Here is a 129841-nt window from a genome sequence, read left to right on the forward strand (position 1 = left end):
TCTCGCCCTCTGTTTCAGCCCCTCTGTTTCTCGCCCTGGGTTTCTCCCCCTCTGTTTCAGCCCCTCTGTTTCAGCCCCTCTGTTTCTCGCCCTCTGTTTCAGCCCCTCTGTTTCAGCTCCTCTGATTCAGCCCTTCTGTTTCAGCCACTCTGTTTCTAGCCCTCTGTTTCAGCCCCTCTGTTTCAGCCCCTCTGTTTCAGCCCCTCTGTTTCTCGCACCCTGTTTCAGCCCCTCGGTTTCAGCCCCTCGGTTTCTCGCCCTCTGTTTCAGCCCCTCTGTTTCAGCCACTCTGTTTCAGCCCCTCTGTTTCAGCCCCTCTGTTTCTCGCCCTCTGTTTCAGACCCTCTGTTACAGCCCCTCTGTTTCAGCCCCTCTGTTCAGCCCCTCTGTTTCTCGCCCTCTGTTTAAGCCCCTCGGTTTCTCGCCCTCTGTTTCAGCCCCTCTGTTTCAGCCCCTCTGTTTCTCGCCCTCTGTTTCAGCCCCTCTGTTTCAGCCCCTCTGTTTCTCGCCCTCTGTATCAGCCCCTCTGTTTCTCGCCCTCTGTTTCAGCCCCTCTGTTTCTCACCCTCTGTTTCAGCCCCTCTGTTTCAGCCCCTCTGTTTCAGCACCTCTGTTTCTCGCCCTCTGTATCAGCCCCTCTGCTTCTCACCCTCTGTTTCAGCCCCGCTGTTTCAGCCCCTCTGTTTCAGCCCCTCTTTTTCTCGCCCTCTCTTTCAGCCCCTCCGTTTCAGAACCTCTGTTTTAGCCCCTCTGTTTCAGCCGCTCTTTTTCTCGCCCTCTGTTTCAGCCCCACTGTTTCAGCCCCTCTGTTTCTATCCCTCTGTTTCAGCCCCTCTGTTTCAGCCCCTCGGTTTCTCGCCCTCTGTTTCAGCCCCTCTGTTTCAGCCCCTCTGTTTCAGCCCCTCTGTTTCAGCCCCTCTGTTTCAGCCCCTCTGTTTCTCGCCCCCTGTTTCAGCCCCTCTGTTTCAGCCCCTCTGTTTCTCGCCCTCTGTTTCAGCCCCTCGGTTTCTCGCCCTCTGTTTCAGCCCCTCTGTTTCAGCCCCTCTGTTTCAGCCCCTCTGTTTCTAGCCCTCTGTTTCAGCCCCTCTGTTTCAGCCCCTCTGTTTCAGCCCCTCTGTTTCTCGCCCTCTGTTTCTCTCCCCCTGTTTCAGCCCCTCGGTTACAGCCCCTCGGTTTCTCGCCCTCTATTTCAGCCCCTCTGTTACAGCCCCTCTGTTTCAGCCCCTCTGTTTCAGCCCCTCTGTTTCTCGCCCTCTGTATCAGCCCCTCTGTTTCTCGCCCTCTGTTTCAGCCCCTCTGTTTCAGCCCCTCTGTTTCAGCCTCTCTTTTTCTCGCCCTCTGTTTCAGCCCCACTGTTTCAGCCCCTCTGTTTCTCACCCTCTGTTTCAGCCCCTCTGTTCCGGCCCCTCTTTTTCTCGCCCTCTGTTTCAGCCCCACTGTTTCAGCCCCACTATTTCAGCCCCTCTGTTTCAGCCCCTCTGTTTCAGCCCCTCGGTTTCTCGCCCTCTGTTTCAGCCCCTCTGTTTCAGCCCCTCAGTTTCTCGCCCTCTGTTTCAGCCCCACTGTTTCAGCCCCTCTGTTTCTCGCCCTCTGTTTCAGCCCCTCTGTCTCTCGCCCTCTATTTCAGCCACTCTGTCTCTCGCACCCTGTTTCAGCCCCGCTGATTCAGCCCCTCAGTTTCTCGCCCGCTGTTTCAGCCCCTCTGTTTCAGCCCCTCAGTTTCTCGCCCTCTGTTTCAGCCCCTCTGTTTCTTGCCCTCTGTTTCTCACCCTCTGTTTCTCGCCCTCTGTTTCAGCCTCTCTGTTTCAGTCCCTCTGTTTCAGCCCCTCTGTTTCAGCCCCTCTGTTTCTCGCCCACTGTTTCAGCCCCTCTGTTACAGCCCCTCTGTTTCAGCCCCTCTGTTCAGCCCCTCGGTTTCTCGCCCTCTGTTTCAGCCCCTCGGTTTCTCGCCCTCTGTTTCAGCCCCTCTGTTTCAGCCCCTCTGTTTCTCGCCCTCTGTTTCAGCCCCTCTGTTTCTCACCCTCTGTTTCAGCCCCTCTGTTTCAGCCCCTCTGTTTCAGCACCTCTGTTTCTCGCCCTCTGTATCAGCCCCTCTGCTTCTCACCCTCTGTTTCAGCCCCTCTGTTTCAGCCCCTCTGTTTCAGCCCCTCTTTTTCTCGCCCTCTCTTTCAGCCCCTCCGTTTCAGAACCTCTGTTTCAGCCCCTCTGTTTCAGCCCCTCTTTTTCTCGCCCTCTGTTTCAGCCCCACTGTTTCAGCCCCTCTGTTTCTATCCCTCTGTTTCAGCCCCTCTGTTTCAGCACCTCGGTTTCTCGCCCTCTGTTTCAGCCCCTCTGTTTCAGCCCCTCTGTTTCAGCCCCTCTGTTTCTCGCCCCCTGTTTCAGCCCCTCTGTTTCAGCCCCTCTGTTTCTCGCCCTCTGTTTCAGCCCCTCGGTTTCTCGCCCTCTGTTTCAGCCCCTCTGTTTCAGCCCCTCTGTTTCAGCCCCACAGTTTCTCGCCCTCTGTTTCAGCCCCTCTGTTTCTCGCCCACTGTTTCAGCCCCTCTGTTTCAGCCCCTCTGTTTCTCGCCCTCTGTTTCAGCCCCTCTGTTTAAGCCACTCTGTTTCAGCCCCTCTGTTTCTAGCCCTCTGTTTCAGCCCCTCTGTTTCAGCCCCTCTGTTTCAGCCCCTCTGTTTCTCGCCCTCTGTTTCTCGCCCCCTGTTTCAGCCCCTCGGTTACAGCCCCTCGGTTTCTCGCCCTCTGTTTCAGCCCCTCTGTTACAGCCCCTCTGTTTCAGCCCCTCTGTTTCAGCCCCTCTGTTTCTCGCCCTCTGTATCAGCCCCTCTGTTTCTCGCCCTCTGCTTCAGCCCCTCTGTTTCAGCCCCTCTGTTTCAGCCCCTCTTTTTCTCGCCCTCTGTTTCAGCCCCACTGTTTCAGCCCCACTATTTCAGCCCCTCTGTTTCAGCCCCTCTGTTTCAGCCCCTCTGTTTCTCGCCCTCTGTTTCAGCCCCTCCGTTTCTCGCCCTCTGTTTCAGCCCCTCTGTTTCAGCCCCTCAGTTTCTCGCCCTCTGTTTCAGCCCCACTGTTTCAGCCCCTCTGTTTCTCGCCCTCTGTTTCAGCCCCTCTGTCTCTCGCCCTCTGTTTCAGCCCCTCTGTCTCTCGCACGCTGTTTCAGCCCCGCTGATTCAGCCCCTCAGTTTCTCGCCCGCTGTTTCAGCCCCTCTGTTTCAGCCCCTCAGTTTCTCGCACTCTGTTTCAGCCCCTCTGTTTCTTGCCCTCTGTTTCTCACCCTCTGTTTCTCGCCCTCTGTTTCAGCCTCTCTGTTTCAGCCCCTCTGTTTCAGCCCCTCTGTTTCAGCCCCTCTGTTTCTCGCCCACTGTTTCAGCCCCTCTGTTTCTCGCCCTCTGTATCAGCCCCTCTGTTTCAGCCCCTCTGTTTCAGCCCCTCTGTTTCTCGCCCTCTGTTTCAGCCCCTCTGTTTCTCGCCCTCTGTTTCAGACCCTCTGTTTCAGCCCCTCTGTTTCAGCCCCTCTGTTTCTCGCCCCCTGTTTCTCCCCCTCTGTTTCAGCCCCTCTGTTTCAGCCCCTCTGTTCAGCCCCTTGGTTTCTCGCCCTCTGTTTCAGCCCCTCTGTTTCAGCCCCTCGGTTTCTCGCCCTCTGTTTCAGCCTCTCTGTTTCTCGCCCTCTGTTTCAGCCCCTCTGTTTCTCCCCCTCTGTTTCAGCCCCTCTGTTTCAGCCCCTCTGTTTCAGCCCCTCGGTTCAGCCCCTCGGTTTCTCGCCCTCTGTTTCAGCCCCTCTGTTTCAGCCCCTCTGTTTCAGCCCCTCTGTTTCTCGCCCTCTGTTTCAGCCCCTCTGTTTCAGCCCCTCTGTTTCTCGCCCTCTGTTTCAGCCCCTCTGTTTCAGCCCCTCTGTTTCTAGCCCTCTGTTTCAGCCCCTCTGTTTCTCACCCTCTGTTTCAGCCCCTCTGTTTGAGCCCCTCTGTTTCTCGCCCTCTGCTTCAGCCCCTCTGTTTCAGCCCCTCTGTTTCTCGCCCCCTGTTTCAGCCAATCTATTTCAGCCCCTCTGTGTCTCGCCCTCTGTTTCAGCCCCTCTGTTTCTCGCCCTCTGTTTCAGCCCTCTGTTTCAGCCCCTCTGTTTCAGCCCCTCTGTTTCTCGCCCCCTGTTTCTCCCCCTCTGTTTCAGCCCCTCTGTTTCAGCCCCTATGTTTCTCGCCCCCTGTTCCAGCCCCTCTGTTTCAGCCCCTCTGTTTCTCGCCCTCTGTTTCAGCCCCTCAGTTTCTCGCCCTCTGTTTCAGCCCCTCTGTTTCAGCCCCTCTGTTTCAGCCCTCTGTTTCTCGCCCTCTGTTTCAGCCCCTCTGTTTCAGCCCCTCTGTTTCTCGCCCTCTGTTTCAGCCCCTCTGTTTCAGCCCCTCTGTTTCAGCCCCTCTGTTTCAGCCCCTCTGTTTCAGCCCCTCTGTTTCTCGCCGCCTGTTTCAGCCCCTCTGTTTCAGTACCTCTGTTTCTCGCCCTCTGTTTCAGCCCCTCGGTTTCTCGCCCTCTGTTTCAGCCCCTCTGTTTCAGCCCCTCTGTTTCAGCCCCACTGTTTCTCGCCCTCTGTTTCAGCCCCTCTGTTTCTCGCCCTCTGTTTCAGCCGCACTGTTTCAGCCCCTCTGTTTCTCGCCCTCTGTTTCAGCCCCCCTGTTTCTCTCCCTCTGTTTCAGCCCCTATGTTTCAGCCTCTCTGTTTCTCGCCCTCTGTTTCTCGCCCTCTGTTTCTCGCCCTCTGTTTCAGCCCCTCTGTTTCTCGCCCTCTGTTTCAGCCCCTCTTTTTCTCACCCCCTGTTTCAGCCCCTCTGCTTCTCGCCCTCTGTTACAGCCCCTCTGTTTCAGCCCCTCTGTTTAACACCCTCTGTTTCAGCCCCTCTGTTTCAGCCCCTCTGTTTCAGCCCCTCTGTTTCTCGCTTTCTGTTTCAGCCCCTCTGTTTCAGCCCCTCTGTTTCAGCCCCTCTGTTTCAGCCCCTCGGTTTCTCGCCCTCTGTTTCAGCCCCTCTGTTTCAGCCCCTCGGTTTCTCGCCCTCTGTTTCAGCCCCTCGGTTTCTCGCCCTCTGTTTCAGCCCCTCTGTTTCAGCCCCTCTGTTTCAGCCCCTCTGTTTCAGCCCCTCGGTTCAGCCCCTCGGTTTCTCGCCCTCTGTTTCAGCCCCACTGTTTCAGCCCCTCTGTTTCAGCCCCTCTGTTTCTCGCCCTCTGTTTCAGCCCCTCTGTTTCAGCCCCTCTGTTTCTAGCCCTCTGTTTCAGCCCCTCTGTTTCAGCCCCTCTGTTTCTAGCCCTCTGTTTCAGCCCCTCTGTTTCTCACCCTCTGTTTCAGCCCCTCTGTTTCAGCCCCTCTGTTTCTCGCCCTCTGTTTCAGCCCCTCTGTTTCAGCCCCTCTGTTTCTCGCCCCCTGTTTCAGCCAATCTGTTTCAGCCCCTCTGTGTCTCGCCCTCTGTTTCAGCCCCTCTGTTTCTAGCCCTCTGTTTCAGCCCTCTGTTTCAGCCCCTCTGTTTCAGCCCCTCTGTTTCTCGCCCCCTGTTTCTCCCCCTCTGTTTCAGCCCCTCTGTTTCAGCCCCTATGTTTCTCGCCCCCTGTTCCAGCCCCTCTGTTTCAGCCCCTCTGTTTCTCGCTTTCTGTTTCAGCCCCTCTGTTTCAGCCCCTCTGTTTCAGCCGCTCTGTTTCAGCCCCTCTGTTTCTAGCCCTCTGTTTCAGCCCCTCTGTTTCAGCCCCTCTGTTTCAGCCCCTCTGTTTCTCGCCCTCTGTTTCTCGCCCCCTGTTTCAGCCCCTCTGTTTCAGCCCCTCGGTTTCTCGCCCTCTGTTTCAGCCCCTCTGTTTCAGCCCCTCTGTTTCAGCCCCTCTGTTTCTCGCCCTCTGTTTCAGCCCCTCTGTTTCTCCCCCTCTGTTTCAGCCCCTCTGTTTCAGCCCCTCTGTTTAGCCCCTCTGTTTCTCGCCCTCTGTTTCAGCCCCTCTGTTTCTCACCCTCTGTTTCAGCCCCTCTGTTTCAGCCCCTCTGTTTCTCGCCCCCTGTTTCAGCCAATCTGTTTCAGCCCCTCTGTGTCTCGCCCTCTGTTTCAGCCCCTTTGATTCTCGCCCTGTGTTTCTCCCCCTCTGTTTCAGCCCCTCTGTCTCAGCCCCTCTGTTTCTCGCCCTCTGTTTCAGCCCCTCTTTTCAGCTCCTCTGATTCAGCCCTTCTGTTTCAGCCCCTCTGTTTCTAGCCCTCTGTTTCAGCCCCTCTGTTTCAGCCCCTCTGTTTCAGCCTCTCTGTTTCTCGCCCTCTGTTTCTCGCACCCTGTTTCAGCCCCTCGGTTTCAGCCCCTCGGTTTCTCGCCCTCTGTTTCAGCTCCTCTGTTTCAGCCACTCTCTTTCAGCCCCTCAGTTTCAGCCCCTCTATTTCTCGCCCTCTGTTTCAGACCCTCTGTTACAGCCCCTCTGTTTCAGCCCCTCTGTTCAGCCCCACTGTTTCTCGCCCTCTGTTTCAGCCCCTCTGTTTCAGCCCCTCTGTTTCTCGCCCTCTGTTTCAGCCCCTCTGTTTCTCGCCCTCTGTTTCAGCCCCTCTGTTTCTCACCCTCTGTTTCAGCCCCTCTGTTTCAGCCCCTCTGTTTCAGCACCTCTGTTTCTCGCCCTCTGTATCAGCCCCTCTGCTTCTCACCCTCTGTTTCAGCCCCTCTGTTTCAGCCCCTCTGTTTCAGCCCCTCTTTTTCTCGCCCTCTCTTTCAGCCCCTCCGTTTCAGAACCTCTGTTTCAGCCCCTCTGTTTCAGCCCCTCTTTTTCTCGCCCTCTGTTTCAGCCCCACTGTTTCAGCCCCTCTGTTTCTATCCCTCTGTTTCAGCCCCTCTGTTTCAGCCCCTCGGTTTCTCGCACTCTGTTTCAGCCCCTCTGTTTCAGCCCCTCTGTTTCAGCCCCTCTGTTTCAGCCCCTCTGTTTCTCGCCCCCTGTTTCAGCGCCTCTGTTTCAGCCCCACTGTTTCTAGCCCTCTGTTTCAGCCCCTCGGTTTCTCGCCCTCTGTTTCAGCCCCTCGGTTTCTCGCCCTCTGTTTCAGCCCCTCTGTTTCAGCCCCTCTGTTTCTCGCCCTCTGTTTCAGCCCCTCTGTTTCAGCCCCTCTGTTTCTCGCCCTCTGTTTCAGCCCCTCTGTTTCTCGCCCTCTGTTTCAGCCCCTCTGTTTCTCACCCTCTGTTTCAGCCCCTCTGTTTCAGCCCCTCTGTTTCAGCACCTCTGTTTCTCGCCCTCTGTATCAGCCCCTCTGCTTCTCACCCTCTGTTTCAGCCCCTCTGTTTCAGCCCCTCTTTTTCTCGCCCTCTCTTTCAGCCCCTCCATTTCAGAACCTCTGTTTCAGCCCCTCTTTTTCTCGCCCTCTGTTTCAGCCCCACTGTTTCAGCCCCTCTGTTTCTATCCCTCTGTTTCAGCCCCTCGGTTTCTCGCCCTCTGTTTCAGCCCCTCTGTTTCAGCCCCTCTGTTTCAGCCCCTCTGTTTCAGCCCCTCTGTTTCTCGCCCCCTGTTTCAGCACCTCTGTTTCAGCCCCTCTGTTTCTCGCCCTCTGTTTCAGCCCCTCGGTTTCTCGCCCTCTGTTTCAGCCCCTCTGTTTCAGCCCCTCTGTTTCAGCCCCACAGTTTCTCGCCCTCTGTTTCAGCCCCTCTCTTTCTCGCCCTCTGTTTCAGCCCCTGTGTTTCAGCCCCTCTGTTTCTCGCCCTCTGTTTCAGCCCCTCTGTTTCAGCCCCTCTGTTTCAGCCCCTCTGTTTCTAGCCCTCTGTTTCAGCCCCTCTGTTTCAGCCCCTCTGTTTCTCGCCACCTGTTTCAGCCCCTCGGTTACAGCCCCTCGGTTTCTCGCCCTCTGTTTCAGCCCCTCTGTTACAGCCCCTCTGTTTCAGCCCCTCTGTTTCAGCCCCTCTGTTTCTCGCCCTCTGTATCAGCCCCTCTGTTTCTCGCCCTCTGTTTCAGCCCCTCTGTTTCAGCCCCTCTGTTTCAGCCCCTCTTTTTCTCGCCCTCTGTTTCAGCCCCACTGTTTCAGCCCCTCTGTTTCTCGCCCTCTGTTTCAGCCCCTCTGTTCCGGACCCTCTTTTTCTCGCCCTCTGTTTCAGCCCCACTATTTCAGCCCCTCTGTTTCAGCCCCTCTGTTTCAGCCCCTCTGTTTCTCGCCCTCTGTTTCAGCCCCTCCGTTTCTCGCCCTCTGTTTCAGCCCCTCTGTTACAGCCCCTCTGTTTCAGCCCCTCTGTTTCAGCCCCTCTGTTTCAGCCCCTCTGTATCAGCCCCTCTGTTTCTCGCCCTCTGTTTCAGCCCCTCTGTTTCAGCCCCTCTGTTTCTCGCCCTCTGTTTCAGCCCCTCTGTTTCAGCCCCACTGTTTCAGCCCCTCTTTTTCTCGCCCTCTGTTTCAGCCCCACTGTTTCAGCCCCTCTGTTTCTCGCCCTCTGTTTCAGCCCCTCTGTTCCGGACCCTCTTTTTCTCGCCCTCTGTTTCAGCCCCACTATTTCAGCCCCTCTGTTTCAGCCCCTCTGTTTCAGCCCCTCTGTTTCTCGCCCTCTGTTTCAGCCCCTCTGTTTCAGCCCCTCAGTTTTTCCACTTCTGTTTCAGCCCCACTGTTTCAGCCCCTCTGTTTCTCGCCCTCTGTTTCAGCCCCTCTGTCTCTCGCCCTCTGTTTCAGCCCCTCTGTCTCTCGCACCCTGTTTCAGCCCCGCTGATTCAGCCCCTCAGTTTCTCGCCCGCTGTTTCAGCCCCTCTGTTTCAGCCCCTCAGTTTCTCGCCCTGTGTTTCAGCCCCTCTGTTTCTTGCCCTCTGTTTCTCACCCTCTGTTTCTCGCCCTCTGTTTCAGCCTCTCTGTTTCAGCCCCTCTGTTTCAGCCCCTCTGTTTCAGCCCCTCTGTTTCAGCCCCTCTGTTTCTCGCCCCCTGTTTCAGCCCCTCTGTTTCAGCCCCTCTGTTTCTCGCCCTCTGTTTCAGCCCCTCGGTTTCTCGCCCTCTGTTTCAGCCCCTCTGTTTCAGCCCCTCTGTTTCAGCCCCACAGTTTCTCGCCCTCTGTTTCAGCCCCTCTCTTTCTCGCCCTCTGTTTCAGCCCCTGTGTTTCAGCCCCTCTGTTTCTCGCCCTCTGTTTCAGCCCCTCTGTTTCAGCCCCTCTGTTTCAGCCCCTCTGTTTCTAGCCCTCTGTTTCAGCCCCTCTGTTTCAGCCCCTCTGTTTCTCGCCCTCTGTTTCTCGCCACCTGTTTCAGCCCCTCGGTTACAGCCCCTCGGTTTCTCGCCCTCTGTTTCAGCCCCTCTGTTACAGCCCCTCTGTTTCAGCCCCTCTGTTTCAGCCCCTCTGTTTCTCGCCCTCTGTATCAGCCCCTCTGTTTCTCGCCCTCTGTTTCAGCCCCTCTGTTTCAGCCCCTCTGTTTCAGCCCCTCTTTTTCTCGCCCTCTGTTTCAGCCCCACTGTTTCAGCCCCTCTGTTTCTCGCCCTCTGTTTCAGCCCCTCTGTTCCGGACCCTCTTTTTCTCGCCCTCTGTTTCAGCCCCACTGTTTCAGCCACACTATTTCAGCCCCTCTGTTTCAGCCCCTCTGTTTCAGCCCCTCTGTTTCTCGCCCTCTGTTTCAGCCCCTCCGTTTCTCGCCCTCTGTTTCAGCCCCTCTGTTTCAGCCCCTCAGTTTCTCCCCCTCTGTTTCAGCCCCACTGTTTCAGCCCCTCTGTTTCTCGCCCTCTGTTTCAGCCCCTCTGTCTCTCGCCCTCTGTTTCAGCCCCTCTGTCTCTCGCACCCTGTTTCAGCCCCGCTGATTCAGCCCCTCAGTTTCTCGCCCGCTGTTTCAGCCCCTCTGTTTCAGCCCCTCAGTTTCTCGCCCTGTGTTTCAGCCCCTGTTTCTTGCCCTCTGTTTCTCACCCTCTTTTTCTCGCCCTCTGTTTCAGCCCCACTGTTTCAGCCCTTCTGTTTCAGCCCCTCTGTTTCAGCCCCTCTGTTTCTCGCCCCCTGTTTCAGCGCCTCTGTTTCAGCCCCTCTGTTTCTCGCCCTCTGTTTCAGCCCCTCGGTTTCTCGCCCTCTGTTTCAGCCCCTCGGTTTCTCGCCCTCTGTTTCAGTCCCTCTGTTTCAGCCCCTCTGTTTCTCGCCCTCTGTTTCAGCCCCTCTGTTTCAGCCCCTCTGTTTCTCGCCCTCTGTTTCAGCCCCTCTGTTTCTCGCCCTCTGTTTCAGCCCCTCTGTTTCTCACCCTCTGTTTCAGCCCCTCTGTTTCAGCCCCTCTGTTTCAGCACCTCTGTTTCTCGCCCTCTGTATCAGCCCCTCTGCTTCTCACCCTCTGTTTCAGCCCCTCTGTTTCAGCCCCTCTTTTTCTCGCCCTCTCTTTCAGCCCCTCCGTTTTAGAACCTCTGTTTCAGCCCCTCTTTTTCTCGCCCTCTGTTTCAGCCCCACTGTTTCAGCCCCTCTGTTTCAGCCCCTCTGTTTCAGCCCCTCTGTTTCAGCCCCTCTGTTTCTCGCCCCCTGTTTCAGCCCCTCTGTTTCTCGCCCTCTGTTTCTCGCCACCTGTTTCAGCCCCTCGGTTACAGCCCCTCGGTTTCTCGCCCTCTGTTTCAGCCCCTCTGTTACAGCCCCTCTGTTTCAGCCCCTCTGTTTCAGCCCCTCTGTTTCTCGCCCTCTGTATCAGCCCCTCTGTTTCTCGCCCTCTGTTTCAGCCCCTCTGTTTCAGCCCCTCTGTTTCAGCCCCTCTTTTTCTCGCCCTCTGTTTCAGCCCCACTGTTTCAGCCCCTCTGTTTCTCGCCCTCTGTTCCGGACCCTCTGTTCCGGACCCTCTTTTTCTCGCCCTCTGTTTCAGCCCCACTGTTTCAGCCCCACTATTTCAGCCCCTCTGTTTCAGCCCCTCTGTTTCAGCCCCTCTGTTTCTCGCCCTCTGTTTCAGCCCCTCCGTTTCTCGCCCTCTGTTTCAGCCCCTCTGTTTCAGCCCCTCAGTTTCTCCCCCTCTGTTTCAGCCCCACTGTTTCAGCCCCTCTGTTTCTCGCCCTCTGTTTCAGCCCCTCTGTCTCTCGCCCTCTGTTTCAGCCCCTCTGTTTCAGCCCCTCTTTTTCTCGCCCTCTGTTTCAGCCCCACTGTTTCAGCCCCTCTGTTTCTCGCCCTCTGTTTCAGCCCCTCTGTTCCGGACCCTCTTTTTCTCGCCCTCTGTTTCAGCCCCACTGTTTCAGCCCCACTATTTCAGCCCCTCTGTTTCAGCCCCTCTGTTTCAGCCCCTCTGTTTCTCGCCCACTGTTTCAGCCCCTCGGTTTCTCGCCCTCTGTTTCAGCCCCTCTGTTTCAGCCCCTCAGTTTCTCCCCCTCTGTTTCAGCCCCACTGTTTCAGCCCCTCTGTTTCTCGCCCTCTGTTTCTGCCCCTCTGTCTCTCGCCCTCTGTTTCAGCCCCTCTGTCTCTCGCACCCTGTTTCAGCCCCGCTGATTCAGCCCCTCAGTTTCTCGCCCGCTGTTTCAGCCCCTCTGTTTCAGCCCCTCAGTTTCTCGCCCTGTGTTTCAGCCCGTCTGTTTCTTGCCCTCTGTTTCTCACCCTCTGTTTCTCGCCCTCTGTTTCAGCCTCTCTGTTTCAGCCCCTCTGTTTCAGCCCCTCTGTTTCAGCCCCTCTGTTTCAGCCCCTCTTTTTCTCGCCCTCTGTTTCAGCCCCACTGTTTCAGCCCCTCTGTTTCTATCCCTCTGTTTCAGCCCCTCTGTTTCAGCCCCTCGGTTTCTCGCACTCTGTTTCAGCCCCACTGTTTCAGCCCCTCTGTTTCAGCCCCTCTGTTTCAGCCCCTCTGTTTCTCGCCCCCTGTTTCAGCGCCTCTGTTTCAGCCCCTCTGTTTCTCGCCCTCTGTTTCAGCCCCTCGGTTTCTCGCCCTCTGTTTCAGCCCCTCGGTTTCTCGCCCTCTGTTTCAGTCCCTCTGTTTCAGCCCCTCTGTTTCTCGCCCTCTGTTTCAGCCCCTCTGTTTCAGCCCCTCTGTTTCTCGCCCTCTGTTTCAGCCCCTCTGTTTCTCGCCCTCTGTTTCAGCCCCTCTGTTTCTCACCCTCTGTTTCAGCCCCTCTGTTTCAGCCCCTCTGTTTCAGCACCTCTGTTTCTCGCCCTCTGTATCAGCCCCTCTGCTTCTCACCCTCTGTTTCAGCCCCTCTGTTTCAGCCCCTCTTTTTCTCGCCCTCTCTTTCAGCCCCTCCGTTTCAGAACCTCTGTTTCAGCCCCTCTTTTTCTCGCCCTCTGTTTCAGCCCCACTGTTTCAGCCCCTCTGTTTCAGCCCCTCTGTTTCAGCCCCTCTGTTTCAGCCCCTCTGTTTCTCGCCCCCTGTTTCAGCCCCTCTGTTTCTCGCCCTCTGTTTCTCGCCACCTGTTTCAGCCCCTCGGTTACAGCCCCTCGGTTTCTCGCCCTCTGTTTCAGCCCCTCTGTTACAGCCCCTCTGTTTCAGCCCCTCTGTTTCAGCCCCTCTGTTTCTCGCCCTCTGTATCAGCCCCTCTGTTTCTCGCCCTCTGTTTCAGCCCCTCTGTTTCAGCCCCTCTGTTTCAGCCCCTCTTTTTCTCGCCCTCTGTTTCAGCCCCACTGTTTCAGCCCCTCTGTTTCTCGCCCTCTGTTTCAGCCCCTCTGTTCCGGACCCTCTTTTTCTCGCCCTCTGTTTCAGCCCCACTGTTTCAGCCCCACTATTTCAGCCCCTCTGTTTCAGCCCCTCTGTTTCAGACCCTCTGTTTCTCGCCCTCTGTTTCAGCCCCTCCGTTTCTCGCCCTCTGTTTCAGCCCCTCTGTTTCAGCCCCTCAGTTTCTCCCCCTCTGTTTCAGCCCCACTGTTTCAGCCCCTCTGTTTCTCGCCCTCTGTTTCAGCCCCTCTGTCTCTCGCCCTCTGTTTCAGCCCCTCTGTCTCTCGCACCCTGTTTCAGCCCCGCTGATTCCGCCCCTCAGTTTCTCGCCCGCTGTTTCAGCCCCTCTGTTTCAGCCCCTCAGTTTCTCGCCCTGTGTTTCAGCCCCTCTGTTTCTTGCCCTCTGTTTCTCACCCTCTGTTTCTCGCCCTCTGTTTCAGCCTCTCTGTTTCAGCCCCTCTGTTTCAGCCCCTCTGTTTCAGCCCCTCTGTTTCAGCCCCTCTTTTTCTCGCCCTCTGTTTCAGCCCCACTGTTTCAGCCCCTCTGTTTCTATCCCTCTGTTTCAGCCCCTCTGTTTCAGCCCCTCGGTTTCTCGCACTCTGTTTCAGCCCCACTGTTTCAGCCCCTCTGTTTCAGCCCCTCTGTTTCAGCCCCTCTGTTTCTCGCCCCCTGTTTCAGCGCCTCTGTTTCAGCCCCTCTGTTTCTCGCCCTCTGTTTCAGCCCCTCGGTTTCTCGCCCTCTGTTTCAGCCCCTCGGTTTCTCGCCCTCTGTTTCAGTCCCTCTGTTTCAGCCCCTCTGTTTCTCGCCCTCTGTTTCAGCCCCTCTGTTTCAGCCCCTCTGTTTCTCGCCCTCTGTTTCAGCCCCTCTGTTTCTCGCCCTCTGTTTCAGCCCCTCTGTTTCTCACCCTCTGTTTCAGCCCCTCTGTTTCAGCCCCTCTGTTTCAGCACCTCTGTTTCTCGCCCTCTGTATCAGCCCCTCTGCTTCTCACCCTCTGTTTCAGCCCCTCTGTTTCAGCCCCTCTTTTTCTCGCCCTCTCTTTCAGCCCCTCCGTTTCAGAACCTCTGTTTCAGCCCCTCTTTTTCTCGCCCTCTGTTTCAGCCCCACTGTTTCAGCCCCTCTGTTTCAGCCCCTCTGTTTCAGCCCCTCTGTTTCAGCCCCTCTGTTTCTCACCCCCTGTTTCAGCCCCTCTGTTTCAGCCCCTCTGTTTCTCGCCCTCTGTTTCAGCCCCTCGGTTTCTCGCCCTCTGTTTCAGCCCCTCTGTTTCAGCCCCTCTGTTTCAGCCCCACAGTTTCTCGCCCTCTGTTTCAGCCCCTCTCTTTCTCGCCCTCTGTTTCAGCCCCTGTGTTTCAGCCCCTCTGTTTCTCGCCCTCTGTCTCAGCCCCTCTGTTTCAGCCCCTCTGTTTCAGCCCCTCTGTTTCTAGCCCTCTGTTTCAGCCCCTCTGTTTCAGCCCCTCTGTTTCTCGCCCTCTGTTTCTCGCCACCTGTTTCAGCCCCTCGGTTACAGCCCCTCGGTTTCTCGCCCTCTGTTTCAGCCCCTCTGTTACAGCCCCTCTGTTTCAGCCCCTCTGTTTCAGCCCCTCTGTTTCTCGCCCTCTGTATCAGCCCCTCTGTTTCTCGCCCTCTGTTTCAGCCCCTCTGTTTCAGCCCCTCTGTTTCAGCCCCTCTTTTTCTCGCCCTCTGTTTCAGCCCCACTGTTTCAGCCCCTCTGTTTCTCGCGCTCTGTTTCAGTCCCTCTGTTCCGGACCCTCTTTTTCTCGCCCTCTGTTTCAGCCCCTCTGTTTCCCGCCCTCTGTTTCAGCACCTCTGTTTCAGCCCCTCTGTTTCAGCCCCTCTGTTTCTCGCCCCCTGTTTCTCGCCCCCTGTTTCAGCGCCTCTGTATCAGCCCCTCTGTTTCTCGCCCTCTGTTTCAGCCCCTCTGTTTCAGCCCCTCTGTTTCAGCCCCTCTTTTTCTCGCCCTCTGTTTCAGCCCCACTGTTTCAGCCCCTCTGTTTCTCGCCCTCTCTTTCAGCCCCTCTGTTTCAGCCCCTCTGTTTCTCGCCCTCTGTTTCAGCCCCTCTGTTTCCCGCCCTCTGTTTCAGCACCTCTGTTTCAGCCCCTCTGTTTCAGCCCCTCTGTTTCTCGCCCCCTGTTTCTCGCCCCCTGTTTCAGCGCCTCTGGTTCAGCCCCTCTGTTTCAGCCCCTCTGTTTCAGCCCCTCTTTTCTCGCCCACTGTTTCAGCCCCTCTGTTTCAGCCCCTCTGTTTCTCGCCCTCTGTTTCAGCCCCTCGGTTTCTCGCCCTCTGTTTCAGCCCCTCTGTTTCTCGCCCTCTTATTCAGCCCGTCTGTTTCTCGCCCTCTGTTTCAGCCCCTCTGTTTCAGCCCCTCTGTTTCTAGTCCTTTGTTTGAGCCCCTCTGTTTCAGCCCCCTGTTTCTCGCCCTCTGTTTCAGCCCCTCTGTTTCAGCCCCTCTGTTTCAGCTCCTCTGTTTCTCGCCCTCTGTTTCTCGCCCTCTGTTTCTCGCCCTCTGTTTCAGCCCCTCTGTTTCTCGCCCTCTGTTTCAGCCCCTCTGTTTCTGCCCCTCTGTTTCAGCCCTCTGTTTCTCGCCCTCTGTTTCAGCCTCTCTGTTTCAGCCCCTCTGTTTCTCGCCCTCTGTTTCAGCCCCTCTGTTTCAGCCCCACTGTTTCAGCCCCTCTCTTTCAGCCCCTCTGTTTCTCGCCCCGTGTTTCAGCCCCTCTGTTTCAGCCCCTCTGTTTCAGCCCCTTTGTTTCAGCCCCTCTGTTTCAGCCCCTCTGTTTCAGCCCCTCTGTTTCTCGCCCTCTGTTTCAGCCCCTCTGTTTCAGCCCCTCTGTTTCAGCCCCTCTATTTCAGCCCCTCTGTTTCTCGCCCTCTGTTTCTCGCCCTCTGTTTCAGCCCCTCTGTTTCTCGCCCTCTGTTTCAGCCCCTCTGTTTCTGCCCCTCTGTTTCAGCCCTCTGTTTCTCGCCCTCTGTTTCAGCCTCTCTGTTTCAGCCCCTCTGTTTCTCGCCCTCTGTTTCAGCCCCTCTGTTTCAGCCCCACTGTTTCAGCCCCTCTCTTTCAGCCCCTCTGTTTCTCGCCCCGTGTTTCAGCCCCTCTGTTTCAGCCCCTCTGTTTCAGCCCCTTTGTTTCAGCCCCTCTGTTTCAGCCCCTCTGTTTCAGCCCCTCTGTTTCTCGCCCTCTGTTTCAGCCCCTCTGTTTCAGCCCCTCTGTTTCAGCCCCTCTGTTTCATCCCCTCTGTTTCAGCCCCTCTGTTTCTCGCCCTCTGTTTCAGCCCCTCTGTTACAGCCCCCTGTTTCTCGCCCTCTGTTTCAGCCCTTCTGTTTCAGCCCCTTTGTTTCAGCCCCTCTGTTTCTCGCCCTCTGTTTCATCCCCTCTGTTTCTCGCCCTCTGTTTCAGCCCCTCTGTTTCTCGCCCTCTGTTTCAGCCCCTCTGTTTCAGCCCCTCTGTTTCAGCCCTCTGTTTCTCGCCCTCTGTTTCAGCCCCTCTGTTTCAGCCCCTCTGTTTCTCGCCCTCTGTTTCAGCCCCTCTGTTCCAGCCCCTCTGTTTCAGCCCCTCTGTTTCTCGCCCTCTGTTTCAGGCCCTCGGTTTCTCGCCCTCTGTTTCAGCCCCTCTGTTTCAGCCCCTCTGTTTCAGCCCCTCTGTTTCAGCCCCACTGTTTCTCGCCCTCTGTTTCAGCCCCTCTGTTTCTCGCCCTCTTTTTCAGTCCCTCTGTTTCAGCCCCTCTGTTTCTCACCCTCTGTTTCAGCCCCTCTGTTTCTCGCCCTCTTATTCAGCCCCTCTGTATCTCGCCCTCTGGTTCTGCCCCTCTGTTTCAGCGCCTCTGTTTCAGCCCCTCTTATTCTCACCCACTGTTTCAGCCCCTCTGCTTCTCGCCCTCTGTTTCAGCCCCTCTGTTTCAGCCCCTCTGTTTCTCACCCTCTGTTTCAGCCCCTCTGTTTAAGCCCCTCTGTTTCAGCCCCTCTGTTTCTCGCCCTCTGTTTCAGCCCCTCGGTTTCTCGCCCTCTGTTTCAGCCCTTCTGTTTCAGCTCCTCTGTTTCAGCCCCTCTGTTTCTCGCCCTCTTATTCAGCCCCTCTGTTTCTCGCCCTCTGTTTCAGCCGCTCTGTTTGAGCCCCTCTGTTTCAGCCCCTCTGTTTCTCGCCCTCTGTTTCAGCCCCTCGGTTTCTCGCCCTTTGTTTCAGCACCTCTGTTTCAGCCCCTCTGTTTCAGCCCTTCTGTTTCTTGCCCTCTGTTTCAGCCCCTCTGTTTCTCGCCCTCTGTTTCAGCCCCTCGGTTTCTCGCCCTCTGTTTCAGCACCTCTGTTTCAGCACCTCTGTTTCAGCCCTTCTGTTTCTTGCCCTCTGTTTCAGCCCCTCTGTTTCTCGCCCTCTGGTTCTGCCCCTCTGTTTCAGCGCCTCTGTTTCAGCCCCTCTTATTCTCACCCACTGTTTCAGCCCCTCTGCTTCTCGCCCTCTGTTTCAGCCCCTCTGTTTCAGCCCAACTGTTTCTCACCCTCTTTTTCAGCCCCTCTGTTTCAGCCCCTCTGTTTCTCGCCCTCTGTTTCAGCCCCTCGGTTTCTCGCTCTCTGTTTCAGCCCTTCTGTTTCAGCTCCTCTGTTTCAGCCCCTCTGTTTCTCGCCCTCTTATTCAGCCCCTCTGTTTCTCGCCCTCTGTTTCAGCCCCTCTGTTTGACGCCCTCTGTTTCAGCCCCTCGGTTTCTCGCCCTCTGTTTCAGCACCTCTGTTTCAGCCCCTCTGTTTCAGCCCCTCTGTTTCAGCCCCTCTGTTTCTCGCCCTCTGTTTCAGCCCATCGGTTTCTCGACCTCTGTTTCAGCCCCTCTGTTTCAGCCCCTCTGTTTCAGCCCCTCGATTTCTCGCCCTCTGTTTCAGCCCCACTGTTTCATCCCCTCTGTTTCTCGCCCTCTGTTTCTCGCCCTCTGTTTCAGCCCATCTGTTTCAGCCCCACTGTTTCAGCCCCTCTGTTTCAGCCCCTCTGTTTCTCGCCCTCTGTTTCAGCCCCTCTGTTTCTCGCCCTCTGTTTCAGCCCCTCTGTTTCTCGCCCTCTGTTTCAGCCCCTCTGTTTCAGCCCCTCTGTTTCAGCCCCTCTGTTTCATCCCCTCTGTTTCAGCCCCTCTGTTTCTCGCCCTCTGTTTCAGCCCCTCTGTTACAGCCCCCTGTTTCTCGCCCTCTGTTTCAGCCCTTCTGTTTCAGCCCCTTTGTTTCAGCCCCTCTGTTTCTCGCCCTCTGTTTCATGCCCTCTGTTTCTCGCCGTCTGTTTCAGCCCCTCTGTTTCTCGCCCTCTGTTTCAGCCCGTCTGTTTCAGCCCCTCTGTTTCAGCCCTCTGTTTCTCGCCCTCTGTTTCAGCCCCTCTGTTTCAGCCCCTCTGTTTCTCGCCCTCTGTTTCAGCCCCTCTGTTTCAGCCCCTCTGTTTCAGCCCCTCTGTTTCTCGCCCTCTGTTTCAGGCCCTCGGTTTCTCGCCCTCTGTTTCAGCCCCTCTGTTTCAGCCCCTCTGTTTCAGCCCCTCTGTTTCAGCCCCACTGTTTCTCGCCCTCTGTTTCAGCCCCTCTGTTTCTCGCCCTCTTTTTCAGTCCCTCTGTTTCAGCCCCTCTGTTTCTCACCCTCTGTTTCAGCCCCTCTGTTTCTCGCCCTCTTATTCAGCCCCTCTGTATCTCGCTCTCTGGTTCTGCCCCTCTGTTTCAGCGCCTCTGTTTCAGCCCCTCTTATTCTCACCCACTGTTTCAGCCCCTCTGCATCTCGCCCTCTGTTTCAGCCCCTCTGTTTCAGCCCCTCTGTTTCTCACCCTCTGTTTCAGCCCCTCTGTTTAAGCCCCTCTGTTTCAGCCCCTCTGTTTCTCGCCCTCTGTTTCAGCCCCTCGGTTTCTCGCCCTCTGTTTCAGCCCTTCTGTTTCAGCTCCTCTGTTTCAGCCCCACAGTTTCTCGCCCTCTGTTTCAGCCCCTCTCTTTCTCGCCCTCTGTTTCAGCCCCTGTGTTTCAGCCCCTCTGTTTCTCGCCCTCTGTCTCAGCCCCTCTGTTTCAGCCCCTCTGTTTCAGCCCCTCTGTTTCTAGCCCTCTGTTTCAGCCCCTCTGTTTCAGCCCCTCTGTTTCTCGCCCTCTGTTTCTCGCCACCTGTTTCAGCCCCTCGGTTACAGCCCCTCGGTTTCTCGCCCTCTGTTTCAGCCCCTCTGTTACAGCCCCTCTGTTTCAGCCCCTCTGTTTCAGCCCCTCTGTTTCTCGCCCTCTGTATCAGCCCCTCTGTTTCTCGCCCTCTGTTTCAGCCCCTCTGTTTCAGCCCCTCTGTTTCAGCCCCTCTTTTTCTCGCCCTCTGTTTCAGCCCCACTGTTTCAGCCCCTCTGTTTCTCGCGCTCTGTTTCAGTCCCTCTGTTCCGGACCCTCTTTTTCTCGCCCTCTGTTTCAGCCCCTCTGTTTCCCGCCCTCTGTTTCAGCACCTCTGTTTCAGCCCCTCTGTTTCAGCCCCTCTGTTTCTCGCCCCCTGTTTCTCGCCCCCTGTTTCAGCGCCTCTGTATCAGCCCCTCTGTTTCTCGCCCTCTGTTTCAGCCCCTCTGTTTCAGCCCCTCTGTTTCAGCCCCTCTTTTTCTCGCCCTCTGTTTCAGCCCCACTGTTTCAGCCCCTCTGTTTCTCGCCCTCTGTTTCAGCCCCTCTGTTTCAGCCCCTCTGTTTCTCGCCCTCTGTTTCAGCCCCTCTGTTTCCCGCCCTCTGTTTCAGCACCTCTGTTTCAGCCCCTCTGTTTCAGCCCCTCTGTTTCTCGCCCCCTGTTTCTCGCCCCCTGTTTCAGCGCCTCTGGTTCAGCCCCTCTGTTTCAGCCCCTCTGTTTCAGCCCCTCTTTTCTCGCCCACTGTTTCAGCCCCTCTGTTTTATCCCCTCTGTTTCTCGCCCTCTGTTTCAGCCCCTCGGTTTCTCGCCCTCTGTTTCAGCCCCTCTGTTTCTCGCCCTCTTATTCAGCCCGTCTGTTTCTCGCCCTCTGTTTCAGCCCCTCTGTTTCAGCCCCTCTGTTTCTAGTCCTTTGTTTGAGCCCCTCTGTTTCAGCCCCCTGTTTCTCGCCCTCTGTTTCAGCCCCTCTGTTTCAGCCCCTCTGTTTCAGCTCCTCTGTTTCTCGCCCTCTGTTTCTCGCCCTCTGTTTCTCGCCCTCTGTTTCAGCCCCTCTGTTTCTCGCCCTCTGTTTCAGCCCCTCTGTTTCTGCCCCTCTGTTTCAGCCCTCTGTTTCTCGCCCTCTGTTTCAGCCTCTCTGTTTCAGCCCCTCTGTTTCTCGCCCTCTGTTTCAGCCCCTCTGTTTCAGCCCCACTGTTTCAGCCCCTCTCTTTCAGCCCTTCTGTTTCTCGCCCCGTGTTTCAGCCCCTCTGTTTCAGCCCCTCTGTTTCAGCCCCTTTGTTTCAGCCCCTCTGTTTCAGCCCCTCTGTTTCAGCCCCTCTGTTTCTCGCCCTCTGTTTCAGCCCCTCTGTTTCAGCCCCTCTGTTTCAGCCCCTCTATTTCAGCCCCTCAGTTTCTCGCCCTCTGTTTCAGCCCCTCTGTTTCAGCCCCTCTGTTTCATCCCCTCTGTTTCAGCCCCTCTGTTTCTCGCCCTCTGTTTCAGCCCCTCTGTTACAGCCCCCTGTTTCTCGCCCTCTGTTTCAGCCCTTCTGTTTCAGCCCCTTTGTTTCAGCCCCTCTGTTTCTCGCCCTCTGTTTCATCCCCTCTGTTTCTCGCCCTCTGTTTCAGCCCCTCTGTTTCTCGCCCTCTGTTTCAGCCCCTCTGTTTCAGCCCCTCTGTTTCAGCCCTCTGTTTCTCGCCCTCTGTTTCAGCCCCTCTGTTTCAGCCCCTCTGTTTCTCGCCCTCTGTTTCAGCCCCTCTGTTCCAGCCCCTCTGTTTCAGCCCCTCTGTTTCTCGCCCTCTGTTTCAGGCCCTCGGTTTCTCGCCCTCTGTTTCAGCCCCTCTGTTTCAGCCCCTCTGTTTCAGCCCCTCTGTTTCAGCCCCACTGTTTCTCGCCCTCTGTTTCAGCCCCTCTGTTTCTCGCCCTCTTTTTCAGTCCCTCTGTTTCAGCCCCTCTGTTTCTCACCCTCTGTTTCAGCCCCTCTGTTTCTCGCCCTCTTATTCAGCCCCTCTGTATCTCGCCCTCTGGTTCTGCCCCTCTGTTTCAGCGCCTCTGTTTCAGCCCCTCTTATTCTCACCCACTGTTTCAGCCCCTCTGCTTCTCGCCCTCTGTTTCAGCCCCTCTGTTTCAGCCCCTCTGTTTCTCACCCTCTGTTTCAGCCCCTCTGTTTAAGCCCCTCTGTTTCAGCCCCTCTGTTTCTCGCCCTCTGTTTCAGCCCCTCGGTTTCTCGCCCTCTGTTTCAGCCCTTCTGTTTCAGCTCCTCTGTTTCAGCCCCTCTGTTTCTCGCCCTCTTATTCAGCCCCTCTGTTTCTCGCCCTCTGTTTCAGCCGCTCTGTTTGAGCCCCTCTGTTTCAGCCCCTCTGTTTCTCGCCCTCTGTTTCAGCCCCTCGGTTTCTCGCCCTTTGTTTCAGCACCTCTGTTTCAGCCCCTCTGTTTCAGCCCTTCTGTTTCTTGCCCTCTGTTTCAGCCCCTCTGTTTCTCGCCCTCTGTTTCAGCCCCTCGGTTTCTCGCCCTCTGTTTCAGCACCTCTGTTTCAGCACCTCTGTTTCAGCCCTTCTGTTTCTTGCCCTCTGTTTCAGCCCCTCTGTTTCTCGCCCTCTGGTTCTGCCCCTCTGTTTCAGCGCCTCTGTTTCAGCCCCTCTTATTCTCACCCACTGTTTCAGCCCCTCTGCTTCTCGCCCTCTGTTTCAGCCCCTCTGTTTCAGCCCAACTGTTTCTCACCCTCTTTTTCAGCCCCTCTGTTTCAGCCCCTCTGTTTCTCGCCCTCTGTTTCAGCCCCTCGGTTTCTCGCTCTCTGTTTCAGCCCTTCTGTTTCAGCTCCTCTGTTTCAGCCCCTCTGTTTCTCGCCCTCTTATTCAGCCCCTCTGTTTCTCGCCCTCTGTTTCAGCCCCTCTGTTTGACGCCCTCTGTTTCAGCCCCTCGGTTTCTCGCCCTCTGTTTCAGCACCTCTGTTTCAGCCCCTCTGTTTCAGCCCCTCTGTTTCAGCCCCTCTGTTTCTCGCCCTCTGTTTCAGCCCATCGGTTTCTCGACCTCTGTTTCAGCCCCTCTGTTTCAGCCCCTCTGTTTCAGCCCCTCGATTTCTCGCCCTCTGTTTCAGCCCCACTGTTTCATCCCCTCTGTTTCTCGCCCTCTGTTTCTCGCCCTCTGTTTCAGCCCATCTGTTTCAGCCCCACTGTTTCAGCCCCTCTGTTTCAGCCCCTCTGTTTCTCGCCCTCTGTTTCAGCCCCTCTGTTTCTCGCCCTCTGTTTCAGCCCCTCTGTTTCTCGCCCTCTGTTTCAGCCCCTCTGTTTCAGCCCCTCTGTTTCAGCCCCTCTGTTTCATCCCCTCTGTTTCAGCCCCTCTGTTTCTCGCCCTCTGTTTCAGCCCCTCTGTTACAGCCCCCTGTTTCTCGCCCTCTGTTTCAGCCCTTCTGTTTCAGCCCCTTTGTTTCAGCCCCTCTGTTTCTCGCCCTCTGTTTCATGCCCTCTGTTTCTCGCCGTCTGTTTCAGCCCCTCTGTTTCTCGCCCTCTGTTTCAGCCCCTCTGTTTCAGCCCCTCTGTTTCAGCCCTCTGTTTCTCGCCCTCTGTTTCAGCCCCTCTGTTTCAGCCCCTCTGTTTCTCGCCCTCTGTTTCAGCCCCTCTGTTTCAGCCCCTCTGTTTCAGCCCCTCTGTTTCTCGCCCTCTGTTTCAGGCCCTCGGTTTCTCGCCCTCTGTTTCAGCCCCTCTGTTTCAGCCCCTCTGTTTCAGCCCCTCTGTTTCAGCCCCACTGTTTCTCGCCCTCTGTTTCAGCCCCTCTGTTTCTCGCCCTCTTTTTCAGTCCCTCTGTTTCAGCCCCTCTGTTTCTCACCCTCTGTTTCAGCCCCTCTGTTTCTCGCCCTCTTATTCAGCCCCTCTGTATCTCGCTCTCTGGTTCTGCCCCTCTGTTTCAGCGCCTCTGTTTCAGCCCCTCTTATTCTCACCCACTGTTTCAGCCCCTCTGCTTCTCGCCCTCTGTTTCAGCCCCTCTGTTTCAGCCCCTCTGTTTCTCACCCTCTGTTTCAGCCCCTCTGTTTAAGCCCCTCTGTTTCAGCCCCTCTGTTTCTCGCCCTCTGTTTCAGCCCCTCGGTTTCTCGCCCTCTGTTTCAGCCCTTCTGTTTCAGCTCCTCTGTTTCAGCCCCTCTGTTTCTCGCCCTCTTATTCAGCCCCTCTGTTTCTCGCCCTCTGTTTCAGCCGCTCTGTTTGAGCCCCTCTGTTTCAGCCCCTCTGTTTCTCGCCCTCTGTTTCAGCCCCTCGGTTTCTCGCCCTTTGTTTCAGCACCTCTGTTTCAGCCCCTCTGTTTCAGCCCTTCTGTTTCTTGCCCTCTGTTTCAGCCCCTCTGTTTCTCGCCCTCTGTTTCAGCCCCTCGGTTTCTCGCCCTCTGTTTCAGCACCTCTGTTTCAGCACCTCTGTTTCAGCCCTTCTGTTTCTTGCCCTCTGTTTCAGCCCCTCTGTTTCTCGCCCTCTGGTTCTGCCCCTCTGTTTCAGCGCCTCTGTTTCAGCCCCTCTTATTCTCACCCACTGTTTCAGCCCCTCTGCTTCTCGCCCTCTGTTTCAGCCCCTCTGTTTCAGCCCAACTGTTTCTCACCCTCTTTTTCAGCCCCTCTGTTTCAGCCCCTCGATTTCTCGCCCTCTGTTTCAGCCCCACTGTTTCATCCCCTCTGTTTCTCGCCCTCTGTTTCTCGCCCTCTGTTTCAGCCCATCTGTTTCAGCCCCACTGTTTCAGCCCCTCTGTTTCAGCCCCTCTGTTTCTCGCCCTCTGTTTCAGCCCCTCTGTTTCTCGCCCTCTGTTTCAGCCCCTCTGTTTCTCGCCCTCTGTTTCAGCCCCTCTGTTTCAGCCCCTCTGTTTCAGCCCCTCTGTTTCATCCCCTCTGTTTCAGCCCCTCTGTTTCTCGCCCTCTGTTTCAGCCCCTCTGTTACAGCCCCCTGTTTCTCGCCCTCTGTTTCAGCCCTTCTGTTTCAGCCCCTTTGTTTCAGCCCCTCTGTTTCTCGCCCTCTGTTTCATGCCCTCTGTTTCTCGCCGTCTGTTTCAGCCCCTCTGTTTCTCGCCCTCTGTTTCAGCCCCTCTGTTTCAGCCCCTCTGTTTCAGCCCTCTGTTTCTCGCCCTCTGTTTCAGCCCCTCTGTTTCAGCCCCTCTGTTTCTCGCCCTCTGTTTCAGCCCCTCTGTTTCAGCCCCTCTGTTTCAGCCCCTCTGTTTCTCGCCCTCTGTTTCAGGCCCTCGGTTTCTCGCCCTCTGTTTCAGCCCCTCTGTTTCAGCCCCTCTGTTTCAGCCCCTCTGTTTCAGCCCCACTGTTTCTCGCCCTCTGTTTCAGCCCCTCTGTTTCTCGCCCTCTTTTTCAGTCCCTCTGTTTCAGCCCCTCTGTTTCTCACCCTCTGTTTCAGCCCCTCTGTTTCTCGCCCTCTTATTCAGCCCCTCTGTATCTCGCTCTCTGGTTCTGCCCCTCTGTTTCAGCGCCTCTGTTTCAGCCCCTCTTATTCTCACCCACTGTTTCAGCCCCTCTGCTTCTCGCCCTCTGTTTCAGCCCCTCTGTTTCAGCCCCTCTGTTTCTCACCCTCTGTTTCAGCCCCTCTGTTTAAGCCCCTCTGTTTCAGCCCCTCTGTTTCTCGCCCTCTGTTTCAGCCCCTCGGTTTCTCGCCCTCTGTTTCAGCCCTTCTGTTTCAGCTCCTCTGTTTCAGCCCCACAGTTTCTCGCCCTCTGTTTCAGCCCCTCTCTTTCTCGCCCTCTGTTTCAGCCCCTGTGTTTCAGCCCCTCTGTTTCTCGCCCTCTGTCTCAGCCCCTCTGTTTCAGCCCCTCTGTTTCAGCCCCTCTGTTTCTAGCCCTCTGTTTCAGCCCCTCTGTTTCAGCCCCTCTGTTTCTCGCCCTCTGTTTCTCGCCACCTGTTTCAGCCCCTCGGTTACAGCCCCTCGGTTTCTCGCCCTCTGTTTCAGCCCCTCTGTTACAGCCCCTCTGTTTCAGCCCCTCTGTTTCAGCCCCTCTGTTTCTCGCCCTCTGTATCAGCCCCTCTGTTTCTCGCCCTCTGTTTCAGCCCCTCTGTTTCAGCCCCTCTGTTTCAGCCCCTCTTTTTCTCGCCCTCTGTTTCAGCCCCACTGTTTCAGCCCCTCTGTTTCTCGCGCTCTGTTTCAGTCCCTCTGTTCCGGACCCTCTTTTTCTCGCCCTCTGTTTCAGCCCCTCTGTTTCCCGCCCTCTGTTTCAGCACCTCTGTTTCAGCCCCTCTGTTTCAGCCCCTCTGTTTCTCGCCCCCTGTTTCTCGCCCCCTGTTTCAGCGCCTCTGTATCAGCCCCTCTGTTTCTCGCCCTCTGTTTCAGCCCCTCTGTTTCAGCCCCTCTGTTTCAGCCCCTCTTTTTCTCGCCCTCTGTTTCAGCCCCACTGTTTCAGCCCCTCTGTTTCTCGCCCTCTGTTTCAGCCCCTCTGTTTCAGCCCCTCTGTTTCTCGCCCTCTGTTTCAGCCCCTCTGTTTCCCGCCCTCTGTTTCAGCACCTCTGTTTCAGCCCCTCTGTTTCAGCCCCTCTGTTTCTCGCCCCCTGTTTCTCGCCCCCTGTTTCAGCGCCTCTGGTTCAGCCCCTCTGTTTCTCGCCCTCTGTTTCAGCCCCTCTGTTTCTGCCCCTCTGTTTCAGCCCTCTGTTTCTCGCCCTCTGTTTCAGCCTCTCTGTTTCAGCCCCTCTGTTTCTCGCCCTCTGTTTCAGCCCCTCTGTTTCAGCCCCACTGTTTCAGCCCCTCTCTTTCAGCCCCTCTGTTTCTCGCCCCGTGTTTCAGCCCCTCTGTTTCAGCCCCTCTGTTTCAGCCCCTTTGTTTCAGCCCCTCTGTTTCAGCCCCTCTGTTTCAGCCCCTCTGTTTCTCGCCCTCTGTTTCAGCCCCTCTGTTTCAGCCCCTCTGTTTCAGCCCCTCTATTTCAGCCCCTCAGTTTCTCGCCCTCTGTTTCAGCCCCTCTGTTTCAGCCCCTCTGTTTCATCCCCTCTGTTTCAGCCCCTCTGTTTCTCGCCCTCTGTTTCAGCCCCTCTGTTACAGCCCCCTGTTTCTCGCCCTCTGTTTCAGCCCTTCTGTTTCAGCCCCTTTGTTTCAGCCCCTCTGTTTCTCGCCCTCTGTTTCATCCCCTCTGTTTCTCGCCCTCTGTTTCAGCCCCTCTGTTTCTCGCCCTCTGTTTCAGCCCCTCTGTTTCAGCCCCTCTGTTTCAGCCCTCTGTTTCTCGCCCTCTGTTTCAGCCCCTCTGTTTCAGCCCCTCTGTTTCTCGCCCTCTGTTTCAGCCCCTCTGTTCCAGCCCCTCTGTTTCAGCCCCTCTGTTTCTCGCCCTCTGTTTCAGGCCCTCGGTTTCTCGCCCTCTGTTTCAGCCCCTCTGTTTCAGCCCCTCTGTTTCAGCCCCTCTGTTTCAGCCCCACTGTTTCTCGCCCTCTGTTTCAGCCCCTCTGTTTCTCGCCCTCTTTTTCAGTCCCTCTGTTTCAGCCCCTCTGTTTCTCACCCTCTGTTTCAGCCCCTCTGTTTCTCGCCCTCTTATTCAGCCCCTCTGTATCTCGCCCTCTGGTTCTGCCCCTCTGTTTCAGCGCCTCTGTTTCAGCCCCTCTTATTCTCACCCACTGTTTCAGCCCCTCTGCTTCTCGCCCTCTGTTTCAGCCCCTCTGTTTCAGCCCCTCTGTTTCTCACCCTCTGTTTCAGCCCCTCTGTTTAAGCCCCTCTGTTTCAGCCCCTCTGTTTCTCGCCCTCTGTTTCAGCCCCTCGGTTTCTCGCCCTCTGTTTCAGCCCTTCTGTTTCAGCTCCTCTGTTTCAGCCCCTCTGTTTCTCGCCCTCTTATTCAGCCCCTCTGTTTCTCGCCCTCTGTTTCAGCCGCTCTGTTTGAGCCCCTCTGTTTCAGCCCCTCTGTTTCTCGCCCTCTGTTTCAGCCCCTCGGTTTCTCGCCCTTTGTTTCAGCACCTCTGTTTCAGCCCCTCTGTTTCAGCCCTTCTGTTTCTTGCCCTCTGTTTCAGCCCCTCTGTTTCTCGCCCTCTGTTTCAGCCCCTCGGTTTCTCGCCCTCTGTTTCAGCACCTCTGTTTCAGCACCTCTGTTTCAGCCCTTCTGTTTCTTGCCCTCTGTTTCAGCCCCTCTGTTTCTCGCCCTCTGGTTCTGCCCCTCTGTTTCAGCGCCTCTGTTTCAGCCCCTCTTATTCTCACCCACTGTTTCAGCCCCTCTGCTTCTCGCCCTCTGTTTCAGCCCCTCTGTTTCAGCCCAACTGTTTCTCACCCTCTTTTTCAGCCCCTCTGTTTCAGCCCCTCTGTTTCTCGCCCTCTGTTTCAGCCCCTCGGTTTCTCGCTCTCTGTTTCAGCCCTTCTGTTTCAGCTCCTCTGTTTCAGCCCCTCTGTTTCTCGCCCTCTTATTCAGCCCCTCTGTTTCTCGCCCTCTGTTTCAGCCCCTCTGTTTGACGCCCTCTGTTTCAGCCCCTCGGTTTCTCGCCCTCTGTTTCAGCACCTCTGTTTCAGCCCCTCTGTTTCAGCCCCTCTGTTTCAGCCCCTCTGTTTCTCGCCCTCTGTTTCAGCCCATCGGTTTCTCGACCTCTGTTTCAGCCCCTCTGTTTCAGCCCCTCTGTTTCAGCCCCTCGATTTCTCGCCCTCTGTTTCAGCCCCACTGTTTCATCCCCTCTGTTTCTCGCCCTCTGTTTCTCGCCCTCTGTTTCAGCCCATCTGTTTCAGCCCCACTGTTTCAGCCCCTCTGTTTCAGCCCCTCTGTTTCTCGCCCTCTGTTTCAGCCCCTCTGTTTCTCGCCCTCTGTTTCAGCCCCTCTGTTTCTCGCCCTCTGTTTCAGCCCCTCTGTTTCAGCCCCTCTGTTTCAGCCCCTCTGTTTCATCCCCTCTGTTTCAGCCCCTCTGTTTCTCGCCCTCTGTTTCAGCCCCTCTGTTACAGCCCCCTGTTTCTCGCCCTCTGTTTCAGCCCTTCTGTTTCAGCCCCTTTGTTTCAGCCCCTCTGTTTCTCGCCCTCTGTTTCATGCCCTCTGTTTCTCGCCGTCTGTTTCAGCCCCTCTGTTTCTCGCCCTCTGTTTCAGCCCCTCTGTTTCAGCCCCTCTGTTTCAGCCCTCTGTTTCTCGCCCTCTGTTTCAGCCCCTCTGTTTCAGCCCCTCTGTTTCTCGCCCTCTGTTTCAGCCCCTCTGTTTCAGCCCCTCTGTTTCAGCCCCTCTGTTTCTCGCCCTCTGTTTCAGGCCCTCGGTTTCTCGCCCTCTGTTTCAGCCCCTCTGTTTCAGCCCCTCTGTTTCAGCCCCTCTGTTTCAGCCCCACTGTTTCTCGCCCTCTGTTTCAGCCCCTCTGTTTCTCGCCCTCTTTTTCAGTCCCTCTGTTTCAGCCCCTCTGTTTCTCACCCTCTGTTTCAGCCCCTCTGTTTCTCGCCCTCTTATTCAGCCCCTCTGTATCTCGCTCTCTGGTTCTGCCCCTCTGTTTCAGCGCCTCTGTTTCAGCCCCTCTTATTCTCACCCACTGTTTCAGCCCCTCTGCTTCTCGCCCTCTGTTTCAGCCCCTCTGTTTCAGCCCCTCTGTTTCTCACCCTCTGTTTCAGCCCCTCTGTTTAAGCCCCTCTGTTTCAGCCCCTCTGTTTCTCGCCCTCTGTTTCAGCCCCTCGGTTTCTCGCCCTCTGTTTCAGCCCTTCTGTTTCAGCTCCTCTGTTTCAGCCCCTCTGTTTCTCGCCCTCTTATTCAGCCCCTCTGTTTCTCGCCCTCTGTTTCAGCCGCTCTGTTTGAGCCCCTCTGTTTCAGCCCCTCTGTTTCTCGCCCTCTGTTTCAGCCCCTCGGTTTCTCGCCCTTTGTTTCAGCACCTCTGTTTCAGCCCCTCTGTTTCAGCCCTTCTGTTTCTTGCCCTCTGTTTCAGCCCCTCTGTTTCTCGCCCTCTGTTTCAGCCCCTCGGTTTCTCGCCCTCTGTTTCAGCACCTCTGTTTCAGCACCTCTGTTTCAGCCCTTCTGTTTCTTGCCCTCTGTTTCAGCCCCTCTGTTTCTCGCCCTCTGGTTCTGCCCCTCTGTTTCAGCGCCTCTGTTTCAGCCCCTCTTATTCTCACCCACTGTTTCAGCCCCTCTGCTTCTCGCCCTCTGTTTCAGCCCCTCTGTTTCAGCCCAACTGTTTCTCACCCTCTTTTTCAGCCCCTCTGTTTCAGCCCCTCTGTTTCTCGCCCTCTGTTTCAGCCCCTCGGTTTCTCGCTCTCTGTTTCAGCCCTTCTGTTTCAGCTCCTCTGTTTCAGCCCCTCTGTTTCTCGCCCTCTTATTCAGCCCCTCTGTTTCTCGCCCTCTGTTTCAGCCCCTCTGTTTGACGCCCTCTGTTTCAGCCCCTCGGTTTCTCGCCCTCTGTTTCAGCACCTCTGTTTCAGCCCCTCTGTTTCAGCCCCTCTGTTTCAGCCCCTCTGTTTCTCGCCCTCTGTTTCAGCCCATCGGTTTCTCGACCTCTGTTTCAGCCCCTCTGTTTCAGCCCCTCTGTTTCAGCCCCTCGATTTCTCGCCCTCTGTTTCAGCCCCACTGTTTCATCCCCTCTGTTTCTCGCCCTCTGTTTCTCGCCCTCTGTTTCAGCCCATCTGTTTCAGCCCCACTGTTTCAGCCCCTCTGTTTCAGCCCCTCTGTTTCTCGCCCTCTGTTTCAGCCCCTCTGTTTCTCGCCCTCTGTTTCAGCCCCTCTGTTTCTCGCCCTCTGTTTCAGCCCCTCTGTTTCAGCCCCTCTGTTTCAGCCCCTCTGTTTCATCCCCTCTGTTTCAGCCCCTCTGTTTCTCGCCCTCTGTTTCAGCCCCTCTGTTACAGCCCCCTGTTTCTCGCCCTCTGTTTCAGCCCTTCTGTTTCAGCCCCTTTGTTTCAGCCCCTCTGTTTCTCGCCCTCTGTTTCATGCCCTCTGTTTCTCGCCGTCTGTTTCAGCCCCTCTGTTTCTCGCCCTCTGTTTCAGCCCCTCTGTTTCAGCCCCTCTGTTTCAGCCCTCTGTTTCTCGCCCTCTGTTTCAGCCCCTCTGTTTCAGCCCCTCTGTTTCTCGCCCTCTGTTTCAGCCCCTCTGTTTCAGCCCCTCTGTTTCAGCCCCTCTGTTTCTCGCCCTCTGTTTCAGGCCCTCGGTTTCTCGCCCTCTGTTTCAGCCCCTCTGTTTCAGCCCCTCTGTTTCAGCCCCTCTGTTTCAGCCCCACTGTTTCTCGCCCTCTGTTTCAGCCCCTCTGTTTCTCGCCCTCTTTTTCAGTCCCTCTGTTTCAGCCCCTCTGTTTCTCACCCTCTGTTTCAGCCCCTCTGTTTCTCGCCCTCTTATTCAGCCCCTCTGTATCTCGCTCTCTGGTTCTGCCCCTCTGTTTCAGCGCCTCTGTTTCAGCCCCTCTTATTCTCACCCACTGTTTCAGCCCCTCTGCTTCTCGCCCTCTGTTTCAGCCCCTCTGTTTCAGCCCCTCTGTTTCTCACCCTCTGTTTCAGCCCCTCTGTTTAAGCCCCTCTGTTTCAGCCCCTCTGTTTCTCGCCCTCTGTTTCAGCCCCTCGGTTTCTCGCCCTCTGTTTCAGCCCTTCTGTTTCAGCTCCTCTGTTTCAGCCCCTCTGTTTCTCGCCCTCTTATTCAGCCCCTCTGTTTCTCGCCCTCTGTTTCAGCCGCTCTGTTTGAGCCCCTCTGTTTCAGCCCCTCTGTTTCTCGCCCTCTGTTTCAGCCCCTCGGTTTCTCGCCCTTTGTTTCAGCACCTCTGTTTCAGCCCCTCTGTTTCAGCCCTTCTGTTTCTTGCCCTCTGTTTCAGCCCCTCTGTTTCTCGCCCTCTGTTTCAGCCCCTCGGTTTCTCGCCCTCTGTTTCAGCACCTCTGTTTCAGCACCTCTGTTTCAGCCCTTCTGTTTCTTGCCCTCTGTTTCAGCCCCTCTGTTTCTCGCCCTCTGGTTCTGCCCCTCTGTTTCAGCGCCTCTGTTTCAGCCCCTCTTATTCTCACCCACTGTTTCAGCCCCTCTGCTTCTCGCCCTCTGTTTCAGCCCCTCTGTTTCAGCCCAACTGTTTCTCACCCTCTTTTTCAGTCCCTCTGTTTCAGCCCCTCTGTTTCTCGCCCTCTGTTTCAGCCCCTCGGTTTCTCGCCCACTGTTTCAGCCCTTCTGTTTCAGCTCCTCTGTTTCAGCCCCTCTGTTTCTCGCCCTCTTATTCAGCCCCTCTGTTTCTCGCCCTCTGTTTCAGCCCCTCTGTTTGACGCCCTCTGTTTCAGCCCCTCGGTTTCTCGCCCTCTGTTTCAGCACCTCTGTTTCAGCCCCTCTGTTTCAGCCCTTCTGTTTCTTGCCCTCTGTTTCAGCCCCTCTGTTTCAGCCCCTCTGTTTCAGCCCCTCTGTTTCAGCCCCTCTGTTTCAGCCCCTCTGTTTCTCGCCCTCTGTTTCAGCCCCTCGGTTTCTCGCCCTCTGTTTCTGCCCCTCTGTTTCAGCCCCTCTGTTTCTCACCCTCTGTTTCAGCCCCTCTGTTTAAGCCCCTCTGTTTCAGCCCCTCTGTTTCTCGCCCTCTGTTTCAGCCCCTCGGTTTCTCGCCCTCTGTTTCAGCCCTTCTGTTTCAGCTCCTCTGTTTCAGCCCCTCTGTTTCTCGCCCTCTTATTCAGCCCCTCTGTTTCTCGCCCTCTGTTTCAGCCGCTCTGTTTGAGCCCCTCTGTTTCAGCCCCTCTGTTTCTCGCCCTCTGTTTCAGCCCCTCGGTTTCTCGCCCTTTGTTTCAGCACCTCTGTTTCAGCCCCTCTGTTTCAGCCCTTCTGTTTCTTGCCCTCTGTTTCAGCCCCTCTGTTTCTCGCCCTCTGTTTCAGCCCCTCGGTTTCTCGCCCTCTGTTTCAGCACCTCTGTTTCAGCACCTCTGTTTCAGCCCTTCTGTTTCTTGCCCTCTGTTTCAGCCCCTCTGTTTCTCGCCCTCTGGTTCTGCCCCTCTGTTTCAGCGCCTCTGTTTCAGCCCCTCTTATTCTCACCCACTGTTTCAGCCCCTCTGCTTCTCGCCCTCTGTTTCAGCCCCTCTGTTTCAGCCCAACTGTTTCTCACCCTCTTTTTCAGTCCCTCTGTTTCAGCCCCTCTGTTTCTCGCCCTCTGTTTCAGCCCCTCGGTTTCTCGCCCTCTGTTTCAGCCCTTCTGTTTCAGCTCCTCTGTTTCAGCCCCTCTGTTTCTCGCCCTCTTATTCAGCCCCTCTGTTTCTCGCCCTCTGTTTCAGCCCCTCTGTTTGACGCCCTCTGTTTCAGCCCCTCGGTTTCTCGCCCTCTGTTTCAGCACCTCTGTTTCAGCCCCTCTGTTTCAGCCCTTCTGTTTCTTGCCCTCTGTTTCAGCCCCTCTGTTTCAGCCCCTCTGTTTCAGCCCCTCTGTTTCAGCCCCTCTGTTTCAGCCCCTCTGTTTCTCGCCCTCTGTTTCAGCCCCTCGGTTTCTCGCCCTCTGTTTCTGCCCCTCTGTTTCAGCCCCTCTGTTTCAGCCCCTCTGTTTCTCGCCCTCTGTTTCAGCCCATCGGTTTCTCGCCCTCTGTTTAAGCCCCTCTGTTTCAGCCCCTCTGTTTCAGCCCCTCGATTTCTCGCCCTATGTTTCAGCCCCACTGTTTCATCCCCTCTGTTTCTCGCCCTCTGTTTCTCGCCCTCTGTTTCAGCCCATCTGTTTCAGCCCCACTGTTTCAGCCCCTCTGTTTCAGCCCCTCTGTTTCTCGCCCCCTGTTTCAGCCCCTCTGTTTCAGACCCTCTGTTTCTCGCACTCTGTTTCAGCCCCTCTGTTTCTCGCCCTCTGTTTCCCGCCCTCTGTTTCAGCCCCTCTGTTTCAGCCCCTCTGTTTCAGCCCCTCTGTTTCAGCCCCTCGGTTTCTCGCCCTCTGTTTCAGCCCCTCTGTTTCTCGCCCTCTGTTTCAGCCCCTCTGTTTCAGCCCTTCTGTTTCAGCCCCACTGTTTCAGCCCCTCTGTTTCTCGCCGTCTGTTTCTCGCCCTCTGTTTCTCGCCTTCTGTTTCAGCCCCTTTTTTTCAGCCCCTCTGTTTCAGCCCCTCTGTTTCAGCCCCTCGGTTTCTCGCCCTCTGTTTCAGCCCCTCTGTTTCAGCCCCTCGGTTTCTCGCCCTCTCTTTCAGCCCCTCTGTTTCAGCCCCTCTGTTTCAGCCCTTCTGTTTCTCGCCCTCTGTTTCAGCCCCTCTGTTTCTCGCCCTCTGTTTCAGCCCCTCTGTTTCAGCCCCTCTGTTTCAGCCCCCCTGTCTCTCGCCCCCTGTTTCTCGCCCCCTGTATCAGCCCCTCTGTTTCAGCCCCTCTGTTTCTCGACCCCTGTTTCAGCCCCTCTGTTTCAGCCCCTCTGTTTCTCGCCCTCTGGTTCTCGCCCTCTGTTTCAGCCCCTCTGTTTCAGCCCCTCTGTTTCAGCCCCTCTGTTTCTCGCCCTCTGTTTCAGCTCCTCTGTTTCAGCCCCTCTGTTTCAGCCCCTCAATTTCAGCCCCTCTGTTTCAGCCCCTCTGTTTCAGCCCCTCTGTTTCTCGCCCTCTGTTTCTCGCCCCCTGTTTCAGCCCCTCTGTTTCTCACCCTCTGTTTCAGCCCCTCTGTTTCAGCCCCTCTGTTTCAGCCCCTCTGTTTCTCGCCCTCTGTTTCAGCCCCTCTGTTTCTCGCCCTCTGTTTCAGCCCCTCTGTTTCAGCCCCTCTGTTTCAGCCCTCTGTTTCTCGCCCTCTGTTTCAGCCCCTCTGTTTCAGCCCCTCTGTTTCAGCCCCTCTGTTTCTCGCCCTCTGTTTCAGGCCCTCGGTTTCTCCCCCTCTGTTTCAGCCCCTCTGTTTCAGCCCCTCTGTTTCAGCCCCTCTGTTTCTCGCCCTCTGTTTCATCCCCTCGGTTTCTCGCCCTCTGTTTCAGCCCCTCTGTTTCAGCCCCTCTGTTTCTCACCCTCTGTTTCAGCCCCTCTGTTTCAGCCCCTCTGCTTCTCGCCCTCTGTTTCAGCCCCTCTGTTTCAGCCCCTCTGTTTCTCACCCTCTGTTTCAGCCCCTCTGTTTCAGCCCCTCTGTTTCAGCCCCTCTGTTTCTCGCCCTCTGTTTCATCCCCTCGGTTTCGCGCCCTCTGTTTCAGCCTCTCTGTTTCTCGCCCCATTATTCAGCCCCTCTGTTTCTCGCCCTCTGTTTCAGCCCCTCTGTTTCAGCCCCTCTGTTTCAGCCCTTCTGTTTCTCGCCCTCTGTTTCAGCCGCTCTGTTTCTCGCCCTCTGTTTCAGGCCCTCGGTTTCTCGCCCTCTGTTTCAGCCCCTCTGTTTCAGCCCCTCTGTTTCAGCCCCTCTGTTTCAGCCCCACTGTTTCTCGCCCTCTGTTTCAGCCCCTCTGTTTCTCGCCCTCTTTTTCAGTCCCTCTGTTTCAGCCCCTCTGTTTCTCACCCTCTGTTTCAGCCCCTCTGTTTCTCGCCCTCTTATTCAGCCCCTCTGTATCTCGCCCTCTGGTTCTGCCCCTCTGTTTCAGCGCCTCTGTTTCAGCCCCTCTTATTCTCACCCACTGTTTCAGCCCCTCTGCTTCTCGCCCTCTGTTTCAGCCCCTCTGTTTCAGCCCCTCTGTTTCTCACCCTCTGTTTCAGCCCCTCTGTTTAAGCCCCTCTGTTTCAGCCCCTCTGTTTCTCGCCCTCTGTTTCAGCCCCTCGGTTTCTCGCCCTCTGTTTCAGCCCTTCTGTTTCAGCTCCTCTGTTTCAGCCCCTCTGTTTCTCGCCCTCTTATTCGGCCCCTCTGTTTCTCGCCCTCTGTTTCAGCCGCTCTGTTTGAGCCCCTCTGTTTCAGCCCCTCTGTTTCTCGCCCTCTGTTTCAGCCCCTCGGTTTCTCGCCCTTTGTTTCAGCACCTCTGTTTCAGCCCCTCTGTTTCAGCCCTTCTGTTTCTTGCCCTCTGTTTCAGCCCCTCTGTTTCTCGCCCTCTGTTTCAGCCCCTCGGTTTCTCGCCCTCTGTTTCAGCACCTCTGTTTCAGCACCTCTGTTTCAGCCCTTCTGTTTCTTGCCCTCTGTTTCAGCCCCTCTGTTTCTCGCCCTCTGGTTCTGCCCCTCTGTTTCAGCGCCTCTGTTTCAGCCCCTCTTATTCTCACCCACTGTTTCAGCCCCTCTGCTTCTCGCCCTCTGTTTCAGCCCCTCTGTTTCAGCCCAACTGTTTCTCACCCTCTTTTTCAGCCCCTCTGTTTCAGCCCCTCTGTTTCTCGCCCTCTGTTTCAGCCCCTCGGTTTCTCGCTCTCTGTTTCAGCCCTTCTGTTTCAGCTCCTCTGTTTCAGCCCCTCTGTTTCTCGCCCTCTTATTCAGCCCCTCTGTTTCTCGCCCTCTGTTTCAGCCCCTCTGTTTGACGCCCTCTGTTTCAGCCCCTCGGTTTCTCGCCCTCTGTTTCAGCACCTCTGTTTCAGCCCCTCTGTTTCAGCCCCTCTGTTTCAGCCCCTCTGTTTCTCGCCCTCTGTTTCAGCCCATCGGTTTCTCGACCTCTGTTTCAGCCCCTCTGTTTCAGCCCCTCTGTTTCAGCCCCTCGATTTCTCGCCCTCTGTTTCAGCCCCACTGTTTCATCCCCTCTGTTTCTCGCCCTCTGTTTCTCGCCCTCTGTTTCAGCCCATCTGTTTCAGCCCCACTGTTTCAGCCCCTCTGTTTCAGCCCCTCTGTTTCTCGCCCTCTGTTTCAGCCCCTCTGTTTCTCGCCCTCTGTTTCAGCCCCTCTGTTTCTCGCCCTCTGTTTCAGCCCCTCTGTTTCAGCCCCTCTGTTTCAGCCCCTCTGTTTCATCCCCTCTGTTTCAGCCCCTCTGTTTCTCGCCCTCTGTTTCAGCCCCTCTGTTACAGCCCCCTGTTTCTCGCCCTCTGTTTCAGCCCTTCTGTTTCAGCCCCTTTGTTTCAGCCCCTCTGTTTCTCGCCCTCTGTTTCATGCCCTCTGTTTCTCGCCGTCTGTTTCAGCCCCTCTGTTTCTCGCCCTCTGTTTCAGCCCCTCTGATTCAGCCCCTCTGTTTCAGCCCTCTGTTTCTCGCCCTCTGTTTCAGCCCCTCTGTTTCAGCCCCTCTGTTTCTCGCCCTCTGTTTCAGCCCCTCTGTTTCAGCCCCTCTGTTTCAGCCCCTCTGTTTCTCGCCCTCTGTTTCAGGCCCTCGGTTTCTCGCCCTCTGTTTCAGCCCCTCTGTTTCAGCCCCTCTGTTTCAGCCCCTCTGTTTCAGCCCCACTGTTTCTCGCCCTCTGTTTCAGCCCCTCTGTTTCTCGCCCTCTTTTTCAGTCCCTCTGTTTCAGCCCCTCTGTTTCTCGCCCTCTTATTCAGCCCCTCTGTATCTCGCTCTCTGGTTCTGCCCCTCTGTTTCAGCGCCTCTGTTTCAGCCCCTCTTATTCTCACCCACTGTTTCAGCCCCTCTGCTTCTCGCCCTCTGTTTCAGCCCCTCTGTTTCAGCCCCTCTGTTTCTCACCCTCTGTTTCAGCCCCTCTGTTTAAGCCCCTCTGTTTCAGCCCCTCTGTTTCTCGCACTCTGTTTCAGCCCCTCGGTTTCTCGCCCTCTGTTTCAGCCCTTCTGTTTCAGCTCCTCTGTTTCAGCCCCTCTGTTTCTCGCCCTCTTATTCAGCCCCTCTGTTTCTCGCCCTCTGTTTCAGCCGCTCTGTTTGAGCCCCTCTGTTTCAGCCCCTCTGTTTCTCGCCCTCTGTTTCAGCCCCTCGGTTTCTCGCCCTTTGTTTCAGCACCTCTGTTTCAGCCCCTCTGTTTCAGCCCTTCTGTTTCTTGCCCTCTGTTTCAGCCCCTCTGTTTCTCGCCCTCTGTTTCAGCCCCTCGGTTTCTCGCCCTCTGTTTCAGCACCTCTGTTTCAGCACCTCTGTTTCAGCCCTTCTGTTTCTTGCCCTCTGTTTCAGCCCCTCTGTTTCTCGCCCTCTGGTTCTGCCCCTCTGTTTCAGCGCCTCTGTTTCAGCCCCTCTTATTCTCACCCACTGTTTCAGCCCCTCTGCTTCTCGCCCTCTGTTTCAGCCCCTCTGTTTCAGCCCAACTGTTTCTCACCCTCTTTTTCAGCCCCTCTGTTTCAGCCCCTCTGTTTCTCGCCCTCTGTTTCAGCCCCTCGGTTTCTCGCTCTCTGTTTCAGCCCTTCTGTTTCAGCTCCTCTGTTTCAGCCCCTCTGTTTCTCGCCCTCTTATTCAGGCCCTCTGTTTCTCGCCCTCTGTTTCAGCCCCTCTGTTTGACGCCCTCTGTTTCAGCCCCTCGGTTTCTCGCCCTCTGTTTCAGCACCTCTGTTTCAGCCCCTCTGTTTCAGCCCCTCTGTTTCAGCCCCTCTGTTTCTCGCCCTCTGTTTCAGCCCATCGGTTTCTCGACCTCTGTTTCAGCCCCTCTGTTTCAGCCCCTCTGTTTCAGCCCCTCGATTTCTCGCCCTCTGTTTCAGCCCCACTGTTTCATCCCCTCTGTTTCTCGCCCTCTGTTTCTCGCCCTCTGTTTCAGCCCATCTGTTTCAGCCCCACTGTTTCAGCCCCTCTGTTTCAGCCCCTCTGTTTCTCGCCCTCTGTTTCAGCCCCTCTGTTTCTCGCCCTCTGTTTCAGCCCCTCTGTTTCTCGCCCTCTGTTTCAGCCCCTCTGTTTCAGCCCCTCTGTTTCAGCCCCTCTGTTTCATCCCCTCTGTTTCAGCCCCTCTGTTTCTCGCCCTCTGTTTCAGCCCCTCTGTTACAGCCCCCTGTTTCTCGCCCTCTGTTTCAGCCCTTCTGTTTCAGCCCCTTTGTTTCAGCCCCTCTGTTTCTCGCCCTCTGTTTCATGCCCTCTGTTTCTCGCCGTCTGTTTCAGCCCCTCTGTTTCTCGCCCTCTGTTTCAGCCCCTCTGTTTCAGCCCCTCTGTTTCAGCCCTCTGTTTCTCGCCCTCTGTTTCAGCCCCTCTGTTTCAGCCCCTCTGTTTCTCGCCCTCTGTTTCAGCCCCTCTGTTTCAGCCCCTCTGTTTCAGCCCCTCTGTTTCTCGCCCTCTGTTTCAGGCCCTCGGTTTCTCGCCCTCTGTTTCAGCCCCTCTGTTTCAGCCCCTCTGTTTCAGCCCCTCTGTTTCAGCCCCACTGTTTCTCGCCCTCTGTTTCAGCCCCTCTGTTTCTCGCCCTCTTTTTCAGTCCCTCTGTTTCAGCCCCTCTGTTTCTCACCCTCTGTTTCAGCCCCTCTGTTTCTCGCCCTCTTATTCAGCCCCTCTGTATCTCGCTCTCTGGTTCTGCCCCTCTGTTTCAGCGCCTCTGTTTCAGCCCCTCTTATTCTCACCCACTGTTTCAGCCCCTCTGCTTCTCGCCCTCTGTTTCAGCCCCTCAGTTTCAGCCCCTCTGTTTCTCACCCTCTGTTTCAGCCCCTCTGTTTAAGCCCCTCTGTTTCAGCCCCTCTGTTTCTCGCCCTCTGTTTCAGCCCCTCGGTTTCTCGCCCTCTGTTTCAGCCCTTCTGTTTCAGCTCCTCTGTTTCAGCCCCTCTGTTTCTCGCCCTCTTATTCAGCCCCTCTGTTTCTCGCCCTCTGTTTCAGCCGCTCTGTTTGAGCCCCTCTGTTTCAGCCCCTCTGTTTCTCGCCCTCTGTTTCAGCCCCTCGGTTTCTCGCCCTTTGTTTCAGCACCTCTGTTTCAGCCCCTCTGTTTCAGCCCTTCTGTTTCTTGCCCTCTGTTTCAGCCCCTCTGTTTCTCGCCCTCTGTTTCAGCCCCTCGGTTTCTCGCCCTCTGTTTCAGCACCTCTGTTTCAGCACCTCTGTTTCAGCCCTTCTGTTTCTTGCCCTCTGTTTCAGCCCCTCTGTTTCTCGCCCTCTGTTTCAGCCCCTCGGTTTCTCGCCCTCTGTTTCAGCACCTCTGTTTCAGCACCTCTGTTTCAGCCCTTCTGTTTCTTGCCCTCTGTTTCAGCCCCTCTGTTTCTCGCCCTCTGGTTCTGCCCCTCTGTTTCAGCGCCTCTGTTTCAGCCCCTCTTATTCTCACCCACTGTTTCAGCCCCTCTGCTTCTCGCCCTCTGTTTCAGCCCCTCTGTTTCAGCCCAACTGTTTCTCACCCTCTTTTTCAGTCCCTCTGTTTCAGCCCCTCTGTTTCTCGCCCTCTGTTTCAGCCCCTCGGTTTCTCGCCCTCTGTTTCAGCCCTTCTGTTTCAGCTCCTCTGTTTCAGCCCCTCTGTTTCTCGCCCTCTTATTCAGCCCCTCTGTTTCTCGCCCTCTGTTTCAGCCCCTCTGTTTGACGCCCTCTGTTTCAGCCCCTCGGTTTCTCGCCCTCTGTTTCAGCACCTCTGTTTCAGCCCCTCTGTTTCAGCCCTTCTGTTTCTTGCCCTCTGTTTCAGCCCCTCTGTTTCAGCCCCTCTGTTTCAGCCCCTCTGTTTCAGCCCCTCTGTTTCAGCCCCTCTGTTTCTCGCCCTCTGTTTCAGCCCCTCGGTTTCTCGCCCTCTGTTTCTGCCCCTCTGTTTCAGCCCCTCTGTTTCAGCCCCTCTGTTTCTCGCCCTCTGTTTCAGCCCATCGGTTTCTCGCCCTCTGTTTCAGCCCCTCTGTTTCAGCCCCTCTGTTTCAGCCCCTCGATTTCTCGCCCTATGTTTCAGCCCCACTGTTTCATCCCCTCTGTTTCTCGCCCTCTGTTTCTCGCCCTCTGTTTCAGCCCATCTGTTTCAGCCCCACTGTTTCAGCCCCTCTGTTTCAGCCCCTCTGTTTCTCGCCCCCTGTTTCAGCCCCTCTGTTTCAGACCCTCTGTTTCTCGCACTCTGTTTCAGCCCCTCTGTTTCTCGCCCTCTGTTTCCCGCCCTCTGTTTCAGCCCCTCTGTTTCAGCCCCTCTGTTTCAGCCCCTCTGTTTCAGCCCCTCGGTTTCTCGCCCTCTGTTTCAGCCCCTCTGTTTCTCGCCCTCTGTTTCAGCCCCTCTGTTTCAGCCCTTCTGTTTCAGCCCCACTGTTTCAGCCCCTCTGTTTCTCGCCGTCTGTTTCTCGCCCTCTGTTTCTCGCCTTCTGTTTCAGCCCCTTTTTTTCAGCCCCTCTGTTTCAGCCCCTCTGTTTCAGCCCCTCGGTTTCTCGCCCTCTGTTTCAGCCCCTCTGTTTCAGCCCCTCGGTTTCTCGCCCTCTCTTTCAGCCCCTCTGTTTCAGCCCCTCTGTTTCAGCCCTTCTGTTTCTCGCCCTCTGTTTCAGCCCCTCTGTTTCTCGCCCTCTGTTTCAGCCCCTCTGTTTCAGCCCCTCTGTTTCAGCCCCCCTGTCTCTCGCCCCCTGTTTCTCGCCCCCTGTATCAGCCCCTCTGTTTCAGCCCCTCTGTTTCTCGACCCCTGTTTCAGCCCCTCTGTTTCAGCCCCTCTGTTTCTCGCCCTCTGGTTCTCGCCCTCTGTTTCAGCCCCTCTGTTTCAGCCCCTCTGTTTCAGCCCCTCTGTTTCTCGCCCTCTGTTTCAGCTCCTCTGTTTCAGCCCCTCTGTTTCAGCCCCTCAATTTCAGCCCCTCTGTTTCAGCCCCTCTGTTTCAGCCCCTCTGTTTCTCGCCCTCTGTTTCTCGCCCCCTGTTTCAGCCCCTCTGTTTCTCACCCTCTGTTTCAGCCCCTCTGTTTCAGCCCCTCTGTTTCAGCCCCTCTGTTTCTCGCCCTCTGTTTCAGCCCCTCTGTTTCTCGCCCTCTGTTTCAGCCCCTCTGTTTCAGCCCCTCTGTTTCAGCCCTCTGTTTCTCGCCCTCTGTTTCAGCCCCTCTGTTTCAGCCCCTCTGTTTCAGCCCCTCTGTTTCTCGCCCTCTGTTTCAGGCCCTCGGTTTCTCCCCCTCTGTTTCAGCCCCTCTGTTTCAGCCCCTCTGTTTCAGCCCCTCTGTTTCTCGCCCTCTGTTTCATCCCCTCGGTTTCTCGCCCTCTGTTTCAGCCCCTCTGTTTCAGCCCCTCTGTTTCTCACCCTCTGTTTCAGCCCCTCTGTTTCAGCCCCTCTGCTTCTCGCCCTCTGTTTCAGCCCCTCTGTTTCAGCCCCTCTGTTTCTCACCCTCTGTTTCAGCCCCTCTGTTTCAGCCCCTCTGTTTCAGCCCCTCTGTTTCTCGCCCTCTGTTTCATCCCCTCGGTTTCTCGCCCTCTGTTTCAGCCCCTCTGTTTCTCGCCCCATTATTCAGCCCCTCTGTTTCTCGCCCTCTGTTTCAGCCCCTCTGTTTCAGCCCCTCTGTTTCAGCCCTTCTGTTTCTCGCCCTCTGTTTCAGCCGCTCTGTTTCTCGCCCTCTGTTTCAGCCCCTCTGTTTCAGCCCCTCTGTTTCTCGCCCTCTGTTTCAGCCCCTCTGTTTCTCGCCCTCTGTTTTAGCCCCTCTGTTTCTCGCCCTCTGGTTCTGCCCCTCTGTTTCAGCGCCTCTGTTTCAGCCCCTCTTTTTCTCACCCACTGTTTCAGCCCCTCTGCTTCTCGCCCTCTGTTTCAGCCCCTCTGTTTCAGCCCCTCTGTTTCTCACCCTCTGTTTCAGCCCCTCTGTTTCAGCCCCTCTGTTTCAGCCCCTCTGTTTCTCGCCCTCTGTTTCAGCCCCTCGGTTTCTCGCCCTCTGTTTCAGCCCCTCTGTTTCAGCTCCTCTGTTTCAGCCCCTCTGTTTCTCGCCCTCTTATTCAGCCCTTCTGTTTCACGCACGCTCTTTCACCCCCTCTGTTTCAGCCCCTCTGTTTCAGCCCCTCTGTTTCTCGCCCTCTGTTTCAGCCCCTCGGTTTCTCGCCCTCTGTTTCAGCCCCTCTGTTTCAGCCCCTCTGTTTCAGCCCCTCGGTTTCTCGCCCTCTGTTTCAGCCCCACTGTTTCAGCCCCTCTGTTTCAGCCCCTCTGTTTCAGCCCCTCTGTCTCTCGCCCTCTGTTTCAGCCCCTCGGAATCTCGCCCTCTGTTTCAGCCCCTCTGTTTAAGCCCCACTGTTTCTCGCCCTCTGTTTCAGCCCCTCTGTTTCTCGCCCTCTGTTTCTCGCCCTCTGTTTCTCACCCTCTGTTTCAGCCCCTCTGTTTCAGCCCCTCGGTTGCTCGCCCTCTGTTTCAGCCCCTCTGTTTCTCGCCCTCTGTTTCAGCCCCTCTGTTTCAGCCCCTATGTTTCTAGCCCTCTGTTTCAGCCTCTCTGTTTCAGCACCTCTGTTTCAGCCCCTCTGTTTCTCGCCCTCTGTTTCTCGCCCCCTGTTTCAGCGCCTCTCTTTCAGCCACTAGGTTTCTCGACCTCTGTTTCAGCCCCTCTGTTTCAGTCCCTCTGTTTCAGCCCCTCTGTTTCCCGCCCTCTGTTTCAGCCCCTCTGTTTCAGCCCCTCTGTTTCAGCCCCTCTGTTTCTTGCCCTCTGTTCCATCCCTCTGTTTCAGCCCCCTGTTTCAGCTCCTCTGTTTCAGCCCCTCTGTTTCTCGCCCTCTGTTTCAGCCCCTCTGTTTCTGTCCCTCTGTTTCAGCCCCTCTGTTTCTAGCCCTCTGTTTCAGCCCCTCTGTTTCAGTCCCTCTGTTTCAGCCCCTCTGTTTCTCGCCCTCTGTTTGAGCCCCTCTGTTTCAGCCCCTCTGTTTCAGCACCTCTGATTCTCGCCCTCTGTTTCAGCCCCTCTGTTTCTCGCCCTCTGTTTCAGCCCCTCTGTTTCTCGCCCTCTGTTTCAGCCCCTCTGTTTCAGCCCCTCTGTTTCAGCCCCTGTGATTCTCGCCCTCTGTTTCAGCCGCTCTATTTCAGCCCCTCTTTTTCTCGCTCTCTCTTTCAGCCCCTATGTTTCAGCCCCTCTGTTTCAGCCCCTCTGTTTCAGCCCCTCTTTTTCTGGCCCTCTGTTTCAGCCCCACTGTTTCAGCCCCTCTGTTTCTCGCCCTCTTTTTCAGCCCCTCGGTTTCTCGGCTCTGTTTCAGCCCCTCTGTTCCAGCCACTCTGTTTCAGCCCCTCTGTTTCTCGCCCTCTGTTTCAGCCCCTCGGGTTCAGCCCCTCTGTTTCTCGCCCTCTGTTTCAGCCCCTCTGTTTCTCGCCCTCTGTTTCAGCCCCTCTGTTTCAGCCCCTCTGTTTCAGCCCCTCGGTTTCTCGCCCTCTGTTTCAGCCCCTCGGTTTCTCGCCCTCTGTTTTAGCCCCTCTGTTTCAGCCCCTCTGTTTCAGACCCTCTGTTTCAGCCCCTCTGTCTCTCGCCCTCTGATTCAGCCCCTCTGTTTCTAGCCCTCTGTTTCAGCCCCTCTGTTTCAGCCCCCTGTTTCAGCCCCTCTGTTTCTCGCCCTCTGTTTCAGCCCCTCTGTTTCAGTCCCTCTGTTTCAGCCCCTCTGTTTCTCGCCCTCTGTTTCAGCCCCTCTGTTTCAGCCCCTCTGTTTCAGCCCCTCTGTTTCTCGCCCTCTGTTTCAGCCCGTCTGTTTCTCGCCCTCTGTTTCAGCCCCTCTGTTTCAGCCCCTCTGTTTCAGCCCCTCTGTTTCAGCCCCTCTGTTTTAGCCCTCTGTTTCAGCCCCTCTGTTTCAGCCCCTCTGTTTCTAGCCCTCTGTTTCAGCCCCTCTGTTTCAGCCCCCTGTTTCAGCCCCTCTGTTTCAGCCCCTCTGTTTCTCGCCCTCTGTTTCAGCCCCTCTGTTTCAGTCCCTATGTTTCAGCCCCTCTGTTTCTAGCCCTCTGTTTCAGCCCCTCTGTTTCATCCCCCTGTTTCAGCCCCTCTGTTTCTCGCCCTCTGTTTCAGCCCCTCTGTTTCAGTCCCTCTGTTTCAGCCCCTCTGTTTCTCGCCCTCTGTTTCAGCCCCTCAGTTTCAGCACCACTGTTTCAGCATCTCTGATTCTCACCCTCTGTTTCAGCCCATCTGTTTCTCGCCCTCTGTTTCAGCCCCTCTGTTTCTCGCCCTCTGTTTCAGCCCCTCTGTTTCAGCCCCTCTGTTTCAGCACCTCTGTTTCAGCCCCTCTGTTTCTCGCCCCTCTGTTTCAGCCCCTCTGTTTCAGCCCCTTGGTTTCTCGCACTCTGTTTCAGCCCCTCTGTTTCAGCCCCTCTGTTTCAGCCCCTCTGTTTCTTGCCCTCTGTTTCAGTCCCTCTGTTTCTCGCCCTCTGTTTCAGCCCCTCTGTTTCTCGCCCTCTGTTTCAGCCCCTCTGTTTCTCGCCCTCTGTTTCAGCCCCTCTGTTTCAGCCCCTCTGTTTCTAGTCCTTTGTTTCAGCCCCTCTGTTTCAGCCCCCTGTTTCTCGCCCTCTGTTTCAGCCCCTCTGTTTCAGCCCGTCTGTTTCAGCTCCTCTGTTTCTCGCCCTCTGTTTCAGCCCCTCTGTTTCTCGCCCTCTGTTTCAGCCCCTCTGTTTCAGCCCCTCTGTTTCTAGTCCTTTGTTTCAGCCCCTCTGTTTCAGCCCCCTGTTTCTCGCCCTCTGTTTCAGCCCCTCTGTTTCAGCCCGTCTGTTTCAGCTCCTCTGTTTCTCGCCCTCTGTTTCTCGCCCTCTGTTTCTCGCCCTCTGTTTCAGCCCCTCTGTTTCTCGCCCTCTGTTTCAGCCCCTCTGTTTCAGCCCCTCTGTTTCAGCCCTCTGGTTCTCGCCCTCTGTTTCAGCCTCTCTGTTTCAGCCCCTCTGTTTCTCGCCCTCTGTTTCAGCCCCTCTGTTTCAGCCCCACTGTTTCAGCCCCTCTCTTTCAGCCCCTCTGTTTCTCGCCCCCTGTTTCAGCCCCTCTGTTTCAGCCCCTCTGTTTCAGCCCCTTTGTTTCAGCCCCTCTGTTTCTGCCCCTCTGTTTCAGCCCCTCTGTTTCTCGCCCTCTGTTTCAGCCCCTCTGTTTCAGCCCCTCTGTTTCAGCCCCTCTATTTCAGCCCCTCAGTTTCTCGCACTCTGTTTCAGCCCCTCTGTTTCAGCCCCTCTGTTTCATCCCCTCTGTTTCAGCCCCTCTGTTTCTCGCCCTCTGTTTCAGCCCCTCTGTTACAGCCCCCTGTATCTGACCCTCTGTTTCAGCCCTTCTGTTTCAGCCCCTTTGTTTCAGCCCCTCTGTTTCTCGCCCTCTGTTTCATCCCCTCTGTTTCTCGCCCTCTGTTTCAGCCCCTCTGTTTCTCGCCCTCTGTTTCAGCCCCTCTGTTTCAGCCCCTCTGTTTCAGCCCTCTGTTTCTCGCCCTCTGTTTCAGCCCCTCTGTTTCAGCCCCTCTGTTTCTCGCCCTCTGTTTCAGCCCCTCTGTTTCAGCCCCTCTGTTTCAGCCCCTCTGTTTCTCGCCCTCTGTTTCAGGCCCTCGGTTTCTCGCCCTCTGTTTCAGCCCCTCTGTTTCAGCCCCTCTGTTTCAGCCCCTCTGTTTCAGCCCCACTGTTTCTCGCCCTCTGTTTCAGCCCCTCTGTTTCTCGCCCTCTTTTTCAGTCCCTCTGTTTCAGCCCCTCTGTTTCTCACCCTCTGTTTCAGCCCCTCTGTTTCTCGCCCTCTTATTCAGCCCCTCTGTATCTCGCCCTCTGGTTCTGCCCCTCTGTTTCAGCGCCTCTGTTTCAGCCCCTCTTATTCTCACCCACTGTTTCAGCCCCTCTGCTTCTCGCCCTCTGTTTCAGCCCCTCTGTTTCAGCCCCTCTGTTTCTCACCCTCTGTTTCAGCCCCTCTGTTTAAGCCCCTCTGTTTCAGCCCCTCTGTTTCTCGCCCTCTGTTTCAGCCCCTCGGTTTCTCGCCCTCTGTTTCAGCCCTTCTGTTTCAGCTCCTCTGTTTCAGCCCCTCTGTTTCTCGCCCTCTTATTCAGCCCCTCTGTTTCTCGCCCTCTGTTTCAGCCGCTCTGTTTGAGCCCCTCTGTTTCAGCCCCTCTGTTTCTCGCCCTCTGTTTCAGCCCCTCGGTTTCTCGCCCTTTGTTTCAGCACCTCTGTTTCAGCCCCTCTGTTTCAGCCCTTCTGTTTCTTGCCCTCTGTTTCAGCCCCTCTGTTTCTCGCCCTCTGTTTCAGCCCCTCGGTTTCTTGCCCTCTGTTTCAGCACCTCTGTTTCAGCACCTCTGTTTCAGCCCTTCTGTTTCTTGCCCTCTGTTTCAGCCCCTCTGTTTCTCGCCCTCTGGTTCTGCCCCTCTGTTTCAGCGCCTCTGTTTCAGCCCCTCTTATTCTCACCCACTGTTTCAGCCCCTCTGCTTCTCGCCCTCTGTTTCAGCCCCTCTGTTTCAGCCCAACTGTTTCTCACCCTCTTTTTCAGCCCCTCTGTTTCAGCCCCTCTGTTTCTCGCCCTCTGTTTCAGCCCCTCGGTTTCTCGCCCTCTGTTTCAGCCCTTCTGTTTCAGCTCCTCTGTTTCAGCCCCTCTGTTTCTCGCCCTCTTATTCAGCCCCTCTGTTTCTCGCCCTCTGTTTCAGCCGCTCTGTTTGAGCCCCTCTGTTTCAGCCCCTCTGTTTGACGCCCTCTGTTTCATCCCCTCGGTTTCTCGCCCTCTGTTTCAGCACCTCTGTTTCAGCCCCTCTGTTTCAGCCCTTCTGTTTCTTGCCCTCTGTTTCAGCCCCTCTGTTTCAGCCCCTCTGTTTCAGCCCCTCTGTTTCAGCCCCGCTGTTTCAGCCCCTCTGTTTCTCGCCCTCTGTTTCAGCCCCTCGGTTTCTCGCCCTCTGTTTCTGCCCCTCTGTATCAGCCCCTCTGTTTCAGCCCCTCTGTTTCTCGCCCTCTGTTTCAGCCCCTCTGTTTCTCGCCCTCTGTTTCAGTCCCTCTGTTTCAGCCCCTCTGTTTCAGCCCCTCTGTTTCAGCCCCTCGGTTTCTCGCCCTCTGTTTCAGCCCCTCTGTTTCAGCCCCTCGGTTTCTCGCCCTCTCTTTCAGCCCCTCTGTTTCAGCCCCTCTGTTTCAGCCCTTCTGTTTCTCGCCCTCTGTTTCAGCCCCTCTGTTTCTCGCCCTCTGAATCAGCCCCTCTGTTTCAGCCCCCCTGTCTCTCGCCCTCTGTTTCTCGCCCCCTGTATCAGCCCCTCTGTTTCAGCCCCTCTGTTTCTCGACCCCTGTTTCAGCCCCTCTGTTTCAGCCCCTCTGTTTCTCGCCCTCTGGTTCTCGCCCTCTGTTTCAGCCCCTCTGTTTCAGCCCCTCTGTTTCAGCCCCTCTGTTTCTCGCCCTCTGTTTCAGCTCCTCTGTTTCAGCCCCTCTGTTTCAGCCCCTCAATTTCAGCCCCTCTGTTTCAGCCCCTCTGTTTCAGCCCCTCTGTTTCTCGCCCTCTGTTTCTCGCCCCCTGTTTCAGCCCCTCTGTTTCTCACCCTCTGTTTCAGCCCCTCTGTTTCAGCCCCTCTGTTTCAGCCCCTCTGTTTCTCGCCCTCTGTTTCAGCCCCTCTGTTTCTCGCCCTCTGTTTCAGTCCCTCTGTTTCAGCCCCTCTGTTTCAGCCCTCTGTTTCTCGCCCTCTGTTTCAGCCCCTCTGTTTCAGCCCCTCTGTTTCAGCCCCTCTGTTTCTCGCCCTCTGTTTCAGGCCCTCGGTTTCTCCCCCTCTGTTTCAGCCCCTCTGTTTCAGCCCCTCTGTTTCAGCCCCTCTGTTTCAGCCCCACTGTTTCTCGCCCTCTGTTTCAGCCGCTCTGTTTCTCGCCCTCTGTTTCAGCCCCTCTGTTTCAGCCCCTCTGTTTCTCGCCCTCTGTTTCAGCCCCTCTGTTTCTCGCCCTCTGTTTCAGCCCCTCTGTTTCTCGCCCTCTGGTTCTGCCCCTCTGTTTCAGCGCCTCTGTTTCAGCCCCTCTTTTTCTCACCCACTGTTTCAGCCCCTCTGCTTCTCGCCCTCTGTTTCAGCCCCTCTGTTTCAGCCCCTCTGTTTCTCACCCTCTGTTTCAGCCCCTCTGTTTCAGCCCCTCTGTTTCAGCCCCTCTGTTTCTCGCCCTCTGTTTCAGCCCCTCGGTTTCTCGCCCTCTGTTTCAGCGCCTCTGTTTCAGCTCCTCTGTTTCAGACCCTCTGTTTCTCGCCCTCTTATTCAGCCCCTCTGTTTCTCGCCCTCTGTTTCAGCCGCTCTGTTTGAGACCCTCTGTTTCAGCCCCTCTGTTTCTCGCCCTCTGTTTCAGCCCCTCGGTTTCTCGCCCTCTGTTTCACCACCTCTGTTTCAGCCCCTCTGTTTCAGCCCTTCTGTTTCTTGCCCTCTGTTTCTGCACCTCTGTTTCTCGCCCTCTGTTTCAGCCCCTCTGTTTCTCGCCCTCTGTTTCAGCCCCTCTGTTTCAGACCCTCGGTGTCTCGCCCTCTGTTTCAGCCCCTCTGTTTCAGCCCCTCTGTTTCTCGCCCTCTGTTTCAGCCCCTCGGTTTCTCGCCCTCTGTTTCAGCCCCTCTGTTTCAGCCCCTCTGTTTCAGCCCCTCGGTTTGTCGCCCTCTGTTTCAGCCCCACTGTTTCATCCCCTCTGTTTCTCGCCCTCTGTTTCTCGCCCTCAGTTTCAGCCCCTCTGTTTCAGCCCCTCTGTTTCAGCCCCTCTGTTTCAGCCCTTCTGTTTCTCGCCCCCTGTTTCAGCCCCTCTGTTTCAGCCCCTCTGTTTCAGCCCCTCGGTTTCTCGCCCTCTGTTTCAGCCCCTCTGTTTCTCGCCCCCTGTTTCAGCCCCTCTGTTTCAGTCCCTCTGTTTCTCGCCATCTGTTTCAGCCCCTCTGTTTGTCGCCCTCTGTTTCAGCCCCTCTGTTTCAGCCCTTCTGTTTCAGCCCCACTGTTTCAGCCCCTCTGATTCTCGCCGTCTGTTTCTCGCCCTCTGTTTCTCGCCTTCTGTTTCAGCCCCTCTGTTTCAGCCCCTCTGTTTCATCCCCTCTGTTTCAGCCCCTCTGTTTCAGCCACTCGGTTTCTTGCCCTCTGTTTCAGCCCCTCGGTTTCTCGCCCTCTGTTTCAGCCCCTCTGTTTCAGCCCCTCGCTTTCTCGCCCTCTGTTTCAGCCCCTCTGTTTCAGCCCCTCTGTTTAAGCCCTTCTGTTTCTCGCCCTCTGTTTCAGCCCCTCTGTTTCTCGCCCTCTGTTTCAGCCCCTCTGTTTCAGCCCCTCTGTTTCAGCCCCCCTGTTTCTCGCCCCCTGTTTCTCGCCCCCTGTTTCAGCCCCTCTGTTTCAGCCCCTCTGTTTCTCGCCCCCTGTTTCAGCTCCTCTGTTTCAGCCCCTCTGTTTCTCGCCCTCTGTTTCAGCCCCTCTGTTTCTCGCCCTCTGGTTCTCGCCCTCTGTTTCAGCCCCTCTGTTTCAGCCCCTCTGTTTCAGCCCCTCTGTTTCTCGCCCTCTGTTTCAGCTCCTCTGTTTCAGCCCCTCTGTTTCAGCCCCTCTGTTTCTAGCCCTCTGTTTCAGCCCCTCTATTTCAGCCCCTCTGTTTCAGCCCCTCTGTTTCAGCCCCTCTGTTTCTCGCCCTCTGTTTCTCGCCCCCTGTTTCAGCCCCTCTGTTTCAGCCCCTCCGTTTCTCGCCCTCTGTTTCAGCCCCTCTGTTTCAGCCCCTCTGTTTCAAACCCTCTGTTTCAGCCCCTCTGTTTCTCGCCCTCTGTTTCAACCCCTCTGTTTCTCGCCCTCTGTTTCAGCCCCTCTGTTTCAGCCCCTCTGTTCAGCCCCTCGGTTTCTCGCCCTCTGTTTCAGCCCCTCTGTTTCTCGCCCTCTGTTTCAGCCCCTCTGTTTCAGCCCCTCTGTTTCAGCCCCTCTGTTTCTCGCCCTCTGTTTCAGCCCCTCTGTTTCTCGCCCTCTGTTTCAGCCCCTCTGTTTCAGCCCCTCTGTTTCAGCCCCTCTGTTTCAGCCCCTCTGTTTCTCGACTTCTGTTTCAGCCCCTCTTTTTCAGCCCCTCTGTTTCTCGCCCTCTGTTACAGCCCCTCTGTTTCAGCCCCTCTGTTTCTCGCCCTCTGTTTCAGCCCCTCGGTTTCTCGCCCTCTGTTTCAGCCCTTCTGTTTCAGCTCCTCTGTTTCAGCCCCTCTGTTTCTCGCCCTCTTATTCAGCCCCTCTGTTTCTCGCCCTCTGTTTCAGCCGCTCTGTTTGAGCCCCTCTGTTTCAGCCCCTCTGTTTCTCGCCCTCTGTTTCAGCCCCTCGGTTTCTCGCCCTTTGTTTCAGCACCTCTGTTTCAGCCCCTCTGTTTCAGCCCTTCTGTTTCTTGCCCTCTGTTTCAGCCCCTCTGTTTCTCGCCCTCAGTTTCAGCCCCTCGGTTTCTCGCCCTCTGTTTCAGCACCTCTGTTTCAGCACCTCTGTTTCAGCCCTTCTGTTTCTTGCCCTCTGTTTCAGCCCCTCTGTTTCTCGCCCTCTGGTTCTGCCCCTCTGTTTCAGCGCCTCTGTTTCAGCCCCTCTTATTCTCACCCACTGTTTCAGCCCCTCTGCTTCTCGCCCTCTGTTTCAGCCCCTCTGTTTCAGCCCAACTGTTTCTCACCCTCTTTTTCAGCCCCTCTGTTTCAGCCCCTCTGTTTCTCGCCCTCTGTTTCAGCCCCTCGGTTTCTCGCCCTCTGTTTCAGCCCTTCTGTTTCAGCTCCTCTGTTTCAGCCCCTCTGTTTCTCGCCCTCTTATACAGCCCCTCTGTTTCTCGCCCTCTGTTTCAGCCGCTCTGTTTGAGCCCCTCTGTTTCAGCCCCTCTGTTTCTCGCCCTCTGTTTCAGCCCCTCGGTTTCTCGCCCTCTGTTTCAGCACCTCTGTTTCAGCCCCTCTGTTTCAGCCCTTCTGTTTCTTGCCCTCTGTTTCAGCCCCTCTGTTTCAGCCCCTCTGTTTCAGCCCCTCTGTTTCTCGCCCTCTGTTTCAGCCCCTCGGTTTCTCGCCCTCTGTTTCTGCCCCTCTGTTTCAGCCCCTCTGTTTCAGCCCCTCTGTTTCTCGCCCTCTGTTTCAGCCCATCGGTTTCTCGCCCTCTGTTTCAGCCCCTCTGTTTCAGCCCCTCTGTTTCAGCCCCTCGATTTCTCGCCCTCTGTTTCAGCCCCACTGTTTCATCCCCTCTGTTTCTCGCCCTCTGTTTCTCGCCCTCTGTTTCAGCCCATCTGTTTCAGCCCCTCTGTTTCAGCCCCTCTGTTTCAGCCCCTCTGTTTCTCGCCCCCTGTTTCAGCCCCTCTGTTTCAGCCCCTCTGTTTCTCGCACTCTGTTTCAGCCCCTCTGTTTCTCGCCCTCTGTTTCCCGCCCTCTGTTTCAGCCCCTCTGTTTCAGCCCCTCTGTTTCAGCCCCTCTGTTTCAGCCCCTCGGTTTCTCGCCCTCTGTTTCAGCCCCTCTGTTTCTCGCCCTCTGTTTCAGCCCCTCTGTTTCAGCCCTTCTGTTTCAGCCCCACTGTTTCAGCCCCTCTGTTTCTCGCCGTCTGTATCTCGCCCTCTGTTTCTCGCCTTCTGTTTCAGCCCCTCGGTTTCTCGCCCTCTGTTTCAGCCCCTCTGTTTCAGCCCCTCGGTTTCTCGCCCTCTGTTTCAGCCCCTCTGTTTCAGCCCCTCTGTTTCAGCCCTTCTGTTTCACGCCCTCTGTTTCAGCCCCTCTGTTTCTCGCCCTCTGTTTCGGCCCCTCTGTTTCAGCCCCTCTGTTTCAGCCCCCCTGTCTCTCGCCCCCTGTTTCTCGCCCCCTGTTTCAGCCCCTCTGTTTCAGCCCCTCTGTTTCTCGACCCCTGTTTCAGCCCCTTTGTTTCAGCCCCTCTGTTTCTCGCCCTCTGGTTCTCGCCCTCTGTTTCAGCCCCTCTGTTTCAGCCCCTCTGTTTCTCGCTCTCTGTTTCAGCTCCTCTGTTTCAGCCCCTCTGTTTCAGCCCCTCAATTTCAGCCCCTCTGTTTCAGCCCCTCTGTTTCAGCCCCTCTGTTTCTCGCCCTCTGTTTCTCGCCCCCTGTTTCAGCCCCTCTGTTTCTCACCCTCTGTTTCAGCCCCTCTGTTTCAGCCCCTCTGTTTCAGCCCCTCTGTTTCTCGCCCTCTGTTTCAGCCCCTGTGTTTCTCGCCCTCTGTTTCAGCCCCTCTGTTTCAGCCCCTCTGTTTCAGCCCCTCTGTTTCTCGCCCTCTGTTTCAGCCCCTCGGTTTCTCGCCCTCTGTTTCTGCCCCTCTGTTTCAGCCCCTCTGTTTCAGCCCCTCTGTTTCTCGCCCTCTGTTTCAGCCCATCGGTTTCTCGCCCTCTGTTTCAGCCCCTCTGTTTCAGCCCCTCTGTTTCAGCCCCTCGATTTCTCGCCCTCTGTTTCAGCCCCACTGTTTCATCCCCTCTGTTTCTCGCCCTCTGTTTCTCGCCCTCTGTTTCAGCCCATCTGTTTCAGCCCCTCTGTTTCAGCCCCTCTGTTTCAGCCCCTCTGTTTCTCGCCCCCTGTTTCAGCCCCTCTGTTTCAGCCCCTCTGTTTCTCGCACTCTGTTTCAGCCCCTCTGTTTCTCGCCCTCTGTTTCCCGCCCTCTGTTTCAGCCCCTCTGTTTCAGCCCCTCTGTTTCAGCCCCTCTGTTTCAGCCCCTCGATTTCTCGCCCTCTGTTTCAGCCCCACTGTTTCATCCCCTCTGTTTCTCGCCCTCTGTTTCTCGCCCTCTGTTTCAGCCCATCTGTTTCAGCCCCTCTGTTTCAGCCCCTCTGTTTCAGCCCCTCTGTTTCTCGCCCCCTGTTTCAGCCCCTCTGTTTCAGCCCCTCTGTTTCTCGCACTCTGTTTCAGCCCCTCTGTTTCTCGCCCTCTGTTTCCCGCCCTCTGTTTCAGCCCCTCTGTTTCAGCCCCTCTGTTTCAGCCCCTCTGTTTCAGCCCCTCGGTTTCTCGCCCTCTGTTTCAGCCCCTCTGTTTCTCGCCCTCTGTTTCAGCCCCTCTGTTTCAGCCCTTCTGTTTCAGCCCCACTGTTTCAGCCCCTCTGTTTCTCGCCGTCTGTATCTCGCCCTCTGTTTCTCGCCTTCTGTTTCAGCCCCTCGGTTTCTCGCCCTCTGTTTCAGCCCCTCTGTTTCAGCCCCTCGGTTTCTCGCCCTCTGTTTCAGCCCCTCTGTTTCAGCCCCTCTGTTTCAGCCCTTCTGTTTCACGCCCTCTGTTTCAGCCCCTCTGTTTCTCGCCCTCTGTTTCGGCCCCTCTGTTTCAGCCCCTCTGTTTCAGCCCCCCTGTCTCTCGCCCCCTGTTTCTCGCCCCCTGTTTCAGCCCCTCTGTTTCAGCCCCTCTGTTTCTCGACCCCTGTTTCAGCCCCTTTGTTTCAGCCCCTCTGTTTCTCGCCCTCTGGTTCTCGCCCTCTGTTTCAGCCCCTCTGTTTCAGCCCCTCTGTTTCTCGCTCTCTGTTTCAGCTCCTCTGTTTCAGCCCCTCTGTTTCAGCCCCTCAATTTCAGCCCCTCTGTTTCAGCCCCTCTGTTTCAGCCCCTCTGTTTCTCGCCCTCTGTTTCTCGCCCCCTGTTTCAGCCCCTCTGTTTCTCACCCTCTGTTTCAGCCCCTCTGTTTCAGCCCCTCTGTTTCAGCCCCTCTGTTTCTCGCCCTCTGTTTCAGCCCCTGTGTTTCTCGCCCTCTGTTTCAGCCCCTCTGTTTCAGCCCCTCTGTTTCAGCCCCTCTGTTTCTCGCCCTCTGTTTCAGCCCCTCGGTTTCTCGCCCTCTGTTTCTGCCCCTCTGTTTCAGCCCCTCTGTTTCAGCCCCTCTGTTTCTCGCCCTCTGTTTCAGCCCATCGGTTTCTCGCCCTCTGTTTCAGCCCCTCTGTTTCAGCCCCTCTGTTTCAGCCCCTCGATTTCTCGCCCTCTGTTTCAGCCCCACTGTTTCATCCCCTCTGTTTCTCGCCCTCTGTTTCTCGCCCTCTGTTTCAGCCCATCTGTTTCAGCCCCTCTGTTTCAGCCCCTCTGTTTCAGCCCCTCTGTTTCTCGCCCCCTGTTTCAGCCCCTCTGTTTCAGCCCCTCTGTTTCTCGCACTCTGTTTCAGCCCCTCTGTTTCTCGCCCTCTGTTTCCCGCCCTCTGTTTCAGCCCCTCTGTTTCAGCCCCTCTGTTTCAGCCCCTCTGTTTCAGCCCCTCGGTTTCTCGCCCTCTGTTTCAGCCCCTCTGTTTCTCGCCCTCTGTTTCAGCCCCTCTGTTTCAGCCCTTCTGTTTCAGCCCCACTGTTTCAGCCCCTCTGTTTCTCGCCGTCTGTATCTCGCCCTCTGTTTCTCGCCTTCTGTTTCAGCCCCTCGGTTTCTCGCCCTCTGTTTCAGCCCCTCTGTTTCAGCCCCTCGGTTTCTCGCCCTCTGTTTCAGCCCCTCTGTTTCAGCCCCTCTGTTTCAGCCCTTCTGTTTCACGCCCTCTGTTTCAGCCCCTCTGTTTCTCGCCCTCTGTTTCGGCCCCTCTGTTTCAGCCCCTCTGTTTCAGCCCCCCTGTCTCTCGCCCCCTGTTTCTCGCCCCCTGTTTCAGCCCCTCTGTTTCAGCCGCTCTGTTTCTCGACCCCTGTTTCAGCCCCTCTGTTTCAGCCCCTCTGTTTTTCGCCCTCTGGTTCTCGCCCTCTGTTTCAGCCCCTCTGTTTCAGCCCCTCTGTTTCAGCCCCTCTGTTTCTCGCTCTCTGTTTCAGCTCCTCTGTTTCAGCCCCTCTGTTTCAGCCCCTCAATTTCAGCCCCTCTGTTTCAGCCCCTCTGTTTCAGCCCCTCTGTTTCTCGCCCTCTGTTTCTCGCCCCCTGTTTCAGCCCCTCTGTTTCTCACCCTCTGTTTCAGCCCCTCTGTTTCAGCCCCTCTGTTTCAGCCCCTCTGTTTCTCGCCCTCTGTTTCAGCCCCTCTGTTTCTCGCCCTCTGTTTCAGCCCCTCTGTTTCAGCCCCTCTGTTTCAGCCCTCTGTTTCTCGCCCTCTGTTTCAGCCCCTCTGTTTCAGCCCCTCTGTTTCAGCCCCTCTGTTTCTCGCCCTCTGTTTCAGGCCCTCGGTTTCTCCCCCTCTGTTTCAGCCCCTCTGTTTCAGCCCCTCTGTTTCAGCCCCACTGTTTCTCGCCCTCTGTTTCAGCCGCTCTGTTTCTCGCCCTCTGTTTCAGCCCCTCTGTTTCAGCCCCTCTGTTTCTCGCCCTCTGTTTCAGCCCCTCTGTTTCTCGCCCTCTGTTTCAGCCCCTCTGTTTCTCGCCCTCTGGTTCTGCCCCTCTGTTTCAGCGCCTCTGTTTCAGCCCCTCTTTTTCTCACCCACTGTTTCAGCCCCTCTGCTTCTCGCCCTCTGTTTCAGCCCCTCTGTTTCAGCCCCTCTGTTTCTCACCCTCTGTTTCAGCCCCTCTGTTTCAGCCCCTCTGTTTCAGCCCCTCTGTTTCTCGCCCTCTGTTTCAGCCCCTCGGTTTCTCGCCCTCTGTTTCAGCCCCTCTGTTTCAGCTCCTCTGTTTCAGCCCCTCTGTTTCTCGCCCTCTTATTCAGCCCCTCTGTTTCTCGCCCTCTGTTTCAGCCGCTCTGTTTGAGCCCCTCTGTTTCAGCCCCTCTGTTTCTCGCCCTCTGTTTCAGCCCCTCGGTTTCTCGCCCTCTGTTTCACCACCTCTGTTTCAGCCCCTCTGTTTCAGCCCTTCTGTTTCTTGCCCTCTGTTTCAGCCCCTCTGTTTCTCGCCCTCTGTTTCAGCCCCTCTGTTTCTCGCCCTCTGTTTCAGCCCCTCTGTTTCAGACCCTCGGTGTCTCGCCCTCTGTTTCAGCCCCTCTGTTTCAGCCCCTCTGTTTCTCGCCCTCTGTTTCAGCCCCTCAGTTTCTCGCCCTCTGTTTCAGCCCCTCTGTTTCAGCCCCTCTGTTTCAGCCCCTCGGTTTCTCGCCCTCTGTTTCAGCCCCACTGTTTCATCCCCTCTGTTTCTCGCCCTCTGTTTCTCGCACTCAGTTTCAGCCCCTCTGTTTCAGCCCCTCTGTCTCAGCCACTCTGTTTCAGCCCTTCTGTTTCTCGCCCCCTGTTTCAGCCCCTCTGTTTCAGCCCCTCTGTTTCAGCCCCTCGGTTTCTCGCCCTCTGTTTCAGCCCCTCTGTTTCTCGCCCCCTGTTTCAGCCCCTCTGTTTCAGTCCCTCTGTTTCTCGCCATCTGTTTCAGCCCCTGTGTTTGTCGCCCTCTGTTTCAGCCCCTCTGTTTCAGCCCTTCTGTCTCAGCCCCACTGTTTCAGCCCCTCTGTTTCTCGCCGTCTGTTTCTCGCCCTCTGTTTCTCGCCTTCTGTTTCAGCCCCTCTGTTTCAGCCCCTCTGTTTCATCCCCTCTGTTTCAGCCCCTCTGTTTCAGCCACTCGGTTTCTCGCCCTCTGTTTCAGCCCCTCGGTTTCTCGCCCTCTGTTTCAGCCCCTCTGTTTCAGCCCCTCGCTTTCTCGCCCTCTGTTTCAGCCCCTCTGTTTCAGCCCCTCTGTTTAAGCCCTTCTGTTTCTCGCCCTCTGTTTCAGCCCCTCTGTTTCTCGCCCTCTGTTTCAGCCCCTCTGTTTCAGCCCCTCTGTTTCAGCCCCCCTGTTTCTCGCCCCCTGTTTCTCGCCCCCTGTTTCAGCCCCTCTGTTTCTCGCCCCCTGTTTCAGCTCCTCTGCTTCAGCCCCTCTGTTTCTCGCCCTCTGTTTCAGCCCCTCTGTTTCTCGCCCTCTGGTTCTCGCCCTCTGTTTCAGCCCCTCTGTTTCAGCCCCTCTGTTTCAGCCCCTCTGTTTCTCGCCCTCTGTTTCAGCTCCTCTGTTTCAGCCCCTCTGTTTCAGCCCCTCTGTTTCTAGCCCTCTGTTTCAGCCCCTCTATTTCAGCCCCTCTGTTTCAGCCCCTCTGTTTCAGCCCCTCTGTTTCTCGCCCTCTGTTTCTCGCCCCCTGTTTCAGCCCCTCTGTTTCAGCCCCTCCGTTTCTCGCCCTCTGTTTCAGCCCCTCTGTTTCAGCCCCTCTGTTTCAACCCCTCTGTTTCAGCCCCTCTGTTTCTTGCCCTCTGTTTCAACCCCTCTGTTTCTCGCCCTCTGTTTCAGCCCCTCTGTTTCAGCCCCTCTGTTCAGCCCCTCGGTTTCTCGCCCTCTGTTTCAGCCCCACGGTTTCTCGCCCTCTGTTTCAGCCCCTCTGTTTCAGCCCCTCTGTTTCAGCCCCTCTGTTTCTCGCCCTCTGTTTCAGCCCCTCTGTTTCTCGCCCTCTGTTTCAGCCCCTCTGTTTCAGCCCCTCTGTTTCAGCCCCTCATTTTCAACCCCTCTGTTTCTCGACTTCTGTTTCAGCCCCTCTTTTTCAGCCCCTCTGTTTCTCACCCTCTGTTTCAGCCCCTCGGTCTCTCGCCCTCTGTTTCATCCCCTCTGTTTCAGCTCCTCTGTTTCAGCCCCTCTGTTTCTCGCCCTCTTATTCAGCCCCTCTGTTTCTCGCCCTCTGTTTCAGCCGCTCTGTTTGAGCCCCTCTGTTTCAGCCCCTCTGTTTCTCGCGCTCTGTTTCAGCCCCTCGGTTTCTCGCCCTCTGTTTCAGCCCCTCTGTTTCAGCCTCTCTGTTTCTCGCCCTCTGTCTCAGCCCTTCTGTTTCTCGCCCTCTGTTTCTCGCCCTCTGTTTCAGCCCCTCTGTTTCAGCCCCGCTGTTTCAGCCCTCTGTTTCTCGCCCTCTGTTTCAGCCCCTCTGTTTCAGCCCCTCGGTTTCTCGCCCTCTGTTTCAGCCCCTCTGTTTCAGCCCCTCTGTTTCAGCTCCTCTGTTTCAGCCCCTCTGTTTCTCGCCCTCTGTGTCAGCCCCTCTGTTTCAGCCCCTCTGTTTCTCGCCTTCTGTTTCAGCCCCTCTTTTTCAGCCCCTCTGTTTCTAGCCCTCTGTTTCAGCCCTTCTGTTTCAGCCCCGCTGTTTCAGCCCTCTGTTTCTCGCCCTCTGTTTCAGCCCCTCTGTTTCAGCCCCTCGGTTTCTCGCCCTCTGTTTCAGCCCCTCTGTTTCAGCCCCTCTGTTTCAGCTCCTCTGTTTCAGCCCCTCTGTTTCTCGCCCTCTGTGTCAGCCCCTCTGTTTCAGCCCCTCTGTTTCTCGCCTTCTGTTTCAGCCCCTCTTTTTCAGCCCCTCTGTTTCTCGCCCTCTGTTTCAGCCCCTCTGTTTCAGTCCCTCTGTTTCAGCCCCTCTGTTTCTCGCCCTCTGTTTCAGCCCCTCTGTTTCAGCCGCTCTGTTTCAGCCCCTCTGTTTCTCGCCCTCTGTTTAAGCCCCTCTGTTTCTCGCCCTCTGTTTCAGCCCCTCTGTTTCAGCCCCTCTGTTTCAGCCCCTCTGTTTCTAGCCCTCTGTTTCAGCCCCTCTGTTTCAGCCCCTCTGTTCAGCCCCTCGGTTTCTCGCCCTCTGTTTCAGCCCCTCGGTTTCTCGCCCTCTGTTTCAGCCCCTCTGTTTCAGCCCCTCTGTTTCAGCCCCTCTGTTTCTCGCCCTCTGTTTCAGCCCCTCTGTTTCTCGCCCTCTGTTTCAGCCCCTCTGTTTCAGCCCCTCTGTTTCAGCCCCTCTGTTTCAGCCCCTCTGTTTCTCGACTTCTGTTTCAGCCCCTCTTTTTCAGCCCCTCTGTTTCTCGCCCTCTGTTTCAGCCCCTCGGTTTCTCGCCCTCTGTTTCAGCCCCTCTGTTTCAGCTCCTCTGTTTCAGCCCCTCTGTTTCTCGCCCTCTTATTCAGCCCCTCTGTTTCTCGCCCTCTGTTTCAGCCGCTCTGTTTGAGCCCCTCTGTTTTAGCCCCTCTGTTTCTCGCGCTCTGTTTCAGCCCCTCGGTTTCTCGCCCTCTGTTTCAGCCCCTCTGTTTCACCCCGTCTGTTTCTCGCCCTCTGTCTCAGCCCCTCTGTTTCTCGCCCTCTGTTTCTCGCCCTCTGTTTCAGCCCCTCTGTTTCAGCCCCTCTGTTTCAGCCCTCTGTTTCTCGCCCTCTGTTTCAGCCCCTCTGTTTCAGACCCTCTGTTTCTCGCCCTCTGTTTCAGCCCCTCTGTTTCAGCCCCTCTGTTTCAGCCCCTCTGTTTCAGCCCCTCTGTTTCTCGCCCTCTGTTTCAGCCCCTCTGTTTCAGCCCCTCTGTTTCAGCCCCTCTGTTTCTCGCCTTCTGTTTCAGCCCCTCTTTTTCAGCCCCTCTGTTTCTAGCCCTCTGTTTCAGCCCCTCTGTTTCAGCCCCCTGTTTCAGCCCCTCTGTTTCTCGCCCTCTGTTTCAGCCCCTCTGTTTCAGTCCCTCTGTTTCAGCCCCTCTGTTTCTCGCCCTCTGTTTCAGCCCCTCTGTTTCAGCCCCTCTGTTTCAGCCCCTCTGTTTCTCGCCCTCTGTTTCAGCCCCTCTGTTTCTCGCCCTCTGTTTCAGCCCCTCTGTTTCAGCCCCTCTGTTTCAGCCCCTCTGTTTCAGCCCCTCTGTTTCTAGCCCTCTGTTTCAGCCCCTCTGTTTCAGCCCCTCTGTTTCTCGCCCTCTGTTTCAGCCCCTCTGTTTCAGTCCCTCTGTTTCAGCCCCTCTGTTTCTAGCCCTCTGTTTCAGCCCCTCTGTTTCAGCCGCATGTTTCAGCTCCTCTGTTTCTCGCCCTCTGTTTCAGCCCCTCTGTTTCAGTCCTTCTGTTTCAGCCCCTCTGTTTCTCGCCCTCTGTTTCAGCCCCTCAGTTTCAGCCCCTCTGTTTCAGCACCTCTGATTCTCACCCTCTGTTTCAGCCCCTCTGTTTCTCGCCCTCTGTTTCAGCCCCTCTGTTTCTCGCCCTCTGTTTCAGCCCCTCTGTTTCAGCCCCTCTGTTTCAGCACCTCTGTTTCATCCCCTCTGTTTCTCGCCCCCTGTTTCAGCCCCTCTGTTTCAGCCCCTTGGTTTCTCGCCCTCTGTTTCAGCCCCTCTGTTTCAGCCCCTCTGTTTCAGCCCCTCTGTTTCTTGCCCTCTGTTTCAGTCCCTCTGTTTCTCGCCCTCTGTTTCAGCCCCTCTGTTTCTCGCCCTCTGTTTCAGCCCCTCTGTTTCTCGCCCTCTGTTTCAGCCCCTCTGTTTCAGCCCCTCTGTTTCTAGTCCTTTGTTTCAGCCCCTCTGTTTCAGCCCCCTGTTTCTCGCCCTCTGTTTCAGCCCCTCTGTTTCAGCCCCTCTGTTTCAGCTCCTCTGTTTCTCGCCCTCTGTTTTAGCCCCTCTGTTTCGCGCCCTCTGTTTCAGCCCCTCTGTTTCAGCCCCTCTGTTTCTCGCCCTCTGTTTCAGCCCCTCTGTTTCTCGCCCTCTGTTTCAGCCCCTCTGTTTCAGCCCCTCTGTTTCAGCCCTCTGTTTCTCGCCCTCTGTTTCAGCCCCTCTGTTTCAGCCCCTCTGTTTCTCGCCCTCTGTTTCAGCCCCTCTGTTTCAGCCCCACTGTTTCAGCCCCTCTCTTTCAGCCCCTCTGTTTCTCGCCCCCTGTTTCAGCCCCTCTGTTTCAGCCACTCTGTTTCAGCCCCTTTGTTTCAGCCCCTCTGTTTCAGCCCCTCTGTTTCTCGCCCTCTGTTTCAGCCCCTCTGTTTCAGCCCCTCTGTTTCAGCCCCTCTATTTCAGCCCCTCAGTTTCTCTCCCTCTGTTTCAGCCCCTCTGTTTCAGCCCCTCTGTTTCATCCCCTCTGTTTCAGCCCCTCTGTTTCTCGCCCTCTGTTTCAGCCCCTCTGTTACAGCCCCCTGTTTCTCGCCCTCTGTTTCAGCCCTTCTGTTTCAGCCCCTTTGGTTCAGCCCCTCTGTTTCTCGCCCTCTGTTTCATCCCCTCTGTTTCTCGCCGTCTGTTTCAGCCCCTCTGTTTCTCGCCCTCTGTTTCAGCCCCTCTGTTTCAGCACCTCTGTTTCAGCCCTCTGTTTCTCGCCCTCTGTTTCAGCCCCTCTGTTTCAGCCCCTCGGTTTCTCGCCCTCTGTTTCAGCCCCTCTGTTTCAGCCCCTCTGTTTCAGCCCCTCTGCTTCTCGCCCTCTGTTTCAGGCCCTCGGTTTCTCGCCCTCTGTTTCAGCCCCTCTGTTTCTCGCCCTCTGTTTCAGCCCCTCTGTTTGAGCCCCACTGTTTCTCGCCCTCTGTTTGAGCCCCTCTGTTTCTCGCCCTCTGTTTCAGCCCCTCTGTTTCTCGCACTCTGTTTCAGCTCCTCTGTTTCAGCCCCTCTGTTTCTCGCCCTCTGTTTCAGCCCCTCGGTTTCTTGCCCTCTGTTTCAGCCCTTCGGTTTCTCGCCCTCTGTTTCAGCCCCTCAGTTTCAGCTCTTCTGTTTCAGCCCCTCTTTTTCTCACCCACTGTTTCAGCCCCTCTGCTTCTCGCCCTCTGTTTCAGCCCCTCTGTTTCAGCCCCTCTTCTTCTCACCCTCTGTTTCAGCCCCTCTGTTTCAGCCCCTCTTTTTCAGCCCCACTGTTTCTCGCCCTCTGTTTCAGCCCCTCGGTTTCTCGCCCTCTGTTTCAGCCCCTCTGTTTCAGCTCCTCTGTTTCAGCCCCTCTGTTTCTCGCCCTCTTATTCAGCCCCTCTGTTTCTCGCCCTCTGTTTCAGCCGCTCTGTTTGAGCCCCTCTGTTTCAGCCCCTCTGTTTCTCGCCCTCTGTTTCAGCCCCTCGGTTTCTCGCCCTCTGTTTCAGCCCCTCTGTTTCAGCCCCTCTGTTTCAGCCCCTCTGTTTCTCGCCCTCTGTTTCAGCCCCTCTGTTTCTCGCCCTCTGTTTCAGCCCCTCTGTTTCAGCCCCTCTGTTTCAGCCCCTCTGTTTCTCGCCCTCTGTTTCAGCCCCTCGGTTTCTCGCCCTCTGTTTCAGCCCCTCTGTTTCAGCCCCTCTGTTTCAGCCCCTCTGTTTCTCGCCATCGGTTTGAGCCCCTCGGTTTCTCGCCCTCTGTTTCAGCCCCACTGTTTCAGCCCTTCTGTTTCTCGCCCTCTGTTTAATCCCCTCTGTTTCAGCACCTCTGTTTCAGCCCCTCTGTTTCAGCCCCTCTGTTTCTCGCCCTCTGTTTCAGACCCTCTGTTTCTCGCCCTCTGATTCTCGCCCTCTGTTTCAGCCCCTCTGTTTCAGCACCTCTGTTTCAGCCCCTCGATTTCTCGCCCTCTGTTTCAGCCCCTCTGTTTCAGCCCTTCTATTTCAGCACCTCTGTTTCAGCCCCTCTGTCTCTCGCCCTCTGTTTCTCGCCCTCTGTTTCTCGCCTTCTGTTTCAGCCCCTCTGTTTCAGCCCCTCTGTTTCAGCCCCTCGGTTTCAGCCCCTCGGTTTCTCGCACTCTGTTTCAGCCGCTCTGTTTCTCGCCCTCTGTTTCAGCCACTCTGTTTCAGCCCCTCGGTTTCTCCCCCTCTGTTTCAGCCCCTCTGTTTCAGCCCCTCTGTTTCAGCCCTCTGTTTCTCGCCCTCTGTTTCAGCCCCTCTGTTTCAGCCCCTCTGTTTCTCGCCCTCTGTTTCAGCCCCTCTGTTTCAGCCCCTCTGTTTCAGCCCCTCTGTTTCTCGCCCTCTGTTTCAGGCCCTCGGTTTCTCGCCCTCTGTTTCAGCCCCTCTGTTTCAGCCCCTCTGTTTCAGCCCCTCTGTTTCATCCCCACTGTTTCTCGCCCTCTGTTTCAGTCCCTCTGTTTCTCGCCCTCTGTTTCAGCCCCTCTGTTTCAGCCCCTCTGTTTCTCACCCTCTGTTTCAGCCCCTCTGTTTCTCGCCCTCTGTTTCAGCCCCTCTGTATCTCGCCCTCTGGTTCTGCCCCTCTGTTTCAGCGCCTCTGTTTCAGCCCCTGTTATTCTCACCCACTGTTTCAGCCCCTCTGCTTCTCGCCCTCTGTTTCAGCCCCTCTGTTTCTCACCCTCTGTTTCAGCCCCTCTGTTTAAGCCCCTCTGTTTCAGCCCCTCTGTTTCTCGCCCTCTGTTTCAGCCCCTCGGTTTCTCGCCCTCTGTTTCAGCCCTTCTGTTTCAGCTCCTCTGTTTCAGCCCCTCTGTTTCTCGCCCTCTGTTTCAGCCGCTCTGTTTGAGCCCCTCTGTTGCAGCCCCTCTGTTTCTCGCCCTCTGTTTCAGCCCCTCGGTTTCTCGCCCTCTGTTTCAGCACCTCTGTTTCAGCCCCTCTGTTTCAGCCCTTCTGTTTCTTGCCCTCTGTTTCAGCCCCTCTGTTTCTCGCCCTCTGTTTCAGCCCCTCGGTTTCTCGCCCTCTGTTTCAGCACCTCTGTTTCAGCACCTCTGTTTCAGCCCTTCTGTTTCTTGCCCTCTGTTTCAGCCCCTCTGTTTCTCGCCCTCTGGTTCTGCCCCTCTGTTTCAGCGCCTCTGTTTCAGCCCCTCTTATTCTCACCCACTGTTTCAGCCCCTCTGCTTCTCGCCCTCTGTTTCAGCCCCTCTGTTTCAGCCCAACTGTTTCTCACCCTCTTTTTCAGCCCCTCTGTTTCAGCCCCTCTGTTTCAGCCCCTCTGTTTCTCGCCCTCTGTTTCAGCCCCTCGGTTTCTCGCCCTTTGTTTCAGCCCTTCTGTTTCAGCTCCTCTGTTTCAGCCCCTCTGTTTCTCGCCCTCTTATTCAGCCCCTCTGTTTCTCGCCCTCTGTTTCAGCCGCTCTGTTTGAGCCCCTCTGTTTCAGCCCCTCTGTTTCACGCCCTCTGTTTCAGCCCCTCGGTTTCTCGCCCTCTGTTTCAGCACCTCTGTTTCAGCCCCTCTGTTTCAGCCCTTCTGTTTCTTGCCCTCTGTTTCAGCCCCTCTGTTTCAGCCCCTCTGTTTCAGCCCCTCTGTTTCAGCCCCTCTGTTTCTCGCCCTCTGTTTCAGCCCCTCGGTTTCTCGCCCTCTGTTTCAGCCCCTCTGTTTCAGCCCCTCTGTTTCAGCCCCTCTGTTTCTCGTCCTCTGTTTCAGCCCATCGGTTTCTCGCCCTCTGTTTCAGCCCCTCTGTTTCAGCCCCTCGGTTTCTCGCCCTCTGTTTCAGCCCCACTGTTTCATCCCCTCTGTTTCTCGCCCTCTGTTTCTCGCCCTCTGTTTCAGCCCATCTGTTTCAGCCCCTCTGTTTCAGCCCCTCTGTTTCAGCCCCTCTGTTTCTCGCCCCCTGTTTCAGCCCCTCTGTTTCAGCCCCTCTGTTTCTCGCACTCTGTTTCAGCCCCTCTGTTTCTCGCCCTCAGTTTCCCGCCCTCTGTTTCAGCCCCTCTGTTTCAGCCCCTCTGTTGCAGCCTCTCTGTTTCAGCCCCTCGGTTTCTCGCCCTCCGTTTCAGCCCCTCGGTTTCTCGCCCTCTGTTTCAGCCCCTCTGTTTCAGCCCTTCTGTTTCAGCCCCACTGTTTCAGCCCCTCTGTTTCTCGCCGTCTGTTTCTCGCCCTCTGTTTCTCGCCTTCTGTTTCAGCCCCTCTGTTTCAGCCCCTCTGTTTCAGCCCCTCTGTTTCAGCCCCTCGGTTTCTCGCCCTCTGTTTCAGCCCCTCTGTTTCAGCCCCTCGGTTTCTCGCCCTCTGTTTCAGCCCCTCTGTTTCAGCCCCTCTGTTTCAGCCCTTCTGTTTCTCGCCCTCTGTTTCAGCCCCTCTTTTTCTCGCCCTCTGTTTCAGCCCCTCTGTTTCAGCCCCTCTGTTTCATCCCCCCTGTCTCTCGCCCCCTGTTTCTCGCCCCCTGTTTCAGCCCCTCTGTTTCAGCCCCTCTGTTTCTCGACCCCTGTTTCAGCCCCTCTGTTTCAGCCCCAGTGTTTCTCCCACTCTGGTTCTCGCCCTCTGTTTCAGCACCTCTGTTTCAGCCCCTCTGTTTCTCGCCCTCTGTTTCAGCTTCTCTGTTTCAGCCCCTCTGTTTCAGCCCCTCAATTTCAGCCCCTCTGTTTCAGCCCCTCTGTTTCAGCCCCTCTGTTTCTCGCCCTCTGTTTCTCGCCCCCTGTTTCAGCCCCTCTGTTTCTCACCCTCTGTTTCAGCCCCTCTGTTTCAGCCCCTCTGTTTCAGCCCCTCTGTTTCTCGCCCTCTGTTTCAGCCCCTCTGTTTCTCGCCCTCTGTTTCAGCCCCTCTGTTTCAGCCCCTCTGTTTCAGCCCTCTGTTTCTCGCCCTCTGTTTCAGCCCCTCTGTTTCAGCCCCTCTGTTTCAGCCCCTCTATTTCAGCCCCTCTGTTTCTCGCCCTCTGTTTCAGGCCCTCGGTTTCTCGCCCTGTGTTTCAGCCCCTCTGTTTCAGCCCCTCTGTTTCAGCCCCACTGTTTCTCGCCCTCTGTTTCAGCCCCTCTGTTTCTCGCCCTCTGTTTCAGCCCCTCTGTTTCAGCCCCTCTGTTTCTCGCCCTCTGTTTCAGCCCCTCTGTTTCTCGCCCTCTGTTTCAGCCCCTCTGTTTCTCGCCCTCTGGTTCTGCCCCTCTGTTTCAGCGCCTCTGTTTCTGCCCCTCTTTTTCTCACCCACTGTTTCAGCCCCTCTGCTCCTCGCCCTCTGTTTCTGCCCCTCTGTTTCAGCCCCTCTGTTTCTCACCCTCTGTTTCAGCACCTCTGTTTCAGCCCCTCTGTTTCAGCCCCTCTGTTTCTCGCCCTCTGTTTCAGCCCCTCAGTTTCTCGCCCTCTGTTTCAGCCCCTCTGTTTCAGCTCCTCTGTTTCAGCCCCTCTGTTTCTCGCCCTCTTATTCAGCCCCTCTGTTTCTCGCCCTCTGTTTCAGCCGCTCTGTTTGAGCCCCTCTGTTTCAGCCCCTCTGTTTCTCGCCCTCTGTTTCAGCCCCTCGGTTTCTCGCCCTCTGTTTCAGCACCTCTGTTTCAGCCCCTCTGTTTCAGCCCTTCTGTTTCTTGCCCTCTGTTTCAGCCCCTCTGTTTCTCGCCCTCTGTTTCAGCCCCTCTATTTCTCGCCCTCTGTTTCAGCCCCTCTGTTTCAGACCCTCGGTGTCTCGCCCTCTGTTTCAGCCCCTCTGTTTCAGCCCCTCTGTTTCTCGCCCTCTGTTTCAGCCCCTCGGTTTCTCGCCCTCTGTTTCAGCCCCTCTGTTTCAGCCCCTCTGTTTCAGCCCCTCGGTTTCTCGCCCTCTGTTTCAGCCCCACTGTTTCATCCCCTCTGTTTCACGCCCTCTGATCTCGCCCTCTGTTTCAGCCCCTCTGTTTCAGCACCTCTGTTTCAGCCCCTCGATTTCTCGCCCTCTGTTTCAGCCCCTCTGTTTCAGCACTTCTGTTTCAGCACCTCTGTTTCAGCCCCTCTGTCTCTCGCCCCCTGTTTCTCGCCCTCTGTTTCTCGCCTTCTGTTTCAGCCCCTCTGTTTCAGCCCCTCTGTTTCAGCCCCTCGGTTTCAGCCCCTCGGTTTCTCGCCCTCTGTTTCAGCCGCTCTGTTTCTCGCCCTCTGTTTCAGCCACTCTGTTTCAGCCCCTCGGTTTCTCCCCCTCTGTTTCAGCCCCTCTGTTTCAGCCCCTCTGTTTCTCGCCCTCTGTTTCAGCCCCTCTGTATCAGCCCCCCTGTTTCACGCCCCCTGTTTCTCGCCCCCTGTTTCTCGGCCCCTGTTTCAGCCCCTCTCTTTCAGCCCCTCTGTTTCTCGCCCCCTGTTTCAGCCCATCTGTTTCAGTACCTCTGTTTCTCTCCCCCTGTTTCAGCCCCTCTGTTTCAGCCCCTCTGATTCTCGCCATCTGTTTCAGCCCCTCTGTTTCTCACCCTCTGTTTCAGCCCCTCTGTTTCAGCCCCTCTGTTTCTCGCCCCCTGTTTCAGCCCCTCTGTTTCAGCCCCTCTGTTTCTCGTCCTCTGTTTCAGCCCCTCTGTTTCTCGCCCTCTGTTTCTCGCCCTCTGTTTCAGCCCCTCTGTTTCAGCCCCTCAGTTTCAGCCCCTCTGTTTCTCGCCCTCTGTTTCAGACCCACTGTTTCAGCCCCTCTGTTTCAGCCCCTCTTTTTCAGCCCTCTGTTTCAGCCCCTCTGTTTCAGCCCCTCTGTATCATCCCCTCTGTTTCTCGCCCTCTGTTTCTCGCCCCCTGTTTCAGCCCCTCTGTTTCAGCCCCTCGGTTTCTCGCCCTCTGTTTCAGCCCCTCTGTTTCAGCCCCTCGGTTTCTCGCCCTCTGTTTCAGCCCCTCTGTTTCAGCCCCTCTGTTTCGCGCTCTCTGTTTCAGCCCCTCTGTTTCAGCCCCTCTGTTTCAGCCCCTCTGTTCAGCCCCTCGGTTTCTCGCCCTCTGTTTCAGCCCCTCGGTTTCTCGCCCTCTGTTTCAGCCCCTCTGTTTCAGCCCCTCTGTTTCAGCCCCTCTGTTTCTCGCCCTCTGTTTCAGCCCCTCTGTTTCAGCCCCTCTGTTTCTCGCCCTCTGTTTCAGCCCCTCTGTTTTTCGCCCTCTGTTTCAGCCCCTCTGTTTCTCACCCTCTGTTTCAGCCCCTCTGTTTCAGCCCCTCTGTTTCAGCCCCTCTGTTTCTCGCCCTCTGTTTCTGCCCCTCTGTTTCAGCCCCTCTGTTTCTCGCCCTCTGTTTCAGCCCCACTGTTTCAGCCCCTCTTTTTCTCGCCCTCACTTTCAGCCCCTCTGTTTCAGCCCCTCTGTTTCAGCCCCTCTGTTTCAGCCCCTCTTTTTCTGGCCCTCTGTTTCAGCCCCACTGTTTCAGCCGCTCTGTTTCTCGCCCTCTGTTTCAGCCCCTCGGTTTCTCGCCCTCTGTTTCAGCCCCTCTGTTTCAGCCCCTCTGTTTCAGCCACTCTGTTTCTCGCCCTCTGTTTCAGCCCCTCTGTTTCAGCCCCTCTGTTTCAGCCCCTCGGTTTCTCGCCCTCTGTTTCAGCCCCTCTGTTTCTCGCCCTCTGTTTCAGCCCCTCTGTTTCAGCCCCTCTGTTTCTCGCCCTCTGTTTCAGCCCCTCTGTTTCAGCCCCTCTGTTTCTCACCCTCTGTTTCAGCCCCCCTGTTTCAGCCCCTCTGTTTCAGCCCCTCGGTTTCTCGCCCTCTGTTTCAGCCCCTCGATTTTTCGCCCTCTGTTTCAGCCCCTCTGTTTCAGCCCCTCTGTTTCTCGCCCTCAGTTTCAGCCCCTCTGTTTCAGCCCCTCTGTTTCAGCCCCTCTTTTTCTCGCCCTCTCTTTCAGCCCCTCTGTTTCAGCCCCTCTGTTTCAGCCCCTCCTTTTCAGCCCCTCTTTTTCTGGCCCTCTGTTTCAGCCCCACTGTTTCAGCCCCTCTGTTTCTCGCCCTCTGTTTCAGCCCCTCTGTTTCAGCCCCTCTTTTTCTCGCACTCTGTTTCACCCCCACTGTTTCAGCCCCTCTGTTTCAGCCCCTCTGTTTCAGCCCCTCTGTTTCTCGCCCTTTGTTTCAGCCCCTCGGTTTCTCGCCCTCTGTTTCAGCGCCTCTGTTTCAGCCCCTCTGTTTCAGCCCCTCGATTTCTCGCCCTCTGTTTCAGCCCCTCTGTTTCCCGCCCTCTGTTTCAGCCCCTCTGTTTCAGCCCCTCTGTTTCTCGCCCTCTGTTTCAGCCCCTCGGTTTCTCGCCCTCTGTTTCAGCGCCTCTATTTCAGCCCCACTGTTTCAGCCCCTCTGTTTCAGCCCCTCTATTTCAGCCCCTCTGTTTCAGCCCCTCTGTCTCTCGCCCTCTGTTTCAGCCCCTCTGTTTCTCGCCCCGTTTCAACGCCTCTGATTCAGCCCCTCTGTTTCTCGCCCCCTGTTTCAGCCCCTCTGTTTCAGCCCCTCTGTTTCTCGCCCTCTGTTTCAGCCCCTCTGTTTCTCGCCCTCTGTTTCTCGCCCTCTGTTACTCGCCCCCTGTTTCAGCCGCTCTGTTTCAGCCCCTCTGTTTCAGCCCCTCTGTTTCAGCCCCTCTGTTTCTCGCCCTCTGTTTCAGCCCCTCTGTTTCTCGCCCTCTGTTTCAGCCCCTCTGTTTCTGCCCCTCTGTTTCTCGCCCTCTGTTTCAGCCCCTCTGTTTCTCGCCCTCTGTTTCAGCCCCTCTGTTTCAGCCCCTCTGTTTCAGCCCCTCTGTTTCTCGCCCCCTGTTTCTCGCCCCCTGTTTCAGCCCCTCTGTTTCAGCCCCTTTGTTTCAGCCACTCTGTTTCTCACCCCCTGTTCCAGCCCCTCTGTTTCAGCCCCTCTGTTTCTCGCCCCGTTTCAGCCCCTCTGTTTCAGCCCCTCTGTTTCTCGCCCTCAGTTTCTGCCCCTCTGTTTCAGTCCCTCTGTTTCAGCCCCTATGTTTCAGCCCGTCTGTTTCTCGCCTTCTGTTTCAGCCCCTCTGTTTCAGCCCCTCTGTTTCTCGCCCCGTTTCAGCCCCTCTGTTTCAGCCCCTCTGTTTCTCGCCCTCTGTTTCTGCCCCTCTGTTTCAGTCCCTCTGTTTCAGCCCCTATGTTTCAGCCCGTCTGTTTCTAGCCCTCTGTTTCAGCCCCTCTGTTTCAGCCCCTCTGTTTCAGCCCCTCTGTTTCTCGCCATCTGTTTCAGCCCCTCTGTTTCAGCCCCTCTGTGTCTCGCCTTCTGTTTCTCGCCCCCTGTTTCAGCCCCTCTGATTCAGCCCCTTGGTTTCTCGCCCTCTGTTTCAGCCCCTCTGTTTCAGCCCCTCTGTTTCAGCCCCTCTGTGTCTCGCCTTCTGTTTCTCGCCCCCTGTTTCAGCCCCTCTGTTTCAGCCCATTGGTTTCTCGCCCTCTGTTTCAGCCCCTCTGTTTGAGCCCCTCTGTTTCAGCCCCTCTGTTTCTTGCCCTCTGTTTCAGCCCCTATGTTTCTCGCCCTCTGTTTCAGCCGCTCTGTTTCAGCCCCTCTGTTTCTCGCCCTCTGTTTCAGCCCCTCGGTTTCTCGCCCTCTGTTTCAGCCCCTCTATTTCAGCTCCTCTGTTTCAGCCCCTCTGTTTCTCGTCCTCTGTTTCAGCCCATCTGTTTCAGCCCCCTGTTTCTCGCCCTCTGTTTCAGCCCCTCGGTTTCTCGCCCTCTGTTTCATCCCCTCTGTGTCAGCCCCTCTGTTTCAGCCCCTCTGTTTCAGCCCCTCTGTTTCTCGCCTTCTGTTTCAGCCCCTCTTTTTCAGCCCCTCTGTTTCTCGCCCTCTGTTTCAGCCCCTCGGTTTCTCGCCCTCTGTTTCAGCCGCTCTGTTTGAGCCCCTCTGTTTCAGCCCCTCTGTTTCCCGCGCTCTGTTTCAGCCCCTCGGTTTCTCGCCCTCTGTTTCAGCCCCGCTGTTTCAGCCCCTCTGTTTCAGCCCCTCTGTTTCTCGCCCTCTGTTTCAGCCCCTCTGTTTCTCGCCCTCTGTTTCTCGCCCTCTGTTTCAGCCCCTCTGTTTCTCGACCTCTGTTTCTCGCCCTCTGTTTCAGCCCCTCTGTTTCAGCCCCTCTGTTTCTCACCCTCTGTTTCTCGCCCTCTGTTTCAGCCCCTCTGTTTCTCGCCCTCTGTTTCAGCCCCTCTGTTTCAGCCCCTCTGATTCTCGCCCTCTGTTTCAGCCCCTCTGTTTCTCGCCCTCTGTTTCAGCCCCTCTGTTTCTCGCCCTCTGGTTCTGCCCCTCTGTTTCAGCGCCTCTGTTTCAGCCCCTCTTTTTCTCACCCACTGTTTCAGCCCCTCTGCTCCTCGCCCTCTGTTTCAGCCCCTCTGTTTCAGCCCCTCTGTTTCTCACCCTCTGTTTCAGCCCCTCTGTTTCAGCCCCTCAGTTTCTCACCCTCTGTTTCAGCCCCTCTGTTTCAGCCCCTCTGTTTCAACCCCTCTGTTTCTCGCTCTCTTATTCAGCCCCTCTGTTTCTCGCCCTCTGTTTCAGCCGCTCTGTTTGAGCCCCTCTGTTTCAGCCCCTCTGTTTCTCGCCCTCTGTTTCACCCCTCGGTTTCTCGCCCTCTGTTTCAGCCCCTCTGTTTCAGCCCCACTGTTTCAGCCCCTCTGTTTCAGCCCCTCTGTTTCTCGCCCTCTGTTTCACCCCTCGGTTTCTCGCCCTCTGTTTCAGCCCCTCAGTTTCAGCCCCACTGTTTCAGCCCCTCTGTTTCAGCCTCTCTGTTTCTCGCCCACTGTTTCAGCCCCTCGGTTTCTCGCCCTCTGTTTCAGCCCCTCTCTTTCTCACCCTCTGATTCTCGCCCTCTGTTTCAGCCCCTCGGTTTCTCGCCCTCTGTTTCAGCCCCACTGTTTCAGCCCTTCTGTTTCTCGCCCTCTGTTTAATCCCCTCTGTTTCAGCCCCTCTGTTTCAGCCCCTCTGTTTCAGCCCCTCTGTTTCTCGCCCTCTGTTTCAGCCCCTCTGTTTCTCGCCCTCTGATTCTCGCCCTCTGTTTCAGCCCCTCTGTTTCAGCACCTCTGTTTCAGCCCCTCGATTTCTCGCCCTCTGTTTCAGCCCCTCTGTTTCAGCACTTCTGTTTCAGCACCTCTGTTTCAGCCCCTCTGTCTCTCGCCCTCTGTTTCTCGCCCTCTGTTTCTCGCCTTCTGTTTCAGCCCCTCTGTTTCAGCCCCTCTGTTTCAGCCCCTCGGTTTCTCGCCCTCTGTTTCAGCCGCTCTGTTTCTCGCCCTCTGTTTCAGCCACTCTGTTTCAGCCCCTCGGTTTCTCCCCCTCTGTTTCAGCCCCTCTGTTTCAGCCCCTCTGTTTCTCGCCCTCTGTTTCAGCCCCTCTGTATCAGCCCCCCTGTTTCACGCCCCCTGTTTCTCGCCCCCTGTTTCTCGCCCCCTGTTTCAGCCCCTCTGTTTCAGCCCCTCTGTTTCTCGCCCCCTGTTTCAGCCCATCTGTTTCAGCCCCTCTGTTTCTCGCCCCCTGTTTCAGCCCCTCTGTTTCAGCCCCTCTGATTCTCGCCCACTGTTTCAGCCCCTCTGTTTCTCACCCTCTGTTTCAGCCCCTCTGTTTCAGCCCCGCTGTTTCTCGCCCCCTGTTTCAGCCCCTCTGTTTCAGCCCCTCTGTTTCTCGTCCTCTGTTTCAGCCCCTCTGTTTCTCGCCCTCTGTTTCAGCCCCTCTGTTTCAGCCCCTCTGATTCTCGCCCTCTGTTTCAGCCCCTCTGTTTCTCGCCCTCTGTTTCAGCCCCTCTGTTTCTCGCCCTCTGGTTCTGCCCCTCTGTTTCAGCGCCTCTGTTTCAGCCCCTCTTTTTCTCACCCACTGTTTCAGCCCCTCTGCTCCTCGCCCTCTGTTTCAGCCCCTCTGTTTCAGCCCCTCTGTTTCTCACCCTCTGTTTCAGCCCCTCAGTTTCTCACCCTCTGTTTCAGCCCCTCTGTTTCAGCCCCTCTGTTTCAACCCCTCTGTTTCTCGCTCTCTTATTCAGCCCCTCTGTTTCTCGCCCTCTGTTTCAGCCGCTCTGTTTGAGCCCCTCTGTTTCAGCCCCTCTGTTTCTCGCCCTCTGTTTCACCCCTCGGTTTCTCGCCCTCTGTTTCAGCCCCTCTGTTTCAGCCCCACTGTTTCAGCCCCTCTGTTTCAGCCCCTCTGTTTCTCGCCCTCTGTTTCACCCCTCGGTTTCTCGCCCTCTGTTTCAGCCCCTCAGTTTCAGCCCCACTGTTTCAGCCCCTCTGTTTCAGCCTCTCTGTTTCTCGCCCTCTGTTTCAGCCCCTCGGTTTCTCGCCCTCTGTTTCAGCCCCTCTCTTTCTCACCCTCTGATTCTCGCCCTCTGTTTCAGCCCCTCGGTTTCTCGCCCTCTGTTTCAGCCCCACTGTTTCAGCCCTTCTGTTTCTCGCCCTCTGTTTAATCCCCTCTGTTTCAGCCCCTCTGTTTCAGCCCCTCTGTTTCAGCCCCTCTGTTTCTCGCCCTCTGTTTCAGCCCCTCTGTTTCTCGCCCTCTGATTCTCGCCCTCTGTTTCAGCCCCTCTGTTTCAGCACCTCTGTTTCAGCCCCTCGATTTCTCGCCCTCTGTTTCAGCCCCTCTGTTTCAGCACTTCTGTTTCAGCACCTCTGTTTCAGCCCCTCTGTCTCTCGCCCTCTGTTTCTCGCCCTCTGTTTCTCGCCTTCTGTTTCAGCCCCTCTGTTTCAGCCCCTCTGTTTCAGCCCCTCGGTTTCTCGCCCTCTGTTTCAGCCGCTCTGTTTCTCGCCCTCTGTTTCAGCCACTCTGTTTCAGCCCCTCGGTTTCTCCCCCTCTGTTTCAGCCCCTCTGTTTCAGCCCCTCTGTTTCTCGCCCTCTGTTTCAGCCCCTCTGTATCAGCCCCCCTGTTTCACGCCCCCTGTTTCTCGCCCCCTGTTTCTCGCCCCCTGTTTCAGCCCCTCTGTTTCAGCCCCTCTGTTTCTCGCCCCCTGTTTCAGCCCATCTGTTTCAGCCCCTCTGTTTCTCGCCCCCTGTTTCAGCCCCTCTGTTTCAGCCCCTCTGATTCTCGCCCACTGTTTCAGCCCCTCTGTTTCTCACCCTCTGTTTCAGCCCCTCTGTTTCAGCCCCTCTGTTTCTCGCCCCCTGTTTCAGCCCCTCTGTTTCAGCCCCTCTGTTTCTCGTCCTCTGTTTCAGCCCCTCTGTTTCTCGCCCTCTGTTTCTCGCCCTCTGTTTCAGCCCCTCTGTTTCAGCCCCTCAGTTTCAGCCCCTCTTTTTCAGCCCTCTGTTTCAGCCCCTCTGTTTCAGCCCCTCTGTATCATCCCCTCTGTTTCTCGCCCTCTGTTTCTCGCCCCCTGTTTCAGCCCCTCTGTTTCAGCCCCTCGGTTTCTCGCCCTCTGTTTCAGCCCCTCTGTTTCAGCCCCTCGGTTTCTCGCCCTCTGTTTCAGCCCCTCTGTTTCAGCCCCTCTGTTTCTCGCTCTCTGTTTCAGCCCCTCTGTTTCAGCCCCTCTGTTTCAGCCCCTCTGTTCAGCCCCTCGGTTTCTCGCCCGCTGTTTCAGCCCCTCGGTTTCTCGCCCTCTGTTTCAGCCCCTCTGTTTCAGCCCCTCTGTTTCAGCCCCTCTGTTTCTCGCCCTCTGTTTCAGCCCCTCTGTTTCAGCCCCTCTGTTTCTCGCCCTCTGTTTCAGCCCCTCTGTTTTTCGCCCTCTGTTTCAGCCCCTCTGTTTCTCACCCTCTGCTTCAGCCCCTCTGTTTCAGCCCCTCTGTTTCAGCCCCTCTGTTTCTCGCCCTCTGTTTCAGCCCCTCTGTTTCAGCCCCTCTGTTTCTCGCCCTCTGTTTCAGCCCCTCTGTTTCAGCCCCTCTGTTTCAGCCACTCTGTTTCTCGCCCTCTGTTTCAGCCCCTCTGTTTCAGCCCCTCTGTTTCAGCCCCTCGGTTTCTCGCCCTCTGTTTCAGCCCCTCTGTTTCTCGCCCTCTGTTTCAGCCCCTCTGTTTCAGCCCCTCTGTTTCTCGCCCTCTGTTTCAGCCCCTCTGTTTCAGCCCCTCTGTTTCTCACCCTCTGTTTCAGCACCCCTGTTTCAGCCCCTCTGTTTCAGCCCCTCGGTTTCTCGCCCTCTGTTTCAGCCCCTCGATTTTTCGCCCTCTGTTTCAGCCCCTCTGTTTCAGCCCCTCTGTTTCTCGCCCTCAGTTTCAGCCCCTCTGTTTCAGCCCCTCTGTTTCAGCCCCTCTTTTTCTCGCCCTCTGTTTCTCGCCCTCTGTTTCTCGCCTTCTGTTTCAGCCCCTCTGTTTCAGCCCCTCTGTTTCAGCCCCTCGGTTTCTCGCCCTCTGTTTCAGCCGCTCTGTTTCTCGCCCTCTGTTTCAGCCACTCTGTTTCAGCCCCTCGGTTTCTCCCCCTCTGTTTCAGCCCCTCTGTTTCAGCCCCTCTGTTTCTCGCCCTCTGTTTCAGCCCCTCTGTATCAGCCCCCCTGTTTCACGCCCACTGTTTCTCGCCCCCTGTTTCTCGCCCCCTGTTTCAGCCCCTCTGTTTCAGCCCCTCTGTTTCTCGCCCCCTGTTTCAGCCCATCTGTTTCAGCCCCTCTGTTTCTCGCCCCCTGTTTCAGCCCCTCTGTTTCAGCCCCTCTGATTCTCGCCCACTGTTTCAGCCCCTCTGTTTCTCACCCTCTGTTTCAGCCCCTCTGTTTCAGCCCCTCTGTTTCTCGCCCCCTGTTTCAGCCCCTCTGTTTCAGCCCCTCTGTTTCTCGTCCTCTGTTTCAGCCCCTCTGTTTCTCGCCCTCTGTTTCTCGCCCTCTGTTTCAGCCCCTCTGTTTCAGCCCCTCAGTTTCAGCCCCTCTGTTTCTCGCCCTCTGTTTCAGACCCACTGTTTCAGCCCCTCTGTTTCAGCCCCTCTTTTTCAGCCCTCTGTTTCAGCCCCTCTGTTTCAGCCCCTCTGTATCATCCCCTCTGTTTCTCGCCCTCTGTTTCTCGCCCCCTGTTTCAGCCCCTCTGTTTCAGCCCCTCTGTTTCTCGCCCTCTGTTTCAGCCCCTCTGTTTCAGCCCCTCTGTTTCTCGCCCTCTGTTTCAGCCCCTCTGTTTTTCGCCCTCTGTTTCAGCCCCTCTGTTTCTCACCCTCTGTTTCAGCCCCTCTGTTTCAGCCCCTCTGTTTCAGCCCCTCTGTTTCTCGCCCTCTGTTTCAGCCCCTCTGTTTCAGCCCCTCTGTTTCTCGCCCTCTGTTTCAGCCCCTCTGTTTCAGCCCCTCTTTTTCTCGCCCTCACTTTCAGCCCCTCTGTTTCAGCCCCTCTGTTTCAGCCCCTCTGTTTCAGCCCCTCTTTTTCTGGCCCTCTGTTTCAGCCCCACTGTTTCAGCCGCTCTGTTTCTCGCCCTCTGTTTCAGCCCCTCGGTTTCTCGCCCTCTGTTTCAGCCCCTCTGTTTCAGCGCCTCTGTTTCAGCCACTCTGTTTCTCGCCCTCTGTTTCAGCCCCTCTGTTTCAGCCCCTCTGTTTCAGCCCCTCGGTTTCTCGCCCTCTGTTTCAGCCCCTCTGTTTCTCGCCCTCTGTTTCAGCCCCTCTGTTTCAGCACCTCTGTTTCTCGCCCTCTGTTTCAGCCCCTCTGTTTCAGCCCCTCTGTTTCTCACCCTCTGTTTCAGCCCCCCTGTTTCAGCCCCTCTGTTTCAGCCCCTCGGTTTCTCGCCCTCTGTTTCAGCCCCTCGATTTTTCGCCCTCTGTTTCAGCCCCTCTGTTTCAGCCCCTCTGTTTCTCGCCCTCAGTTTCAGCCCCTCTGTTTCAGCCCCTCTTTTTCTCGCCCTCTCTTTCAGCCCCTCTGTTTCAGCCCCTCTGTTTCAGCCCCTCTGTTTCAGCCCCTCTTTTTCTGGCCCTCTGTTTCAGCCCCACTGTTTCAGCCCCTCTGTTTCTCGCCCTCTGTTTCAGCCCCTCTGTTTCAGCCCCTCTTTTTCTCGCACTCTGTTTCACCCCCACTGTTTCAGCCCCTCTGTTTCAGCCCCTCTGTTTCAGCCCCTCTGTTTCTCGCCCTCTGTTTCAGCCCCTCGGTTTCTCGCCCTCTGTTTCAGCGCCTCTGTTTCAGCCCCTCTGTTTCAGCCCCTCTATTTCAGCCCCTCTGTTTCAGCCCCTCTGTCTCTCGCCCTCTGTTTCAGCCCCTCTGTTTCTCGCCCCGTTTCAACCCCTCTGATTCAGCCCCTCTGTTTCTCGCCCCCTGTTTCAGCCCCTCTGTTTCAGCCCCTCTGTTTCTCGCCCTCTGTTTCAGCCCCTCTGTTTCTCGCCCTCTGTTTCTCGCCCTCTGTTACTCGCCCCCTGTTTCAGCCGCTCTGTTTCAGCCCCTCTGTTTCAGCCCCTCTGTTTCAGCCCCTCTGTTTCTCGCCCTCTGTTTCAGCCCCTCTGTTTCTCGCCCTCTGTTTCAGCCCCTCTGTTTCTGCCCCTCTGTTTCTCGCCCTCTGTTTCAGCCCCTCTGTTTCTCGCCCTCTGTTTCAGCCCCTCTGTTTCAGCCCCTCTGTTTCAGCCCCTCTGTTTCTCGCCCCCTGTTTCTCGCCCCCTGTTTCAGCCCCTCTGTTTCAGCCCCTTTGTTTCTGCCACTCTGTTTCTCACCCCCTGTTCCAGCCCCTCTGTTTCAGCCCCTCTGTTTCTCGCCCCGTTTCAGCCCCTCTGTTTCAGCCCCTCTGTTTCTCGCCCTCTGTTTCTGCCCCTCTGTTTCAGTCCCTCTGTTTCAGCCCCTATGTTTCAGCCCGTCTGTTTCTCGCCTTCTGTTTCAGCCCGTCTGTTTCTAGCCCTCTGTTTCAGCCCCTCTGTTTCAGACCCTCTGTTTCAGCCCCTCTGTTTCTCGCCATCTGTTTCAGCCCCTCTGTTTCAGCCCCTCTGTTTCAGCCCCTCTGTGTCTCACCTTCTGTTTCTCGCCCCCTGTTTCAGCCCCTCTGATTCAGCCCCTTGGTTTCTCGCCCTCTGTTTCAGCCCCTCTGTTTCAGCCCCTCTGTTTCAGCCCCTCTGTGTCTCGCCTTCTGTTTCTCGCCCCCTGTTTCAGCCCCTCTGTTTCAGCCCCTTGGTTTCTCGCCCTCTGTTTCAGCCCCTCTGTTTCAGCCCCTCTTTTTCAGCCCCTCTGTTTCTTGCCCTCTGTTTCAGCCCCTCTGTTTCTCGCCCTCTGTTTCAGCCGCTCTGTTTCAGCCCCTCTGTTTCTCGCCCTCTGTTTCAGCCCCTCGGTTTCTCGCCCTCTGTTTCAGCCCCTCTATTTCAGCTCCTCTGTTTCAGCCCCTCTGTTTCTCGTCCTCTGTTTCAGCCCCTCTGTTTCAGCCCCCTGTTTCTCGCCCTCTGTTTCAGCCCCTCTGTTTCAGCTCCTCTGTTTCTCACCCTCTGTTTCAGCCCCACTGTTTCTCGCCCTCTGTTTCAGCCCCTCTGTTTCTCGCCCTCTGTTTCAGCCCCGCTGTTTCAGCCCTTCTGTTTCAGCCACTCTGTTTCTCGCCCTCTGTTTCAGCCCCCCTGTTTCAGCCCCTCTCTTTCTCGCCCTCTGTTTCAGCCCCTCTGTTTCAGCCCCTCTGTTACTCGCCCCCTGTTTCAGCCCCTCTGTTTCTCGCCCTCTGTTTCAGCCCCTCTGTTTCTCGCCCTCTGTTTCAGCCCCTCTGTTTCAGCCCCTCTGTTTTAGCCCCTCGGTTTCTCGCCCACTGTTTCAGCCCCTCGGTTTCTCGCCATCTGTTTCAGCCCCTCTGTTTCAACCGCACTGTTTCAGCCCCTCTGTTTCTCGTCCTCAGTTTCAGCACCTCTGTTTCAGCCCCCTGTTTCTCGCCCTCTGTTTCAGCCCCTCTGTTTCAGCCCCACTGTTTCAGCCCCTCTGTTTCTCGCCCTCTGTTTCAGCCCCTCTGTTTCTCGCCCTCTGTTTCAGCCCCTCTGTTTCTCGCCCACTGTTTCAGCCCCTCTGTTTCAGCCCCTCTGTTTCAGCCCCTCTGTTTCTCGCCCTCTGTTTCAGCACCTCGGTTTCTCGCCCACTGTTTCAGCCCCTCTGTTTCAGCCCCTCTGAATCAGCCCCACTGTTTCTCGCCCTCTGTTTCAGTCCCTCTGTTTCTCGCCCTCTGTTTCAGCCCCTCTGTTTCAGCCCCTCTGTTTCTCGCCCCCTGTTTCAGCCCCTCTGTTTCTCGCCCTCTGTTTCAGACCCTCTGTTTCTCGCCCACTGTTTCAGCCCCTCGGTTTCTCGCCCTCTGTTTCAGCCCCTCGGTTTCTCGCCTTCTGTTTCAGCCGCTCGGATTCTCGCCCTCTGTTTCAGCCCCACTGTTTCAGCTCCTCTGTTTCAGCCCCTCTTTTTCTCACCCTCTGTTTCAGCCCCTCTGTTTCTCGCCCTCTGTTTCAGCCCCTCTGTTTCAGCCCCTCTGTTTCTCGCCCTCTGTTCCAGCCCCTCTGTTTCTCCCCCTCTGTTTCTCGCCCTCTGTTTCTCGCCCTCTGTTTCAGCCCCTCTGTTTCTCGCCCTCTCTTTCAGCCCCTCTGTTTCAGCCCCTCTGTTTCAGCCCCTCTGTTTCAGCCCCTCTGTTTCAGCGCCTCTGTTTCAGCCACTCTGTTTCTCGCCCTCTGTTTCTCGCCCTCTGTTTCAGCCCCTCTGTTTCTCGCCCTCTCTTTCAGCCCCTCTGTTTCAGCCCCTCTGTTTCAGCGCCTCTGTTTCAGCCCCTCTGTTTCAGCCCCTCGGTTTCTCGCCCTCTGTTTCAGCCCCTCTGTTTCTCGCCCTCTGTTTCAGCCCCTCTGTTTCAGCCCCTCTGTTTCTCGCCCTCTGTTTCAGCCCCTCTGTTTCAGCCCCTCTGTTTCTCACCCTCTGTTTCAGCCCCCCTGTTTCAGCCCCTCTGTTTCAGCCCCTCGGTTTCTCGCCCTCTGTTTCAGTCCCTCGATTTTTCGCCCTCTGTTTCAGCCCCTCTGTTTCAGCCCCTCTGTTTCTCGCCCTCAGTTTCAGCCCCTCTGTTTCAGCCCCTCTGTTTCAGCCCCTCTTTTTCTCGCCCTCTCTTTCAGCCCCTCTGTTTCAGCCCCTCTGTTTCAGCCCCTCTGTTTCAGCCCCTCTTTTTCTGGCCCTCTGTTTCAGCCCCACTGTTTCAGCCCCTCTGTTTCTCGCCCTCTGTTTCAGCCCCTCTGTTTCAGCCCCTCTTTTTCTCGCACTCTCTTTCACCCCCACTGTTTCAGCCCCTCTGTTTCAGCCCCTCTGTTTCAGCCCCTCTGTTTCTCGCCCTCTGTTTCAGCCCCTCGGTTTCTCGCCCTCTGTTTCAGCGCCTCTGTTTAAGCCCCTCTGTTTCAGCCCCTCGATTTCTCGCCCTCTGTTTCAGCCCCTCTGTTTCCCGCCCTCTGTTTCAGCCCCTCTGTTTCAGCCCCTCTGTCTCTCGCCCTCTGTTTCAGCCCCTCTGTTTCTCGCCCCGTTTCAACGCCTCTGATTCAGCCCCTCTGTTTCTCGCCCCCTGTTTCAGCCCCTCTGTTTCAGCCCCTCTGTTTCTCGCCCTCTGTTTCAGCCCCTCTGTTTCTCGCCCCGTTTCAACCCCTCTGATTCAGCCCCTCTGTTTCTCGCCCCCTGTTTCAGCCCCTCTGTTTCAGCCCGTCTGTTTCTCGCCCTCTGTTTAAGCCCCTCTGTTTCTCGCCCTCTGTTTCTCGCCCTCTGTTACTCGCCCCCTGTTTCAGCCGCTCTGTTTCAGCCCCTCTGTTTCAGCCCCTCTGTTTCAGCCCCTCTGTTTCTCGCCCTCTGTTTCAGCCCCTCTGTTTCTCGCCCTCTGTTTCAGCCCCTCTGTTTCTGCCCCTCTGTTTCTCGCCCTCTGTTTCAGCCCCTCTGTTTCTCGCCCCCTGTTTCTCGCCCCCTGTTTCAGCCCCTCTGTTTCAGCCCCTTTGTTTCTGCCACTCTGTTTCTCACCCCCTGTTCCAGCCCCTCTGTTTCAGCCCCTCTGTTTCTCGCCCCGTTTCAGCCCCTCTGTTTCAGCCCCTCTGTTTCTCGCCCTCTGTTTCTGCCCCTCTGTTTCAGTCCCTCTGTTTCAGCCCCTATGTTTCAGCCCGTCTGTTTCTCGCCTTCTGTTTCAGCCCGTCTGTTTCTAGCCCTCTGTTTCAGCCCCTCTGTTTCAGCCCCTCTGTTTCAGCCCCTCTGTTTCTCGCCATCTGTTTCAGCCCCTCTGTTTCAGCCCCTCTGTTTCAGGCCCTCTGTGTCTCGCCTTCTGTTTCTCGCCCCCTGTTTCAGCCCCTCTGATTCAGCCCCTTGGTTTCTCGCCCTCTGTTTCAGCCCCTCTGTTTCAGCCCCTCTGTTTCAGCCCCTCTGTGTCTCGCCTTCTGTTTCTCGCCCCCTGTTTCAGCCCCTCTGTTTCAGCCCCTTGGTTTCTCGCCCTCTGTTTCAGCCCCTCTGTTTCAGCCCCTCTGTTTCAGCCCCTCTGTTTCTTGCCCTCTGTTTCAGCCCCTCTGTTTCTCGCCCTCTGTTTCAGCCGCTCTGTTTCAGCCCCTCTGTTTCTCGCCCTCTGTTTCAGCCCCTCGGTTTCTCGCCCTCTGTTTCAGCCCCTCTATTTCAGCTCCTCTGTTTCAGCCCCTCTGTTTCTCGTCCTCTGTTTCAGCTCCTCTGTTTCAGCCCCCTGTTTCTCGCCCTCTGTTTCAGCCCCTCTGTTTCAGCTCCTCTGTTTCTCACCCTCTGTTTCAGCCCCACTGTTTCTCGCCCTCTGTTTCAGCCCCTCTGTTTCTCGCCCTCTGTTTCAGCCCCGCTGTTTCAGCCCTTCTGTTTCAGCCACTCTGTTTCTCGCCCTCTGTTTCAGCCCCCCTGTTTCAGCCCCTCTCTTTCTCGCCCTCTGTTTCAGCCCCTCTGTTTCAGCCCCTCTGTTACTCGCCCCCTGTTTCAGCCCCTCTGTTTCTCGCCCTCTGTTTCAGCCCCTCTGTTTCTCGCCCTCTGTTTCAGCCCCTCTGTTTCAGCCCCTCTGTTTGAGCCCCTCGGTTTCTCGCCCACTGTTTCAGCCCCTCGGTTTCTCGCCATCTGTTTCAGCCCCTCTGTTTCAACCGCACTGTTTCAGCCCCTCTGTTTCTCGTCCTCAGTTTCAGCACCTCTGTTTCAGCCCCCTGTTTCTCGCCCTCTGTTTCAGCCCCTCTGTTTCAGCCCCACTGTTTCAGCCCCTCTGTTTCTCGCCCTCTGTTTCAGCCCCTCTGTTTCTCACCCTCTGTTTCAGCCCCTCTGTTTCTCGCCCACTGTTTCAGCCCCTCTGTTTCAGCCCCTCTGTTTCAGCCCTCTGTTTCTCGCCCTCGGTTTCAGCCCCTCTGTTTCAGCCCCTCTGTTTCTCGCCCTCTGTTTCAGCACCTCGGTTTCTCGCCCTCTGTTTCAGCCCCTCTGTTTCAGCCCCTCTGAATCAGCCCCACTGTTTCTCGCCCTCTGTTTCAGTCCCTCTGTTTCTCGCCCTCTGTTTCAGCCCCTCTGTTTCAGCCCCTCTGTTTCTCGCCCCCTGTTTCAGCCCCTCTGTTTCTCGCCCTCTGTTTCAGCCCCTCTGTTTCTCGCCCACTGTTTCAGCCCCTCGGTTTCTCGCCCTCTGTTTCAGCCCCTCGGTTTCTCGCCTTCTGTTTCAGCCGCTCGGATTCTCGCCCTCTGTTTCAGCCCCACTGTTTCAGCTCCTCTGTTTCAGCCCCTCTTTTTCTCACCCACTGTTTCAGCCTCTCTACTTCTCGCACTCTGTTTCAGCACATCTGTTTCAGCCCCTCTGTTTCTCGCCCTCTGTTTCAGCCCCTCTGTTTCAGCCCCTCTGTTTCTCGCCCTCTGTTCCAGCCCCTCTGTTTCTCTCCCTCTGTTTCTCGCCCTCTGTTTCTCGCCCTCTGTTTCAGCCCCTCTGTTTCTCGCCCTCTCTTTCAGCCCCTCTGTTTCAGCCCCTCTGTTTCAGCCCCTCTGTTTCAGCCCCTCTGTTTCAGCCCCTCTGTTTCAGCCCCTCTTTTTCTGGCCCTCTGTTTCAGCCCCACTGTTTCAGCCCCTCTGTTTCTCGCCCTCTGTTTCAGCCCCTCTGTTTCAGCCCCTCTTTTTCTCGCACTCTGTTTCACCCCCACTGTTTCAGCCCCTCTGTTTCAGCCCCTCTGTTTCAGCCCCACTGTTTCTAGCCCTCTGTTTCAGCCCCTCGGTTTCTCGCCCTCTGTTTCAGCGCCTCTGTTTCAGCCCCGCTGTTTCAGCCCCTCGATTTCTCGCCCTCTGTTTCAGCCCCTCTGTTTCCCGCCCTCTGTTTCAGCCCCTCTGTTTCAGCCCCTCTGTTTCTCGCCCTCTGTTTCAGCCCCTGGGTTTCTCGCCCTCTGTTTCAGCGCCTCTATTTCAGCCCCACTGTTTCAGCCCCTCTGTTTCAGCCCCTCTATTTCAGCCCCTCTGTTTCAGCCCCTCTGTCTCTCGCCCTCTGTTTCAGCCCCTCTGTTTCTCGCCCCGTTTCAACCCCTCTGATTCAGCCCCTCTGTTTCTCGCCCCCTGTTTCAGCCCCTCTCTTTCAGCCCCTCTGTTTCTCGCCCCCTGTTTCAGCCCCTCTGTTTCTCGCCCTCTGTTTCTCGCCCTCTGTTACTCGCCCCCTGTTTCAGCCGCTCTGTTTCAGCCCCTCTGTTTCAGCCCCTCTGTTTCAGCCCCTCTGTTTCTCGCCCTCTGTTTCAGCCCCTCTGTTTCTCGCCCTCTGTTTCAGCCCCTCTGTTTCTGCCCCTCTGTTTCTCGCCCTCTGTTTCAGCCCCTCTGTTTCTCGCCCTCTGTTTCAGCCCCTCTGTTTCAGCCCCTCTGTTTCAGCCCCTCTGTTTCTCGCCCCCTGTTTCTCGCCCCCTGTTTCAGCCCCTCTGTTTCAGCCCCTCTGTTTCTCGCCCCGTTTCAGCCCCTCTGTTTCAGCCCCTCGGTTTCTCGCCCTCTGTTTCTGCCCCTCTGTTTCAGTCCCTCTGTTTCAGCCCCTCTGTTTCAGCCCGTCTGTTTCTCGCCTTCTGTTTCAGCCCCTCTGTTTCTCGCCCTCTGTTTCTGCCCCCCTGTTTCAGTCCCTCTGTTTCAGCCCCTCTGTTTCAGCCCCTCTGTTTCTCGCCCTCTGTTTCAGCCCCTCTGTTTCAGCCCCTCTGTTTCTCGCCCTCTGTTTCAGCCCCTCTGTTTTTCGCCCTCTGTTTCAGCCCCTCTGTTTCTCGCCCTCTGTTTCAGCCCCTCTGTTTCAGCCCCTCTGTTTCAGCCCCTCTGTTTCTCGCCCTCTGTTTCAGCCCCTCTGTTTCAGCCCCTCTGTTTCTCGCCCTCTGTTTCAGCCCCTCTGTTTCAGCCCCTCTTTTTCTCGCCCTCACTTTCAGCCCCTCTGTTTCAGCCCCTCTGTTTCAGCCCCTCTTTTTCTGGCCCTCTGTTTCAGCCCCACTGTTTCAGCCGCTCTGTTTCTCGCCCTCTGTTTCAGCCCCTCGGTTTCTCGCCCTCTGTTTCAGCCCCTCTGTTTCAGCGCCTCTGTTTCAGCCACTCTGTTTCTCGCCCTCTGTTTCAGCCCCTCTGTTTCAGCCCCTCTGTTTCAGCCCCTCGGTTTCTCGCCCTCTGTTTCAGCCCCTCTGTTTCTCGCCCTCTGTTTCAGCCCCTCTGTTTCAGCCCCTCTGTTTCTCGCACTCTGTTTCAGCCCCTCTGTTTCAGCCCCTCTGTTTCTCACCCTCTGTTTCAGCCCCTCTGTTTCAGCCCCTCTGTTTCAGCCCCTCGGTTTCTCGCCCTCTGTTTCAGCCCCTCGATTTTTCGCCCTCTGTTTCAGCCCCTCTGTTTCAGCCCCTCTGTTTCTCGCCCTCAGTTTCAGCCCCTCTGTTTCAGCCCCTCTGTTTCAGCCCCTCTTTTTCTCACCCTCTCTTTCAGCCCCTCTGTTTCAGCCCCTCTGTTTCAGCCCCACTGTTTCAGCCCCTCTTTTTCTGGCCCTCTGTTTCAGCCCCACTGTTTCAGCCCCTCTGTTTCTCGCCCTCTGTTTCAGCCCCTCTGTTTCAGCCCCTCTTTTTCTCGCACTCTGTTTCACCCCCACTGTTTCAGCCCCTCTGTTTCAGCCCCTCTGTTTCAGCCCCTCTGTTTCTCGCCCTTTGTTTCAGCCCCTCGGTTTCTCGCCCTCTGTTTCAGCGCCTCTGTTTCAGCCCCTCTGTTTCAGCCCCTCGATTTCTCGCCCTCTGTTTCAGCCCCTCTGTTTCCCGCCCTCTGTTTCAGCCCCTCTGTTTCAGCCCCTCTGTTTCTCGCCCTCTGTTTCAGCCCCTCGGTTTCTCGCCCTCTGTTTCAGCGCCTCTATTTCAGCCCCACTGTTTCAGCCCCTCTGTTTCAGCCCCTCTATTTCAGCCCCTCTGTTTCAGCCCCTCTGTCTCTCGCCCTCTGTTTCAGCCCCTCTGTTTCTCGCCCCGTTTCAACCCCTCTGATTCAGCCCCTCTGTTTCTCGCCCCCTGTTTCAGCCCCTCTGTTTCAGCCCCTCTGTTTCTCGCCCTCTGTTTCAGCCCCTCTGTTTCTCGCCCTCTGTTTCTCGCCCTCTGTTACTCGCCCCCTGTTTCAGCCGCTCTGTTTCAGCCCCTCTGTTTCAGCCCCTCTGTTTCAGCCCCTCTGTTTCTCACACCCTGTTTCAGCCCCTCTGTTTCTCGCCCTCTGTTTCAGCCCCTCTGTTTCTGCCCCTCTGTTTCTCGCCCTCTGTTTCAGCCCCTCTGTTTCTCGCCCTCTGTTTCAGCCCCTCTGTTTCAGCCCCTCTGTTTCAGCCCCTCTGTTTCTCGCCCCCTGTTTCTCGCCCCCTGTTTCAGCCCCTCTGTTTCAGCCCCTTTGTTTCAGCCACTCTGTTTCTCACCCCCTGTTCCAGCCCCTCTGTTTCAGCCCCTCTGTTTCTCGCCCCGTTTCAGCCCCTCTGTTTCAGCCCCTCTGTTTCTCGCCCTCTGTTTCTGCCCCTCTGTTTCAGTCCCTCTGTTTCAGCCCCTATGTTTCAGCCCGTCTGTTTCTCGCCTTCTGTTTCAGCCCGTCTGTTTCTAGCCCTCTGTTTCAGCCCCTCTGTTTCAGCCCCTCTGTTTCAGCCCCTCTGTTTCTCGCCATCTGTTTCAGCCCCTCTGTTTCAGCCCCTCTGTTTCAGCCCCTCTGTGTCTCGCCTTCTGTTTCTCGCCCCCTGTTTCAGCCCCTCTGATTCAGCCCCTTGGTTTCTCGCCCTCTGTTTCAGCCCCTCTGTTTCAGCCCCTCTGTTTCAGCCCCTCTGTGTCTCGCCTTCTGTTTCTCGCCCCCTGTTTCAGCCCCTCTGTTTCAGCCCCTTGGTTTCTCGCCCTCTGTTTCAGCCCCTCTGTTTCAGCCCCTCTGTTTCAGCCCCTCTGTTTCTTGCCCTCTGTTTCAGCCCCTCTGTTTCTCGCCCTCTGTTTCAGCCGCTCTGTTTCAGCCCCTCTGTTTCTCGCCCTCTGTTTCAGCCCCTCGGTTTCTCGCCCTCTGTTTCAGCCCCTCTATTTCAGCTCCTCTGTTTCAGCCCCTCTGTTTCTCGTCCTCTGTTTCAGCCCCTCTGTTTCAGCCCCCTGTTTCTCGCCCTCTGTTTCAGCCCCTCTGTTTCAGCTCCTCTGTTTCTCACCCTCTGTTTCAGCCCCACTGTTTCTCGCCCTCTGTTTCAGCCCCTCTGTTTCTCGCCCTCTGTTTCAGCCCCGCTGTTTCAGCCCTTCTGTTTCAGCCCCTCTGTTTCTCGCCCTCTGTTTCAGCCCCCCTGTTTCAGCCCCTCTCTTTCTCGCCCTCTGTTTCAGCCCCTCTGTTTCAGCCCCTCTGTTACTCGCCCCCTGTTTCAGCCCCTCTGTTTCTCGCCCTCTGTTTCAGCCCCTCTGTTTCTCGCCCTCTGTTTCAGCCCCTCTGTTTCAGCCCCTCTGTTTTAGCCCCTCGGTTTCTCACCCACTGTTTCAGCCCCTCGGTTTCTCGCCCTCTGTTTCAGCCCCTCTGTTTCAACCGCACTGTTTCAGCCCCTCTGTTTCTCGTCCTCAGTTTCAGCACCTCTGTTTCAGCCCCCTGTTTCTCGCCCTCTGTTTCAGCCCCTCTGTTTCAGCCCCACTGTTTCAGCCCCTCTGTTTCTCGCCCTCTGTTTCAGCCCCTCTGTTTCTCGCCCTCTGTTTCAGCCACTCTGTTTCTCGCCCACTGTTTCAGCCCCTCTGTTTCAGCCCCTCTGTTTCAGCCCTCTGTTTCTCGCCCTCGGTTTCAGCCCCTCTGTTTCAGCCCCTCTGTTTCTCGCCCTCTGTTTCAGCACCTCGGTTTCTCGCCCTCTGTTTCAGCCCCTCTGTTTCAGCCCCTCTGAATCAGCCCCACTGTTTCTCGCCCTCTGTTTCAGTCCCTCTGTTTCTCGCCCTCTGTTTCAGCCCCTCTGTTTCAGCCCCTCTGTTTCTCGCCCCCTGTTTCAGCCCCTCTGTTTCTCGCCCTCTGTTTAAGCCCCTCTGTTTCTCGCCCACTGTTTCAGCCCCTCGGTTTCTCGCCCTCTGTTTCAGCCCCTCGGTTTCTCGCCTTCTGTTTCAGCCGCTCGGATTCTCGCCCTCTGTTTCAGCCCCACTGTTTCAGCTCCTCTGTTTCAGCCCCTCTTTTTCTCACCCACTGTTTCAGCCTCTCTACTTCTCGCACTCTGTTTCAGCACATCTGTTTCAGCCCCTCTGTTTCTCGCCCTCTGTTTCAGCACCTCTGTTTCAGCCCCTCTGTTTCTCGCCCTCTGTTCCAGCCCCTCTGTTTCTCCCCCTCTGTTTCTCGCCCTCTGTTTCTCGCCCTCTGTTTCAGCCCCTCTGTTTCTCGCCCTCTCTTTCAGCCCCTCTGTTTCAGCCCCTCTGTTTCAGCCCCTCTTTTTCTCACCCACTGTTTCAGCCTCTCTACTTCTCGCACTCTGTTTCAGCACATCTGTTTCAGCCCCTCTGTTTCTCGCCCTCTGTTTCAGCCCCTCTGTTTCAGCCCCTCTGTTTCTCGCCCTCTGTTCCAGCCCCTCTGTTTCTCCCCCTCTGTTTCTCGCCCTCTGTTTCTCGCCCTCTGTTTCAGCCCCTCTGTTTCTCGCCCTCTCTTTCAGCCCCTCTGTTTCAGCCCCTCAGTTTCAGCCCCTCTGTTTCAGCCCCTCTGTTTCAGCGCCTCTGTTTCAGCCACTCTGTTTCTCGCCCTCTGTTTCAGCCCCTCTGTTTCAGCCCCTCTGTTTCAGCCCCTCGATTTCTCGCCCTCTGTTTCAGCCCCTCTGTTTCTCGCCCTCTGTTTCAGCCCCTCTGTTTCAGCCCCTCTGTTTCTCGCCCTCTGTTTCAGCCCCTCTGTTTCAGCCCCTCTGTTTCTCACCCTCTGTTTCAGCCCCCCTGTTTCAGCCCCTCTGTTTCAGCCCCTCGGTTTCTCGCCCTCTGTTTCAGTCCCTCGATTTTTCGCCCTCTGTTTCAGCCCCTCTGTTTCAGCCCCTCTGTTTCTCGCCCTCAGTTTCAGCCCCTCTGTTTCAGCCCCTCTGTTTCAGCCCCTCTTTTTCTCGCCCTCTCTTTCAGCCCCTCTGTTTCAGCCCCTCTGTTTCAGCCCCTCTGTTTCAGCCCCTCTTTTTCTGGCCCTCTGTTTCAGCCCCACTGTTTCAGCCCCTCTGTTTCTCGCCCTCTGTTTCAGCCCCTCTGTTTCAGCCCCTCTTTTTCTCGCACTCTCTTTCACCCCCACTGTTTCAGCCCCTCTGTTTCAGCCCCTCTGTTTCAGCCCCTCTGTTTCTCGCCCTCTGTTTCAGCCCCTCGGTTTCTCGCCCTCTGTTTCAGCGCCTCTGTTTCAGCCCCTCTGTTTCAGCCCCTCGATTTCTCGCCCTCTGTTTCAGCCCCTCTGTTTCCCGCCCTCTGTTTCAGCCCCTCTGTTTCAGCCCCTCTGTTTCTCGCCCTCTGTTTCAGCCCCTCGGTTTCTCGCCCTCTGTTTCAGCGCCTCTATTTCAGCCCCACTGTTTCAGCCCCTCTGTTTCAGCCCCTCTATTTCAGCCCCTCTGTTTCAGCCCCTCTGTCTCTCGCCCTCTGTTTCAGCCCCTCTGTTTCTCGCCCCGTTTCAACCCCTCTGATTCAGCCCCTCTGTTTCTCGCCCCCTGTTTCAGCCCCTCTGTTTCAGCCCCTCTGTTTCTCGCCCTCTGTTTCAGCCCCTCTGTTTCTCGCCCTCTGTTTCTCGCCCTCTGTTACTCGCCCCCTGTTTCAGCCGCTCTGTTTCAGCCCCTCTGTTTCAGCCCCTCTGTTTCAGCCCCTCTGTTTCTCGCCCTCTGTTTCAGCCCCTCTGTTTCTCGCCCTCTGTTTCAGCCCCTTTGTTTCTGCCACTCTGTTTCTCACCCCCTGTTCCAGCCCCTCTGTTTCAGCCCCTCTGTTTCTCGCCCCTTTTCAGCCCCTCTGTTTCAGCCCCTCTGTTTCTCGCCCTCTGTTTCTGCCCCTCTGTTTCAGTCCCTCTGTTTCAGCCCCTATGTTTCAGCCCGTCTGTTTCTCGCCTTCTGTTTCAGCCCGTCTGTTTCTAGCCCTCTGTTTCAGCCCCTCTGTTTCAGCCCCTCTGTTTCAGCCCCTCTGTTTCTCGCCATCTGTTTCAGCCCCTCTGTTTCAGCCCCTCTGTTTCAGCCCCTCTGTGTCTCGCCTTCTGTTTCTCGCCCCCTGTTTCAGCCCCTCTGATTCAGCCCCTTGGTTTCTCGCCCTCTGTTTCAGCCCCTCTGTTTCAGCCCCTCTGTGTCTCGCCTTCTGTTTCTCGCCCCCTGTTTCAGCCCCTCTGAATCAGCCCCTTGGTTTCTCGCCCTCTGTTTCAGCCCCTCTGTTTCAGCCCCTCTGTTCCAGCCCCTCTGTGTCTCGCCTTCTGTTTCTCGCCCCCTGTTTCAGCCCCTCTGTTTCAGCCCCTTGGTTTCTCGCCCTCTGTTTCAGCCCCTCTGTTTCAGCCCCTCTGTTTCAGCCCCTCTGTTTCTTGCCCTCTGTTTCAGCCCCTCTGTTTCTCGCCCTCTGTTTCAGCCGCTCTGTTTCAGCCCCTCTGTTTCTCGCCCTCTGTTTCAGCCCCTCGGTTTCTCGCCCTCTGTTTCAGCCCCTCTATTTCAGCTCCTCTGTTTCAGCCCCTCTGTTTCTCGTCCTCTGTTTCAGCCCCTCTGTTTCAGCCCCCTGTTTCTCGCCCTCTGTTTCAGCCCCTCTGTTTCAGCTCCTCTGTTTCTCACCCTCTGTTTCAGCCCCACTGTTTCTCGCCCTCTGTTTCAGCCCCTCTGTTTCTCGCCCTCTGTTTCAGCCCCGCTGTTTCAGCCCTTCTGTTTCAGCCACTCTGTTTCTCGCCCTCTGTTTCAGCCCCCCTGTTTCAGCCCCTCTCTTTCTCGCCCTCTGTTTCAGCCCCTCTGTTTCAGCCCCTCTGTTACTCGCCCCTGTTTCAGCCCCTCTGTTTCTCGCCCTCTGTTTCAGCCCCTCTGTTTCTCGCCCTCTGTTTCAGCCCCTCTGTTTCAGCCCCTCTGTTTTAGCCCCTCGGTTTCTCGCCCGCTGTTTCAGCCCCTCGGTTTCTCGCCATCTGTTTCAGCCCCTCTGTTTCAACCGCACTGTTTCAGCCCCTCTGTTTCTCGTCCTCAGTTTCAGCACCTCTGTTTCAGCCCCCTGTTTCTCGCCCTCTGTTTCAGCCCCTCTGTTTCAGCCCCACTGTTTCAGCCCCTCTGTTTCTCGCCCTCTGTTTCAGCCCCTCTGTTTCTCGCCCTCTGTTTCAGCCCCTCTGTTTCTCGCCCACTGTTTCAGCCCCTCTGTTTCAGCCCCTCTGTTTCAGCCCTCTGTTTCTCGCCCTCGGTTTCAGCCCCTCTGTTTCAGCCCCTCTGTTTCTCGCCCTCTGTTACAGCACCTCGGTTTCTCGCCCTCTGTTTCAGCCCCTCTGTTTCAGCCCCTCTGAATCAGCCCCACTGTTTCTCGCCCTCTGTTTCAGTCCCTCTGTTTCTCGCCCTCTGTTTCAGCCCCTCTGTTTCAGCCCCTCTGTTTCTCGCCCTCTGTTTCAGCCCCTCTGTTTCTCGCCCACTGTTTCAGCCCCTCGGTTTCTCGCCCTCTGTTTCAGCCCCTCGGTTTCTCGCCTTCTGTTTCAGCCGCTCGGATTCTCGCCCTCTGTTTCAGCCCCACTGTTTCAGCTCCTCTGTTTCAGCCCCTCTTTTTCTCACCCACTGTTTCAGCCTCTCTACTTCTCGCACTCTGTTTCAGCACATCTGTTTCAGCCCCTCTGTTTCTCGCCCTCTGTTTCAGCCCCTCTGTTTCAGCCCCTCTGTTTCTCGCCCTCTGTTCCAGCCCCTCTGTTTCTCTCCCTCTGTTTCTCGCCCTCTGTTTCTCGCCCTCTGTTTCAGCCCCTCTGTTTCTCGCCCTCTCTTTCAGCCCCTCTGTTTCAGCCCCTCTGTTTCAGCCCCTCTGTTTCAGCCCCTCTGTTTCAGCCCCTCTTTTTCTGGCCCTCTGTTTCAGCCCCACTGTTTCAGCCCCTCTGTTTCTCGCCCTCTGTTTCAGCCCCTCTGTTTCAGCCCCTCTTTTTCTCGCACTCTCTTTCACCCCCACTGTTTCAGCCCCTCTGTTTCAGCCCCTCTGTTTCAGCCCCTCTGTTTCTCGCCCTCTGTTTCAGCCCCTCGGTTTCTCGCCCTCTGTTTCAGCGCCTCTGTTTCAGCCCCGCTGTTTCAGCCCCTCGATTTCTCGCCCTCTGTTTCAGCCCCTCTGTTTCCCGCCCTCTGTTTCAGCCCCTCTGTTTCAGCCCCTCTGTTTCTCGCCCTCTGTTTCAGCCCCTCGGTTTCTCGCCCTCTGTTTCAGCGCCTCTATTTCAGCCCCACTGTTTCAGCCCCTCTGTTTCAGCCCCTCTATTTCAGCCCCTCTGTTTCAGCCCCTCTGTCTCTCGCCCTCTGTTTCAGCCCCTCTGTTTCTCGCCCCGTTTCAACCCCTCTGATTCAGCCCCTCTGTTTCTCGCCCCCTGTTTCAGCCCCTCTGTTTCAGCCCCTCTGTTTCTCGCCCCCTGTTTCAGCCCCTCTGTTTCTCGCCCTCTGTTTCTCGCCCTCTGTTACTCGCCCCCTGTTTCAGCCGCTCTGTTTCAGCCCCTCTGTTTCAGCCCCTCTGTTTCAGCCCCTCTGTTTCTCGCCCTCTGTTTCAGCCCCTCTGTTTCTCGCCCTCTGTTTCAGCCCCTCTGTTTCTGCCCCTCTGTTTCTCGCCCTCTGTTTCAGCCCCTCTGTTTCTCGCCCTCTGTTTCAGCCCCTCTGTTTCAGCCCCTCTGTTTCAGCCCCTCTGTTTCTCGCCCCCTGTTTCTCGCCCCCTGTTTCAGCCCCTCTGTTTCAGCCTCTTTGTTTCTGCCACTCTGTTTCTCACCCCCTGTTCCAGCCCCTCTGTTTCAGCCCCTCTGTTTCTCGCCCCGTTTCAGCCCCTCTGTTTCAGCCCCTCTGTTTCTCGCACTCTGTTTCTGCCCCTCTGTTTCAGTCCCTCTGTTTCAGCCCCTCTGTTTCAGCCCGTCTGTTTCTCGCCTTCTGTTTCAGCCCCTCTGTTTCTAGCCCTCTGTTTCAGCCCCTCTGTTTCAGCCCCTCTGTTTCAGCCCCTCTGTTTCAGCCCCTCTGTTTCTCGCCCTCTGTTTCAGCCCCTCTGTTTCAGCCCCTCTGTTTCTCGCCCTCTGTTTCAGCCCCTCTGTTTTTCGCCCTCTGTTTCAGCCCCTCTGTTTCTCACCCTCTGTTTCAGCCCCTCTGTTTCAGCCCCTCTGTTTCAGCCCCTCTGTTTCTCGCCCTCTGTTTCAGCCCCTCTGTTTCAGCCCCTCTGTTTCTCGCCCTCTGTTTCAGCCCCTCTGTTTCAGCCCCTCTTTTTCTCGCCCTCACTTTCAGCCCCTCTGTTTCAGCCCCTCTGTTTCAGCCCCTCTGTTTCAGCCCCTCTTTTTCTGGCCCTCTGTTTCAGCCCCACTGTTTCAGCCGCTCTGTTTCTCGCCCTCTGTTTCAGCCCCTCGGTTTCTCGCCCTCTGTTTCAGCCCCTCTGTTTCAGCGCCTCTGTTTCAGCCACTCTGTTTCTCGCCCTCTGTTTCAGCCCCTCAGTTTCAGCCCCTCTGTTTCAGCCCCTCGGTTTCTCGCCCTCTGTTTCAGCCCCTCTGTTTCTTGCCCTCTGTTTCAGCCCCTCTGTTTCAGCCCCTCTGTTTCTCGCACTCTGTTTCAGCCCCTCTGTTTCAGCACCTCTGTTTCTCACCCTCTGTTTCAGCCCCTCTGTTTCAGCCCCTCTGTTTCAGCCCCTCGGTTTCTCGCCCTCTGTTTCAGCCCCTCTGTTTTTCGCCCTCTGTTTCAGCCCCTCTGTTTCAGCCCCTCTGTTTCTCGCCCTCAGTTTCAGCCCCTCTGTTTCAGCCCCTCTGTTTCAGCCCCTCTTTTTCTCGCCCTCTCTTTCAGCCCCTCTGTTTCAGCCCCTCTGTTTCAGCCCCACTGTTTCAGCCCCTCTTTTTCTGGCCCTCTGTTTCAGCCCCACTGTTTCAGCCCCTCTGTTTCAGCCCCTCTGTTTCAGCCCCTCTTTTTCTCGCACTCTGTTTCACCCCCACTGTTTCAGCCCCTTTGTTTCAGCCCCTCTGTTTCAGCCCCTCTGTTTCTCGCCCTCTGTTTCAGCCCCTCGGTTTCTTGCCCTCTGTTTCAGCGCCTCTGTTTCAGCCCCTCTGTTTCAGCCCCTCTGTTTCTCGCCCTCTGTTTCAGCCCCTCTGTTTCAGCCCCTCTTTTTCTCGCCCTCACTTTCAGCCCCTCTGTTTCAGCCCCTCTGTTTCAGCCCCTCTGTTTCAGCCCCTCTTTTTCTGGCCCTCTGTTTCAGCCCCACTGTTTCAGCCGCTCTGTTTCTCGCCCTCTGTTTCAGCCCCTCGGTTTCTCGCCCTCTGTTTCAGCCCCTCTGTTTCAGCGCCTCTGTTTCAGCCACTCTGTTTCTCGCCCTCTGTTTCAGCCCCTCTGTTTCAGCCCCTCTGTTTCAGCCCCTCGGTTTCTCGCCCTCTGTTTCAGCCCCTCTGTTTCTTGCCCTCTGTTTCAGCCCCTCTGTTTCAGCCCCTCTGTTTCTCGCACTCTGTTTCAGCCCCTCTGTTTCAGCCCCTCTGTTTCTCACCCTCTGTTTCAGCCCCTCTGTTTCAGCCCCTCTGTTTCAGCCCCTCGGTTTCTCGCCCTCTGTTTCAGCCCCTCTGTTTTTCGCCCTCTGTTTCAGCCCCTCTGTTTCAGCCCCTCTGTTTCTCGCCCTCAGTTTCAGCCCCTCTGTTTCAGCCCCTCTGTTTCAGCCCCTCTTTTTCTCGCCCTCTCTTTCAGCCCCTCTGTTTCAGCCCCTCTGTTTCAGCCCCACTGTTTCAGCCCCTCTTTTTCTGGCCCTCTGTTTCAGCCCCACTGTTTCAGCCCCTCTGTTTCAGCCCCTCTGTTTCTGCCCCTCTTTTTCTCGCACTCTGTTTCACCCCCACTGTTTCAGCCCCTTTGTTTCAGCCCCTCTGTTTCAGCCCCTCTGTTTCTCGCCCTCTGTTTCAGCCCCTCGGTTTCTTGCCCTCTGTTTCAGCGCCTCTGTTTCAGCCCCTCTGTTTCATCCCCTCGATTTCTCGCCCTCTGTTTCAGCCCCTCTGTTTCCCGCCCTCTGTTTCAGCCCCTCTGTTTCAGCCCCTCTGTTTCTCGCCCTCTGTTTCAGCCCCTCGGTTTCTCGCCCTCTGTTTCAGCGCCTCTATTTCAGCCCCACTGTTTCAGCCCCTCTGTTTCAGCCCCTCTATTTCAGCCCCTCTGTTTCAGCCCCTCTGTCTCTCGCCCTCTGTTTCAGCCCCTCTGTTTCTCGCCCCGTTTCAACCCCTCTGATTCAGCCCCTCTGTTTCTCGCCCCCTGTTTCAGCCCCTCTGTTTCAGCCCCTCTGTTTCTCGCCCTCTGTTTCAGCCCCTCTGTTTCTCGCCCGCTGTTTCTCGCCCTCTGTTACTCGCCCCCTGTTTCAGCCGCTCTGTTTCAGCCCCTCTGTTTCAGCCCCTCTGTTTCAGCCCCTCTGTTTCTCGCACCCTGTTTCAGCCCCTCTGTTTCTCGCCCTCTGTTTCAGCCCCTCTGTTTCTGCCCCTCTGTTTCTCGCCCTCTGTTTCAGCCCCTCTGTTTCTCGCCCTCTGTTTCAGCCCCTCTGTTTCAGCCCCTCTGTTTCAGCCCCTCTGTTTCTCGCCCCCTGTTTCTCGCCCCCTGTTTCAGCCCCTCTGTTTCTCGCCCCGTTTCAGCCCCTCTGTTTCAGCCCCTCTGTTTCTCGCCCTCTGTTTCTGCCCCTCTGTTTCAGTCCCTCTGTTTCAGCCCCTATGTTTCAGCCCGTCTGTTTCTCGCCTTCTGTTTCAGCCCGTCTGTTTCTAGCCCTCTGTTTCAGCCCCTCTGTTTCAGCCCCTCTGTTTCAGCCCCTCTGTTTCTCGCCATCTGTTTCAGCCCCTCTGTTTCAGCCCCTCTGTTTCAGCCCCTCTGTGTCTCGCCTTCTGTTTCTCGCCCCCTGTTTCAGCCCCTCTGATTCAGCCCCTTGGTTTCTCGCCCTCTGTTTCAGCCCCTCTGTTTCAGCCCCTCTGTTTCAGCCCCTCTGTGTCTCGCCTTCTGTTTCTCGCCCCCTGTTTCAGCCCCTCTGTTTCAGCCCCTTGGTTTCTCGCCCTCTGTTTCTTGCCCTCTGTTTCAGCCCCTCTGTTTCTCGCCCTCTGTTTCAGCCGCTCTGTTTCAGCCCCTCTGTTTCTCGCCCTCTGTTTCAGCCCCTCGGTTTCTCGCCCTCTGTTTCAGCCCCTCTATTTCAGCTCCTCTGTTTCAGCCCCTCTGTTTCTCGTCCTCTGCTTCAGCCCCTCTGTTTCAGCCCCCTGTTTCTCGCCCTCTGTTTCAGCCCCTCTGTTTCAGCTCCTCTGTTTCTCACCCTCTGTTTCAGCCCCACTGTTTCTCGCCCTCTGTTTCAGCCCCTCTGTTTCTCGCCCTCTGTTTCAGCCCCGCTGTTTCAGCCCTTCTGTTTCAGCCACTCTGTTTCTCGCCCTCTGTTTCAGCCCCCCTGTTTCAGCCCCTCTCTTTCTCGCCCTCTGTTTCAGCCCCTCTGTTTCAGCCCCTCTGTTACTCGCCCCCTGTTTCAGCCCCTCTGTTTCTCGCCCTCTGTTTCAGCCCCTCTGTTTCTCGCCCTCTGTTTCAGCCCCTCTGTTTCAGCCCCTCTGTTTTAGCCCCTCGGTTTCTCGCCCACTGTTTCAGCCCCTCGGTTTCTCGCCATCTGTTTCAGCCCCTCTGTTTCAACCGCACTGTTTCAGCCATCTGTTTCTCGTCCTCAGTTTCAGCACCTCTGTTTCAGCCCCCTGTTTCTCGCCCTCTGTTTCAGCCCCTCTGTTTCAGCCCCACTGTTTCAGCCCCTCTGTTTCTCGCCCTCTGTTTCAGCCCCTCTGTTTCTCGCCCTCTGTTTCAGCCCCTCTGTTTCTCGCCCACTGTTTCAGCCCCTCTGTTTCAGCCCCTCTGTTTCAGCCCTCTGTTTCTCGCCCTCGGTTTCAGCCCCTCTGTTTCAGCCCCTCTGTTTCTCGCCCTCTGTTTCAGCACCTCGGTTTCTCGCCCTCTGTTTCAGCCCCTCTGTTTCAGCCCCTCTGAATCAGCCCCACTGTTTCTCGCCCTCTGTTTCAGTCCCTCTGTTTCTCGCCCTCTGTTTCAGCCCCTCTGTTTCAGCCCCTCTGTTTCTCGCCCCCTGTTTCAGCCCCTCTGTTTCTCGCCCTCTGTTTCAGCCCCTCTGTTTCTCGCCCACTGTTTCAGCCCCTCGGTTTCTCGCCCTCTGTTTCAGCCCCTCGGTTTCTCGCCTTCTGTTTCAGCCGCTCGGATTCTCGCCCTCTGTTTCAGCCCCACTGTTTCAGCTCCTCTGTTTCAGCCCCTCTTTTTCTCACCCACTGTTTCAGCCTCTCTACTTCTCGCACTCTGTTTCAGCACATCTGTTTCAGCCCCTCTGTTTCTCACCCTCTGTTTCAGCCCCTCTGTTTCAGCCCCTCTGTTTCTCGCCCTCTGTTCCAGCCCCTCTGTTTCTCTCCCTCTGTTTCTCGCCCTCTGTTTCTCGCCCTCTGTTTCAGCCCCTCTGTTTCTCGCCCTCTCTTTCAGCCCCTCTGTTTCAGCCCCTCTGTTTCAGCCCCTCTGTTTCAGCCCCTCTGTTTCAGCCCCTCTTTTTCTGGCCCTCTGTTTCAGCCCCACTGTTTCAGCCCCTCTGTTTCTCGCCCTCTGTTTCAGCCCCTCTGTTTCAGCCCCTCTTTTTCTCGCACTCTCTTTCACCCCCACTGTTTCAGCCCCTCTGTTTCAGCCCCTCTGTTTCAGCCCCTCTGTTTCTCGCCCTCTGTTTCAGCCCCTCGGTTTCTCGCCCTCTGTTTCAGCGCCTCTGTTTCAGCCCCGCTGTTTCAGCCCCTCGATTTCTCGCCCTCTGTTTCAGCCCCTCTGTTTCCCGCCCTCTGTTTCAGCCCCTCTGTTTCAGCCCCTCTGTTTCTCGCCCTCTGTTTCAGCCCCTCGGTTTCTCGCCCTCTGTTTCAGCGCCTCTATTTCAGCCCCACTGTTTCAGCCCCTCTGTTTCAGCCCCTCTATTTCAGCCCCTCTGTTTCAGCCCCTCTGTCTCTCGCCCTCTGTTTCAGCCCCTCTGTTTCTCGCCCCGTTTCAACCCCTCTGATTCAGCCCCTCTGTTTCTCGCCCCCTGTTTCAGCCCCTCTGTTTCAGCCCCTCTGTTTCTCGCCCCCTGTTTCAGCCCCTCTGTTTCTCGCCCTCTGTTTCTCGCCCTCTGTTACTCGCCCCCTGTTTCAGCCGCTCTGTTTCAGCCCCTCTGTTTCAGCCCCTCTGTTTCAGCCCCTCTGTTTCTCGCCCTCTGTTTCAGCCCCTCTGTTTCTCGCCCTCTGTTTCAGCCCCTCTGTTTCTGCCCCTCTGTTTCTCGCCCTCTGTTTCAGCCCCTCTGTTTCTCGCCCTCTGTTTCAGCCCCTCTGTTTCAGCCCCTCTGTTTCAGCCCCTCTGTTTCTCGCCCCCTGTTTCTCGCCCCCTGTTTCAGCCCCTCTGTTTCAGCCCCTTTGTTTCTGCCACTCTGTTTCTCACCCCCTGTTCCAGCCCCTCTGTTTCAGCCCCTCTGTTTCTCGCCCCGTTTCAGCCCCTCTGTTTCAGCCCCTCTGTTTCTCGCCCTCTGTTTCTGCCCCTCTGTTTCATTCCCTCTGTTTCAGCCCCTCTGTTTCAGCCCGTCTGTTTCTCGCCTTCTGTTTCAGCCCCTCTGTTTCTAGCCCTCTGTTTCAGCCCCTCTGTTTCAGCCCCTCTGTTTCAGCCCCTCTGTTTCAGCCCCTCTGTTTCTCGCCCTCTGTTTCAGCCCCTCTGTTTCAGCCCCTCTGTTTCTCGCCCTCTGTTTCAGCCCCTCTGTTTTTCGCCCTCTGTTTCAGCCCCTCTGTTTCTCACCCTCTGTTTCAGCCCCTCTGTTTCAGCCCCTCTGTTTCAGCCCCTCTGTTTCTCGCCCTCTGTTTCAGCCCCTCTGTTTCAGCCCCTCTGTTTCTCGCCCTCTGTTTCAGCCCCTCTGTTTCAGCCCCTCTTTTTCTCGCCCTCACTTTCAGCCCCTCTGTTTCAGCCCCTCTGTTTCAGCCCCTCTGTTTCAGCCCCTCTTTTTCTGGCCCTCTGTTTCAGCCCCACTGTTTCAGCCGCTCTGTTTCTCGCCCTCTGTTTCAGCCCCTCGGTTTCTCGCCCTCTGTTTCAGCCCCTCTGTTTCAGCGCCTCTGTTTCAGCCACTCTGTTTCTCGCCCTCTGTTTCAGCCCCTCTGTTTCAGCCCCTCTGTTTCAGCCCCTCGGTTTCTCGCCCTCTGTTTCAGCCCCTCTGTTTCTTGCCCTCTGTTTCAGCCCCCCTGTTTCAGCCCCTCTGTTTCTCGCACTCTGTTTCAGCCCCTCTGTTTCAGCCCCTCTGTTTCTCACCCTCTGTTTCAGCCCCTCTGTTTCAGCCCCTCTGTTTCAGCCCCTCAGTTTCTCGCCCTCTGTTTCAGCCCCTCTGTTTTTCGCCCTCTGTTTCAGCCCCTCTGTTTCAGCCCCTCTGTTTCTCGCCCTCAGTTTCAGCCCCTCTGTTTCAGCCCCTCTGTTTCAGCCCCTCTTTTTCTCGCCCTCTCTTTCAGCCCCTCTGTTTCAGCCCCTCTGTTTCAGCCCCACTGTTTCAGCCCCTCTTTTTCTGGCCCTCTGTTTCAGCCCCACTGTTTCAGCCCCTCTGTTTCAGCCCCTCTGTTTCAGCCCCTCTTTTTCTCGCACTCTGTTTCACCCCCACTGTTTCAGCCCCTTTGTTTCAGCCCCTCTGTTTCAGCCCCTCTGTTTCTCGCCCTCTGTTTCAGCCCCTCGGTTTCTTGCCCTCTGTTTCAGCGCCTCTGTTTCAGCCCCTCTGTTTCAGCCCCTCGATTTCTCGCCCTCTGTTTCAGCCCCTCTGTTTCCCGCCCTCTGTTTCAGCCCCTCTGTTTCAGCCCCTCTGTTTCTCGCCCTCTGTTTCAGCCCCTCGGTTTCTCGCCCTCTGTTTCAGCCCCTCTATTTCAGCCCCACTGTTTCAGCCCCTCTGTTTCAGCCCCTCTATTTCAGCATCTCTGTTTCAGCCCCTCTGTCTCTCGCCCTCTGTTTCAGCCCCTCTGTTTCTCGCCCCGTTTCAACCCCTCTGATTCAGCCCCTCTGTTTCTCGCCCCCTGTTTCAGCCCCTCTGTTTCAGCCCCTCTGTTTCTCGCCCTCTGTTTCAGCCCCTCTGTTTCTCGCCCTCTGTTTCTCGCCCTCTGTTACTCGCCCCCTGTTTCAGCCGCTCTGTTTCAGCCCCTCTGTTTCAGCCCCTCTGTTTCAGCCCCTCTGTTTCTCGCACCCTGTTTCAGCCCCTCTGTTTCTCGCCCTCTGTTTCAGCCCCTCTGTTTCTGCCCCTCTGTTTCTCGCCCTCTGTTTCAGCCCCTCTGTTTCTCGCCCTCTGTTTCAGCCCCTCTGTTTCAGCCCCTCTGTTTCAGCCCCTCTGTTTCTCGCCCCCTGTTTCTCGCCCCCTGTTTCAGCCCCTCTGTTTCAGCCCCTTTGTTTCAGCCACTCTGTTTCTCACCCCCTGTTCCAGCCCCTCTGTTTCAGCCCCTCTGTTTCTCGCCCCGTTTCAGCCCCTCTGTTTCAGCCCCTCTGTTTCTCGCCCTCTGTTTCTGCCCCTCTGTTTCAGTCCCTCTGTTTCAGCCCCTATGTTTCAGCCCGTCTGTTTCTCGCCTTCTGTTTCAGCCCGTCTGTTTCTAGCCCACTGTTTCAGCCCCTCTGTTTCAGCCCCTCTGTTTCAGCCCCTCTGTTTCTCGCCATCTGTTTCAGCCCCTCTGTTTCAGCCCCTCTGTTTCAGCCCCTCTGTGTCTCGCCATCTGTTTCTCGCCCCCTGTTTCAGCCCCTCTGAATCAGCCCCTTGGTTTCTCGCCCTCTGTTTCAGCCCCTCTGTTTCAGCCCCTCTGTTTCAGCCCCTCTGTGTCTCGCCTTCTGTTTCTCGCCCCCTGTTTCAGCCCCTCTGTTTCAGCCCCTTGGTTTCTCGCCCTCTGTTTCAGCCCCTCTGTTTCAGCCCCTCTGTTTCAGCCCCTCTGTTTCTTGCCCTCTGTTTCAGCCCCTCTGTTTCTCGCCCTCTGTTTCAGCCGCTCTGTTTCAGCCCCTCTGTTTCTCGCCCTCTGTTTCAGCCCCTCGGTTTCTCGCCCTCTGTTTCAGCCCCTCTATTTCAGCTCCTCTGTTTCAGCCCCTCTGTTTCTCGTCCTCTGTTTCAGCCCCTCTGTTTCAGCCCCCTGTTTCTCGCCCTCTGTTTCAGCCCCTCTGTTTCAGCTCCTCTGTTTCTCACCCTCTGTTTCAGCCCCACTGTTTCTCGCCCTCTGTTTCAGCCCCGCTGTTTCAGCCCTTCTGTTTCAGCCCCTCTGTTTCTCGCCCTCTGTTTCAGCCCCCCTGTTTCAGCCCCTCTCTTTCTCGCCCTCTGTTTCAGCCCCTCTGTTTCAGCCCCTCTGTTACTCGCCCCCTGTTTCAGCCCCTCTGTTTCTCGCCCTCTGTTTCAGCCCCTCTGTTTCTCGCCCTCTGTTTCAGCCCCTCTGTTTCAGCCCCTCTGTTTTAGCCCCTCGGTTTCTCGCCCACTGTTTCAGCCCCTCGGTTTCTCGCCCTCTGTTTCAGCCCCTCTGTTTCAACCGCACTGTTTCAGCCCCTCTGTTTCTCGTCCTCAGTTTCAGCACCTCTGTTTCAGCCCCTCTGTTACTCGCCCCCTGTTTCAGCCCCTCTGTTTCTCGCCCTCTGTTTCAGCCCCTCTGTTTCTCGCCCTCTGTTTCAGCCCCTCTGTTTCAGCCCCTCTGTTTTAGCCCCTCGGTTTCTCGCCCACTGTTTCAGCCCCTCGGTTTCTCGCCCTCTGTTTCAGCCCCTCTGTTTCAACCGCACTGTTTCAGCCCCTCTGTTTCTCGTCCTCAGTTTCAGCACCTCTGTTTCAGCCCCCTGTTTCTCGCCCTCTGTTTCAGCCCCTCTGTTTCAGCCCCACTGTTTCAGCCCCTCTGTTTCTCGCCCTCTGTTTCAGCCCCTCTGTTTCTCGCCCTCTGTTTCAGCCCCTCTGTTTCTCGCCCACTGTTTCAGCCCCTCTGTTTCAGCCCCTCTGTTTCAGCCCTCTGTTTCTCGCCCTCGGTTTCAGCCCCTCTGTTTCTGCCCCTCTGTTTCTCGCCCTCTGTTTCAGCACCTCGGTTTCTCGCCCTCTGTTTCAGCCCCTCTGTTTCAGCCCCTCTGAATCAGCCCCACTGTTTCTCGCCCTCTGTTTCAGTCCCTCTGTTTCTCGCCCTCTGTTTCAGCCCCTCTGTTTCAGCCCCTCTGTTTCTCGCCCCCTGTTTCAGCCCCTCTGTTTCTCGCCCTCTGTTTAAGCCCCTCTGTTTCTCGCCCACTGTTTCAGCCCCTCGGTTTCTCGCCCTCTGTTTCAGCCCCTCGGTTTCTCGCCTTCTGTTTCAGCCGCTCGGATTCTCGCCCTCTGTTTCAGCCCCACTGTTTCAGCTCCTCTGTTTCAGCCCCTCTTTTTCTCACCCACTGTTTCAGCCTCTCTACTTCTCGCACTCTGTTTCAGCACATCTGTTTCAGCCCCTCTGTTTCTCGCCCTCTGTTTCAGCCCCTCTGTTTCTCGCCCTCTGTTCCAGCCCCTCTGTTTCTCCCCCTCTGTTTCTCGCCCTCTGTTTCTCGCCCTCTGTTTCAGCCCCTCTGTTTCTCGCCCTCTCTTTCAGCCCCTCTGTTTCAGCCCCTCTGTTTCAGCCCCTCTGTTTCAGCCCCTCTGTTTCAGCCCCTCTGTTTCAGCCCCTCTTTTTCTGGCCCTCTGTTTCAGCCCCACTGTTTCAGCCCCTCTGTTTCTCGCCCTCTGTTTCAGCCCCTCTGTTTCAGCCCCTCTTTTTCTCGCACTCTGTTTCACCCCCACTGTTTCAGCCCCTCTGTTTCAGCCCCTCTGTTTCAGCCCCTCTGTTTCTCGCCCTCTGTTTCAGCCCCTCGGTTTCTCGCCCTCTGTTTCAGCGCCTCTGTTTCAGCCCCGCTGTTTCAGCCCCTCGATTTCTCGCCCTCTGTTTCAGCCCCTCTGTTTCCCGCCCTCTGTTTCAGCCCCTCTGTTTCAGCCCCTCTGTTTCTCGCCCTCTGTTTCAGCCCCTCGGTTTCTCGCCCTCTGTTTCAGCGCCTCTATTTCAGCCCCACTGTTTCAGCCCCTCTGTTTCAGCCCCTCTATTTCAGCCCCTCTGTTTCAGCCCCTCTGTCTCTCGCCCTCTGTTTCAGCCCCTCTGTTTCTCGCCCCGTTTCAACCCCTCTGATTCAGCCCCTCTGTTTCTCGCCCCCTGTTTCAGCCCCTCTGTTTCAGCCCCTCTGTTTCTCGCCCCCTGTTTCAGCCCCTCTGTTTCTCGCCCTCTGTTTCTCGCCCTCGGTTACTCGCCCCCTGTTTCAGCCGCTCTATTTCAGCCCCTCTGTTTCAGCCCCTCTGTTTCAGCCCCTCTGTTTCTCGCCCTCTGTTTCAGCCCCTCTGTTTCTCGCCCTCTGTTTCAGCCCCTCTGTTTCTGCCCCTCTGTTTCTCGCCCTCTGTTTCAGCCCCTCTGTTTCTCGCCCTCTGTTTCAGCCCCTCTGTTTCAGCCCCTCTGTTTCTCGCCATCTGTTTCAGCCCCTCTGTTTCAGCCCCTCTGTTTCAGCCCCTCTGTGTCTCGCCTTCTGTTTCTCGCCCCCTGTTTCAGCCCCTCTGTTTCAGCCCCTTGGTTTCTCGCCCTCTGTTTCAGCCCCTCTGTTTCAGCCCCTCTGTTTCAGCCCTTCTGTTTCTTGCCCTCTGTTTCAGCCCCTCTGTTTCTCGCCCTCTGTTTCAGCCGCTCTGTTTCAGCCCCTCTGTTTCTCGCCCTCTGTTTCAGCCCCTCGGTTTCTCGCCCTCTGTTTCAGCCCCTCTATTTCAGCTCCTCTGTTTCAGCCCCTCTGTTTCTCGTCCTCTGTTTCAGCCCCTCTGTTTCTCGCCCTCTGTTTCAGCCCCGCTGTTTCAGCCCTTCTGTTTCAGCCCCTCTGTTTCTCGCCCTCTGTTTCAGCCCCCCTGTTTCAGCCCCTCTCTTTCTCGCCCTCTGTTTCAGCCCGTCTGTTTCAGCCCCTCTGTTACTCGCCCCCTGTTTCAGCACCTCTGTTTCAGCCCCCTGTTTCTCGCCCTCTGTTTCAGCCCCTCTGTTTCAGCCCCACTGTTTCAGCCCCTCTGTTTCTCGCCCTCTGTTTCAGCCCCTCTGGTTCTCGCCCTCTGTTTCAGCCCCTCTGTTTCTCGCCCACTGTTTCAGCCCCTCTGTTTCAGCCCCTCTGTTTCAGCCCTCTGTTTCTCGCCCTCGGTTTCAGCCCCTCTGTTTCAGCCCCTCTGTTTCTCGCCCTCTGTTTCAGCACCTCGGTTTCTCGCCCTCTGTTTCAGCCCCTCTGTTTCAGCCCCTCTGAATCAGCCCCACTGTTTCTCGCCCTCTGTTTCAGTCCCTCTGTTTCTCGCCCTCTGTTTCAGCCCCTCTGTTTCTCGCCCCCTGTTTCAGCCCCTCTGTTTCTCGCCCTCTGTTTCAGCCCCTCTGTTTCTCGCCCTCTGTTTCAGCCCCTCGGTTTCTCGCCCTCTGTTTCAGCCCCTCTATTTCAGCTCCTCTGTTTCAGCCCCTCTGTTTCTCGTCCTCTGTTTCAGCCCCTCTGTTTCAGCCCTCTGTTTCTCGCACTCTGTTTCAGCCCCTCTGTTTCAGCTCCTCTGTTTCTCACCCTCTGTTTCAGCCCCACTGTTTCTCGCCCTCTGTTTCAGCCCCTCTGTTTCTCGCCCTCTGTTTCAGCCCCGCTGTTTCAGCCCTTCTGTTTCAGCCCCTCTGTTTGTCGCCCTCTGTTTCAGCCCCCCTGTTTCAGCCCCTCTCTTTCTCGCCCTCTGTTTCAGCCCCTCTGTTTCAGCCCCTCTGTTACTCGCCCCCTGTTTCAGCCCCTCTGTTTCTCGCCCTCTGTTTCAGCCCCTCTGTTTCTCGCCCTCTGTTTCAGCCCCTCTGTTTCAGCCCCTCTGTTTTAGCCCCTCGGTTTCTCGCCCACTGTTTCAGCCCCTCGGTTTCTCGCCCTCTGTTTCAGCCCCTCGGTTTCTCGCCTTCTGTTTCAGCCGCTCGGATTCTCGCCCTCTGTTTCAGCTCCTCTGTTTCAGCCCCTCTTTTTCTCACCCACTGTTTCAGCCTCTCTACTTCTCGCACTCTGTTTCAGCACATCTGTTTCAGCCCCTCTGTTTCTCGCCCTCTGTTTCAGCCCCTCTGTTTCAGCCCCTCTGTTTCTCGCCCTCTGTTCCAGCCCCTCTGTTTCTCCCCCTCTGTTTCTCGCCCTCTGTTTCTCGCCCTCTGTTTCAGCCCCTCTGTTTCTCGCCCTCTCTTTCAGCCCCTCTGTTTCAGCCCCTCTGTTTCAGCCCCTCTGTTTCAGCCCCTCTGTTTCAGCCCCTCTGTTTCAGCCCCTCTTTTTCTGGCCCTCTGTTTCAGCCCCACTGTTTCAGCCCCTCTGTTTCTCGCCCTCTGTTTCAGCCCCTCTGTTTCAGCCCCTCTTTTTCTCGCACTCTGTTTCACCCCCACTGTTTCAGCCCCTCTGTTTCAGCCCCTCTGTTTCAGCCCCTCTGTTTCTCGCCCTCTGTTTCAGCCCCTCGGTTTCTCGCCCTCTGTTTCAGCGCCTCTGTTTCAGCCCCGCTGTTTCAGCCCCTCGATTTCTCGCCCTCTGTTTCAGCCCCTCTGTTTCCCGCCCTCTGTTTCAGCCCCTCTGTTTCAGCCCCTCTGTTTCTCGCCCTCTGTTTCAGCGCCTCGGTTTCTCGCCCTCTGTTTCAGCGCCTCTATTTCAGCCCCACTGTTTCAGCCCCTCTGTTTCAGCCCCTCTATTTCAGCCCCTCTGTTTCAGCCCCTCTGTCTCTCGCCCTCTGTTTCAGCCCCTCTGTTTCTCGCCCCGTTTCAACCCCTCTGATTCAGCCCCTCTGTTTCTCGCCCCCTGTTTCAGCCCCTCTGTTTCAGCCCCTCTGTTTCTCGCCCCCTGTTTCAGCCCCTCTGTTTCTCGCCCTATGTTTCTCGCCCTCGGTTACTCGCCCCCTGTTTCAGCCGCTCTATTTCAGCCCCTCTGTTTCAGCCCCTCTGTTTCAGCCCCTCTGTTTCTCGCCCTCTGTTTCAGCCCCTCTGTTTCTCGCCCTCTGTTTCAGCCCCTCTGTTTCTGCCCCTCTGTTTCTCGCCCTCTGTTTCAGCCCCTCTGTTTCTCGCCCTCTGTTTCAGCCCCTCTGTTTCAGCCCCTCTGTTTCAGCCCCTCTGTTTCTCGCCATCTGTTTCAGCCCCTCTGTTTCAGCCCCTCTGTTTCAGCCCCTCTGTGTCTCGCCTTCTGTTTCTCGCCCCCTGTTTCAGCCCCTCTGTTTCAGCCCCTTGGTTTCTCGCCCTCTGTTTCAGCCCCTCTGTTTCAGCCCCTCTGTTTCAGCCCCTCTGTTTCTTGCCCTCTGTTTCAGCCCCTCTGTTTCTCGCCCTCTGTTTCAGCCGCTCTGTTTCAGCCCCTCTGTTTCTCGCCCTCTGTTTCAGCCCCTCGGTTTCTCGCCCTCTGTTTCAGCCCCTCTATTTCAGCTCCTCTGTTTCAGCCCCTCTGTTTCTCGTCCTCTGTTTCAGCCCCTCTGTTTCAGCCCCCTGTTTCTCGCCCTCTGTTTCAGCCCCTCTGTTTCAGCTCCTCTGTTTCTCACCCTCTGTTTCAGCCCCACTGTTTCTCGCCCTCTGTTTCAGCCCCTCTGTTTCTCGCCCTCTGTTTCAGCCCCGCTGTTTCAGCCCTTCTGTTTCAGCCCCTCTGTTTCTCGCCCTCTGTTTCAGCCACCCTGTTTCAGCCCCTCTCTTTCTCGCCCTCTGTTTCAGCCCGTCTGTTTCAGCCCCTCTGTTACTCGCCCCCTGTTTCAGCACCTCTGTTTCAGCCCCCTGTTTCTCGCCCTCTGTTTCAGCCCCTCTGTTTCAGCCCCACTGTTTCAGCCCCTCTGTTTCTCGCCCTCTGTTTCAGCCCCTCTGTTTCTCGCCCTCTGTTTCAGCCCCTCTGTTTCTCGCCCACTGTTTCAGCCCCTCTGTTTCAGCCCCTCTGTTTCAGCCCTCTGTTTCTCGCCCTCGGTTTCAGCCCCTCTGTTTCAGCCCCTCTGTTTCTCGCCCTCTGTTTCAGCACCTCGGTTTCTCGCCCTCTGTTTCAGCCCCTCTGTTTCAGCCCCTCTGAATCAGCCCCACTGTTTCTCGCCCTCTGTTTCAGTCCCTCTGTTTCTCGCCCTCTGTTTCAGCCCCTCTGTTTCTCGCCCCCTGTTTCAGCCCCTCTGTTTCTCGCCCTCTGTTTCAGCCCCTCTGTTTCTCGCCCTCTGTTTCAGCCCCTCGGTTTCTCGCCCTCTGTTTCAGCCCCTCTATTTCAGCTCCTCTGTTTCAGCCCCTCTGTTTCTCGTCCTCTGTTTCAGCCCCTCTGTTTCAGCCCCCTGTTTCTCGCCCTCTGTTTCAGCCCCTCTGTTTCAGCTCCTCTGTTTCTCACCCTCTGTTTCAGCCCCACTGTTTCTCGCCCTCTGTTTCAGCCCCTCTGTTTCTCGCCCTCTGTTTCAGCCCCGCTGTTTCAGCCCTTCTGTTTCAGCCCCTCTGTTTCTCGCCCTCTGTTTCAGCCCCCCTGTTTCAGCCCCTCTCTTTCTCGCCCTCTGTTTCAGCCCCTCTGTTTCAGCCCCTCTGTTACTCGCCCCCTGTTTCAGCCCCTCTGTTTCTCGCCCTCTGTTTCAGCCCCTCTGTTTCTCGCCCTCTGTTTCAGCCCCTCTGTTTCAGCCCCTCTGTTTTAGCCCCTCGGTTTCTCGCCCACTGTTTCAGCCCCTCGGTTTCTCGCCCTCTGTTTCACCCCCTCTGTTTCAACCGCACTGTTTCAGCCCCTCTGTTTCTCGTCCTCAGTTTCAGCACCTCTGTTTCAGCCCCCTGTTTCTCGCCCTCTGTTTCAGCCCCTCTGTTTCAGCCCCACTGTTTCAGCCCCTCTGTTTCTCGCCCTCTGTTTCAGCCCCTCTGTTTCTCGCCCTCTGTTTCAGCCCCTCTGTTTCTCGCCCACTGTTTCAGCCCCTCTGTTTCAGCCCCTCTGTTTCAGCCCTCTGTTTCTCGCCCTCGGTTTCAGCCCCTCTGTTTCAGCCCCTCTGTTTCTCGCCCTCTGTTTCAGCACCTCGGTTTCTCGCCCTCTGTTTCAGCCCCTCTGTTTCAGCCCCTCTGAATCAGCCCCACTGTTTCTCGCCCTCTGTTTCAGTCCCTCTGTTTCTCGCCCTCTGTTTCAGCCCCTCTGTTTCAGCCCCTCTGTTTCTCGCCCCCTGTTTCAGCCCCTCTGTTTCTCGCCCTCTGTTTAAGCCCCTCTGTTTCTCGCCCACTGTTTCAGCCCCTCGGTTTCTCGCCCTCTGTTTCAGCCCCTCGGTTTCTCGCCTTCTGTTTCAGCCGCTCGGATTCTCGCCCTCTGTTTCAGCCCCACTGTTTCAGCTCCTCTGTTTCAGCCCCTCTTTTTCTCACCCACTGTTTCAGCCTCTCTACTTCTCGCACTCTGTTTCAGCACATCTGTTTCAGCCCCTCTGTTTCTCGCCCTCTGTTTCAGCCCCTCTGTTTCAGCCCCTCTGTTTCTCGCCCTCTGTTCCAGCCCCTCTGTTTCTCCCCCTCTGTTTCTCGCCCTCTGTTTCTCGCCCTCTGTTTCAGCCCCTCTGTTTCTCGCCCTCTCTTTCAGCCCCTCTGTTTCAGCCCCTCTGTTTCAGCCCCTCTGTTTCAGCCCCTCTGTTTCAGCCCCTCTGTTTCAGCCCCTCTTTTTCTGGCCCTCTGTTTCAGCCCCACTGTTTCAGCCCCTCTGTTTCTCGCCCTCTGTTTCAGCCCCTCTGTTTCAGCCCCTCTTTTTCTCGCACTCTGTTTCACCCCCACTGTTTCAGCCCCTCTGTTTCAGCCCCTCTGTTTCAGCCCCTCTGTTTCTCGCCCTCTGTTTCAGCCCCTCGGTTTCTCGCCCTCTGTTTCAGCGCCTCTGTTTCAGCCCCGCTGTTTCAGCCCCTCGATTTCTCGCCCTCTGTTTCAGCCCCTCTGTTTCCCGCCCTCTGTTTCAGCCCCTCTGTTTCAGCCCCTCTGTTTCTCGCCCTCTGTTTCAGCCCCTCGGTTTCTCGCCCTCTGTTTCAGCGCCTCTATTTCAGCCCCACTGTTTCAGCCCCTCTGTTTCAGCCCCTCTATTTCAGCCCCTCTGTTTCAGCCCCTCTGTCTCTCGCCCTCTGTTTCAGCCCCTCTATTTCTCGCCCCGTTTCAACCCCTCTGATTCAGCCCCTCTGTTTCTCGCCCCCTGTTTCAGCCCCTCTGTTTCAGCCCCTCTGTTTCTCGCCCCCTGTTTCAGCCCCTCTGTTTCTCGCCCTCTGTTTCTCGCCCTCGGTTACTCGCCCCCTGTTTCAGCCGCTCTATTTCAGCCCCTCTGTTTCAGCCCCTCTGTTTCAGCCCCTCTGTTTCTCGCCCTCTGTTTCAGCCCCTCTGTTTCTCGCCCTCTGTTTCAGCCCCTCTGTTTCTGCCCCTCTGTTTCTCGCCCTCTGTTTCAGCCCCTCTGTTTCTCGCCCTCTGTTTCAGCCCCTCTGTTTCAGCCCCTCTGTTTCAGCCCGTCTGTTTCTCGCCCCCTGTTTCTCGCCCCCTGTTTCAGCCCCTCTGTTTCAGCCCCTTTGTTTCAGCCACTCTGTTTCTCACCCCCTGTTCCAGCCCCTCTGTTTCAGCCCCTCTGTTTCTCGCCCCGTTTCAGCCCCTCTGTTTCAGCCCCTCTGTTTCTCGCCCTCTGTTTCTGCCCCTCTGTTTCAGTCCCTCTGTTTCAGCCCCTCTGTTTCAGCCCGTCTGTTTCTCGCCTTCTGTTTCAGCCCCTCTGTTTCTAGCCCTCTGTTTCAGCCCCTCTGTTTCAGCCCCTCTGTTTCAGCCCCTCTGTTTCTCGCCATCTGTTTCAGCCCCTCTGTTTCAGCCCCTCTGTTTCAGCCCCTCTGTGTCTCGCCTTCTGTTTCTCGCCCCCTGTTTCAGCCCCTCTGTTTCAGCCCCTTGGTTTCTCGCTCTCTGTTTCAGCCCCTCTGTTTCAGCCCCTCTGTTTCAGCCCCTCTGTTTCTTGCCCTCTGTTTCAGCCCCTCTGTTTCTCGCCCTCTGTTTCAGCCGCTCTGTTTCAGCCCCTCTGTTTCTCGCCCTCTGTTTCAGCCCCTCGGTTTCTCGCCCTCTGTTTCAGCCCCTCTATTTCAGCTCCTCTGTTTCAGCCCCTCTGTTTCTCGTCCTCTGTTTCAGCCCCTCTGTTTCAGCCCCCTGTTTCTCGCCCTCTGTTTCAGCCCCTCTGTTTCAGCTCCTCTGTTTCTCACCCTCTGTTTCAGCCCCACTGTTTCTCGCCCTCTGTTTCAGCCCCTCTGTTTCTCGCCCTCTGTTTCAGCCCCGCTGTTTCAGCCCTTCTGTTTCAGCCCCTCTGTTTCTCGCCCTCTGTTTCAGCCCCCCTGTTTCAGCCCCTCTCTTTCTCGCCCTCTGTTTCAGCCCGTCTGTTTCAGCCCCTCTGTTACTCGCCCCCTGTTTCAGCACCTCTGTTTCAGCCCCCTGTTTCTCGCCCTCTGTTTCAGCCCCTCTGTTTCAGCCCCACTGTTTCAGCCCCTCTGTTTCTCGCCCTCTGTTTCAGCCCCTCTGTTTCTCGCCCTCTGTTTCAGCCCCTCTGTTTCTCGCCCACTGTTTCAGCCCCTCGGTTTCTCGCCCTCTGTTTCAGCCCCTCTGTTTCAACCGCACTGTTTCAGCCCCTCTGTTTCTCGTCCTCAGTTTCAGCACCTCTGTTTCAGCCCCCTGTTTCTCGCCCTCTGTTTCAGCCCCTCTGTTTCAGCCCCACTGTTTCAGCCCCTCTGTTTCTCGCCCTCTGTTTCAGCCCCTCTGTTTCTCGCCCTCTGTTTCAGCCCCTCTGTTTCTCGCCCACTGTTTCAGCCCCTCTGTTTCAGCCCCTCTGTTTCAGCCCTCTGTTTCTCGCCCTCGGTTTCAGCCCCTCTGTTTCAGCCCCTCTGTTTCTCGCCCTCTGTTTCAGCACCTCGGTTTCTCGCCCTCTGTTTCAGCCCCTCTGTTTCAGCCCCTCTGAATCAGCCCCACTGTTTCTCGCCCTCTGTTTCAGTCCCTCTGTTTCTCGCCCTCTGTTTCAGCCCCTCTGTTTCAGCCCCTCTGTTTCTCGCCCCCTGTTTCAGCCCCTCTGTTTCTCGCCCTCTGTTTAAGCCCCTCTGTTTCTCGCCCACTGTTTCAGCCCCTCGGTTTCTCGCCCTCTGTTTCAGCCCCTCGGTTTCTCGCCTTCTGTTTCAGCCGCTCGGATTCTCGCCCTCTGTTTCAGCCCCACTGTTTCAGCTCCTCTGTTTCAGCCCCTCTTTTTCTCACCCACTGTTTCAGCCTCTCTACTTCTCGCACTCTGTTTCAGCACATCTGTTTCAGCCCCTCTGTTTCTCGCCCTCTGTTTCAGCCCCTCTGTTTCAGCCCCTCTGTTTCTCGCCCTCTGTTCCAGCCCCTCTGTTTCTCCCCCTCTGTTTCTCGCCCTCTGTTTCTCGCCCTCTGTTTCAGCCCCTCTGTTTCTCGCCCTCTCTTTCAGCCCCTCTGTTTCAGCCCCTCTGTTTCAGCCCCTCTGTTTCAGCCCCTCTGTTTCAGCCCCTCTTTTTCTGGCCCTCTGTTTCAGCCCCACTGTTTCAGCCCCTCTGTTTCTCGCCCTCTGTTTCAGCCCCTCTGTTTCAGCCCCTCTTTTTCTCGCACTCTGTTTCACCCCCACTGTTTCAGCCCCTCTGTTTCAGCCCCTCTGTTTCAGCCCCTCTGTTTCTCGCCCTCTGTTTCAGCCCCTCGGTTTCTCGCCCTCTGTTTCAGCCCCTCTGTTTCCCGCCCTCTGTTTCAGCCCCTCTGTTTCAGCCCCTCTGTTTCTCGCCCTCTGTTTCAGCCCCTCGGTTTCTCGCCCTCTGTTTCAGCGCCTCTATTTCAGCCCCACTGTTTCAGCCCCTCTGTTTCAGCCCCTCTATTTCAGCCCCTCTGTTTCAGCCCCTCTGTCTCTCGCCCTCTGTTTCAGCCCCTCTATTTCTCGCCCCGTTTCAACCCCTCTGATTCAGCCCCTCTGTTTCTCGCCCCCTGTTTCAGCCCCTCTGTTTCAGCCCCTCTGTTTCTCGCCCCCTGTTTCAGCCCCTCTGTTTCTCGCCCTCTGTTTCTCGCCCTCGGTTACTCGCCCCCTGTTTCAGCCGCTCTATTTCAGCCCCTCTGTTTCAGCCCCTCTGTTTCAGCCCCTCTGTTTCTCGCCCTCTGTTTCAGCCCCTCTGTTTCTCGCCCTCTGTTTCAGCCCCTCTGTTTCTGCCCCTCTGTTTCTCGCCCTCTGTTTCAGCCCCTCTGTTTCTCGCCCTCTGTTTCAGCCCCTCTGTTTCAGCCCCTCTGTTTCAGCCCGTCTGTTTCTCGCCCCCTTTTTATCGCCCCCTGTTTCAGCCCCTCTGTTTCAGCCCCTTTGTTTCAGCCACTCTGTTTCTCACCCCCTGTTCCAGCCCCTCTGTTTCAGCCCCTCTGTTTCTCGCCCCGTTTCAGCCCCTCTGTTTCAGCCCCTCTGTTTCTCGCCCTCTGTTTCTGCCCCTCTGTTTCAGTCCCTCTGTTTCAGCCCCTCTGTTTCAGCCCGTCTGTTTCTCGCCTTCTGTTTCAGCCCCTCTGTTTCTAGCCCTCTGTTTCAGCCCCTCTGTTTCAGCCCCTCTGTTTCAGCCCCTCTGTTTCTCGCCATCTGTTTCAGCCCCTCTGTTTCAGCCCCTCTGTTTCAGCCCCTCTGTGTCTCGCCTTCTGTTTCTCGCCCCCTGTTTCAGCCCCTCTGTTTCAGCCCCTTGGTTTCTCGCTCTCTGTTTCAGCCCCTCTGTTTCAGCCCCTCTGTTTCAGCCCCTCTGTTTCTTGCCCTCTGTTTCAGCCCCTCTGTTTCTCGCCCTCTGTTTCAGCCGCTCTGTTTCAGCCCCTCTGTTTCTCGCCCTCTGTTTCAGCCCCTCGGTTTCTCGCCCTCTGTTTCAGCCCCTCTATTTCAGCTCCTCTGTTTCAGCCCCTCTGTTTCTCGTCCTCTGTTTCAGCCCCTCTGTTTCAGCCCTCTGTTTCTCGCCCTCTGTTTCAGCCCCTCTGTTTCAGCTCCTCTGTTTCTCACCCTCTGTTTCAGCCCCACTGTTTCTCTCCCTCTGTTTCAGCCCCTCTGTTTCTCGCCCTCTGTTTCAGCCCCGCTGTTTCAGCCCTTCTGTTTCAGCCCCTCTGTTTCTCGCCCTCTGTTTCAGCCCCCCTGTTTCAGCCCCTCTCTTTCTCGCCCTCTGTTTCAGCCCGTCTGTTTCAGCCCCTCTGTTACTCGCCCCCTGTTTCAGCACCTCTGTTTCAGCCCCCTGTTTCTCGCCCTCTGTTTCAGCCCCTCTGTTTCTCGCCCTCTGTTTCAGCCCCTCTGTTTCTCGCCCACTGTTTCAGCCCCTCTGTTTCAGCCCCTCTGTTTCAGCCCTCTGTTTCTCGCCCTCGGTTTCAGCCCCTCTGTTTCAGCCCCTCTGTTTCTCGCCCTCTGTTTCAGCACCTCGGTTTCTCGCCCTCTGTTTCAGCCCCTCTGTTTCAGCCCCTCTGAATCAGCCCCACTGTTTCTCGCCCTCTGTTTCAGTCCCTCTGTTTCTCGCCCTCTGTTTCAGCCCCTCTGTTTCTCGCCCCCTGTTTCAGCCCCTCTGTTTCTCGCCCTCTGTTTCAGCCCCTCTGTTTCTCGCCCACTGTTTCAGCCCCTCGGTTTCTCGCCCTCTGTTTCAGCCCCTCGGTTTCTCGCCTTCTGTTTCAGCCGCTCGGATTCTCGCCCTCTGTTTCAGCCCCACTGTTTCAGCTCCTCTGTTTCAGCCCCTCTGTTTCTCCCCCTCTGTTTCTCGCCCTCTGTTTCTCGCCCTCTGTTTCAGCCCCTCTGTTTCTCGCCCTCTGTTTCAGCCCCTCTGTTTCAGCCCCTCTGTTTCTCGCCCTCTGTTTCAGCCCCTCTGTTTCTCGCCCTCTGTTTCAGCCCCTCTGTTTCAGCCCCTCTGTTTCAGCCCCTCTGTTTCAGCCCCTCTGTTTCAGCCCCTCTGTTTCTCGCCCTCTGTTTCTCGCCCCCTGTTTCAGCCCCTCCGTTTCAGCCCCTTGGTTTCTCGCCCACTGTTTCAGCCCATCTGTTTCAGCCCCTCTGTTTCAGCCCCGCTGTTTCTTGCCCTATGTTTCAGCCCCTCTGTTTCTCGCCCTCTGTTTCAGCCCCTCTGTTACAGCCCCTCTGTTCCTCGCCCTCTGTTTCTCGCGCTCTGTTTCAGCCCCTCTGTTTCAGCCCCTCTGTTTCTCGCCCTCTGTTTCAGCCCCTCGGTTTCTCGCCCTCTGTTTCAGCCCCTCTGTTTCAGCCCCACTGTTTCAGCTCCACTGTTTCTCGCCCTCTGTTTCAGCCCCTCTGTTTCAGCCCCTCTGTTTCTCGCCCTCTGTTTCAGCCCCTCTGTTTCTCGCCCTCTGTTTCAGCCCCTTCTGTTTCAGCCCCTCTGTTTCTCGCCCTCTGTTCCAGCCCCTCGGTTTCTCGCCCTCTGTTTCCGCCCCTCTGTTTCTCGCCCTCTGTTTCAGCCCCTCTGTTTCAGCTCCTCTGTTTCAGCCCCTCTTTTTCTCACCCACTGTTTCAGCCCCTCTGCTTCTCGCCCTCTGTTTCAGCCCCTCTGTTTCAGCCCCTCTGTTTCTCGCCCTCTGTTTCTCGCCCTCTGTTTCAGCCCCTCTGTTTCAGTCCCTCTGTTTCAGTCCCTCTGTTTCAGCCCATCTGTTTCTCGCCCTCTGTTTCAGCCCCTCTGTTTCTCGCCCTCTGTTTCAGTCCCTCTGTTTCAGCCCCTCTGTTTCAGCCCCTCTGTTTCTAGCCCTCTGTTTCAGCCCCTTGGTTTCTCGCCCACTGTTTCAGCCCATCTGTTTCAGCCCCTCTGTTTCAGCCCCTCTGTTTCTTGCCCTATGTTTCAGCCCCTCTGTTTCTCGCCCTCTCTTTCAGCCCCTCTGTTACAGCCCCTCTGTTTCTCGCCCTCTGTTTCTCGCGCTCTGTTTCAGCCCCTCTGTTTCAGCCCCTCTGTTTCGGCCCCTCTGTTTCTCGCCCTCTGTTTCATCCCCTCGGTTTCTCGCCCTCTGTTTCAGCCCCACTGTTTCAGCTCCACTGTTTCTCGCCCTCTGTTTCAGCCCCTCTGTTTCAGCCCCTCTGTTTCTCGCCCTCTGTTTCAGCCCCTCTGTTTCTCGCCCTCTGTTTCAGCCCCTCTGTTTCAGCCCCTTCTGTTTCAGCCCCTCTGTTTCTCGCCCTCTGTTCCAGCCCCTCGGTTTCTCGCCCTCTGTTTCCGCCCCTCTGTTTCTCACCCTCTGTTTCAGCCCCTCTGTTTCAGCTCCTCTGTTTCAGCCCCTCTTTTTCTCACCCACTGTTTCAGCCCCTCTGCTTCTCGCCCGCTTTTTCAGCCCCTCTGTTTCAGCCCCTCTGTTTCTCACCCTCTGTTTCTCGCCCTCTGTTTCAGCCCCTCTGTTTCAGTCCCTCTGTTTCAGCCCCTCTGTTTCAGCCCATCTGTTTCTCGCCCTCTGTTTCAGCCCCTCTGTTTCTCGCCCTCTGTTTCAGCCCCTCTGTTTCAGCCCCTCTGTTCAGCCCCTCTGTTTCTAGCCCTCTGTTTCAGCCCCTCTGTTTCAGCCCCTTGGTTTCTCGCCCACTGTTTCAGACCATCTGTTTCAGCCCCTCTGTTTCAGCCCCTCTGTTTCTTGCCCTATGTTTCAGCCCCTCTGTTTCTCGCCCTCTGTTTCAGCCCCTCTGTTACAGCCCCTCTGTTTCTCGCCCTCTGTTTCTCGCGCTCTGTTTCAGCCCCTCTGTTTCAGCCCCTCTGTTTCAGCCCCTCTGTTTCTCGCCCTCTGTTTCATCCCCTCGGTTTCTCGCCCTCTGTTTCAGCCCCTCTGTTTCAGCCCCACTGTTTCAGCTCCACTGTTTCTCGCCCTCTGTTTCAGCCTCTCTGTTTCAGCCCCTCCTTTTCTCGCCCTCTGTTTCAGCCCCTCTGTATCTCGCCCTCTGTTTCAGCCCCTTCTGTTTCAGCCCCTCTGTTTCTCGCCCTCTGTTCCAGCCCCTTGGTTTCTCGCACTCTGTTTCCGCCCCTCTGTTTCTCACCCTCTGTTTCAGCCCCTCTGTTTCAGCTCCTCTGTTTCAGCCCCTCTTTTTCTCACACACTGTTTCAGCCCCTCTGCTTCTCGCCCTCTGTTTCAGCCCCTCTGTTTCTCACCCTCTGTTTCAGCCCCTCTGTTTCAGCCCCTCTCTTTCAGCCCCTCTGTTTCAGCCCATCTGTTTCTCGCCCTGTGTTTCAGCCCCTCTGTTTCAGCTCCTCTGTTTCAGCCCCTCTGTTTCTCGCCCTCTTATTCAGCCCCTCTGTTTCTCGCCCTCTGTTTCAGCCCCTCTGTTTAAGCCCCTCTGTTTCAGCCCCTCTGTTTCTCGTCCTCTGTTTCAGCCCCTCGGTTTCTCGCCCTCTGTTTCAGCCCCTCTGTTTCAGCCCCTCTGTTTCAGCCCCTCTGTTTCTTGCCCTCTGTTTCAGCCCCTCTGTTTCTCGCCCTCTGTTTCAGCCCCTCTGTTTCTCGCCCTCTGTTTCAGCCCCTCTGTTTCAGCCCCTCTGTTTCCGCCCTCTGTTTCAACCCCTCGGTTTCTCGCCCTCTGTTTTAGCCCCTCTGTTTCAGCCCCTCTGTTTCAGCTCCTCTGTTTCAGCCACTCTGTTTCTCACCCTGTGTTTCAGCCCCTCGGTTTCTCGCCCTCTGTTTCAGCCCCTCTGTTTCAGCCCCTCTGTTTCAGCCCCTCGGTTTCTCGCCCTCTGTTTCAGCCACTCTGTTTCAGCCCCTCTGTTTCAGCCCCTCTGTTTCAGCCCCTCTGTTTCAGCCCCTCTGTTTCAGCCCCTCTGTTTCTCGCCCTCTGTTTCTCGCCCTCTGTTTCAGCCCCTCTGTTTCAGTCCCTCTGTTTCAGCCCCTCTGTTTCAGCCCATCTGTTTCTCGCCCTCTGTTTCAGCCCCTCTGTTTCTCGCCCTCTGTTTCAGCCCCTCTGTTTCAGCCCCTCTGTTTCAGCCCCTCTGTTTCTAGCCCGCTGTTTCAGCCCCTCTGTTTCAGCCCCTTGGTTTCTCGCCCACTGCTTCAGACCATCTGTTTCAGCCCCTCTGTTTCAGCCCCTCTGTTTCTTGCCCTATGTTTCAGCCCCTCTGTTTCTCGCCCTCTGTTTCAGCCCCTCTGTTACAGCCCCTCTGTTTCTCGCCCTCTGTTTCTCGCGCTCTGTTTCAGCCCCTCTGTTTCAGCCCCTCTGTTTCTCGCCCTCTGTTTCAGCCCCTCTGTTTCTCGCCCTCTGTTTCAGCCCCTCTGTTTCAGCCCCTCTGTTTCCCGCCCTCTGTTTCAACCCCTCGGTTTCTCGCCCTCTGTTTTAGCCCCTCTGTTTCAGCCCCTCTGTTTCAGCCCCTCTGTTTCAGCCCCTCTGTTTCTCGCCCTCTGTTTCTCGCCCTCTGTTTCAGCCCCTCTGTTTCAGTCCCTCTGTTTCAGCCCCTCTGTTTCAGCCCATCTGTTTCTCGCCCTCTGTTTCAGCCCCTCTGTTTCTCGCCCTCTGTTTCAGCCCCTCTGTTTCAGCCCCTCTGTTTCAGCCCCTCTGTTTCTAGCCCTCTGTTTCAGCCCCTCTGTTTCAGCCCCTTGGTTTCTCGCCCACTGCTTCAGACCATCTGTTTCAGCCCCTCTGTTTCAGCCCCTCTGTTTCTTGCCCTATGTTTCAGCCCCTCTGTTTCTCGCCCTCTGTTTCAGCCCCTCTGTTACAGCCCCTCTGTTTCTCGCCCTCTGTTTCTCGCGCTCTGTTTCAGCCCCTCTGTTTCAGCCCCTCTGTTTCTCGCCCTCTGTTTCAGCCCCTCTGTTTCTCGCCCTCTGTTTCAGCCCCTCTGTTTCAGCCCCTCTGTTTCCCGCCCTCTGTTTCAACCCCTCGGTTTCTCGCCCTCTGTTTTAGCCCCTCTGTTTCAGCCCCTCTGTTTCAGCCCCTCTGTTTCAGCCCCTCTGTTTCTCGCCCTCTGTTTCTCGCCCTCTGTTTCTTGCCCTCTGTTTCAGCCCCTCTGTTTCTCGCCCTCTGTTTCAGCCCCTCTGTTTCAGCCCCTCTGTTTCTAGCCCTCTGTTTCTCGCCCTCTGTTTCAGCCCCTCTGTTTCAGCCCCTCTGTTTCTCGCCCTCAGTCTCAGCCCCTCGGGTTCTCGCCCTCTGTTTCAGCCCCTCTGTTTCAGCCCCTCTGTTTCTCGCCCTCTGTTTCAGCCCCTCTGTTTCTCGCCCTCTGTTTCAGCCCCTCTGTTTCAGCCCCTCTGTTTCTCGCCCTCTGTTTCAGCCCCTCTGTTTCAGCCCCTCTGTTTCTCGCCCTCTGTTTCAGCCCCTCTGTTTCTCGCCCTCTGTTTCTCGCCCTCTGTTTCAGCCCCTCTGTTTCAGCCCCTCTGTTTCAGCCACTCTGTTTCAGCCCCTCGGTTTCTCGCCCTCTGTTTCAGCCCCTCTGTTTCTCGCCCTCTGTTTCAGCCCCTCTGTTTCTCGCCCTCTGTTTCAGCCCTTCTGTTTCAGCCCCACTGTTTCAGCCCCTCTGTTTCTCGCCCTCTGTTTCTCGCCCTCTGTTTCTCGCCTTCTGTTTCAGCCCCTCTGTTTCAGCGCCTCTGTTTCCCGATCTCTGTTTCAGCCCCTCTGTTTCTCGTCCTCTGTTTCAGCCCCTCTGTTTCAGCCCCCTGTTTCTCGCCCTCTGTTTCAGCCCCTCTGTTTCTCGCCCTCTGTTTCAGCCCCTCTGTTTCTCGCCCTCTGTTTCAGCCCCTCTGTTTCTCGCCCTCTGTTTCAGCCCCTCTGTTTCTCGCCCTCTGTTTCAGCCCCTCTGTTTCAGCACCTCTGTTTCAGCCCCTCTGTTTCAGCCCCTCTGTTCAGCCCCTCTGTTTCTAGCCCTCTGTTTCAGCCCCTCTGTTTCAGCCCCTTGGTTTCTCGCCCACTGTTTCAGACCATCTGTTTCAGCCCCTCTGTTTCAGCCCCTCTGTTTCTTGCCCTATGTTTCAGCCCCTCTGTTTCTCGCCCTCTCTTTCAGCCCCTCTGTTACAGCCCCTCTGTTTCTCGCCCTCTGTTTCTCGCGCTCTGTTTCAGCCCCTCTGTTTCAGCCCCTCTGTTTCAGCCCCTCTGTTTCTCGCCCTCTGTTTCATCCCCTCGGTTTCTCGCCCTCTGTTTCAGCCCCTCTGTTTCAGCCCCACTGTTTCAGCTCCACTGTTTCTCGCCCTCTGTTTCAGCCTCTCTGTTTCAGCCCCTCTTTTTCTCGCCCTCTGTTTCAGCCCCTCTGTATCTCGCCCTCTGTTTCAGCCCCTCTGTTTCAGCCCCTTCTGTTTCAGCCCCTCTGTTTCTCGCCCTCTGTTCCAGCCCCTCGGTTTCTCGCACTCTGTTTCCGCCCCTCTGTTTCTCACCCTCTGTTTCAGCCCCTCTGTTTCAGCTCCTCTGTTTCAGCCCCTCTTTTTCTCACACACTGTTTCAGCCCCTCTGCTTCTCGCCCTCTGTTTCAGCCCCTCTGTTTCTCACCCTCTGTTTCAGCCCCTCTGTTTCAGCCCCTCTCTTTCAGCCCCTCTGTTTCAGCCCTTCTTTTTCTCGCCCTGTGTTTCAGCCCCTCTGTTTCAGCTCCTCTGTTTCAGCCCCTCTGTTTCTCGCCCTCTTATTCAGCCCCTCTGTTTCTCGCCCTCTGTTTCAGCCCCTCTGTTTAAGCCCCTCTGTTTCAGCCCCTCTGTTTCTCGTCCTCTGTTTCAGCCCCTCGGTTTCTCGCCCTCTGTTTCAGCCCCTCTGTTTCAGCCCCTCTGTTTCAGCCCCTCTGTTTCTTGCCCTCTGTTTCAGCCCCTCTGTTTCTCGCCCTCTGTTTCAGCCCCTCTGTTTCTCGCCCTCTGTTTCAGCCCCTCTGTTTCAGCCCCTCTGTTTCCCGCCCTCTGTTTCAACCCCTCGGTTTCTCGCCCTCTGTTTTAGCCCCTCTGTTTCAGCCCCTCTGTTTCAGCTCCTCTGTTTCAGCCCCTCTGTTTCTCACCCTCTGTTTCAGCCCCTCGGTTTCTCGCCCTCTGTTTCAGCCCCTCTGTTTCAGCCCCTCTGTTTCAGCCCCTCTGTTACAGCCCCTCTGTTTCTCGCCCTCTGTTTCTCGCGCTCTGTTTCAGCCCCTCTGTTTCAGCCCCTCTGTTTCTCGCCCTCTGTTTCAGCCCCTCTGTTTCTCGCCCTCTGTTTCAGCCCCTCTGTTTCAGCCCCTCTGTTTCCCGCCCTCTGTTTCAACCCCTCGGTTTCTCGCCCTCTGTTTTAGCCCCTCTGTTTCAGCCCCTCTATTTCAGCCCCTCTGTTTCAGCCCCTCTGTTTCTCGCCCTCTGTTTCTCGCCCTCTGTTTCAGCCCCTCTGTTTCAGTCCCTCTGTTTCAGCCCCTCTGTTTCAGCCCATCTGTTTCTCGCCCTCTGTTTCAGCCCCTCTGTTTCTCGCCCTCTGTTTCAGCCCCTCTGTTTCAGCCCCTCTGTTTCAGCCCCTCTGTTTCTAGCCCTCTGTTTCAGCCCCTCTGTTTCAGCCCCTTGGTTTCTCGCCCACTGCTTCAGACCATCTGTTTCAGCCCCTCTGTTTCAGCCCCTCTGTTTCTTGCCCTATGTTTCAGCCCCTCTGTTTCTCGCCCTCTGTTTCAGCCCCTCTGTTACAGCCCCTCTGTTTCTCGCCCTCTGTTTCTCGCGCTCTGTTTCAGCCCCTCTGTTTCAGCCCCTCTGTTTCTCGCCCTCTGTTTCAGCCCCTCTGTTTCTCGCCCTCTGTTTCAGCCCCTCTGTTTCAGCCCCTCTGTTTCCCGCCCTCTGTTTCAACCCCTCGGTTTCTCGCCCTCTGTTTTAGCCCCTCTGTTTCAGCCCCTCTGTTTCTCGACCTCTGTTTCAGCCCCTCTGTTTCAGCCCCTCTGTTTCTCGCCCTCTGTTTCTTGCCCTCTGTTTCAGCCCCTCTGTTTCTCGCCCTCTGTTTCAGCCCCTCTGTTTCAGCCCCTCTGTTTCTAGCCCTCTGTTTCTCGCCCTCTGTTTCAGCCCCTCTGTTTCAGCCCCTCTGTTTCTCGCTCTCAGTCTCAGCCCCTCGGGTTCTCGCCCTCTGTTTCAGCCCCTCTGTTTCAGCCCCTCTGTTTCTCGCCCTCTGTTTCAGCCCCTCTGTTTCTCGCCCTCTGTTTCAGCCCCTCTGTTTCAGCCCCTCTGTTTCTCGCCCTCTGTTTCAGCCCCTCTGTTTCAGCCCCTCTGTTTCTCGCCCTCTGTTTCAGCCCCTCTGTTTCTCGCCCTCTGTTTCTCGCCCTCTGTTTCAGCCCCTCTGTTTCAGCCCCTCTGTTTCAGCCCCTCTGTTTCTCGCCCTCTGTTTCAGCCCCTCGGTTTCTCGCCCTCTGTTTCAGCGCCTCTGTTTCAGCCCCGCTGTTTCAGCCCCTCGATTTCTCGCCCTCTGTTTCAGCCCCTCTGTTTCCCGCCCTCTGTTTCAGCCCCTCTGTTTCAGCCCCTCTGTTTCTCGCCCTCTGTTTCAGCCCCTCGGTTTCTCGCCCTCTGTTTCAGCGCCTCTATTTCAGCCCCACTGTTTCAGCCCCTCTGTTTCAGCCCCTCTATTTCAGCCCCTCTGTTTCAGCCCCTCTGTCTCTCGCCCTCTGTTTCAGCCCCTCTATTTCTCGCCCCGTTTCAACCCCTCTGATTCAGCCCCTCTGTTTCTCGCCCCCTGTTTCAGCCCCTCTGTTTCAGCCCCTCTGTTTCTCGCCCCCTGTTTCAGCCCCTCTGTTTCTCGCCCTCTGTTTCTCGCCCTCGGTTACTCGCCCCCTGTTTCAGCCGCTCTATTTCAGCCCCTCTGTTTCAGCCCCTCTGTTTCAGCCCCTCTGTTTCTCGCCCTCTGTTTCAGCCCCTCTGTTTCTCGCCCTCTGTTTCAGCCCCTCTGTTTCTGCCCCTCTGTTTCTCGCCCTCTGTTTCAGCCCCTCTGTTTCTCGCCCTCTGTTTCAGCCCCTCTGTTTCAGCCCCTCTGTTTCAGCCCCTCTGTTTCTCGCCCCCTGTTTCTCGCCCCCTGTTTCAGCCCCTCTGTTTCAGCCCCTTTGTTTCAGCCACTCTGTTTCTCACCCCCTGTTCCAGCCCCTCTGTTTCAGCCCCTCTGTTTCTCGCCCCGTTTCAGCCCCTCTGTTTCAGCCCCTCTGTTTCTCGCCCTCTGTTTCTGCCCCTCTGTTTCAGTCCCTCTGTTTCAGCCCCTCTGTTTCAGCCCGTCTGTTTCTCGCCTTCTGTTTCAGCCCCTCTGTTTCTAGCCCTCTGTTTCAGCCCCTCTGTTTCAGCCCCTCTGTTTCAGCCCCTCTGTTTCTCGCCATCTGTTTCAGCCCCTCTGTTTCAGCCCCTCTGTTTCAGCCCCTCTGTGTCTCGCCTTCTGTTTCTCGCCCCCTGTTTCAGCCCCTCTGTTTCAGCCCCTTGGTTTCTCGCTCTCTGTTTCAGCCCCTCTGTTTCAGCCCCTCTGTTTCAGCCCCTCTGTTTCTTGCCCTCTGTTTCAGCCCCTCTGTTTCTCGCCCTCTGTTTCAGCCGCTCTGTTTCAGCCCCTCTGTTTCTCGCCCTCTGTTTCAGCCCCTCGGTTTCTCGCCCTCTGTTTCAGCCCCTCTATTTCAGCTCCTCTGTTTCAGCCCCTCTGTTTCTCGTCCTCTGTTTCAGCCCCTCTGTTTCAGCCCCCTGTTTCTCGCCCTCTGTTTCAGCCCCTCTGTTTCAGCTCCTCTGTTTCTCACCCTCTGTTTCAGCCCCACTGTTTCTCGCCCTCTGTTTCAGCCCCTCTGTTTCTCGCCCTCTGTTTCAGCCCCGCTATTTCAGCCCTTCTGTTTCAGCCCCTCTGTTTCTCGCCCTCTGTTTCAGCCCCCCTGTTTCAGCCCCTCTCTTTCTCGCCCTCTGTTTCAGCCCGTCTGTTTCAGCCCCTCTGTTACTCGCCCCCTGTTTCAGCACCTCTGTTTCAGCCCCCTGTTTCTCGACCTCTGTTTCAGCCCCTCTGTTTCAGCCCCACTGTTTCAGCCCCTCTGTTTCTCGCCCTCTGTTTCAGCCCCTCTGTTTCTCGCCCTCTGTTTCAGCCCCTCTGTTTCTCGCCCACTGTTTCAGCCCCTCTGTTTCAGCCCCTCTGTTTCAGCCCTCTGTTTCTCGCCCTCGGTTTCAGCCCCTCTGTTTCAGCCCCTCTGTTTCTCGCCCTCTGTTTCAGCACCTCGGTTTCTCGCCCTCTGTTTCAGCCCCTCTGTTTCAGCCCCTCTGAATCAGCCCCACTGTTTCTCGCCCTCTGTTTCAGTCCCTCTGTTTCTCGCCCTCTGTTTCAGCCCCTCTGTTTCTCGCCCCCTGTTTCAGCCCCTCTGTTTCTCGCCCTCTGTTTCAGCCCCTCTGTTTCTCGCCCACTGTTTCAGCCCCTCGGTTTCTCGCCCTCTGTTTCAGCCCCTCGGTTTCTCGCCTTCTGTTTCAGCCGCTCGGATTCTCGCCCTCTGTTTCAGCCCCACTGTTTCAGCTCCTCTGTTTCAACCCCTCTTTCTCTCACCCACTGTTTCAGCCTCTCTACTTCTCGCACTCTGTTTCAGCACATCTGTTTCAGCCCCTCTGTTTCTCGCCCTCTGTTTCAGCCCCTCTGTTTCAGCCCCTCTGTTTCTCGCCCTCTGTTCCAGCCCCTCTGTTTCTCCCCCTCTGTTTCTCGCCCTCTGTTTCTCGCCCTCTGTTTCAGCCCCTCTGTTTCTCGCCCTCTGTTTCAGCCCCTCTGTTTCAGCCCCTCTGTTTCTCGCCCTCTGTTTCAGCCCCTCTGTTTCTCGCCCTCTGTTTCAGCCCCTCTGTTTCAGCCCCTCTGTTTCAGCCCCTCTGTTTCAGCCCCTCTGTTTCAGCCCCTCTGTTTCTCGCCCTCTGTTTCTCGCCCCCTGTGTCAGCCCCTCTGTTTCAGCCCCTTGGTTTCTCGCCCACTGTTTCAGCCCATCTGTTTCAGCCCCTCTGTTTCAGCCCCGCTGTTTCTTGCCCTATGTTTCAGCCCCTCTGTTTCTCGCCCTCTGTTTCAGCCCCTCTGTTACAGCCCCTCTGTTCCTCGCCCTCTGTTTCTCGCGCTCTGTTTCAGCCCCTCTGTTTCAGCCCCTCTGTTTCTCGCCCTCTGTTTCAGCCCCTCGGTTTCTCGCCCTCTGTTTCAGCCCCTCTGTTTCAGCCCCACTGTTTCAGCTCCACTGTTTCTCGCCCTCTGTTTCAGCCCCTCTGTTTCAGCCCCTCTGTTTCTCGCCCTCTGTTTCAGCCCCTCTGTTTCTCGCCCTCTGTTTCAGCCCCTTCTGTTTCAGCCCCTCTGTTTCTCGCCCTCTGTTCCAGCCCCTCGGTTTCTCGCCCTCTGTTTCCGCCCCTCTGTTTCTCGCCCTCTGTTTCAGCCCCTCTGTTTCAGCTCCTCTGTTTCAGCCCCTCTTTTTCTCACCCACTGTTTCAGCCCCTCTGTTTCAGCCCCTCTGTTTCAGCCCCTCTGTTTCAGCCCCTCTGTTTCAGCTCCTCTGTTTCAGCCCCTCTTTTTCTCACCCACTGTTTCAGCCCCTCTGTTTCAGCCCCTCTGTTTCAGCCCCTCTGTTTCAGCCCCTCTGTTTCTCGCCCTCTGTTTCTCGCCCTCTGTTTCAGCCCCTCTGTTTCTCGCCCTCTGTTTCAGCCCCTCTGTTTCAGCCCCTCTGTTTCTCGCCCTCTGTTTCAGCCCCTCTGTTTCTCGCCCTCTGTTTCAGCCCCTCTGTTTCAGCCCCTCTGTTTCAGCCCCTCTGTTTCAGCCCCTCTGTTTCAGCCCCTCTGTTTCTCGCCCTCTGTTTCTCGCCCCCTGTGTCAGCCCCTCTGTTTCAGCCCCTTGGTTTCTCGCCCACTGTTTCAGCCCATCTGTTTCAGCCCCTCTGTTTCAGCCCCGCTGTTTCTTGCCCTATGTTTCAGCCCCTCTGTTTCTCGCCCTCTGTTTCAGCCCCTCTGTTACAGCCCCTCTGTTCCTCGCCCTCTGTTTCTCGCGCTCTGTTTCAGCCCCTCTGTTTCAACCCCTCTGTTTCTCGCCCTCTGTTTCAGCCCCTCGGTTTCTCGCCCTCTGTTTCAGCCCCTCTGTTTCAGCCCCACTGTTTCAGCTCCACTGTTTCTCGCCCTCTGTTTCAGCCCCTCTGTTTCAGCCCCTCTGTTTCTCGCCCTCTGTTTCAGCCCCTCTGTTTCTCGCCCTCTGTTTCAGCCCCTTCTGTTTCAGCCCCTCTGTTTCTCGCCCTCTGTTCCAGCCCCTCGGTTTCTCGCCCTCTGTTTCCGCCCCTCTGTTTCTCGCCCTCTGTTTCAGCCCCTCTGTTTCAGCTCCTCTGTTTCAGCCCCTCTTTTTCTCACCCACTGTTTCAGCCCCTCTGTTTCTCGCCCTCTGTTTCTCGCCCTCTGTTTCAGCCCCTCTGTTTCAGTCCCTCTGTTTCAGTCCCTCTGTTTCAGCCCATCTGTTTCTCGCCCTCTGTTTCAGCCCCTCTGTTTCTCGCCCTCTGTTTCAGTCCCTCTGTTTCAGCCCCTCTGTTTCAGCCCCTCTGTTTCTAGCCCTCTGTTTCAGCCCCTTGGTTTCTCGCCCACTGTTTCAGCCCATCTGTTTCAGCCCCTCTGTTTCAGCCCCTCTGTTTCTTGCCCTATGTTTCAGCCCCTCTGTTTCTCGCCCTCTGTTTCAGCCCCTCTGTTACAGCCCCTCTGTTTCTCGCCCTCTGTTTCTCGCGCTCTGTTTCAGCCCCTCTGTTTCAGCCCCTCTGTTTCGGCCCCTCTGTTTCTCGCCCTCTGTTTCATCCCCTCGGTTTCTCGCCCTCTGTTTCAGCCCCACTGTTTCAGCTCCACTGTTTCTCGCCCTCTGTTTCAGCCCCTCTGTTTCAGCCCCTCTGTTTCTCGCCCTCTGTTTCAGCCCCTCTGTTTCTCGCCCTCTGTTTCAGCCCCTCTGTTTCAGCCCCTTCTGTTTCAGCCCCTCTGTTTCTCGCCCTCTGTTCCAGCCCCTCGGTTTCTCGCCCTCTGTTTCCGCCCCTCTGTTTCTCACCCTCTGTTTCAGCCCCTCTGTTTCAGCTCCTCTGTTTCAGCCCCTCTTTTTCTCACCCACTGTTTCAGCCCCTCTGCTTCTCGCCCGCTGTTTCAGCCCCTCTGTTTCAGCCCCTCTGTTTCTCACCCTCTGTTTCTCGCCCTCTGTTTCAGCCCCTCTGTTTCAGTCCCTCTGTTTCAGCCCCTCTGTTTCAGCCCATCTGTTTCTCGCCCTCTGTTTCAGCCCCTCTGTTTCTCGCCCTCTGTTTCAGCCCCTCTGTTTCAGCCCCTCTGTTCAGCCCCTCTGTTTCTAGCCCTCTGTTTCAGCCCCTCTGTTTCAGCCCCTTGGTTTCTCGCCCACTGTTTCAGACCATCTGTTTCAGCCCCTCTGTTTCAGCCCCTCTGTTTCTTGCCCTATGTTTCAGCCCCTCTGTTTCTCGCCCTCTGTTTCAGCCCCTCTGTTACAGCCCCTCTGTTTCTCGCCCTCTGTTTCTCGCGCTCTGTTTCAGCCCCTCTGTTTCAGCCCCTCTGTTTCAGCCCCTCTGTTTCTCGCCCTCTGTTTCATCCCCTCGGTTTCTCGCCCTCTGTTTCAGCCCCTCTGTTTCAGCCCCACTGTTTCAGCTCCACTGTTTCTCGCCCTCTGTTTCAGCCTCTCTGTTTCAGCCCCTCTTTTTCTCGCCCTCTGTTTCAGCCCCTCTGTATCTCGCCCTCTGTTTCAGCCCCTTCTGTTTCAGCCCCTCTGTTTCTCGCCCTCTGTTCCAGCCCCTCGGTTTCTCGCACTCTGTTTCCGCCCCTCTGTTTCTCACCCTCTGTTTCAGCCCCTCTGTTTCAGCTCCTCTGTTTCAGCCCCTCTTTTTCTCACACACTGTTTCAGCCCCTCTGCTTCTCGCCCTCTGTTTCAGCCCCTCTGTTTCTCACCCTCTGTTTCAGCCCCTCTGTTTCAGCCCCTCTCTTTCAGCCCCTCTGTTTCAGCCCATCTGTTTCTCGCCCTGTGTTTCAGCCCCTCTGTTTCAGCTCCTCTGTTTCAGCCCCTCTGTTTCTCGCCCTCTTATTCAGCCCCTCTGTTTCTCGCCCTCTGTTTCAGCCCCTCTGTTTAAGCCCCTCTGTTTCAGCCCCTCTGTTTCTCGTCCTCTGTTTCAGCCCCTCGGTTTCTCGCCCTCTGTTTCAGCCCCTCTGTTTCAGCCCCTCTGTTTCAGCCCCTCTGTTTCTTGCCCTCTGTTTCAGCCCCTCTGTTTCTCGCCCTCTGTTTCAGCCCCTCTGTTTCTCGCCCTCTGTTTCAGCCCCTCTGTTTCAGCCCCTCTGTTTCCCGCCCTCTGTTTCAACCCCTCGGTTTCTCGCCCTCTGTTTTAGCCCCTCTGTTTCAGCCCCTCTGTTTCAGCTCCTCTGTTTCAGCCACTCTGTTTCTCACCCTGTGTTTCAGCCCCTCGGTTTCTCGCCCTCTGTTTCAGCCCCTCTGTTTCAGCCCCTCTGTTTCAGCCCCTCGGTTTCTCGCCCTCTGTTTCAGCCCCTCTGTTTCAGCCCCTCTGTTTCAGCCCCTCTGTTTCAGCCCCTCTGTTTCAGCCCCTCTGTTTCAGCCCCTCTGTTTCTCGCCCTCTGTTTCTCGCCCTCTGTTTCAGCCCCTCTGTTTCAGTCCCTCTGTTTCAGCCCCTCTGTTTCAGCCCATCTGTTTCTCGCCCTCTGTTTCAGCCCCTCTGTTTCTCGCCCTCTGTTTCAGCCCCTCTGTTTCAGCCCCTCTGTTTCAGCCCCTCTGTTTCTAGCCCTCTGTTTCAGCCCCTCTGTTTCAGCCCCTTGGTTTCTCGCCCACTGCTTCAGACCATCTGTTTCAGCCCCTCTGTTTCAGCCCCTCTGTTTCTTGCCCTATGTTTCAGCCCCTCTGTTTCTCGCCCTCTGTTTCAGCCCCTCTGTTACAGCCCCTCTGTTTCTCGCCCTCTGTTTCTCGCGCTCTGTTTCAGCCCCTCTGTTTCAGCCCCTCTGTTTCTCGCCCTCTGTTTCAGCCCCTCTGTTTCTCGCCCTCTGTTTCAGCCCCTCTGTTTCAGCCCCTCTGTTTCCCGCCCTCTGTTTCAACCCCTCGGTTTCTCGCCCTCTGTTTTAGCCCCTCTGTTTCAGCCCCTCTGTTTCAGCCCCTCTGTTTCAGCCCCTCTGTTTCTCGCCCTCTGTTTCTCGCCCTCTGTTTCAGCCCCTCTGTTTCAGTCCCTCTGTTTCAGCCCCTCTGTTTCAGCCCATCTGTTTCTCGCCCTCTGTTTCAGCCCCTCTGTTTCTCGCCCTCTGTTTCAGCACCTCTGTTTCAGCCCCTCTGTTTCAGCCCCTCTGTTTCTAGCCCTCTGTTTCAGCCCCTCTGTTTCAGCCCCTTGGTGTCTCGCCCACTGCTTCAGACCATCTGTTTCAGCCCCTCTGTTTCAGCCCCTCTGTTTCTTGCCCTATGTTTCAGCCCCTCTGTTTCTCGCCCTCTGTTTCAGCCCCTCTGTTACAGCCCCTCTGTTTCTCGCCCTCTGTTTCTCGCGCTCTGTTTCAGCCCCTCTGTTTCAGCCCCTCTGTTTCTCGCCCTCTGTTTCAGCCCCTCTGTTTCTCGCCCTCTGTTTCAGCCCCTCTGTTTCAGCCCCTCTGTTTCCCGCCCTCTGTTTCAACCCCTCGGTTTCTCGCCCTCTGTTTTAGCCCCTCTGTTTCAGCCCCTCTGTTTCTCGACCTCTGTTTCAGCCCCTCTGTTTCAGCCCCTCTGTTTCTCGCCCTCTGTTTCTTGCCCTCTGTTTCAGCCCCTCTGTTTCTCGCCCTCTGTTTCAGCCCCTCTGTTTCAGCCCCTCTGTTTCTAGCCCTCTGTTTCTCGCCCTCTGTTTCAGCCCCTCTGTTTCAGCCCCTCTGTTTCTCGCCCTCAGTCTCAGCCCCTCGGGTTCTCGCCCTCTGTTTCAGCCCCTCTGTTTCAGCCCCTCTGTTTCTCGCCCTCTGTTTCAGCCCCTCTGTTTCTCGCCCTCTGTTTCAGCCCCTCTGTTTCAGCCCCTCTGTTTCTCGCCCTCTGTTTCAGCCCCTCTGTTTCAGCCCCTCTGTTTCTCGCCCTCTGTTTCAGCCCCTCTGTTTCTCGCCCTCTGTTTCTCGCCCTCTGTTTCAGCCCCTCTGTTTCAGCCCCTCTGTTTCAGCCACTCTGTTTCAGCCCCTCGGTTTCTCGCCCTCTGTTTCAGCCCCTCTGTTTCTCGCCCTCTGTTTCAGCCCCTCTGTTTCTCGCCCTCTGTTTCAGCCCTTCTGTTTCAGCCCCTCTGTTTCAGCCCCTCTGTTTCTCGCCCTCTGTTTCTCGCCCTCTGTTTCTCGCCTTCTGTTTCAGCCCCTCTGTTTCAGCGCCTCTGTTTCCCGATCTCTGTTTCAGCCCCTCTGTTTCTCGTCCTCTGTTTCAGCCCCTCTGTTTCAGCCCCCCGTTTCTCGCCCTCTGTTTCAGCCCCTCTGTTTCTCGCCCTCTGTTTCAGCCCCTCTGTTTCTCGCCCTCTGTTTCAGCCCCTCTGTTTCTCGCCCTCTGTTTCAGCCCCTCTGTTTCTCGCCCTCTGTTTCAGCCCCTCTGTTTCAGCACCTCTGTTTCAGCCCCTCTGTTTCAGCCCCTCTGTTCAGCCCCTCTGTTTCTAGCCCTCTGTTTCAGCCCCTCTGTTTCAGCCCCTTGGTTTCTCGCCCACTGTTTCAGACCATCTGTTTCAGCCCCTCTGTTTCAGCCCCTCTGTTTCTTGCCCTATGTTTCAGCCCCTCTGTTTCTCGCCCTCTGTTTCAGCCCCTCTGTTACAGCCCCTCTGTTTCTCGCCCTCTGTTTCTCGCGCTCTGTTTCAGCCCCTCTGTTTCAGCCCCTCTGTTTCAGCCCCTCTGTTTCTCGCCCTCTGTTTCATCCCCTCGGTTTCTCGCCCTCTGTTTCAGCCCCTCTGTTTCAGCCCCACTGTTTCAGCTCCACTGTTTCTCGCCCTCTGTTTCAGCCTCTCTATTTCAGCCCCTCTTTTTCTCGCCCTCTGTTTCAGCCCCTCTGTATCTCGCCCTCTGTTTCAGCCCCTCTGTTTCAGCCCCTTCTGTTTCAGCCCCTCTGTTTCTCGCCCTCTGTTCCAGCCCCTCGGTTTCTCGCACTCTGTTTCCGCCCCTCTGTTTCTCACCCTCTGTTTCAGCCCCTCTGTTTCAGCTCCTCTGTTTCAGCCCCTCTTTTTCTCACACACTGTTTCAGCCCCTCTGCTTCTCGCCCTCTGTTTCAGCCCCTCTGTTTCTCACCCTCTGTTTCAGCCCCTCTGTTTCAGCCCCTCTCTTTCAGCCCCTCTGTTTCAGCCCATCTGTTTCTCGCCCTGTGTTTCAGCCCCTCTGTTTCAGCTCCTCTGTTTCAGCCCCTCTGTTTCTCACACACTGTTTCAGCCCCTCTGCTTCTCGCCCTCTGTTTCAGCCCCTCTGTTTCTCACCCTCTGTTTCAGCCCCTCTGTTTCAGCCCCTCTCTTTCAGCCCCTCTGTTTCAGCCCATCTGTTTCTCGCCCTGTGTTTCAGCCCCTCTGTTTCAGCTCCTCTGTTTCAGCCCCTCTGTTTCTCGCCCTCTTATTCAGCCCCTCTGTTTCTCGCCCTCTGTTTCAGCCCCTCTGTTTAAGCCCCTCTGTTTCAGCCCCTCTGTTTCTCGTCCTCTGTTTCAGCCCCTCGGTTTCTCGCCCTCTGTTTCAGCCCCTCTGTTTCAGCCCGTCTGTTTCAGCCCCTCTGTTTCTTGCCCTCTGTTTCAGCCCCTCTGTTTCTCGCCCTCTGTTTCAGCCCCTCTGTTTCTCGCCCTCTGTTTCAGCCCCTCTGTTTCAGCCCCTCTGTTTCCCGCCCTCTGTTTCAACCCCTCGGTTTCTCGCCCTCTGTTTTAGCCCCTCTGTTTCAGCCCCTCTGTTTCAGCTCCTCTGTTTCAGCCCCTCTGTTTCTCACCCTCTGTTTCAGCCCCTCGGTTTCTCGCCCTCTGTTTCAGCCCCTCTGTTTCAGCCCCTCTGTTTCAGCCCCTCGGTTTCTCGCCCTCTGTTTCAGCCCCTCTGTTTCAGCCCCTCTGTTTCAGCCCCTCTGTTTCAGCCCCTCTGTTTCAGCCCCTCTGTTTCAGCCCCTCTGTTTCTCGCCCTCTGTTTCTCGCCCTCTGTTTCAGCCCCTCTGTTTCAGTCCCTCTGTTTCAGCCCCTCTGTTTCAGCCCATCTGTTTCTCGCCCTCTGTTTCAGCCCCTCTGTTTCTCGCCCTCTGTTTCAGCCCCTCTGTTTCAGCCCCTCTGTTTCAGCCCCTCTGTTTCTAGCCCTCTGTTTCAGCCCCTCTGTTTCAACCCCTTGGTTTCTCGCCCACTGCTTCAGACCATCTGTTTCAGCCCCTCTGTTTCAGCCCCTCTGTTTCTTGCCCTATGTTTCAGCCCCTCTGTTTCTCGCCCTCTGTTTCAGCCCCTCTGTTACAGCCCCTCTGTTTCTCGCCCTCTGTTTCTCGCGCTCTGTTTCAGCCCCTCTGTTTCAGCCCCTCTGTTTCTCGCCCTCTGTTTCAGCCCCTCTGTTTCTCGCCCTCTGTTTCAGCCCCTCTGTTTCAGCCCCTCTGTTTCCCGCCCTCTGTTTCAACCCCTCGGTTTCTCGCCCTCTGTTTTAGCCCCTCTGTTTCAGCCCCTCTATTTCAGCCCCTCTGTTTCAGCCCCTCTGTTTCTCGCCCTCTGTTTCTCGCCCTCTGTTTCAGCCCCTCTGTTTCAGTCCCTCTGTTTCAGCCCCTCTGTTTCAGCCCATCTGTTTCTCGCCCTCTGTTTCAGCCCCTCTGTTTCTCGCCCTCTGTTTCAGCCCCTCTGTTTCAGCCCCTCTGTTTCAGCCCCTCTGTTTCTAGCCCTCTGTTTCAGCCCCTCTGTTTCAGCCCCTTGGTTTCTCGCCCACTGCTTCAGACCATCTGTTTCAGCCCCTCTGTTTCAGCCCCTCTGTTTCTTGCCCTATGTTTCAGCCCCTCTGTTTCTCGCCCTCTGTTTCAGCCCCTCTGTTACAGCCCCTCTGTTTCTCGCCCTCTGTTTCTCGCGCTCTGTTTCAGCCCCTCTGTTTCAGCCCCTCTGTTTCTCGCCCTCTGTTTCAGCCCCTCTGTTTCTCGCCCTCTGTTTCAGCCCCTCTGTTTCAGCCCCTCTGTTTCCCGCCCTCTGTTTCAACCCCTCGGTTTCTCGCCCTCTGTTTTAGCCCCTCTGTTTCAGCCCCTCTGTTTCTCGACCTCTGTTTCAGCCCCTCTGTTTCAGCCCCTCTGTTTCTCGCCCTCTGTTTCTTGCCCTCTGTTTCAGCCCCTCTGTTTCTCGCCCTCTGTTTCAGCCCCTCTGTTTCAGCCCCTCTGTTTCTAGCCCTCTGTTTCTCGCCCTCTGTTTCAGCCCCTCTGTTTCAGCCCCTCTGTTTCTCGCTCTCAGTCTCAGCCCCTCGGGTTCTCGCCCTCTGTTTCAGCCCCTCTGTTTCAGCCCCTCTGTTTCTCGCCCTCTGTTTCAGCCCCTCTGTTTCTCGCCCTCTGTTTCAGCCCCTCTGTTTCAGCCCCTCTGTTTCTCGCCCTCTGTTTCAGCCCCTCTGTTTCAGCCCCTCTGTTTCTCGCCCTCTGTTTCAGCCCCTCTGTTTCTCGCCCTCTGTTTCTCGCCCTCTGTTTCAGCCCCTCTGAATCAGCCCCTCTGTTTCAGCCACTCTGTTTCAGCCCCTCGGTTTCTCGCCCTCTGTTTCAGCCCCTCTGTTTCTCGCCCTCTGTTTCAGCCCCTCTGTTTCTCGCCCTCTGTTTCAGCCCTTCTGTTTCAGCCACTCTGTTTCAGCCCCTCTGTTTCTCGCCCTCTGTTTCTCGCCCTCTGTTTCTCGCCTTCTGTTTCAGCCCCTCTGTTTCAGCGCCTCTGTTTCCCGATCTCTGTTTCAGCCCCTCTGTTTCTCGTCCTCTGTTTCAGCCCCTCTGTTTCAGCCCCCTGTTTCTCGCCCTCTGTTTCAGCCCCTCTGTTTCTCGCCCTCTGTTTCAGCCCCTCTGCTTCTCGCCCTCTGTTTCAGCCCCTCTGTTTCTCGCCCTCTGTTTCAGCCCCTCTGTTTCTCGCCCTCTGTTTCAGCCCCTCTGTTTCAGCACCTCTGTTTCAGCCCTCTGTTTCTCGCCCTCTGTTTCAGCCCCTCTGTTTCAGCCCCTCTGTTTCTCGCTATCTGTTTCAGCCCCTCAGTTTCAGCCCCTCTGTTTC

Source organism: Chiloscyllium punctatum, chromosome 10 (assembly GCF_047496795.1).
Source record: "Chiloscyllium punctatum isolate Juve2018m chromosome 10, sChiPun1.3, whole genome shotgun sequence".
Lineage (NCBI taxonomy): Eukaryota > Metazoa > Chordata > Chondrichthyes > Orectolobiformes > Hemiscylliidae > Chiloscyllium > Chiloscyllium punctatum.